Source organism: Chrysemys picta, chromosome 21, assembly GCF_011386835.1.
Source record: "Chrysemys picta bellii isolate R12L10 chromosome 21, ASM1138683v2, whole genome shotgun sequence".
Lineage (NCBI taxonomy): Eukaryota > Metazoa > Chordata > Testudines > Emydidae > Chrysemys > Chrysemys picta.
The window spans coordinates 16869444-17011611 of record NC_088811.1 but is presented as its reverse complement, the minus strand read 5'-3'; the positions used below and the strand labels follow the sequence as shown (position 1 = coordinate 17011611).

At 49.5% G+C, this 142168-nt stretch overlaps 4 protein-coding genes across 9 annotated transcripts in view; 2 read left to right on the top strand and 2 right to left on the bottom strand.

Moving 5' to 3' along the window:
• The window catches only part of LOC101939677 (protein-arginine deiminase type-2), a 143808-nt gene extending 102211 nt beyond the window's left edge, over positions 1–41597 (bottom strand). Inside the window, exon 1 of the mRNA XM_065575093.1 lies at positions 41251–41597. The gene's annotated coding sequence lies outside the window, so the exon portion shown is untranslated. The remainder of the gene's footprint in view (positions 1–41250) is intronic.
• On the top strand, positions 17465–52859 carry LOC101953764 (protein-arginine deiminase type-1). The gene is made up of 16 exons (XM_065575094.1): positions 17465–17600; positions 27193–27373; positions 28572–28644; positions 30788–30849; positions 32394–32511; positions 34720–34845; positions 37587–37765; positions 39088–39191; positions 39791–39914; positions 40766–40873; positions 43942–44093; positions 46531–46675; positions 48229–48322; positions 48404–48483; positions 50732–50857; positions 51659–52859. The coding sequence occupies exons 1-16, from the start codon at positions 17512–17514 to the stop codon at positions 51890–51892; spliced, it is 1995 nt and encodes a 664-aa protein (XP_065431166.1). The 5' UTR covers positions 17465–17511; the 3' UTR covers positions 51893–52859.
• Positions 52860–57797: 4938 nt separating this feature from the next.
• LOC101932564 (protein-arginine deiminase type-3) lies at positions 57798–91687 on the top strand. Of its 2 annotated transcripts, none has more exons than XM_065575095.1 (16): positions 57798–57986; positions 71482–71662; positions 72642–72714; positions 73623–73684; positions 74777–74894; positions 76105–76230; positions 79547–79725; positions 80875–80978; positions 81662–81773; positions 82116–82223; positions 83305–83456; positions 85548–85692; positions 86656–86749; positions 87492–87571; positions 88360–88485; positions 91186–91687. In XM_065575095.1, the coding sequence occupies exons 1-16, from the start codon at positions 57895–57897 to the stop codon at positions 91417–91419; spliced, it is 1986 nt and encodes a 661-aa protein (XP_065431167.1). In that variant the 5' UTR covers positions 57798–57894; the 3' UTR covers positions 91420–91687. The 2 variants fall into 2 exon arrangements, with proteins under 2 accessions (XP_065431167.1, XP_065431168.1); XM_065575096.1 differs by having other exon boundaries at positions 57849–57986; positions 71561–71662.
• Positions 91688–98543: 6856 nt separating this feature from the next.
• Positions 98544–136039, bottom strand: RCC2 (regulator of chromosome condensation 2). 5 transcript variants are annotated; one of them, XM_065575218.1, is made up of 14 exons: positions 135800–136039; positions 135434–135634; positions 134161–134495; positions 124662–124755; positions 116568–116711; positions 115830–115961; positions 113891–113979; positions 111572–111686; positions 109999–110165; positions 107954–108134; positions 107560–107665; positions 105173–105245; positions 103226–103303; positions 98544–102012 (listed from the first exon to the last, which is right to left on the bottom strand). In XM_065575218.1, exons 3-14 carry the CDS (start codon positions 134485–134487, stop codon positions 101908–101910), a joined length of 1611 nt encoding a protein of 536 aa, XP_065431290.1. In that variant the 5' UTR covers positions 134488–134495; positions 135434–135634; positions 135800–136039; the 3' UTR covers positions 98544–101907. The 5 variants fall into 5 exon arrangements, with proteins under 5 accessions (XP_065431290.1, XP_005309952.2, XP_065431289.1 ...); XM_005309895.4 differs by having other exon boundaries at positions 135862–136039; XM_065575217.1 differs by lacking the exons at positions 135434–135634; positions 135800–136039 and adding an exon at positions 135131–135302.
• Positions 136040–142168: the final 6129 nt, after the last annotated feature.

Below are 142168 nucleotides of genomic sequence, written 5' to 3'. Positions count from 1 at the left end.
TGTGGGTGCTCAGCACCTCTGAAAAAATAAGGTCCAAAGTGTCTCAGGATAGACCCCACCGAATGAGATGCAGCTTTTCAAAACGTCAGCGTTGGCTGGTAGGCAAAGCACAAATGCACAATGATTCTCATCACTGCCTTGGTCTGGGCGCTAGCCCATTCCAATTTGGTCTGTTACGGGAGTGACCCTTTACTCTGGAAGAGGGATCATAGAATCATAGAATATCAGGGTTGGAAGGGACCTCAGGAGGTATCTAGTGTCCAACTCCCTGCTCAAAGCAGGACCAATCCCCAACTAAATCATCCCAGCCACGGCTTTATCAAGCCTCACCTTAAAAACCTGTAAGGAAGGAAACAACAGAGGGTCCTGTGGCACCTTTGAGACTAACAGAAGTACTGGGAGCATAAGCTTTCATGGGTAAGAACCTCACTTCTTAAGATGCAAGTAATGGAAATCTCCAGAGGCAGGTATATATCAGTGTGGAGATAACGAGGTTAGTTCAATCAGGGAGGGTGAGGTGCTCTGCTAGCAGTTGAGGTGTGAACACCAAGGGAGGAGAAACTGTTTCTGTAGTTGGATAGCCATTCACAGTCTTTGTTTAATCCTGATCTGATGGTGTCAAATTTGCAAATGAACTGGAGCTCAGCAGTTTCTCTTTGGAGTCTGGTCCTGAAGTTTTTTTGCTGTAAGATGGCTACCTTTACATCTGCTATTGTGTGGCCAGGGAGGTTGAAGTGTTCTCCTACAGGTTTTTGTATATTGCCATTCCTGATAGCTGACTTGTGTCCATTTATCCTCTTGCGTAGTGACTGTCCAGTTTGGCCAATGTACATAGCAGAGGGGCATTGCTGGCATATGATGGCATATATAACATTGGTGGACGTGCAGGTGAATGAGCCGGTGATGTTGTAGCTGATCTGGTTAGGTCCAGTGATGGTGTTGCTGGTGTAGATATGTGCGCAGAGTTGGCATCGAGGTTTGTTGCATGGGTTGGTTCCTGAGTTAGAGTTGTTATGGTGTGGTGCGTGGTTGCTGGTGAGAATATGCTTAAGGTTGGCAGGTTGTCTGTGGGCGAGGACTGGCCTGCCTCCCAAGGTCTGTGAAAGTGAGGGATCATTGTCCAGGATAGGTTGTAGATCACTGATGATGCGTTGGAGAGGTTTAAGATGAGGACTGTAGGTGATGGCCAGTGGAGTTCTGTTGGTTTCTCTTCTGGGCCTGTCTTGTAGCAGGAGGCTTCTGGGTACACGTCTGGCTCTGTTGATTTGTTTCTTTATTTCCTTGTGTGGGTATCGTAGTTTTGAGAATGCTTGGTGAAGATCTTGTAGGTGCTGGTCTCTGTCTGAGGGTTGGAGCAGATGCGATTGTACCTCAGTGCTTGGCTGTAGACGATGGATCGTGTGGTGTGTCCGGGGTGGAAGCTGGAGGCATGAAGGTAGGCATAGCGGTCGGTGGGTTTTCGGTATAGGGTGGTGTTAATGTGGCCATCGCTTATTTGTACGGTGGTGTCCAGGAAGTGGACCTCCCGTGTAGATTGGTCCAGGCTGAGGTTGATGGTGGGGTGGAAGCTGTTGAAAGCATGGTGGAATTCTTCCAGGGTCTCCTTCCCATAGGTCCAGATGATGAAGATGTCATCAATATAGTGTAGGTAGAGAAGGGGCATGAGTGGACGAGAGCTGAGGAAGCGTTGTTCCAGGTCAGCCATAAAAATGTTGGCATATTGTGGGGCCATGCGGGTGCCCATAGCGGTGCCACTGGTCTGGAGGTGTATATTGTCACCAAATTTGAAATAATTGTGCGTGAGGATAAAGTCACAGAGCTCAGCAATAAGTTGTGCTGTGTCATCATCAGGGATACTGTTCCTGACAGCTTGTATTCCATCTGTTTGTGTAGAGAGCCTCTACATCCATGGTGGCTAGGGTGGTGTTTTCTGGGAGGTCACCAATGCATTGTAGTTTTCTCAGGAAATCTGTGGTGTCACGGAGATAGCTGGGAGTGCTGGTGGCGTAGGGTCTGAGTAGGGAGTCCACATATCCAGACAGTCCTTCAGTGACTGGAAGGAGATTCCACCACCTCTCTAGGTAACCCATTCCAGTGCTTCACCACCCTCCTAGTGAAAAAGTTTTTCCTAATATCCAACCTAAACCTCCTCCACTGCAACTTGAGACCATTGCTCCTTGTTCTGTCATCTGCTACCACTGAGAACAGTCTAGATCCATCCTCTTTGGAACCCCCTTTCAGGTAGTTGAGAGCAGCTTTCAAATCCCCCCTCATTCTTCTCTTCTGCAGACTAAACAATCCCAGTTCCCTCAGCCTCTCCTCATAAGTCATGTGCTCCAGCCCCCTGATCATTTTTGTTGCCCTCCGCTGGACTCTTTCCAATTTTTCCACATCCTTCTTGTAGTGTGGGGCCCAAAACTGGACACAGTACTCCAGATGAGGCCTCACCAATAATCACAATGACTTTGTTTCTGCAAAACCTCCTCAGTCAGGTTTGGCAGGTGCAAGACTCTACATCAGTGCAGAGATGGTCTGAAGGGGGGGTCCCATTTTTACTAAGGGGGGACTTGCAACATTTTGAGGTATAAAGTGATTCATAGATTTCCAAGTCCCAAATAGTTTTCCCATCCAAATTGGGGTGAAAAGTGGAAATCTTGAAACATTTTTGCAAACTGAAAATCCAAACGTTTTTTGGATCGGTGCAACCAAACGTTTTGTTTCAATTTCACCTCTTTATTTTTTTCAAACACTATAAATTAACTTAATCCCAAAAGAAAAAGTTGTTTTTAACGAAAAAAGGGAGCACTTTTGTTTAGAAAATATGTTAAAATGGGACATTTCAACAATTTCAAAACTTTTTTCCAAAAATTTTTGCGAAACAGGAAATTCATTGAAACTGGCCCTTTCCCATGTAAAGCTTCCGGGTTCACAAATTTGCATTTACTAATGAAAAAAACGGTGTAGAAAAATTCCCAGCCAGCTCTAGTCAATAAGCAAGAGCTGGGAAGAGAACCCAGGACTCCCCCACACCCACTGCTGGGCTCAGTCACCTACATTGTGCTGTGTCAGAACACGCCTCTGTTGTCAACATCCCTGTTTTACACAGAGGACACAAAGGCTTGGAGAAGTTAAATGACCTGCCCATGGTTGCACCATGGATAAGTGGCAGAGATGGGAAGGAAAGCCCAGACTTAAAGGACCCACCAGGCTTTGCTTTAAGGCCACCAACTCCCCCATTTGGGTCATTTATATAAAGTGCTTTAATTAATGCTCATGTAATGCTGGGAAATACTCTTCTTACTGATCATTAGCACTTAACTGCACACTTTATCTTAGGTAAGGCATCACTCTTCAAAGCCATCTTCAGTCACGCTCTGCCGCTCCTTGCTAACCTCAGCAGGAATGCTGCCACTTAACTCACTAATGGGTCCTCCCTTGATATTTTCGGAATCATCGCTGTATTTCAGGCGGAGCTAAAGAGGCCTGGCCTGATTTTTCCCAGAGGTGCTGAGTCCCCGCAGTTGCTAGTGACTTCAGCGGCAGTTCGGGGTGTCAGTACCTTGTACCCCAACCCATTGTGCCCAGCCGTGAAGGAGAGAACCCATGCAATACAAGGGGGGGGGGGTTGGAGCACATGACTTATGAGGAGAGGCTGAGGGAACTGGGATTGTTTAGTCTGCAGAAGAGAAGAATGAGGGGGGATCTGATAGCTGCTTTCAACTCCCTGAAAGGGGGTTCCAAAGAGGATGGATCTAGACTGTTCTCAGTGGTGGCAGATGACAGAACAAGGAGTAATGGTCTCAAGTTGTAGTGGGGGAGGTCTAGGTTGGATATTAGGAAAAACTTTTTCACTAGGAGGGTGGTGAAGCACTGGAATGGGTTACCTAGGGAGGTGGTGGAATCTCCTTCCTTAGAGGTTTTTAAGGTCAGGCTTGACAAAGCTCTGGCTGGGATGATTTAGTTGGGATTGATCCTGCTTTGAGCAGGGGGTTGAACTAGATACCTCCTGAGGTCCCGTCCAACCCTGATATTCTCTGATTCTTTGATTCTCTCTCAAAACTGGGTTATTACGGTGGGTCACAGAGTAACGATCCTTCAGCCAAGAGTCAGAGTGTATTTAAACCCCTCTGAAAGCCACAGTGTCTATATGGACACCAAGTTCCAGGACGATCGGGTCGGCTGACACCTAGTAACCTGGAGCCCCCACACCACAATGGCACGTAGAGAGTACGGGATGGCTGGTTCACCCAGCTGAGCACAGCATTGACAGTTTCGCCCAAGGACACCCAGACACCGTTGTGCCCACGGGCCCCATTCTCCTGTAGGCAGCAACAGCCCACAGAGGGGCTGAGAAACACGTCTCATTTTGCCGTGAGGCGTTTCCACGGAAGCATCCTCATTGACTGTGGGGTGGTGAGACACAGCTCCGTCCCCCTCCCTGCCGCTGCCTTCATGGAATAGGGGTTAGGATGGGGTTCAATCTGCTTCATCTGTGGATCTTGGGACATGTTGGGAAAGGGAAGCCATCAGCACAGAGGCCCCATGTCTCCCCCAAGCCCTAACTAGGTTGCCAAATGCCAACCCTCCAGGATTGTTCTGGAGGCTTGAACTAAAGATCATGTCATGTGATGAAACCTCCAGGAATATGTCCAACCAAAATTGGCAACCCTAAGCATAAACAGCAGCGTGGCTCGTCAGGAAGTGAGCTCCCAGGCAGTCCCGGGTGGCTTCTCTCAGAGAAAGGGGAGCCTATGCAAGAACCCCAAAGCATCATCAAGATCTTTGATCCTTGCCCAGAAAAGCCCTGGCAGGGTCAGTGGGGAGCAGCTTTTCTCCAAAACCTACCCCTTTCCCAACTCAGAGCCCAGTCCCCACAGGGCACGGACTGGGGGGGAATCAGAAGGAAAGGGGGAAGCACATCATGGAGCGAGCTGCCACGCTCTTCTGTGTCCCTCCTCGCCCCTGATCTGCCCAGCTTGGGCATCCATCAGGAAACCAGGGGGACAATAGAATCATAGACTGTCAGGGTTGGAAGGGACCTCAGGAGGTATCTAGCCCCACCACCTGCTCAAAGCAGGACCAATCCCCAGACAGATTTTTGCCCCAGATCCCTAAATGGCCCCCTCAAGGATTGAACTCACAACCCTGAATTTAGCAGACCAATGCTCAAACCACTGAGCTATCCCTCGCCCCCAATCAACCCCCTAAATCAACAAGTTCAGCCCCGCCTCCCTGCAGAACCTCTGAGCAGGTGGCATGCGAAACCAAACCAACCAGTTGCTAAACAAACCAGCTCCGCGCCCTGAGCTCAACCCCTCCTTTCCATGAGGTAGCCAAGAAGTTACCAAGCGGTATCGTTATTCTTGGCATTGAACGTACAAGCGCTTCTCTTGTTGGCTCCTGCCGGACCTGCCAAGCACGTACAGACAGGACGCGGCTGGGATGTTGGAGAGCCAGCCAAGGGTGACCGGCTACACTGTTGGTCTCCATGGCACCTCAACAGCCCTTTTCAGCAGCGCAAGTGCTCGAGCCACAGTGCCATTGAGTTTCATGGGTGCGACCCTGGGGCCAGACTCACCCCAGGCAGGGGGTTAGCACGAGCTCAAAACGGGGCTTAGTTGGGACTTCAGTGAAGCAAAGGCCCCTCTGCTGGCCCATTTGTAGTGGGACAGGTCCACCCTGAATGATCAGTAGAAAAATCAGGACACACAACACCAAAAATCAAAGGAATCAGAGGTAGAGGAGAGGAATGACAAAACTTCCCTCTATGCAGATGTCTGGATTTACCGACGTTGGTCCCTTCACCACGGCTCCTCTCACAAGCATGGAAACATAGAAACACGAGGGATTTTTCACAATTTAAAATAACTTCGCCAAGTCTGAACCTTTCTTCTCAAATGGCCCCACAGCAGGTGGATGGGACTGGGGACTCAGAAAGCCTTGCAAGGTCGTCACATGCATGTACAGGAACAAAACCTACTCTCCCACCAGGGACGCCACTTCGGATTTTGGAGGGGCTACGTAGGCACCTGTAAACTCTATTTTTTGTTGTTGTTGTTGTTGGCAGATAACTTAGCAATTAGCTGACAGGAGCACCGTATCTAATTCCTATATAAAAGAAAGAAAATTAAATAAATATTTGACCCACTCAGCTCTAATACTAACATGTTCTGACATCTTGTGGCAAGTCACTTAAGGGACCCTGGTTATGTTTAAAATTGTAACGTCTATTCCTACTTTGTTCCTAACTCTGCAGAGGGAGATACCCCGTCAGGATTCCTGGGTTCTACTCGGCTCTGAGAGGGGAGTGGGGTCTAGCGGGTTACAGTAGGGGGCAGATACATCTTGGTTGTATATCAGAACATAAGAACGGTCATACTGAATAAGACCAATGGTCCATCTAGCCCAGTATCCTGTCTTCTGACTGTGACCAATGCCAGGTGCCTCAGAGGGAATGAGGCAATCATCAAGGGATCCATCCCCTGTCGTCCACTCCTAGCTTCTGGCAAACAGAGGCTAGGGACATGCAGAACATGATGTTGCATCCCTGCCCATCCTGGCTAATAGCCCTTAATGGACCTATCTTCTATGAACTTATCTAGTTCTTTTTTTAACCCTGTTATAGTTTTGGCTTTCACAACATCCCCTGGCAATGAGTTCCACAGGTTGACTGTGAAGAAGTACTTTCTTTTGGTTGTTTTAAATCTGCTGCCTATTAATTTCATTGGGTGACCCCTAGTTCTTGTGTTATGTGAAGGAGTAAATAACATTTCCTTATTCACTTTCTCCACACCATTCATGATTTTGTAGACCTCTATCATATCCCCCTTAGTTGTCTCTTTTCCAAGATGAAAAGATCCAGTCTTATTAATCTCTTTTCATATGGCAGCTGTTCCATACCCCAAATCATTTCTGTTGACCTTCTCTGGTCCTTTTCCAATTCTAATATCTCTTTTTTGAGATGGAGCAACTGGAACTGCACACAGTATTCAAGATGTGGATGTACCATGGATTCATACAGAGGCAACATGATATTTTCTGTCTTATTATTGATCCTTTTCTTAATCATTCTCAACATTCAGTTTGCTTTTTTTGCCTGCCGCCGCACATCGAGCAGATGTTTTCAGGGAACTATCCACGATGACTCCAAGATCTCCTTCTTGAGTGGTAACAGCTAATTTAGACCCCATCGTTTTGTACGTATAGTTGGGATGATGTTTTCCAATGTGCATTACTTTGCATTTATCAACATTGAATTTCGTCTGCTCTTTTGTTGCCAGTCACCCCGTTTGGTGAGATCCCTTTGTAACTCTTTGCAGTCAGCTTTGGAATAATTTTGTATCATCTGCAAATTTTGCCACCTCACTGTTTACCCCTTTCTGCAGCTCACTTATGAATATGTTGAATAGGACTGGTCCCAGAACAGACCTCTGGGGGACACCACTACTTACCTCTCTCCATTCTGAAAACTAACCATTTATTCCTACCCTTTGTTTCCTGTCTTTTAACTGGAGTGCCTCGCAATGCTTCCAGGATCATCTAAGGATCCTTAATTTATTTAATTTAATTTAATGACAAGCCTTTTGTTATCTTAATCACCTTGCCTCTGTTTATAAACAAACTCCCTGCCCTTAGGACGGAAGCTGGGAGCAGCACAGAACTCATCACATTCCTTCCGGGGCTAGGGCCAAGACCTCTGGTAGGAAACTTGGCGGGGGGAAGGGCAGGAGCCCCCTCTACCCTTCCAAATGGCACCCCTATCTCCCACTCAGATGGCAATGAAAAGAACCTCAAAGTTAGTCCAGTGGGCACATGGCGTTTTACAAGGCCAGTGATAAACGGGCTAGTAAATCCCCAAACTTACACATCCTTTACCCCCTTCATAAGCATGAGAAATGTTCAATTGCTGTTTGAAGTTTGCCCAGTCCCCCATCCTCTCTCATTTCTGAAATCTCCCTTTTTCAAGTTTAGTGTCACTCTGTCACTGGTTGGTAGCTGCTTCCCCCGCGGAGGCTGAACTTAGTTATGGCGTGGGCAGTATGAAACAATGGCTCGGCAGCAGTTGCTTGCTGCATTAGCTCCCGTGGGTTACTTGTGAGACACAGGCGTTGCTCGGTGAGCTGATCCTGCGCTTCTAAGGGCACGTCTTCACTACCCGCCGGATCGACGGGTAGCAATCGATCTATTGGGGATCGACTTATCGCGTCTAGTGAAGAGGCGATAAAATCGATCCCCGATGGCTCTTCCGTCGACTCCGGAAATCCACCGCGGCAAGAGGCGGAAGTGGAGTCGACGGCAGCGCGGCAGCGGTCGACTCGCCGCCGTCCTCACAGCCAGGTAAGTCGACCTAAAATACGCAACTTCAGCTACACTATTCACGTAGCTGAAGTTGCGTATCTTAGGTCGACCCCTGCCCCCGTAGTGTAGACCTAGCCTAAGGTGGCCACTCACACATCCCCAGAATATTGTGCATTGCGAGACTGCTGGGAATGGTCTGGGGCTGCCCCTGCTGGCACGACTGCATCTCCACCGGCATGAGCGTGCGAGGTCACACCGGCAGGGGTGCCGCGGTGTGCTCTTCAAAATAGTGTCGCCCAGCCGCGATACTGGACAAACCCATATCCAGTTTTGTCTCAGTGTTGGACACAGGACAAACCATTTAAAGCCAGGACTGTCTGGCTTAAAACTGGCCTGCCTTTGTGTGTCTGTGCTCTCACGTCACTGAATGACACGCAGGATATCTAGGCCCACAACGAACTCCTGTCACGAGGGAGTGCAAGAGAAAGCATATTGGGAAATGATACGGACACATACAGCGTTTCCATTAGCCAACCTTGGTACTCAGAATGGGAAAATGGGCGTACGTGCATAGCCAACCAAGGTGTAGCCATTGGGATAAGGTGCCGGGAGAGTGACACCCATAGGATGAGAAAAGCAACTGGATTTACCTGAATTTCAACTGGCAATCGGTTTTTGTCCAAATTTTAGCTAAACAACAACTGAAATCCCAAAGTGTGTCACACCTGGAGACTGCCAGCAAGGGCGAGAACATAACGTGCTTTGATCAGAGTCACGCTCCAAAGACACACAAAGGCCAACACTTCCGGTTGGAAACCTCCATAGGTGAGCCAAGCAAGCACCACAGAGAGAGAAAGAATTATGAAACATCTGGCTAAACCAAAAGGCGCCACAGAGATATCATTGCCTTTATATCTTGTCTCCCTGTGGCTTGGGGTCCAACACAGCCCAACAGCAGCTGGGTCTTAAACCTTGATCCTGCAGGTCCTTGTGCTATGCTCAAAGCTGTTTTCTTGCCATAGGGGTGTGAGTGGAGGCTCCATGGGGTGGTTTGATATGTGGTTCCTGTGCGACTTAAAAAGTCCCAGCTTTTGCTCTCATGGGCAGCAGTACCAGACATTTGGTTGCCCTCCCTTAGGACAGGCAAGAAGTTGATAGTTGGGAAGGATAGTTGCAAGAATCTAAGCAGAATAGATTAAACACAGAGGAGCTGGACAAGTCCACCGAGAAGCCAGATCTTCCGGTCTACTTGAGGCTCATGGAAAGACCTAGACATAGAGGAATTGGTGTGATTCCATGCCAGGGAGGAGCCAGATACTGCACCGAGGTCCAATAATCTCCATATACCACAGGCCATCTGCTCCTCACAGATTCTATCCCTTGTAGACGCTGGCACCGACCTTCACCAGGAGAGCCGCTTTAAAAGCCCTTCCGAGCTCTGCCAGCAGGGGGCAGATGCTGAATCAGGCCAGGATGATGATCAATGGTTTATATCGGGGTAGCCCCAGCCAGGATCGGGGCCCCATTCTGCCAGGCATGTTACCAACATATAGGAAGACAGGTTCTCAGGACCACCTCGACGTTAACACTCCCAGCCCATTAAGCACAAGCATGTAGGACAATTTTGCTAAACTTGGCAGGAGGCTCTGCGCTCATTAGATAGGCTTTTCTTATGGTACAGCCGCCCAGCTAATTAAATAAATCCTTATGCAAACAAGAACGGCAAGCGACGACTGGTTTAATGGATCTCTTTATTGCAGGTAATTAGCCAACAAGGCTATTGAAATTACCACCTTCAGTTACGCACATGGAAGAATAAATAATGTGCAATTATCGGCTCGGGGAGATTATCAACCTTTTCCTGTGACGATGTCGTTATGAGGCCGATTAAAATGCCCAGCAAGGGGTCAGGTTAGCTCTGATTCCCTTCTCCATAAGGGAGGGGTTTGTTTACCTAGGGGGGTCACAACTCAATAGGGGGCATGTATAGGTATCAAGGGATTGTAACCACCCTGCCCCACTCACGCTGCTAAATGGGAAATTGCTAGATCCTGGCTAGGAGATGGGTTCTAGTAGGGAAAAGGCAGAACTACCGCCATAAGGGAAACATTTAACAGAGACTGTGTCGGGGGCTTATAAGTGCATGCACATTTCCATGTCAAACCCTGTTGTCAGCATGAGTAACTGGGCCAGGAGCTGGGGAGCCCTAGGTGGGTGAGGAGAAAGCCTCCTTCCTGGGCCATGGAACCAGAAACTTAGTTCCTTCCTTGGCTATTATTCCAGACTCAGTAGACTTTGCAGCTCTCCACCGCGGATGGCAATATGGCCAGTGGATCCATGCATCCACAGATCCACGATCCGCAGCAGTCCTGATTGCTGGGGGTCATAGCACACAATGCTGGGTTCTCTCCCCTTGAGCAGACCCTCCAAAGCCTGTCCCACTGCACAGCCCAGCGTTGATGCTGTATCTGGGACCCTCCAAATACAGTGGGGGCAGGAAGTTGCCCAAGTCATATCAGTGAGTGCCTGTATTGGGACCTCTTGGTATGTCACAGGTTTGGGTTCTACCAACACTAGCCTGGCTAATGATCCACCACGCAGGACCCTGGGGTAGATCAGGATTAAGTTACACACCGTTTACCAGACTGGTGGGTATGAAAAAATTACACGCGAGCTACCCCAAACAGGCATGGGATTATTTCTGGAATTGGCTTCTCCGGAAGGCAGCTTTCCTCAGATGACCTCCCCATCACAGCTTCAGCTGATCATATTTCCTGGCTCTGAATGAGTCACTTCCAGAGAAAAAATGGGCCCAATCCCCATGCGCAGTGTGGAGTCGCCGACACCCGGGCAAGTGCTAACAAGTCAGAAGGCGGTTTGCATAGTCGATAGCGATTCCACAAGGCCCAGGGTATTAAAGAATCAGGTCCGACGTGTCTGCAGCTCGCTCCCCTTGTTAGAGTACAGTCACACAGTCATTTCTATTTCTGCAGGCTCTGCTGCACGATTTTCAGGGTGATGTTAGTTTCACAACACCCACTTGTGCAATACGGCTTAGAAAGTTATAAATAGTATATTTTCCCCTTGCGAGAGATTTGTGTACCAGGATCAAAGTAAACAGTATTTGCGGGGGGCAGAGGCATCTTTTTGCTCTGTGATCGTACAGTGCCTAGCACAATAGGGTCCTTCTAGGAATGCAAATAATGATGATAATTACAGCAATATTTAAATGGAGCACAGGGGATGAATTTTCAACAAAACATTCGGAGGGAGCGTTCCCTCTCCTTTACTCCAGGATTAATCAGCACGGAGCTCTACTGTGAATCAATTCTGTGTCACAAGCAGCGGGGCAGCCTATAATTTGTTTGGTGTGTGTGTTGCACTTTTCAGTGTGGCGGAGGTGGCTGCCATTTTGGGTCCAGGTCAGTTGCAGCACGGTTCAGAGGAGATGCACGGTGTGCTCTCTCTCATGGAGAACCACTTTTGTTCTCTCGGGCATGTCCAGTGCTGGCACCCAACTGTGCTGATGCCCTTGAAGAATTTTTCTGGCCGTCCCAAAGTCAGCAGAGTAGATTTTCCACCTCTTGCCCTTCCCTGTTCCTCAGGTTCCTGTCTGTCTCCCCCCAACCTCCTACCCTCTCTCCCAATAGAGCAAGATCATCGCCTTAGGGCTAACCAGGTATTTTCCTACAACCTCGGCTTCCAAGAAGAGGTCCTTCCAGTCACAGGGCTTCCTGAGTGCCTCCCTAGACAGAGGAAGGCTGCACAGGTGGCTAACGTAGCCTCTTGCGTCTCTTTAAAAACACCTGCTTATCTCTCTGAGAGCTGCTGATGCACCAAGTGGTTGGAGCAGTGGCTTGTTCTTGGCACAGGCCTGGCTGCATCCAGGAGCCATTTCAAACAGGACGGCACAGGAGATGAAACTATGGAGGGGCAGAGAATCTTCCCTGGGTGGCCAGTGCTGAAATCAGAGCCAGAGGAACGAGTCAGGCTGAAAAACAAGCCCGACCAAACCAGCTCCTTTGCAGTCTGGCAAGCCCCACCCCAGCTCAGCAAATTCAATTTGACACGGGCGAGAAATAACGCTACCACCAGATAGATACGTGCATCTCCGCGGCGTGTCGAGGCACCGGGACATGTCAGTCACAGGCTGCAGACATCAGAAGGTCAGGAGTAGAGGGCCACAGGAGAAGAGTAGCCACAGGAGAGCTTTATACTCCGGGGGAGCTCATCGGGGAGTTGACCAATCTCTCTGTGGTCCAGATTCCTCCACCCACCCCTAGTTGGGTGTCTTCCAAGCTTTTAATAAGCAGCCTCCGGTACAAGGTGTAATTACGAGAAAATGCTCAGCCCTGATGGAATATACGATTTAAAGTTTGAAGCACCCCTGCGGCTGGGTGGGCAGGTAAGAGCCATGCGCTAGCCTCTGACAGATGGAGGAGAAAGAGGAGGGTGTAGCTTCCGAGCAAGGAAAGTCGTGTATGTTAACAAGAGGAATAATATAGCTGCTAGTGACACAGAGAGCCATAAATGGACAGGGGCCCAGCTACAGTACCCACAGGCAATGGTACTTTTCCATCTCTCCTCCTCTGCCCCAGCAGAGCAAGGATCTTGGGTTTATACATTGCAGAACTGCTTGTGAGAACAGACTCTGACACTACAGAGTCTATGCTGGCGTAGCCCCTAGCATGGACGCAGAAAAACTCCTTCTGATGGCATAGGAACCCCACCTCGCCGAATGTCATTAGCTGTTGGCATGGCTGCGTCTACACTGGGGGGTTCGTTGGCATAGCTATGTCGCCGGGGTGTGTGTGTGAGATGCTGGTATCCGTTTTAAACGGAGATCAAGCCACAGAAATGTTGGAGCTCCCATGGCACACGGGAGCAAATTCTACACCATGGGCCTCGACATCCTGACGAGGGTCTCTGTCTTGGTTCATTTCTCACCGCAGCGTGTGGACTGGAATGGCAGGGCGCTGTGGGAGAGGAACAAGGCGACTTATCGGGGCAGTGGGCGGCTCTGGACTGGTCTTAGGGTGACCAGACGTCCCGTTTTGAGAGGGACAGTCCCGATATTTGGGGCTTTTTCTTATAATAGTCACCTATTACCCCCCATTCCCTGTCCTGATTTTTCACACTGCTATCTGCTCACCCTAACTGGTCTGCAGATGCCAGAACTCCCTGAGGAAGCTAGCACTATGCCCAGCTCAAACCAGGAGCTCACTGATAAGCAGTGACAATGTCACTTGCCCGGATACGTAGCACTTTCCAGCCACAGATCTCACGACAGATAACAAATACGAATTCCTTCTCATCGCTGCCCTGTGAAGTAGGTACAGTATTATTACAACTGTGTCCACACTGGAGTGGTTGTACTGTTTAAAGTATACCAGTGTATATACAGTCAAAGTTATATAATGTGTTTGTGTAGACAAGACTCCATGCTGTGCATAACAAGAGCTATCCCAGCATCTCACCCAGACTCTGGCTGGGAAGCTCAACCCTTAAAGGTGCAGCCCCCAGTACCACTCCTCCATGAAATTTGATTCTTTACAACCCTGACCCTAATCTCACTGAAGTCAATGGGAGTTTTGCCTGGAACTGCAACGGGGCAGGATCAGACCCGGCAAATTGCAGGTTTTTAAAGAGATTTAAACAATATTAAATGGCTGTGAGCAGTTTTTCTGTCCAAGCTTCCCATGACCAACTCCTTCACGGACATTAAGGGCTTGTCTACATACAGAAGTTGTACCACTTTACCAGTGTAATTAAAGTCGCACAGCCCCTATATGATGTGGATGGCGTTCTTTGGGTATAAAGGTGCCTTTGGCCTGGTCTACGCCTAAAACATAGGTCACCCTAGCTACGCCGCTCAGGGCTGTGAAAAATTTTGCACCTAGTGTGACATACTTGGGTCAACCTAACCCCCACTGTAGACACAGGTAGGTTGGCAGAAGAATTCTTCTGTCTCTCAGAAAGGCGGATGACCTGCATTGATGGAAAACCCTCTTCCGTCGATGTAGAAAGCGTCTACGCCACAGTGCTACTGAAGCAGGCAGAGTTGCGACTGACCAACTCTGAAGAAAATGTATCTGTGAAGTGGCTCTAGAACTAAAATATTTCTAAAAAGAAAAGGCAATCGGAAAACACAGGGATTATAATAGGGGTGACAATGAAAACCCATCTAAACATTACACCCCGAACAAAGAACCTTCAACCAAATTTACTATGGCCGGTATTCACTTAAAACTTAGGCTTGGTCTACACTACCCCCCTAATTCGAACTAAGGTACGCAACTTCAGCTACGTGAATAACGTAGCTGAAGTCGAAGTATCTTAGTTCGAACTTACCTTGGTCCACACTCGGCAGGCAGGCTCCCCCGTCGACTCCGCGGTACTCCTCTCGCCGAGCTGGAGTACCGCAGTCGACGGCGAGCACTTCCGGGTTCGACTTATCGCGTCCAGACTAGACGCGATAAGTCGAACCCAGAAGTTCGATTGCCAGCCGCCGAACTAGCGGGTAAGTGTAGCCAAGGCCTTATACTGGCATTACTATGTCAGGTACAAGTGTGATTTTTTTTTAACCAACATATGGTTGTGCCGGTATAAGCCCTAAACACTTAGGCTGGGTCTACACTACCCGCCCGAATCGGCGGGTAGAAATCGACCTCTCGGGGATCGGGACACGACAATCAATCCCCGAATCGACGCTCTTACTCCACCAGCGGAGGTGGGAGTAAGCGCCGTCGACGGGAAGCCGCAGAGGTCGATTTTGCCGCCGTCCTCACAGCGGGGTAAGTCGGCTATGATACGTCGAATTCAGCTACGCTATTCACGTAGCTGAATTTGCGTATCTTAAATCGACACCCCCCCCCCCCCCCCCCGTAGTGTAGATGTAGCCTTAGAGGCATACAAGTTCTTCTGCTGGTATAGCTTATGTCTCCCAGGGAACAGGTATCAGCTATCCTGGCAGAAGCACTTTTATGCCAGGATAAATTGCATCTCCACTAGGAAGGTTTGCCAGTTGTCAGCAAAAGGCCAGTGATTCTGGAACAAGCTTTGTTAAGCTCCTCAAACTTGCTCCAAGACTGGGCTTGATAACTTTATGGAGGGGCTGGTAGGATGAGACTACCTACAAACAACGGCACGTAGCTGACCCGTGGTTCAAAATATCTCCAACTGCCAGAGATGGGACACCAGTTCGGGAGGGCTCCGAGTTACTACAGTGAATTCTTTCCCAGGTGTCTGGCTGCTGCGTCTCCACCCACATGCTCAGGGTTCAACTGACTGCCTTATTTGGGGTCAGGAAGGAATTTCCCCCCCAGGTCAGATTGGCAGAGATCCTGGGGGTTTTTTGTCTTCCTCTGCCGCATGGGGCACGGGTCACTTGCAGGTTTAAACTAGCATCAAGGGTGGATTCTCTGTAACGTGAAGTCTTTAAACCATGATTTGAGGACTTCAGTAGCTCAGGCAGAGGTTCTAGGTCTATTGCAGGAGTGGGTGGGTGAGGTTCGGTGGCCTGCGACGTGCAGGAGGTCAGACTAGATGACCTTGATGATCTCTTCTAGTCCTAAAGTCCTTGAGTATGTCGGCTCCTTTTTGGTATCCAGCCCTTGTTTTGATTCATTCTAGACTGTTGGGAAGACATTTTCTCCCCAGTCCAAGTTAGATATTTTCACTGGGTATAACAGAGCCACCTCAGTGGGGGTCAGAGATCCAGAGTCACTGTGCAAAGCAAAAAGGACTCTCTTTTCTCCCCTCTGGTGCAACGTCAGACAAGATGGACTCCACCCCATGCCGGGGGTCAGCAGAAGGAGCCTGCCAATATTATTTATTATTTGTATTGTGGTGGTACCTAGGGACCCTAGTCACAGAGCAAGACCCAAAAAGGACTATCTTCAGATGCAGGGCTGGCCGTACGGGTGGATGACATGGGTGACCGCCGTGGTCAGGGGAGGCTCCATAGTCAAGATGCAAGGAGCAGAGCAGGGTGGGCCTGCGGTATGAGGCCATGGAGGGGGAGGCAGCGGGGGCCAGGGACAATGGGTGGGATGGGTGGGGAGGAGTGGGAGCTGGGGTGTCAATATACAAGTTGGCCCAGGGTGCCAATTTTCCTAAGGCTGGCCCTACTCAGATGAAGCCAAAAATCTCCTGGGATTTCGCCACCATTTGATCCTACCCATAGCCTCGATTCAGCCCTGAACCTGAACCCAGAACGTAACCCCGAGCTGGGTCTGAACACCACCTCCTAGAACACTCCCGTTTGCCTACTCCAAGGGGGGTTTTTAAGAATCAAATAACCTTGTAAACCCTCTAGCCCGGGTGAAGCGCTCCATCTGATCATCTCCAGGAGCAGCACACTGAGCAAACGCCCAGGACTTTCCGATCCTCCACACCTGAGTTTGCCGTGAGCCAGTCTCCGCATTTGGAATGACCATGCAGGCAACGCTTGGAAGTGACACACTCCAACTGAGCCCACACTACAAGAAGGATGTGGAAAAATTGGAAAGAGTCCAGCGGAGGGCAACAAAAATGATTAGGGGGCTGGAGCACATGACTTATGAGGAGAGGCTGAGGGAACTGGGATTGTTTAGTCTGCAGAAGAGAAGAATAAGGGGGGATTTGATAGCTGCTCTCAACTACCTGAAAGGGGGTTCCAAAGAGGATGGATCTAGACTGTTTTCAGTGGTACCTGATGACAGAACAAGGAGTAATGGTCTTAAGTTGCAGTGGGGGTGGTTTAGGTTGGATATTAGGAAAAACTTTTTCACTAGGAGGGTGGTGAAACACTGGAATGGGTTACCTAGGGAGGTGGTGGAATCTCCTTCCTTAGAGGTTTTTAAGGTCAGGCTTGACAAAGCCCGGTCTGGGATGATTTAGTTGGTGTTGGTCCTGCTTTGAGCAGGGGGTTGGACTAGATACCTCCTGAGGTCCCTTCCAACCCTGATATTCTATGATTCTACGATTGGGTCAACCCAGCTCCTGCCCTTTCTTTCTCCACCCCCTCATCTAAAACCAAAACAGAAGTAGGTAGAGACCTTGGAGGGGGAAGGGCCTGAGCCTCCAGCTAGTCAGTTCAGATAGGGAAGGGAGGAGGGTGGAGCAAATTTTCTATGCCTTGTAATCCAGTCATGCTGGTTTGCCTGTAAAAAAACAGAACAGCAGAGGAACACAGCTGCTCACTTCGCACACGTTTATGGGTCAAGGCCAACCATGATGCAGCGGAGAGTCCGGGTGTCCACCGAGAGCCCCAGCTACGCCGTCTGTGTGCTGGGCACAGAGGTCTCTATAGACATCTCTGGGTAAGACATTCATTTTTCATACCGGGAGATTTGCTGATCTTTGTCACTTTCTCTAATCCGTTTCGACTGTCCGAGGCCAATAGGGTGGGGAGCGGCCGCTAGTATTTCGTGGTTATTTTACAGATGAGCCCAAATGAAAAACATGGATCTAAACTCCCTCGCTGAAACTTGCATCCCGTCTCTGGCCCTCCATCCCAATTTCCTAGGCAGCGTTACCATAATGTGAGATCTGGGGTGAAATGCTCCCATTTTCAAAAGGGAATCAGACATTTACTGAAACTCAAGGGAAGGAGGGTGACCAGATGTCCCGATTTTATAGCGACAGTCCTGATATTTGAGGCTTTGTCTTCTATGGGTGCCTATAACCCCCCTGCCTCTGTCCTGATTTTTCACGCTTGCTCTCTGGTCACCCTAAAGGGAAGTGACTAGGTCACTTTTGAAAATGGGACTTAGGCACTTTTGGAAATTGTCCCTTGGTCTCCTTGCGTTATTTCCACTGCTGGAAGGAGACCATGGCCTGGTATCACCTTGTCCCTAAATGGCTATGGCTACGTCTTCACTGGGGGGGAATCGATTTAAGATACGCAAATTCAGCTACGGGAATAGCGTAGCTGAATTCGACGTATCCGAGCCGACTTACCCCGCTGTGAGGATGGCGGCAAATCGACCTCCACGGCTCCCCCATCGACGGCGCTTACGCTTACCTGCGCTGGTGGAGTACAAGCATCAATTCGGGGATCGATTGTCGCGTCCTGACGAGACGCGATAATTCGATCCCCGAGAGATCGATTTCTACCCGCCGATTCAGGCAGGTAGTGAAGACGTAGCCTATGTGAGGTATTAAACCAGTTCTGAAATGCAGATTCAAACACAGATAGCTGAGGCAACTGCAGATACTAAAGCCAGTGCACACCCCTGCTCAACGGATGCTATTTCTGGCCATCAGGGTGCTAGGCAGCAACCGCGCTGTGGGAGTAACTTGTAAAGAAAGAATAAATATGCCTTCTTCTAAGCACATAAAAGTACATGAATATGCCAGAGTATGTTTTAAGGAAAAGAAGATTTTTCCGATGCGAAGACCAAGAGTTACTTTATTGTGCAGAAATGAGGTTGTATTTGCTAATGCTGTTCCATTATTATGATTTAATAACATTTGTACCGAAATAGTGCCTACAGGCAAACCAAGCTGGGAACCAGTTTTGCTAGATGTTGTTCTACACATGATTATTAAAAGTATTTCTAGGATTGGAGCCCTAGTCTTGGATCGGGACCCCCACCGTGCTAGGCGCTGTACAAAAAGATTGTTCCTGTTCTAAAGCGCTCGCTGTCTAGGTAACACAATGGTCGACATTTAAAGGTCAACATTAACCTGTTGTTGCCTTATTGTTACACAAGAGCAATGGTGGTGGAGGAGCCCAGACTGGGGAGGTGAGAATTTGACTGCAGGTGCTGCAGGGTTGGGGGTAAGGGTGGAGGTTGAGGGTTTTTGGCTATGAAGATTGAGCATGGGTGGGGCGCCAGGTCCTGGCTGGCTGGGAGCTTCCACCCTCACGAGCAGCCCTTTTCTGGCTTTCACAATCATGGCAGCGTTCAGGCCTGCTGCCTGACAGGCGCTGCGGCCCAGAGCCATTGAAATCAACAGGGGTTAGGCACCTCGCTGTGTTGGAGGATCTAGGCCTGAGTAAACAGACGACTTCCTTCTCCCCCAAGCACGTACAATAAACCCAGGAGAACACACGCACATCTGGCACCAAACCTCGAGTCCTCTCTTCCATCTCCATCCACTTCCTTTGGCAGCCACGGCCTCAGACTTCAGGATGGAATTAAAAAAATAATAATAGAACAACTCGGAACCATCCAGTGGTGGACGCAGTTACCCGTGTAACTACGCAACCTTACCGGAGTCACCCTCCTCCTCTTTCCCCATTCCCTTGGGAGATTGTCATGACTACTACCTCATGTAAACCAATCAGGATTATTTACATTGAGAACATATGACTAAGGGAACATGAGCAACATACTGGTCTGAGAATCACCTCTTAAAGCAGGGGTGGGCAAACTTTTTGGCCTGAGGGCCACAACTGCATATGGACTGTATGGTGGGCTATGAATGCTTACGAAATTGGGTGTTGGGGCACGGGAGGGAGTGAGGGCTCTGGGGTGGGGCCAGGGATGAGGGGTTTGGGTGCAGGAAGGGGCTGCAGGCTGGGGGTGGAGCAGTGGGGTTCAGAGTATGGGAGGGAGCTCCAGGCTGATGCAGAGGGTTGGGGTGTGGGAGGGGGTGAGGGCTCTAGGCTGGGGTGCGGGCTTCAGGGTGCGGCCACAAATGAAGAGTTCGGGATGCAGGAGGGGGCTCCAGGCTGGGCAGGGGTGCAGGGGAGGGGGCGAGGGCTTCAGCTGGGGGTGCAGGCTCTGGGGTGGGGCTGGGGATTAGGGTTGCAGAAGGGCGCTCTGGGCTGGGACCAAGGGGTTCGGAGGGGGATCAGGGCTGGGGAAGGGGGTTGGGGCCCAGGAGGGGGCCAGGGGTGCAGGCTCCAGGTGGCGCTTACCTCAAGCAGCTCCCAGAGCAGCGGCATGTCCCCCCTCTGCCTCCTACGCGGAGGTACGGTGCTGGCTAGGTGGCTCTGCGTGCTGCCCCCTCCATAGGCGCTGCCCCTGAAGCTCCCATTGGCCATGGTTCCCAGCCAATGGGAGCTGCAGAGCCAGCGCTTGGGTCGGGGGCAGTACACGGGGCCCCTACACATAGGAACTGGAGGGGGGGACATGCCGCTGCTTCTGGGAGCCACGCGGAGCCACAGCATGCATGGAGCAAGGCAAGCCCCCGACCCCACTCCCTGGCTGGGGCACCTCCTGCTGGTCATCTGGGAATTAGCTCTCTCAGCCCTGGAGTGCCCTCTATGGGCCAGTGTCTCACCCTCTGTTGCCTATCCCTCTGCAGTCTCTTTATCTCCACCACGTATAGGCCCCACGTCCCTCCCAGACCAGGGTGCCCCTTACCTTGGGGTGCTGCCCCTCACCCAGGGACCCCCACACCTCTGAGCCCACTGCCAGTCTTCATCTAGCCCCATCCCTCAGGGGCAAACTGCAGTCTGAAGTGGCCACTCATCACTGGCTAGGGGGTTGGACCTGTTGCCTTTCCCTGCAGCCCCAGTACCTCCTTAGGCCTTCCTGTCAGGCCTCAGCCTGGGAGGTCGCCAGGCCTGAGTTCCCCAGCTCAGCCTGCCCCTTCCCCAACACTGCTCTGTTGATGGTCCCTGTGCTCCCAGGCAGCCCAGTCCTTCCCACCTCAAGGCTGGAGTGAGATTGCCTGACTCCTAGCTCTCAGCCCTCTTTATACCAGCCCTACCGGGCCCGGGATTGGCTCCTACCTGCCTTCCCCTGATTGGGTCCTCGGGGCAGTCCTTTCCCAGAGCTGGTTTTAACCCCTTTCTCTCCGGAGCGGGGTGCTCGCCGCGCTACAAGGTCCCTGGGTTAATCACACATACCCAGTATCTGTTGCTTCTCAGGAGTGCCTGTGTTTTAGCAACAGTAGCAATACTTTTGCCAAGAGCGTGAATTTGTGAGCATCTACTTGAATACATGGCCTGACTTTGGGGCAGGGCCTCTGGTCTAGACCTCAGGTCTTGCACCAGACCCAGTGCTCCAGGATCTCTCTCTTTTTCTCCCCTACCCTGGTCATCTCATCATACATCTTAACTTGAGGGGAATTTCCCCACCTCCTCTAAGAAATTATGAAACCTTTTGTTAGTTTCAGTAAAGCATCTGCCCCAAACCTATAAGAATACAGCTTTGAATACATAAAAGGCCAGATCCTCATGACTGTAAAGGAACTATGATCATTTGCAGCAGCTGATGTAGTGGCCCAAAATGTAGAGCTGGCAGAAAAATGGAAAAGATGTCACAAACAATTTGGTATGTTCTACAGTGTTTCTGCTTCGCAGGCTCCAAAATGGAACTATTCCCCCCCCCCCCAATTGTGAAACTTCTTCAAAATGTTTAGATGTTTTAAAATGTATCTCCCAGGCCCTCCCTTCCTCATTGGTGCTGTTGAATGCAATTAAATGAATGACATCCATGATTCATTTTTTCATTCCCCTTTCCTTTTGCTACTCTGTAACTTTTCACACTTTCTCGAACCTTGGGAAAGGAATAAAAGAAAAAAAAAGGAAAGGTAAAAAAATCAAAGTCAGGCCATTTTAAATTTTGAGTTTTGACAAAAATCTAGAACATTCGTGAAATTTTGTTTAATGCTTTCGGTCTGGGGAAAGGGCCATATTTTGCTGAAAAATTGCTTCAAACAAAACATTTCAACCAGTTTGACTAAGATGTCATAGGATGCAATCCCACTTTCCCATCCTCTTTCCCTGCAGGGGGCTTTCCCCTCCCTCACTCTGGGTCTCCGCTTTCATGCCTGCCCATCCACCCAATTCGCCCCCATAGGTAGAGTTTGGGGGGGGCACAGGAGGGCATTGTCCACCCCCCCCGAACTGCAAGCCTCAGGCAGGCAGCCTGAGTGTGCAAAGTAAGGCCTTGGCTACACTGGCGCTGTACAGCGCTGCAACTTGCTGCGCTCAGGGGTGTGAAAACGCCCCCCCCCCCCCCCCCCCCAGCGCAGCAAGTGATTGATTTTCCTCGGAGAGGTGGAGTACATACAGCGCGACTACACTCGCACTTCACAGCGCTGCCATGGCAAGCACTGCCGCGGCCGCACTGTGAATTCCCGAGTGTAGCCAAGGCCTGAGAGTTCCGCAGAGGAGATAAAAGATTTGTCAGGTGCTGCTCCCAGTTTATGCCCCTGGGGCAGGGAGTCAGAATTTTGTTTATAAATAGAGTGATTAACTGGTGATTAAGATAAGACAGGGCTGTGAGGGTGTTTCCTAAAGTTAAATGAGCTGTTCCAAGCTTGGTGAACTGCAAAAAGTAAGCAGTTTACAATTGTTGTATTCAAGAGGTAGTAACAAATTTACCTTTCTTTGAGCTGATAACTGATTGTTTAGAAGACAAAGGAAATGCAGTAGATCTAATCTAGCTAGATATCGGGCGGGATAACTCAGTGGTTTGAGCATTGGCCTGCTAAACCCAGGGTTGAGAGTTCAATCTTTGAGGGGGCTACCTAGGGATCTGGGGCAAATCAGTACTTGGTCCTGCTAGTGAAGGCAGGGGGCTGGACTCAATGACCTTTCAAGGTGCTTTCCAGTTCTAGGAGATAGGCTATCAGGAAGGCATTTGATACAGTTCCACATGAGGAAATTATTAGTTAAATTGGAGAAGATGGGAATTAATATGAGAACTGAAAGGTAGATAAGGAACTGGTTAAAAAGAAGACTACAATGGGTCATACTGAAAGGTGAACTGTCAGGCTGGAGGGAAGTTACTAGTGGAGTTCTTCAGTCTTGGGACCAACCTTATAACATTTTATTACTGACCTTGGCACAAAAAGTGGGAGGGTGTTAATAAAATTTGCAGATGACATGAAGTTGGGAGGTATTGCCAGTCCTGAGGAGGACCGGAATATCATACAAGAAGATCTGGATGACCTTGTAAACTGGAGTAATAGAAATGGGATGATATTTAATAGTGCAAAGTGCAAGGTCCTGCATTTAGCGACTAACAATAAGAATTTTTGCTATAAACTGGGGACTTATCAATTGGAAGTGAGAGTGGAGGAGAAAGAGCTGGGTGTATTGGTTGATCACAGGATAGCTATGAGCCGTCAACTTGATGCGGCTGTGAAAAAAAGCTAATGCAGTCCTAGCATGTATCAGGTGAGGTATTTCCAGTAGAGACAGAGAAATGTTAGTACCATTATGCAAGGCACTGGTGAGACCTCATCTGGAATACTGGGTGCAATTCTGGTCTCCCGTGTTTAAGAAAGATGAATTCAAACTGGAACAGGTGCAGAGAAGGGCTGCTAGGATGATCTGAGGAATGGAAAACTACTTTATGAGATGAACCTCCAAGAGCTTGGCTTCTTTAGTCTAACCAATAGAAGGCTGAGGGGAGATATGATTACTCTGTATAAATACATTAGAGGGATAAATACCAGGGAGGGAGAGGAGTTAAAGTTAAGCACCAATGTGGACCTCAGAACAAATGGATATAAACTGGCCATCAACAAGTTTAGGCTTGAAATTAGATCAAGGTTTCTAACTATCAGAGGAGTGATGTACTGGATCAGTCTTCCAAGGAGAGCAATGGGGGCAAAAAAAACCCCCTTAACTGGCTTGAAAACTGAGCTTGATAAGTTTATGGAGGGGATGGTATGACAGGACTGCGTACAATGGTGTGTGGCCCATCGGCAACTGCCTGTAGCAAAAATCCCCAACGGCTGGAGACAAGACACTAGATGAGGAGGCTGTGAGTTACCTGGGAAAGAATTCTCTGTAGTATCTGCCTGGTGGGTCTTGCCCATGTGCTCAGGGTCTAACTGATCATATTTGGGGTCTGGAAGGAATTTCCCCCCTGGTCAGATTGGCAGAGACCATGGGGGCTTTTCACCTTCTTCTGCAACATGGGGCATGGGTCACTTGCAGGTTTAAACTAGTGTAAATGGTGGATTCTCTGTAACTTGAAGTCTTTAAACCATGATTTGAGGACTCCAGTAACTCAGCCAGAGGCTAGGGGTCTATTGCAGGAGTGGGTGGGTGAGGTTCTCTGGCCTGCCATGTGCAGGAGGTCAGACTAGATGATCATGATGGTCCCTTCTTACTTTAATAGGAGTATCCTAGTAAGAATAGACATTACAATTTTAAACTAACCAGTGTCCCTTAAGTGACTTGCCACAAGATGTCAGAACATGTTAGTATTAGAGCTGAGTGGGTCTAATATTTATTTAATGTTCTTTCTTGATATAGGAATTAGATATGGTGCTCCTGTCAGATATTTATTAGTTATTATCTGCAAAAAACAGTTTTCAGTTGCCTAAGTAGCCCCTGCAATCACAGTTAAAGTTGCCCCCCCCAATCTGAAATGGTGCCCCTATTGTCAGGCATGGAATTTGTCGTCCTCCCCCCATGCAGCCCTGTTGGCCTGACTGGAGCCGCCCCCCCAAATATAGAAGTGAAACTACACCTATGCCCCTCTGGGTTCCTACTTTTTTCACCATTACTCCCCCATTCCTTTGCAGGTCCCTGCTCCCTGTCCACCCTTGCCAAGTCCACTCCCCCACCCCCAGCCTCCCTATTCCTCTCACTCCGCTTGCCCCCTCATCAGGTCCCCACTTCTCCCACTACAAATCCTCCTTATAAGGCTCTCTTAGGTCTCAGAGTGGTAGCCGTGTTAGTCTGTATCAGCAAAAAGAACAGGAGTATTTGTGGCACCTTAGAGACTAACAAATTTATTTGAGCATAAGCCCACGAAAGTTTATGCTCAAATAAATTTGTTAGTCTCTAAGGTGCCACAAGTACTCCTCCTTTTTTCTCTTAGGTCTGTTAGAGTCCAGGCAACAGACAATGTCTCCATGCAGCAAATTAAGTTGCTGCCTCCGATATAGGTTGACAGCAGTAGGGGGCTGCAGAAAGATTTGTCTGCTGGCCACACAAGGCAGTCTGGAGGCCCCGATTTTCCTGTGAATCAGTGTTCCCATTTAAACTAAAATCTGTAGGTGCATGCCCAAGGCTGGCTCCAGGCACCAGCCGACCAAGCACGTGCTTGGGGCGGCACCTTGTAAGGGGCGGCCAATCTTGGGGTGGCGCGGCGGCGCTTGGGTTTTTTTGTTTGTTTTGTTTTGGCGGGGCAGCGCTCGGAGGGGGGGGTTGGTTTTGTTTCAGCGAGGCGGAGCTGGGGGGGTTGTTTTTGGTTTGGCGGGGCGGCACTGGGGGTTTTTTTGTTTGTTTGTTTTTGTTTCGGCGGGGCGGCGCTCAGGGGGGTTGTTTTTGGTTCGGCGGGGCGGCGCTGGGTTTTTTGTTGTTGTTGTTTTTGGTTCGGCAGGGCGGCGCTCGGGGGGGGTTGTTTCTGTTTTTGGTTCGGCGGGGCGGCGCTGGGGGGGGTTGTTTTTGGTTCGGCGGAGTGGCGCTGGGTTTTTGTTTGTTTTTGGTTTGGCGGGGGGGTTGGCTTTGTTTCGGCGGGGCGGCGCTGGGGTTATTTTTTGTTTGTTTGTTTTTGGTTCGACGGGGCGGTGCTGGGTTTTTTGTTGTTGTTTTTGGTTCAGCAGGATGGCGCTTGGGGAGGTTGTTGTTGTTTTTGGTTCAGCGGGATGGCGCTTGGGAAGGTTGTTGTTGTTTTTGGTTCAGCAGGATGGCGCTTGGGAAGGTTGTTGTTGTTTTTGGTTCAGCGGGATGGCGCTCGGGGGGTTGTTTTTGTTTTTGTTTCAGCGGGGTGGAGCTGGGGGGGTTGTTTTTGTTTCGGTGGGGCGGCACTGGGTTTTTTGTTGTTGTTGTTTTTGGTTCAGCGGGGCGGCGCTGGGTTTTTTGTTGTTGTTTTTGGTTTGGCGGGGCGGCGCTCGGGGGGGTTGTTTTTGGTTCAGCGGGGCGGCGCTGGGTTTTTGTTTGTTTGTTTTTGGTTCGGCGGGGCGGTGCTGCGGGGGTTGTTTTTGGTTTGGTGGGACGGCGCTGGGGTGTGTGTGTTACGGCGTGGCGGTTTTGTTTTTTGCTTGGGGTGGCAAAAAAGTTAGAGCCGGCCCTGCGCATGCCCATTGCTGCCTAGAATGTCCCCTGAAACTTGGGGGGCTGATGGGACGCAGCGTCCCAAAGTTAGCATGTTCTAGACAAACACCATTGAACTGAACATTAGACTCCACTTTGCTCAGTCAATTCAAGATTGTGAGACGCCCACATCCGACAATGGCAGGGCCCACATAAGGACCCCGCCTGGAAGTAATTCACACAGTCTATGGCTGTTCTCTTCATGCCTATAAACACACGCGCACTTCGCCAGTCTTCCAAAATTGGCCCCAGAAGCCATGTACTAGTTCTGGCAGCATGTGATAAATCTGACATTAACACGTCAGCGGTACCCACCAGAAGAGAAAAAGCTATTAGACAGGTTTACAGGTAGATTTAAAATTCTAGAAGAGGCTGAGTGATGACAGATTAATCTCTCTCTTTACGAGTTGCTTCAGGCACTGACATACTCATGTAAAGGGAAACAGGGAATAAATCCCTGAAATATTTTTCTTATGGTTAACGTTTACAGAAGAGATGCAAATCACATGCAAGACAAAAATGCCTCCCCATAGCACATTTAGGTGTTAATAGGTTAATTAATGTTCACAGGGTGCTTTGAAAGTGTGAAGTGCCGTACATGCTGAGTGCAAAGAATAATTATTGCTTGCAGATGCAAAATCCAGTCCATTTAAATGCCACCTTTTAGCTGAGAACCTCAATCATTAATTTAGCATCATAAAAATCCCATTTGGTCAGGATTAGACCTGGGGGAAAATGTTCAGACTCAACGCAAAAAAAAAACATAAGAAAAAATGCAGATTTGGCAACATCAAGATGTTACGTGAATGAATTTGTGCCAATTTCACTGATGACTCACAGCACCTATGAGAATTTCCTGAGTCTATGGGGATCTTTAGTGCTTTTATGCGTATACATAGACAGTGAGGGGGACAACTCTGACGGTAACCAAGCGCTCCTTTCTGTCCCAGATCCATCCCAAGTGGTGCCACGTCATTTGATGCCCGTGGTACCTCTGGAGTGAGGGTCTATGTTGTCTACAACCCTAATGCCGTGAAGAAACCTGCAGGTACATCGAAATGGACCCTCAATTCTCAGGTGGAGGTCACAGTGTCCATGGACATCCCAAGCAGTACTGTCAATGAGAGCAAGGTGCGTGGATTGCTGGGCTTTGAAAGAATCACATGATCATGCCCAGAAACATGGGGTCGATCTTTGCAGGATCAGAAGGAAGGGGCTATTTTAACTACGAGATGTGGCACAGTTGCAGAGTGTTTGTATGTCAGAAGCACAGCGATCACCCAACTTCTAAAGAATAGAATCCTAGCTAAATCGGTGTCATGAACAGCCACAAAAAGACATAGAAGCGAGTAAGAGTGTGTGTGAAGGGGAGAGAGGTCGCTCAACTAATGGAGAGAGGAAGGGTTAACATGCTGGAAATTCAATGATTGAAAAGTCTGGCGGCAGACGCCCAGGAGCTGGTGCAAGAGAAGAAAAAACTCTTCTTTCACCTTGGCTTTAACTCGGAGATTAACTGTGCATGGGCATTGTCTAGATGAGTGGTGCGCAAACTGGGGGGGGCGCTCTCCAGGGGGGGCACAAAGAAACTGGGATCCCGCGGGTCCCATGAATGCCCGCTCCAGCAGCCGCTGCTCTCTGGCTACCCAGCTCTGAAGGCAGCGTCGCCACCAGCAGCAGCACAGAAGCAAGGGATTACTTCAGATTACAAGTCATGGGGGCGGTGACAAATTATGTGACTGGCAAGGCGGGGGGGGGGGGGGTAACTGGAAAAGCTTGCGCACCACTGATCTGCATAGCCAGGCGCAGAGAGCCTCCCAGCCCGGGTTGACAGATTCTCTTAAAATAGCAGTCGGCTTCACAACACCAGCTCCAGGCCAAGCCACAACTTCAAAGCACTGAACACACAGCTATGTTTAGAGAGCGAACGCAAGCCCTGCGAGCCCCCGTCTGTTAACCCAGGCCGGGAGGCTCGCTGCCATGAGCTGCGTAGCCCAGAAATGACACAGAAAATTCCACGCAGTGGGCTTCCCCACCGCCTGTTCCATCGGTAAATTGCCCAGGGTTATAAATCCATCACCAAGGCCTTTCCCAACTCCCCTTAGCGTGAATTAGGCCTGTTGGATCAATGACTCACCAACTGCCATGAGCATGCAGGATGGTCCTACATTTGATTTATTGAGGGTGGTCTCCATACTCCCAGCACCCAACCTCAGCAGATATCGGGCATCACGCCTCTCTGAGGGCAATGAAGAGATCACATTCGACAAGGAAGCATGGCATGATATGGACTTTTGCTGGAATGGATCGTGACCAGGCAATGTCTTCACAGGTTAGGATTTCGTACTATGGACAGAAAGAGAATGCACCTATAGAGGGGGCGTGGCTGTACCTCACCTGTGTCAGTAAGTATTGTAAAAACAATTGGCTAAATACACTTGAGACTCGCAACCTATCCAGCAATGGGAATTAGTTTGTGTGCGTCTATAAATACTGTAAGAGGTTCTATTTTTCCATCCACTTCATTATAAGCTATTCAAAGGGAAGAGAGCAATGGATAAGCCTCCCTTCATTAAATATATATAAGATATGTGTATGTATATATATTAAATATAATATGTACAAACATTCCTTTCAAATCAATAAAAGGGAGATCTTTGTGTTTATGTGTATATTTAATATATATGCAGTGTATATAATAGAAACCAGTGGTTTTCAACCTGTTGTCCACAGACCTCTGGGGGTCCACAGACTATGTCCAAGATTTCCAAAGGGGTCCGCACATCCATTCAATGTTTTATTGGGGTCTGCAAATGAGAAAAGGTTGAAAACCACTGATATAAACATATTATACACCCCCACCCTCACCATATATATATTTCATGCAGGGAGGTTTGTACGTTTCTCTCTTCCCTTTAAACAGCTTATAATTAAGTGGATGAATGCAAGAAATAGAATGTTAGCATGTTAATCTCGCCCACCCCACCAAATCCATATTCTGTGTCATGTCCCTACCCACCTGGTGTTCTACACCCCTTTCCTATCAACAATGTGACTATCTGGCTGGCTAGCAAGGGTCCCAAAGAAACTGGGTGTGGGATTTTCAAAAAAGGCACATACAGCAGAACCTCAGAGTTACGAACACCAGAGTCACGGACTGCCCAGTCAACCACACCCCTCATTGGGATCCGGAAGTACACAATCAGGGAGCAGCAGAGACCAAAAAAACCAGACACAGGACAGTGCTGGGTTAAACCTAAACTCCTAAAAATAATAAGGGAAAGCAGCATTTTTCTTCTGCATAATAAAATTTCAAAGCTGAATTAAGTCAATGTTCAGCTGAAAACTTTTAAAAGAATAGCCCTAATGTTTTGTTCAGAGTTACAAACATTTCAGAGTTATGAACAACCTCCATTCCCGAAGCGTTTGTAACTCTGAGATTCTACTGTACATTTGAAAATCCCACCCTAGGAAGCTGACATTTTCCCACCTGCTATGGCCCTCTGAAGTTAGGGTGATGGACACTGGCTTCTCAACCAAATGTTTGTCCTGGGCTCAAACTCTGGGCATGTATGGGCACTCCCTTAGTCTCCAATTCCACCAGAGCACATAAAGTGATTCAGCTTCTCCATGTAATGTTCACAGCACACACACACAGAGATGTTAGATAAAAAACACAGCACTCTCTTTCTGGAAGGCTGCACTGTAACACTACTTTATATCTTAGCATTCGGAACCCTAACACACAAGAACCCAAAACCAGAGTTAGACAAAGCAGGCTGCTCCCTAAAACAGCGAGGCACAACTCATCCCATCTTACTTTAGGGTGGCTCTCTGCAGACTGACTGCTGAAAGACCAGATTGCAGGCTTCCCTGCAGATCCTCTGAGCCTGCAAGCAGGACCAAGAAGTAGCCACCTCCTCCTCCATTCCCATGCCCTCTGAATGATGCTCACTTTGTTTCTCCCACTATCTTTTTTTGATCAGCTCAGTGGACTACCAGACAGAGAACCACCATTTGGTTAGACCTAATGTCTATTATTGATTAGGGGTCCAGTAAGGAGCATATGGTCAGAAATCTGGGGTGGGAGGGAAGGAGCATTCGCTGAAGGGCCCCTTTAAAATATTTCATCACTGCAGGCAAATATTTTGGTGTTTACATGCCCATATTCTGGAAACATTTCTTCCTGCTTTCACTGTACTTAATCTTCATTCAACAACAAAAGGCAGATATCAAAGAAACGGGTCAAAGAATCATTGCATCCATGAAATTCTTTCCACCCGTGCTTTCCTGCTCAAGAGACCAAAAGATGGGAGTAGACAGATGGAAATCATAGGAAGTGGCAGGAAAAGGCTGGAAGATACAGATTCTGAATGGAGACCCGGAGAGTCCTGTTCACACAGCCCTGTCCTGTTGTGTGTGTCGAGGGTGGGGGAGTTGGTGCTGTCCAGATATGCATTAAGGAAGCACCCAAGAAATCAATGCTTTGAGTGTGCTCATTCTCCTGCCATCTGGGACTGGGGCTTCCATCTGCCTTTGTGATTTCAGATGTCTCTCTGGATGCCGACACGGACCGCAGCGGGATGGTGAAGAGCAATGGAACCAACAAGGTAACTATTTCATAGTTGTAAGCAAGGAGCAAGGTAAAGCATTCGGCATGGAAACACTCTGGGTGGATCCACTTCCATTCCCGTTCCCAACGGGCACCTGCAACCAGAAGCTGACAGTGACAAAGGCTGTGTGTGGAGACAGGCTGTTTTCTGGATCTCTGAAGAAGCCAACCTAGTCCCAGTATTATTTTTCCATGCCCTACCACTATGAAACCATGGCATTGGCCCTGTGCAAAATTCTCCTCCCTGCTACTCCAGTGCAGAGTCAGGGGTCAGGAGAGCAGAAGTAGCGTTAGAGAAAATAATTTGGCTCCCTATCCTTTTCCATCGGGCTTGAGATTTGCTAGGGACTCCATCCGTCAACAGGGTTGTGCAAAAAGAAAGAAACTACCCCTGGATCGGTGTATTTGCTGCGGGTGCCAGCTTGCTCCATGCCTAGGTTAAAGAGTCGGATACCCAAGTTCCCAGTGAATGTTTGTTCATGGAACAATACGGGGATAGATTCATCCCGGCTGCTCTCCTGTAGGGACTCTCCCCGGGGAGGGCAAGTAGCCTCCGCTTTCCTTCAAACCATGTCTACACTAGAAAAAACAACAACCATGGGTTAACTAAGGTTATGTCTACACTAGCACTTTTGTTGGTACAACTTATGTTGCTCAGGGGTGTGAATGCCCTCCCCCCCCCCCGTGAGCGACATAGTTTCACCGACAGAAGCGCCGGTGTGGACAGCACTATGTTGGTGGGAGATGCTCTCCCGCCGACATAGCTACTGCCACTCGGCGGGGGTGGTTTGATTATGTTGACAGGAGAGTCTGTCCCATCGGCACAGAGCGGCTCCGTGGGAGATCTTACAGCGGCGCAGCCGCATCGGTACAGCTGTGCCACTGTAAGCTCTCTAGTGTAGACATGGCCTAATTTGGGTTAAAATGCTAGTGTAGGCCCGGCAGTTGTAGTTTTCATATGAGTTTAATACGGGGCTGAGATCATGTGTTAAAACTACAACTAACTCCCTTGTCTACATTAGGGTTTTAGCACATTCGTTTGTTAACATGTTAACATCTATTTTCCTAGTGTAGACATGGCTCTGGGTTTTTGCCAGCCAGGGGCACCCTTAGAGTATGTCTGCACTGCAATTGGGAGGTTTGATTGCTAGCCCCGCCCACCCAGGACCCCCATACGTGAGTGGCCACCGAGAGTCCTGGCCAGACAGGGCTAGTCCATGCAGCCAGCCATGCTGCTGCACTTCACGGCTATTGTTTCTTGAGCTAGCTTTGCTCTCAGGAACGTCTCCTCGTGCTGCAATCACCTTCCCCACGCGTCGGAGACGGCCCCGTCGCTGAAGGCTGCTCTCCGGATGTGCTGACCCAGCACATCCGCGGTACACGCCTGACCGCACGCACAGGCGTGGCCACTCGCCCTGAGCATTGCCAGGGCTCTTAGGAAGGAGGAGAGGAAGGGTAGATTCCGGGTGAGGAGGAAGAGGGAATTCAGGCTCACCGGCCTGGTCAGTTTTTGTTCCAGATCCTTTTGTGTTTCCTCTACAGACGCAATGGACGTGGGGCCCTGACGGGCAGGGAGCCGTGCTGCTAGTGAACTGCGACAGGGACAGCCCGGGTGCCAAGGATATGGACAGTGCTTACCCGTATGTGCAGTCCTATGCAGGTACTCACTGGGAACAGACCTCTGCTCTGGGCCAAGCGTTAGACGGGTGCGGGGGGAAGTCTGAACATGAGCCAGGCCAGGCCAGAACTAGACTGATATTTCATGGGCCAACTCTGTCTCGTGCTACCACTACGATTCCAGCGCAGGTGAAGTGAGTTTCAGTGTGTAACACCCGGCGATGGGATCGGACAGTCCCTTGACTCATGTCTCCAACCATGGCTACTTGTCGTTTGTTGGGGGGGTGTCCCCCTTTCTCTGCACAGCTCCCCTTCCCCCCTTAGGGCTCATCTACACAGGGAAGTGAGTGAAAAACAGCTAGCGCGGGTATGAATTTAAGTGCAGTAGGTATTCGGCACTAACTCCCCATGTAGGTGCTCCTTTTCCTCACGAACAGTGCCTTTTATGCAGTGTGGCTTAATCCACTTTGGAAGTGTACTGACCTAATCTGCACAAAGGCACTTATAGTGTGGAATCGGCGTGTCCAAACAGGAAACTCGTCTGGAACCGGTATTTGGCTATTCTGCACTAATTAGGGGGGACTTTCCCCCCATGTAGACAAGCCCTTAGATGCTATCCTGGCTGGGAAAACAAACGGAGTAGACAAACAGAAGTGGGAGTCTAATATCTTAACCTCATGGCTTCAAAAGAGGCTCCAATTTTCAACCTTTGACCCATGCAAGCAGTGACCCGCCCCTGCTGCTCCTAGGCAGAGGCGCGGCAGGCGGCTCTGCACACTGCCTTTGCCCACAGGCACCGCCCCTGCAGCTCCCATTGGCTGTGGTTCCCAGCCAATGGGAGCCATGGAGTTAGCACTCGGGGTGGGATGGGGGCAGTGTGCAGAGCTGCCTGCTGCACCTCCGCCTAAGAGCAGCTGAGAGAGGTTGCCGCTTGCGGGGAGCTGCCTGAAGTGAACATCCCCTGAATCCGGCACCCCACACCCCCTCCCGTGCACCAACCCGCTGCCCCAAGCCCCCTCCTGCACCCAAACTCCCTCCCAGAGCCCGCGCCCCACACCCCCTCCCATGCCCATAGGCACCAACTTCCACTGTTCCTGGTGGGTGCTTGACCCCACCCCCACCCTCGCCCTGCGCCATTCCACCCCTCCCCCCAAGTCCCCGCCCCTGCCCCGCCTCTTCTCCGCCTCCTTCCCTGAGTGCGCCCTGGAAAGTCTTAAGCCCCGCCAAACAGCTGTTTGGCGGCAGGAAGCACTGTGGGAGGTAGGCAGGGAAGCAGGGACGCGGCTCACTCGGGGGGGGGGTAGGGGAGCTTCCGGTAGGTGCAGAGCACCCACTAATTTTCCCCCAGGGTGCTCCAGCCCCAGAGGCACCCATGGAGTCGCCGCCTATGCCTATGCCCTAACCCCCTGCCAGTCCTGCGCCAACCGGACTTTCAACGAAGATCTGAAATGCTGGTTTATAGAACTTTCCAGTTGGTGAAGTGCCGGATAAAATATCTTTTACTGTATAATAAAAAATAAATAGAAAGTGAGCGCTCTACACGTTGTATTCCATGTTGTAATTGAAATCAGTATATTTGAAAATGTGGAAACCACCCCAAAATATTTATATAAATAGTATTCTGTGATTGTTTAACAGTGCGATTAATTGGGAAAGTCAAAGTTTCAAGGCTTGAGATTGAAAACCTCCACAGGTCACTGTAATAAGCTACTTGTCTTCACTTTCAAGGCCTTTCACAACATATTCCTCCCACTCCCCCCGCAGTCATCTCTCATTCAATATCAAAAGGTTGACTCCCACCTCCAATCCGCCCATGATGGCAGCCTCCTTTGCCCACTTGCAAAATTTTCAAACCGGCACCTTCATGCTTTCTCCCAGGCTGCCCCTCACGCTTGAGAGAAGCTCCTCATAGACATCTGCAAAACTAACTCATTCTCCTGCCTCAAACCTTCCTTAAAACTCCCCTCTGCCAGAAAGCCTACAGAAAACTGGACAACGGGTGGGCTGCTGCTGTTCTGAGACCACGGCCTGTCACGATGACCAGTGTTGTTTCATTGTTTCCTTGTATTCCCCCGTCTTAGTGGTCTCTTGTCTCATACTTAGACTATGAGCTCTTTGGGGGACAGGCAGCTTTGTCTCTTTGTTCTGTGTTTGTACAGCTCCTAGCACAATGGTCCATGACTGGGCCTTCTAGGCATTATGATAATACAAATAATAATAGTGGCTAATGCCTATCTCTTCTCTTTCCAAGATCTTGAAGACATGTCACTTATGATTCTGAGGAGCCAAGGCCCCAGTGCCATCTTTGCTGACTACAAGTTGGTTCTTCATGTTTCTGTGTCCGATGTGGATAAAGTGAGAGTTTTCCATGCCAGTGGTGAGTATTTAGCCTTCCTATCTAGGGGCTTGGGTGGCCCCATCACCAGAATAGCTGAGCCACTCACATATATTAATGAGTTTAGGTGGAATTCGCTTGAGTGCCTAAATGAACTAGATCAGGGGTAGGCAACCTATGGCACGCGTGCCGAAGGCGGCACGCGAGCTGATTTTTAGTGGCACTCACACTGCCTGGGTCCTGGTCACTGGTCTGGGGGGCTCTGCATTTTAATTTAATTTTAAATGAAGGTTCTTAAACATTTTAAAAACCTTATTTACTTTACAGACAACAATAGTTTAGTTCTATATTATAGACTTATAGAAAGAGACCTTCTAAAAACGTTCAAATGTATTACTGGCACGCAAAACCTTAAATCAGAGTGAATAAATGAAGACTCGGCACACCACTTCTGAAAGGTTGCCGACCCCTGAACTAGATCCATGAAAGTCAACAGGGCTCGGATGGCTAAGCAGTACTAGACAAAAAACAGATGTTTTGATTTGCTGAAAATTTCCAAACATAAATAAAATGTTTTGGGTCAAATGAAATGTTTCATTCAACCCCAAATAAAATGTGTCTTTCATTTTTGAACATTTTCTAACTTTTGGAAAAACTTGGAAATAAAATTAAAGGACATTTCAAACCGGAAAAGTCATTTTTAATCAGAAAACTGAAAAGTTTCATTTTGAAAAGATCAAAATCCAGAACTGTGGATTTTTTTTTGACCGAAACAATTCAGTGAAAATTGACACAAATCGGCAACATGCTTCGGTGTCGCCCAATCTGGATTTTTTGCTGGAAAAAAGTTTTCCCCCCAAAACGTTCCCCAGTTCTACTTCTAAGGGTACGTCTACACTACCCACCAGATCGGCGGGTAGTGATCGATCTATCAGGGATCAATTTATCGCGTCTAGTGTAGACACAATAAATCGATCCCCGATCGCTCCGCCGTTGACTCCTGTACTCCACCGCGGCGAGAGGCGGAAGCGGAGTTGACAGGGGAGTGGTGGCAGTGAGGACCTAAGTTAAGTCGACCTAAGATACGTCGCTATTCTCGTAGCTGAAGTTGCGTGTCTTAGGTCGACCCCGCCCCCCCCAGTGTAGACCAGAACTAAGACATTGTTCCTCCATCTGTCTCCAATACCACACAAAGCAGGAATGTACCAACCCCAATGGAGGTGCTTAGAAATTAAGGACCAAACTTTACGCTGCCAACAGTCCCCCTCCTTAGTGAATAACTGATCGGCAGTGTGAGCAAGGAGTTTAAATCTGGCCCCACTGCCTCACTCAGGGACAAGGAGTCTGTGAGTAGAGCATTGTAGTTGCAGAAGCATGGGCTACTCGCCTAAGTACAAACCCGTAGGAACATACATGAGGCAGCTCCCCCCAGCCGCCGTGGCTACACTACTGTCTTTTAGCGTGCTAGCTCAGATGAGAGTTAGCACAAATATTTCTACATGAACTGGGAATCACACCCCTACCTCCTAGTGTAAACGTACCCTGTGGCCGAGCCAGAAACAGAATCCATCTCTCCGGAGCCTTAACTCCAAGACCATCCTTCCTCCATGGCAGTCTCTTGAAGTCCAGTGATCTGACGATACATTCGGCGCATGACTCTACAGCTCTCAACAGCCAATATCATTCTACATCTGGTTTCTCTGGCTTTGTAATTTTTCTTGATAATTTAGGCGTTTCGTGTCATTTCCTGTTCCTTCGACTCATTTTTCCTGTACAATTTGATGTCCTCCGATTTCAAAGGTATTTCCTGTCCTCTGAGCATCTCTGCATTCTCTTGCGTTAGCCCTTTTAGAAGATTGAGTTACACGACAGTTTGGGTTATTAAAAAAAAAGAATAATACTTTGTTTGAAGCAGCCTGCTGAAATTTCAGAGGGCAAGGTCTGCTTCTCACACCGGCTCGTCTCTGACGACTAACTGCGTTTGACGTTCCATTAGGCATTTCTAAGCTCGCCTGGGGCAGGCCTGACTGCCTACAGAGCCCAAATACATACGAGTGGAGAGCATTGCTCTGCTACACGATTGCCAGCCCGCCCACCCCACCAAATCATGATGCAAGTCAGTTTTTGAAGGACAAACTTCAGAGGGCAGTGTGACCCAGGGGAACAAATAGATGGCTGGTATCCAGGATGGCCCATGTTCTAATCCTGGCACTACCACTGACTCATTGTGTGAACTTGGATATTAGGGAAAACATTTTCACTAGGAGGGTGATGAAGCACTGGAATGGGTTCCCTAGGGAGGTGGTGGAATCTCCTTCCTTAGAGGTTTTTAAGGTCAGGCTTGACAAAGCCCTGGCTGGGATGATTTAGTTGGGAATTGGTCCTGCTTTGAGCAGGGGGTTGGACTAGATACCTTCTGAGGTCCCGTCCAACCCTGATCTTCTATGATTCTATGAACTTGGGCACGACACTTAGATCAAAGCTGGGCACCTCGCTGGGCAAACAGATTCTTATTTCAACACCTAAATCCATGGCTGAGTGCCGAGTCCCTGCAGCTCCCATCCAAAATGAGGCCATGGATTTAGGAGGCCAACTTTAGACAACTCACATTTGAAAATTTTGGCTCCAGGGCGTCCAAAGGAATATTAACCGTATCCATTGGATAATGCAGGAGACGCTCTCCTTTCGTATACACCACCTTCTTCCCATCTTCCCCTGGCTGCCCCATCCACCCCGGGAAGTGTCCCGTTCACACTGTGATGTGTATTCCTTCCTGTCCCTAGGCAGTGGCTCACTCGCCCAGTACAAGCATGTGCTGGGGTCGCATAAACGCTCCTACATAGTGGATCGTCCCAGCGGAGAAGAAGAGGACACCTTCTACGTCGAGGGATTGGCCTTCCCGGACGCTGACTTCTCAGGGCTGGTTTCCTTCAGCGTCACCCTGCTAGAGGTCTCCGATAAGGTACGATACACTCTTGGACTCTGGGCAGTAGAGAGAGACGCTTCTAGCTGCAGTGCCTTTCAGCCAGTGGAAGGATGATCACGTAGGAAGGCAAGGATCAAGGACACTGGCCAGGCCAACGTAGTCCCCTTCCCCAGGAGGAGGGTTTCGGAAAGACCAAAAGGCTCAGACAAATTAGAAACAACCCTGAATTTCCAGCCTCCCAACTCTGGCCAGGACTTTCATTGTGTTGAACAGGGGTTCCCAGAACCTGAGCTTCTGGTCAATTGCTCAGAGAGGAACCTTCCCTCGGGAGCACTTTTTGAGCACATCAGGAAGCATAAAACAGAATAAGGTCAATTAAACCAGCCTCTCCCAGATGCCCTATGAGGTGGTCTGGCCTGTAACACCCATCTACCGCCTCCACCCATATCTGGCACCCACCGGGATCTCCGTGAGGAGAACCTGCTCTAACCCCCATCAATAACTTTCCCCTGGACAGTTTGGTGTTTTCCATGGCTCTCCCCTCGAGCTCTGTTCTGGCTGAAAGGAGGGGGCTGCTGGCTGAACCCCGAGTCTGAATGACCATCATTTTAAAGGGCCGTAAACACTACAATGTTTGATTGTGCTTGTTGCCAGCTTGTGATGTGATTAGGGATCCGTGTTTGTCACGGAGGTCGCAGGACGTCACGGAGGTCGTATTAGTCACGGGAGCGACCGCAGCTCGGTGGCTCCCGGCACCAATCCCGGGGCAGCTGGAGCAGCGGCTGCCCCCCCCCCCCCAGGGTCTTCCCTGCTCGATGGTGGCCGGAGTGGCAGTGAGGCCCCCAGGGCTTTCCCCTCCTGGAGGCTGGAGCAGCAGTGGGGCTCCCTCCCTGCAGCTGGTGCCACGCCCCCCCCCCAAGATTCAATCAGGGGCATTTATGGTATACGTCATGGACAGGTCACCGGCTGTGATTTCTTTGTTTCTTGCCCGTGACCGGTCCATGACTTTTGCTAAAAATACCCGTGATTAAACCGCAGCCTTAGATGCGCTGGAGGGTTCCTGGCTACCCACGCGGCAGTTAAGGCCCTGCCCCTACCCACATTCGTGGTTCGACATTGCCAGGGCTAGAGAGGAGCTCAGTTACACTTGCAATTTAAGGGCGTTTCTTGCCAGGAGCTCTCCGTCTTCTGCTCAACTTGCTCTGCCGTTCGGTTCCCGTAAGTTCGGTCACTGCTGCGGTGCCCCCTAGTGGAGAGTAGTGCACAGCTGGCTTCTGAGTCCTTCATTTCGGAGCCTTCAAAGACCGGGTTTTGCTTTTGCTCGGGGCTCAGTGATTTTCATCTCTTGTTGCCTATAGAACGCACCAGACACCCCCGTTTTCACAGACACCGTGGTCTTCCGGGTGGCCCCGTGGATAATGACGCCCAACACCCTGCAGCCTTTGGAGGTTTTTGTCTGCAGGTGAGAGCGATACGACTGATCATTTCAGTCACCAGTCCATATTGGGGTGGGGTGGAGTCCGCAGCTCAGAGGAGCACAGAGGGAACATGTGTATCACACTCAAACAGTGCGTTACGCATCCCGGTATAATGGCCCGTATACAGGAGAACAACCTTCTACTGCTGCCAACTAACAGACTTCCTCCTTTAGTTCAAGTAGCACAGGTGTGCATACTATGCAGCCAAAGATTCTCCTTGATTATTGTCCTCCACCCCCCTACCCACGCCCGGACAATCTAGCCCAGTCTACAGGGGAAGACGTGTTGCAGGCTCGCTCTCCTGTTCTCCCCAGTCCAAATGTTGAAGAACCTGGACCTGCTGCCACTGGCATCCATTGAAATAGGATGAGGATCAAGGCCCCCCCATTTGTCATGCCGCCGTTTTGCAAAGTTCCTCCTTCCACAGGAGCTAAACTCACAACATTTAACAAACGGAGCAGCCTGTGAATGGGGAGCGCAGGGCACAGTTTGGATTCTGGCTGGGTCCCTGTGACCCATTCCCCGTAACGCATTGACCCCTCTGCTCCATGTAGGTTCCTCTCTTTACTCATTTTCCTTCCAGCATGGAGAGAGACTCCAACTCTAATGCGGACTTTTTGGAGGCTATGAGAGCCCTGGTGAGGAAAGCCAACTGCAAGCTGACCATCTGCCCTGAGGTTGAAAACCAGCACGACCGCTGGATCCAGGTAATAATACATGACTCTTATCTAGCACTTTTCATCAGTAGATCCCAAAGTGCTTTATCACGATCTCCATTTTACAGATGGGGAAACTGAGGCACAGGGCGGCAAAGCCCAAGCTCACCCAACAGGCCAGGGATAAACCAGGTCTTCTAAGTCCCCAAGCCAGTGCTCTGGCCACTAGATCACACTGCCACTCAGAGTAGCGTATCACCACTGCTTCCTCAAAACCCAAACCAAGCCAACAGGGATTAGGAGCCTTATCTGGGGCCAGAATCAAATAAATAAAAACTGGCGACATTCATCGGTAGGTGGCGTTTTGATCAGCGGTTGGATACTACGTCAATCAGGACTATACAAATGACGCCAGATAGGTAGCTGGACCCTGCCAGCCACCCCTTCGCTGTCAGCAATGATTCTCTCAGCCGGCATTACCCCAGGCATCATTTTCCAGGCACTGGGGGAGAAAGGAAAACCACGCTCTCTTGTCATGTGCGGTCTATTTCATATTTGTGATCCTCCGCTTAATTAACACAGCCTGAAGGGGAAGGACGAGGGTTCATAAACCCTGCAGGAATAGCATGTATCAAGGATGGGATTGAAGGAGGAGAGAACAAGGTTTGGCATATACAAGTGTAAGCCACTGGTGAGTGGGTATTATAGGCCCCCCTGGAGTTGTTGCCACCCCCAGCTATGTGTGCAACCGGCAGTTCAATCCCCGGCGTGTCCAGCACCAGGGCAGCCGTCACTCGAACACCCCCCACACACGCTCAGCCCATGCCACATGTTCCCACTAGTCAGCGACTGATAGCGCTGCTGCTGTAAGAGACCCCCTCCCCGCTTTCTCCCCACAACAGGACGAGATAGAGTTTGGCTACGTGGAGGCTCCCCACAAGACGTTCCCCGTGGTCTTCGATTCCCCCCGGGACCGAGGCCTGAAGGATTTTGCTTTTCAAAGGATTCTGGTTTGTAACTATTTTTTGAAGTGGCCGAGAACAGACTCTCTCCAGGGGGTTCCTGATCCTGGGGGCAGGGTGGGGTTTGGCCGCTCGGTGTCATCCAGTCTCCTGGAACTCACCGCCCTGGAGAGGGGATGTTGCTCATTTGGGGTCTGCTTGGAGGGTTCCTTCTGACTTTGGTGAGTTTACTTATCGGGTGTCCATGTGCAGATTAGAAGTTCTAAATGCAGAAGCACCATTCAGCACACATTAATTACAGCACACGGCCGAGAAGCAACTAGCATCCATTAAAGGCCCACTGCGCTAACCCTCAGAAAAACTCTACTGCTTGCAATAGATGGGTCAGACAATCAAACACAGGGCAGCAGTCTCCTTTGGCTTACCTCCATTGTACAGGGCCACAACCCCACTCACTTCAGCGGGATCACTCCCAGGTTAGCCTTCGATGTCCCAGTTTGATGCCAGAGGACGGAATCACTCGTGTTTTACATCTGGCTTCTCTCCCTGCAAGGCCTGAACCTATAGCTTCAGCAGGAGAGTTTGCCCTGGGAGGCTGTGTCACGGAGTCCCTGGGCGATGCTCTGGAACTGCTCCCCACAAAGCCAGTTAGGACTTTGGGGAGCCTTCTCTCCCTTGGAGCAGACTGTCTTCAGGGCAAGAAGCTTACACGGCTTCACCTTCCTGGGTCTGACCTTGGAGCATTCAGCATATGCCCCTCCGTGTGCTTCCCACAGCGAGTCCGCCCAGGCAGGGTCCTGGGGAAGCCAGAGGGTCCTGCACCCCCACTTTACAGTCAGACCTGACTCTTAGCCAGCCAGTAAAACAGAAGTTTATTAGATGACAGGAACACGGTCTAAAACAGAGCTTGTAGGTACAGCGAACGGGACCCCTCAGCCTGGTCCATTCTGGGGCCCAGCGAGGGAGACAACCCCGTCTGCCCTCACTTCCTGTCTCCAGCGAGCTCCAAACTGAAACCCCCTCCAACCCCCCCTCCAACCCCCCCTCCTCTGGCCTTTGTCTCTTTCCCGGGCCAGGAGGTCACCTGATCTCTTTGTTCACCTTTAGCTATCCCCTTGCAGGGGGGAAGGTCCCCAGCCATTTGTTGCCAGGAGACAGAGTGTCAGCCATTTATGCACACTGGAGACTTAAGAAATGCATAGGGGAAACTGAGGCACCCACACAGTATTCAGAGGAAACATTAAGAACAGTCCCACTTCGTCACAGGCTGGTTCTAAGCAATGCCAACCATCAACCACTATGTCCCACCCCCCCCCAAGCCTTTCTGCAGAGACGTCTCGCTGGAAAAGAAATCTCTCACTTACTGCAACAGAGCCATCCTGCAGAAAGGGCTAGAGAGCCCGGCTGTTCAAGGATTAATCCAAACAACACTTCACTGAACACAAGACCAAGCCCTGCGCAAAGTTAGAAGCAGACTCCAGGTGCAGAGTTGCTTTGCTCTTTCCTTTCGCAGTTATGTTACACAAAGCAGAGGTCTGGCCACTCTTACCTGAGCGGGGTGTTTGTGCGCGTTTGTCTGTGATGCCTCCAGACTCAGGCGCATTTTGTGAGCGGAGACTGTACTAACTTTCTACGTCCTGTGATGGGAGGAAGGGGGCTTGTGACTACGGATCTTTATACCCTCCCACACAGCACCACCTGTGCCAGGAACAGCACCACAGCTGAACCTGCCCCACAGTCGCTTGGCCTCATATTCTTGGCTCTTGTCTTCGAGGGTTCATGGGTGGTTGGTGCTGGGGGCTCCATATTCCGTCCTCGCCTGGGGACGCTAAGGGGGCCACTTGCTTTGATGGCTAAAACAAAAACACTTTTTAAAAAAAAGGTGGGGGAGGGGGTCCCGGAGTGGGGGAAGTTCCATTGGAGAGGGATGATTGGATGAAACTAAAAAGGGGGTGGAGTCAAGGGACTATAAAACTGATCTCCAACAGCTAGGTACATCAAGCTAGTGCAAGTGTTAGTTCAGATTGGAGCAGGGGAGAAGTGTGTGATGAATTTTGTGTGTGTGTGTCTGTGTGTGTGTGTATCAATTATTTGCTGTCAGTCATGGGGCAATGAAAGCGTGAGAGCAACTCTACAGCCTGGTGTGTGGGGCACATCCAGAGGGTGAGAGAGATGCAAGTTTAGAGCCCTGTTCTGATGACACATTTAATTACAGAGTGGAAAAGTAGGGGGGGAATGAGAAAGAAAGAAAACTGTCCCTATGGCTCAGCAGGTAGGCTGCTGTTTAGCAATATGAGAGATCTGAGTTCAAATCCTTTCTTTTCAGCAGGGCACTAAACCTAGGTTGCTCAGGTCCTGGGCTGAGAGTTATACGGAGACAAGTTGCTCCTCTGTATTTTGTGAATCTTGGCTTCTTGTTAAAATGCCCCAAATGGAATGAAAATTGGAGTCAGGCCAAAGGAAACGCATCACTCGACCCCGCTCACAATGTTTTGACTTTTCGATTCACCAAAAATTCTGAAAAATCTTCATTTTCAGTTCAACCCGAAACAGCCCCTTTTTCAATTGGAATCGCCAGCGAACTGAAAAATCCATCGTCTGCGTAGCTGTACTCATAACCCCTTCTCAGGCTAGTCACCAGAGGGAGTCAGAGAGCCATGCTGGACCAGTGGGGCTTAAACTAGCCCAGCCCAGCTATTTCTCTGATTGCTTCTTGTTGCCTTACACCTCTCCCCAGCTGGGAACAAAAGCCAAGAACACCTGGGAATGGGTGGTGCATGTTCTGCCACTTCAGGGAGGTGCCCAGGTGTGATCTAGATCTAGTATTATTTGGTTTCACGAAGGAGGTTGAATGCTTACCCTCCAATGTTAGGTTTTATTGGGGTGAGGAACTATTGGTTGAAAGGAACAGCGCCCCCTCCTGGCAGGGTCAGGAGAGGAGGGGATTTCCTTGCCTGGAAGGTTGGCTCCTCTGCTCTTCCCCATACCCGGCCTGGGTAAGGATTATTTTAGACGGGCAGGTCAAGCCTTTAGCACATGCTCTGACCGCAGCTCATCACCGCAATGAACAGCGCGCCTAACTGGACGGTGCGTTGTGTTGTTCTCGTCCCCGAAAGGGCCCTGATTTTGGCTACGTGACCCGAGTACCTCCTCGCGGACACGTCTCCAGCCTCGACTCCTTTGGCAATCTGGATGTCAGCCCTCCGGTGACTGTCCAAGGGAAGACGTACCCGCTGGGAAGGATCCTCATTGGAAGCAGCTTGCCCAGGTGAGGGAGGTGCATGAGGTCTTGGTGTGAGAGAGGATTAAAGGTGCAGCTAGCGGAATAAAGGCCCCGGGGGGAAAGCTCCCAAGTGGGGAGACGGAGGGGAAATTTGCAGATGCAGGTAGGTTAATAGCTCACTACTAATGTCTGCAGTGGTGCGACCGTCCCCTACAACCAACACTGTTAGCTTGCGTCTGGAGCCTCGAAAACAGCAGCGAGAATGTTCACATTCCCTCTGCTGTCTGTCACAGTTCAGAGGAACTTACACACACCGCAACTGCCTCTAAAAGGCAAAGTCTTTATCTTGGGAGGGGATGGGCAACAAGATCACACCCCGCTGTTTCTAGCTAGATACCATGCTTATATGGCTCCCGCCACCACAGTATCTGAGCCTCTCACAGTCTTTGATGTATTTATCCTCACAACGCCGCTGGGAGATGGGGCCATGCTATGGCCCCATTTTACAGAAGGAGAACTGAGGCAGGGAGAGCCAAGGTGACTTGCCCAGGGTCACAGGGGATGATTGTGGCAGAGCAGGAAGCTAAAGGCTGGTCAGCCCAGGCTGGCATCTGAACCACCAGGCCATCCTGCCCCGTTGACCAGTATTGCCCCTCGTTTCAGTGGAACACACTTCAGTGGCTTGCAGTTTGAACACACAACCTTAGGCGCCAGCCATCCCCAGAGCGAATAGACTTGGTGACCCTGGAGCGCACTTTGATAGAACATGGTAGCAGCAGGGGAAGAGCCTTATCTAATCCAACCGCCCTGAGTTACAGGAATCGGAAGTCTCCTGGAGCGTTCTTATTTAACAAGCTCCTGGGGTCACGTTTGCTCAGAGACGTGTATTCATAGATTCATAGATTCTATGACTGGAAGGGACCTCGAGAGGTCATCGAGTCCAGTCCCCTGCCCGCATGGCAGGACCAAATACTGTCTAGACCATCCCTGATAGACATTTATCTAACCTACTCTTAAATATCTCCAGAGATGGAGATTCCACAACCTCCCTAGGCAATTTATTCCAGTGTTTAACCACCCTGACCGTTAGGAACTTTTTCCTAATGTCCAACCTAGACCTCCCTTGCTGCAGTATCTCCAAGCACCACCTACAGGTGTTCTGTCCAAGGAAGCAGGTCATGGCTCATCTCACCACCCCCACTGTTACCAGCCTGTGTAGCAAGGTAATATACTTACAGTGCGGGCTGGTGGACAGTGAAGCCTAAGTGGAGGAAAAAGTGATTCCACTTACTTTCGTTATATGGACAGAGAGTGGGATCCCTGCCCGCCGACCTAGGAGACACCTGTTATCCCACCAAGAAAGCATTCTGCTTCAAATCTGCTGGGAGATTCTCACCAGGCTGGCAGCTCTGCAGTACCACTAGATCCTGGTGACATTGTCAGTACCAGGGTCTGGAAGAACAATCCTGCTTCTTGCTGCGGAAGAATTCACCAGCCATGATGTTCGGCTAGAGGAAGGACCAGAGTGGAAGTCTGGTTTTTAATATCCCCACACTTGGCGTTGGAGCTGACCTCCGTGACTTTAGAATGGCTTAACCCAACCCAACCGCCTCCCCCCCCCCCCGATCGGGACAACGCCAAACGATGGAGACATTTGGATCTGAGTTCTGTAGCTTGGGCCCATTTCCCAGTTCGAGCAATGGAAATCTGATTGATCTGCGACCCTTCCTTGCTCCGAGTCGCACTGATCCGAGTGGGACCGCTGGCATGGATAAGTGCTACTCAGTGGGTTAAGAGTGGGACCTAAATTCCCCATATAATAAAGTCATTCGAACTCCACTGTGCATGTCAACCTATTAGAAATCAAAATTAAAATATAGCGTTTACGGGCTTGATTCCCCATTGGCTTGCACCCCGTGCAGTATCGTTTCCCCCAGCGCATGCGTACCAGCTGCTACCATTCTGATGTCTACAGCCATTTTGCACTGGTGGGACTGACCCCACAGACAGCAGGGCAAGGGAGAGGCAGGCCTTAAATGGGAAAAGAGGGACGGCTCAGAAAAGGTTAAACGCCTGGAGCGAGTGGAGGCTGGTTTGCTCTGCTCCGAACGGCTGGTGACTGGAACTCAGCAGCTGTTCCGGGCAGCCTGTACGAGGTGGTTCAGCTAAAACCAGAGGACTGAGATGTGCTTTGTGTAATAAAGAACCCTGCTTTACAAAGAAGTCTGTTCACTGAGATAAACACCCCCGCTCTCCCCCCCGCCCCATGAATCCGGCGTGGCGTTTACGTGGGACATTCAATGGAATAGCATTAAAAGAACAAACTCAGGCATTTGGAAAGGTCAAACAAAGGCATTGTTTCAGAATAGCAGAGTATTGGCTATTTTTATCAAGACAAAGCTCGTTACAAGGGAGGATTGGGAGTCGGGACTTCTGGGACTTCTACCAACTCCTATGTTCTCCCCTCCATCTGAGTTCCCAGGTCGGGCGGCAGGAGGATGACAAAGGCCGTCAGGGACTTTCTCTATGCCCAGAAGGTGCAGCCCCCCGTGGAGCTCTACTCGGACTGGCTGAGTGTGGGTCACGTCGATGAATTCCTGAGCTTTGTTCCGGCCCCCGATAGGAAGGTACCACTCACCAGGTGACGTTTCTAACCAGCCCTTCCCTCCCTTCCAGTCAGGCTTGGCGCTTGGAGAGCATTCTTCATCTGCGTCTCTGGAACCAATTTACAGAGGTTGGGGAGCATTCCTCCCATTTGATTGATGGGGAAATCGAGGCAGAGGGGAGGGGAAAGTGACTTGCCCGAGGTCAAACAGTGAGTCTGTGGCAGAGCTGGGAATAGAACATGAATCTCCTACTTCCCAGCTTGGTACCCTACCTACTAGACTGTACTGCCTCCTTTTAGAGGGGGAGAAGTCGCAGAATATGTGTCTATAATAGTTACACTCTTCCAGCAACTTAGTCTGTAAGCCACATGGATGTACATTTGGCTGTGTTCCATACTTTGAATTCCTCTAGTGACTTTCACCTGCGACTCTCTGCAAACATCAAATAAGCTCCGCAACCCATCTGTTAGGATGGGGAATAGCGTTGCCATTTTACAGGTTAGGGAAACCGAGGCAGAGGAAGTGACTTGGCTGAGATGACACACTGACTTACCTCAAGGGCCAGCATCATGTAATAATAATAACATCTATTTTTAACAGAAAGTCTCTTTGCCTCTGTTACCTGATTCTCTTTGGGACCTTGTACAGCTCCAAGCACATGGCTGCATCCTGATTCTGCGATCACCCCACTCAGCAGAAACAGGCTCGTTACACTTCTGGTTCCAAATGCAGATTTTCAGCCGCAATTGCCTTTCATTTTTCTCATGCTTCCATGGGGGAAAAAGCTTCCAATTCCCTGAAATTCCACCATCACTCATCATTTTGAGGGGGAGAAATCATATGAAATGAAAAGGAATGTTCTAGGAAGTTTGGGTCAGATGCACATGGCTTTAATCGTAATGTATATTTCAGCTCAGTGGTTTGAGCATTGGCCTGTGAAGCTGAGGGTTGTGAGTTCAATCCTTGAAGGGGCCATTTAGGGATCTGGGGCAAAAAATCTGTCTGGGGATTAGTCCTGCTTTGAGCAGGGGGTTGGACTAGATGACCTCCTGACCTCCCTTCCAACCCTGATATTCTATGATTCTAGTAGTGCTGTAATTGGGGGCCAGCTGTACCAGCACAAAGTGATAGATAGCCTGGCCCCAAATCATTTGCAATCTAGATAAGGCAGGTGGGGTGGAACAGGCAGGTCTGTAGCAGAGCTGGGGCTAGAACCCACATCTGCTGATTCCCTGGTCCATTGCCTGGATGTACTAGACCAAACAGCTGCTTGTGAGGGTCTTTTTTGGCCCCAATTTCCCCACTGCTACTTCCATTGGTTCCGCTCCCCCAGAGATAGCAACAGGGGGCACTCTAGTGTAGACAGGATTCCGGCAGCCAGTGGTGGCTGAGAGCATGCTCAGAGCAGGTCTGCGTGAAGGAACGCATCAAGTGCCGGTGAACACCAGTACCTCGGCTGCATGAGCTCTCCCACCATTGTGTCACCAGTGAGGCTGAACCAGGGAGATGGGAGATCTCGGAGGGAGAAGTCTAATGGAGACAAGGCCAGACACTCACTGACTCTCTCCGTTAAGGGTTTCCGGCTGCTCTTGGCCAGCCCCGATGCCTGCTACAAGCTGTTCAAGGAGAAACAAAGAGAGGGGCACGGCAGCGCGGCCCAGTTTGCCGGTGAGTGGCTCAGTCAGGACGCCTTTGGCACTCACAGAGGCCGGCCGGTGGGTCTCACTTGCTGTATTCCTTTCCTCCCAGGGCTGGAGAACGTGCAGACCATAACAATAGACGAGATGCTGGCTGATGAGACCCTGAGGAGTGACAGTGAATACGTGCAGGTAGGAGTGGGGAAGAGGGAAGGCCTGAAAAGACCCCAGCAATACCAAATGCAGCACCCTAGAAGTCCTATCAGGGGGGAGCCGTGTTAGTCTGTATCTACAAAAACATGCATCCGAAGAAGTGAGGTTTTTACTCACGAAAGCTTATGCCCAAATAAATCTGTTAGTCTTTAAGGTGCCACCAGACTCCTTGTTGTTTTTCTAGAAGTCCTATGGCTCCCCCCTATTGAAAGCTTGAGCAGATCAGCTCATGGGCTTTTGTCCCAGAGTCACCTTGGATGTGATCCATGAAGAGGCTGAGGTCTGACCGGGGGGGAGAAGGGGGTGAAGTTCATGAATTCCACCAGGTGCAGAGGGTCAGCTACCCATACTGAGTAATGCTCTTCATCATCATCACGGCACACCCCAAAAGGAGGTCGTCTCCTTGCAGATCAAGACCCCCCCCCCGGTCGATCTCTAGCTAAATCCTGAAGATGTTCTAGGTAGATGGTCCGATTAGGTCCATCTTCTCAAATTAACCTCAACATTCCCCACCTCCTCTGTGCCTAGGGTAGCCCACAGTGAAAATGCCAAAGTCAGGGCAGGTTGCTCCCAAAACTGGTGGTTAACACTGTAGTTAGACTCACCAACCAGTCACAAACTGTGCTCCTGATCCCCCCCACTGCTTATCAAGAAGCCAACCAAAAAGAAATCACACAGCCCCCTTTCTTGCATTCCAGTCTCAGGTTCCCAATCAGCAAATAGATGCAGTAAAGTGAGAAGTTATTTAAAACTCTACTCAGTATACAAAATGTTCTTCTGATCCCCAAAGGGCCAGCCACATTACCAGATCAATTCTAGTTTGGATCTTATCCAAGATACCATGCTGCCAGCCAATCCTTTTGTATCTAAAACTAAACGTTTATTATAAAAGAAAGGAAAAGAGAAGAGAGTTGTTAAATGGTCAAAGCTATCAGATACATAATATGACTTCAGAGTCTGTATATCAGGTTCATAGCAGCATTGGTGAGTTGGCTGGCTTGTAAAGTCCCTCTGGAACACACCCAAAGCTTGGATGGGTCTATCAGTCCTTTGTGCAAAGCTTCAGATTGTAGAGAAGTTACTCCAGAGGTGAGAAGCAGGAGTGAAGATAAAATGGAGAAGATGCAGCTGCCTTTTTATATCCTTTGCCATGTGGCTTGAAAATCCTTTGTCCCAAACACAAACTCACAGCACATGGGCATGGAAAAGGTCTTGGTGTCCCTGTCCACAGCCGTGTCCTTGTCCCTGCATGTCCTGCTGACTCATAGGTGTAGCCCCTGGCGTCTCTCAATGGGCTCCTCGTAAAGCTGATTGTCCTTGATGGGCCATCCAACAGGGTAGATAGTCCTGATGCCAATCTGTCTGGGGGTGTCACCCCGAAGCACAGCACAAGTTTGAGATACAGCTATATCACCCGTATTTATAACTCACGATACAAAGATGATACATACCTATAAACAAGATGATCATACTTAGAAAACCATAACTTTTCCTCCGATACCGTACACGGCGTACCTTGTAAGATCATGGCAATTTTGTAATATTGGTATCAATAATATTATAAATGGCCATACAGCATCACATCCTCTACCTAAAGACTACATATGCGACATGTCTGAGGGAGGGCATCTTTTATAGCACAGCAAGGGGAGATTTCTAGTGGCTAGCAAGTTACAACCGTCAGTGCTGTAACAGCGGCTCCAGACCAGGTGCTGCATAGAAAGGAGAGCAGAAAAGCACAGGGAAGACCGGCTGCAATGGAGCAGTGGTTTAAAGCATCTAATGGTACAAAAGCAGCGGAGAACATGGTATCTGGTGTCAGGGGGCCATGTGCAACAACATTCAGGTGGGGGGGGGGCGGTGTGGACAGGGGAGAATGAGAGGCTTCAGGGGTCCTGAGCCAAAGCTCATTGATCTGAACAGGAATCTTTCCATTGAACACAATGGGCTTTCAATCAGGTGCCTCATGGAGTTGCTATGTTGTGTCCTCTTGCTTCAAGCTGATAACAGGGATGGACAGTACAGTGACTCCTGACAACATCTAGAAGGGGTAGAATATTTGCCCTGGGACATGAACGTATCCCAATAAAACTCCGCATACAGACTTCGGGGTTACCTGCACGTTTGTCGCTGCAAATCACAAACAGCAGAAATACAGCGCTTTCGCGCCACTCTTCCCAACTGGCCCATAGTCACCTCCCTCCTCTCCAATCCTTTCTTTCCCCAGAGCTGCATTGACTGGAATCGACATACTCTTAAGGAGGAGCTGGGACTGACTGAGCAAGACATCATTGATATCCCTCAGCTGTTCGTGTTGAACAGTTCTCGAGCGGACGCCTTCTTCCCAGACATGGTGAGGGGACCGTCCTGCTTATGCAGTTGCTTATCATTTCTGTTCCATCCTCTGCATTGCCCATCAGACTCCTATTCCCCACTTTGCTTCCCCCACCAAGCACTCGGTCCTTATCTTCCATAATTTCCCGCTCTTTCTCCTTCTGTCTGGTGACCTCCTGAACTCCTTCAGCTCCCAGGCCCTCAGAGAATGGGACTCAGACAGAAAGCAAAAGAGACCTCCCCACTAAATGCAGGAACGTTGAAAGGAGAGCTGAGCAAATGACAGATTTTTCAGTTCTGTGGTGATTTAGAAAAGTCAGGGGGGAAACCATTTTGGGTCAGACCAAAAAGAAAATTATTGACGTTTTCAGCACAGAGTAAAAAACAATGGTTGAGGGGTTGAAGGAAATGTTTTGTTCCACTCAGAACGTTTCATTTTGATTTGGATCATTTTTAATTTTTGAAAAACAACTTAAAAAAAATAAAATGAAAGGAAATTTCAAAGCAAAGAGTTGTTTCAAAATGAAAAATGGAAACATTTCCATGAGGAAAATAGCAAAATGAAAAGTTTTGATTTTGGGGGGATTAAAGATTTCTTTTTTAATGAACAATTCTATGAAATCAACACAAATTCATCAACATTTCAGTGTTACTGAATTTGCATTTTTAAGTTAAAAAAAAAAGTTTTGGTTGAATAATTGAGCCCAGCTCTAGCTAAGAGGGTAGGACACAAGCGGTGGTTACATGTAAAAACACTGGAGATGCTCTCGTGGGACCATGTCTGGCTGTTGTCCATCTGTCCCTTTTCTCCTGGCTGCAGGTGAACATGATCGTCTTGGGGAAACACCTGGGCATCCCGAAGCCGTTTGGGCCGATCGTTGACGGGCGGTGCTGCCTGGAAGAGAACGTTCGCTCCCTGCTGGAGCCGCTGGGCCTCGTCTGCATCTTCATCAACGACTTTTTCACCTACCACACCCTATCCGGGGAGATCCATTGCGGCACCAACGTCATCAGGAAACCCTTCTCCTTCAAGTGGTGGAACATGATCCCCTGAGCAGAGGGGGTGAAACCCCAACCCCCTGCTCAGCACTTTTGCCAAACAAGGGAACATGGGACCAAGCTGATGCTCACAAACTCTGGACAAGGGCTCCTGGAATCTGGCAATCTAAGAAGTTTTGTAAATAAAGAGAACACCATCCAAGGAAGCCCTAGACCCTAAGCTAGAAGCCCTAGACCTTAAGCTAGAAGCTCTTTCTAGCATGCCATGCCTTCATTACTCTCACACACCTGTTCCTGCCACTGGAATTAGCGCTCAGGTGCTCTTTAGAGGTGCATGTTAATCACAGCTACCCATACAAAGTGGTACATAATGCACAGCTGCACGGCCCAATTATTACTTTGCATTTTAATATCCACCACAAACTCAGCACCTCCAGTGAATCCTTGCTTCAGAGCGGGGTGTTTTAACCATAAGCCTGGTCTCCCCTCTCCCACACAGTGCCTACCTCTGTATCCGTTTCAAAACCTACTGACGTCGTTCCAGTATTATGGTCCCTGATTAGGGAGCCCGAACTAGGGAGCCAGGTCTCATTCCCAGCGCTACACGTGGCCTGCTGTTTGATCACGGCCAAGTCACTTCCTCTCTGTGTGTCTGGCTGTAAAATACTTCCCCTCCTTCATACGGTGCTTTGAGATCCAGGGCTGAGAAGCCCAATGGTCATGCAAAGTATTATTTTGAAACTATATATCCTGAGAGCCAAGAAGAAAACAGCTTTCCCCCTAACTTCCCTCGCAGGGCAGTGATTTTTAGCTGTCATAAAATCTCATGAAGAGTTTACACTGGTGTTGCAGAAGGACTGCTTAGGGCAACACAGTACATGACTGTGCAGTCAGGATCAGGGCATTTCAACTAGCTGCCAGGGCTTTCTCCAAATGGCTCCTGTTTCCCATATATTCTTCCATGTTGAATTTTGGATGTTGTAAATTGTTGGTAAGAGCTAATTTATTAATTACTAACTTGTCTTGAGTGTATTTGCACCTTATTGGGGCACAGCCTGGATTATCAGCAGGATTTGAACTCAAGACCTTCAATTGCAAAGCAGAAGTCTCGCCCACTTGAACCACAGTATGAGCTCCATCAGCTGATAGCAGTAGTGTGACACTTTGGGTGTTCGCCCACACCAGTAAGGGGTTGTGTCACCAGCCTCCCTGTAACCCTGGTGCCTCTGTGCTATGCTACTTTGGGTCAAAGCCCTGACCCCAGCCGCACTATAACCTTACCAGGGCTTCTCCCAGCCTGGGTCCTCCTAGCAGAGTGACCCCAACAAACCTTCCAGTCCCGAGTCTCCCCAAAACCATCTCCCCTACAGAGTCCAGTCCTCTGCCTGGACCCTCACAACAGTTCTCAAGTTTGCTGTCTTCAAACAGACAGAGCCCACCCCAGCCTGTTAGTTTGGCCGAGGACTCACACTAACAGCTCTGAGCTGGTTTTGTAATAAAACAGAAGTAAGTTTATTAACAAAGAACACAGGCGTAAGCGATGACGAGCGCGAATGAAAGAGATAGGGAAGGTTACAAACAAAACACGCTTCCTGGCGAGTAAAACGTAGCAAGTTACAGTCTTGGCCTACGCAGTTTCCTCACCTACCTCAAGTTCTCAGCATCCCTGGTCCTCCAGACTAGGGGTACCAACTCTGACTGGCTCGAAGGGTGTCGCACCCGTCGCGTCCCCCTCAGTCATGGTGACAAAATGGCTTTTGCCTCTGCTTATATCTTCCCAAAGTTCAGTTGTTGCTTTGCGTTTTAATAGTCACCACCTAAGTTCCCTCTAAGGTGCATGGCTGTGCAGCAGGCCACCAAGGGCCGCGCATTTAACTTCCCCAGCCCTGGGGCTGCGGCGTGGCAAGGAGACATGCCTCTTCCAAACAGCTCTGGGGCTGCGGCGGGGAAAGACGCTCTCCCCCAGCCCAGGTGCTGCTGCGGGGAGAGATGGCTGGGGGGAGTCCTCTCTCTCCGCTGTAGCCCCAGGACAGCCTGCACCCCAAACCCATCATCCCTGGCCCCACCTCAGAGCCCTCACCCCCAGATGGAGGCCTCACCCCCCCACCCCAACCCTCTGCCCCAGCCCTGAGCTCCCTCCTGCATCCTGAACCCCTCATCCCTGGGTCCACCCCAGAGCCTGAACCCCCAGCCAGAGCCCGAGGGGGCACCTCAACCCTCTGCCCCAGCCCTGAGCCCCCACCCACAGCCCCACCCCCACCACGCATCACCTCCCTATTGGTGCACATAGCAAAATTCATTCCGCACATGGATGGAAAAATTAGAGGGAACATTGGACAGTTACTAGTTTTCCTCCACCACAAACCTCAGTTGTTCCTGGGGGTGCCACCTCCATCCCCCATTGGGGGGTGCTCCATGGTCATCTTCCCCCACCTGATGGCTTTGTTTCCCTTGCATGCAAACGTGCTTTTCATTGTCTCGGGTTCCTCTGGCTTAGTTTACATTGGAGACACAGAACCTGTGAAACAACATTCCTTGGGCTAGGGCACGCTGGGCTTAGGCCCCGTCTGTCAAACATATCTGCGGAATGGATTTCCAGCCCGCCTCTCTAATTCGCTATGTGCCGCCCAGACACACATCACATACAATAGTATGAATGGCCAGCGCATTACCAGGCTGCCTACGACACATCATACGACATCTTTTAGAGTCGGATGATGACAACAGCGAGCTGGGCAATAATGTGGCAGGCCTGATCAGAGTTATGGGGTGCTGGGCCCTCTGCCAGTGGGGCTCCCTGGGTCAGTTATCCTCTAGGTTGCTGCTCCATTAGAGAGGAGCAGGACGCGCCCAGTCAGCGTGACACACGGCTCTCTGCAGGAGAGCTGCACTCCGGTTCACATGGTGCTCAAGGGAGGAAGTGAAAATGGACCTTCCAGGACTGGCTGCTGGGGGACAACGCTCATTTAACAGCAAGATCCAGCCGGGTGTTATAGTCTCCTTCCCACCCAATGGGCCCTTAATCACTGGATGCACCGTGTGCTTCAAGCCATTTCTCTGCCTTTATTAAATCATCTCCATTCCCAGGCAGCCTCAGGAGAGAGAACTCTTGCTCCCCGACAGAGACTGGTCCGCCCTTAGTAGGGTGACCAGACAGCAAGTGTGAAAAATCAGGACGGGGGTGGGGGGTATATAAGGAGCCTATATAAGAAAAAGACCCCAAAATCGGGACTGTTCCTATAAAATTGGGACATCTGGTCACCCTAGCCCATAGCAACATCATGCAGGGGGCGGAATTGCAACCCTGATCGTTGTCCAAGTCAATTGCTTTCCTGCCATTTCCCCAGAAGAACGAGGTACTGCTGATTTAACTGTCCTGGATACAATCCTCACAATGAAGATGTCGTTCAGGACGATTTGTGCAGGGCCTTTCAGAACCCCTGGAATTTCGGTAGCCAGTTTTCCAATGGAAAAAGGCCTACCATTTCCAGGTCGCTCTTTCGGGAGCCACACCCTAATTAGTCTTTCCACTTTAGCTATCCAGTGGAGTTACTTTAGATTAGCAGTGCCCCCAGCCCGGGTGCACCTGGCAGGCAGCCCCAGCACCCTCAGTGCTGGGTGGGTGGCTCCAGCCCCTCCAGCCCCTCCAGCCCCGGAGCGCTGGGTGGGCCCCAGTGCCAGGTGGCCCCAGCCCCCTGAGACCCGGGCCGCGGCCTGCCATAGCCCTGCCCCCAGCCCCAGCCCCCTTTGGGCACCAGGAGCAGCCCGGGCTGCGGCTATGGGGGAAGAGCAAGAAGCAACAGGGGACCTCGGGGCAGAGCGTGGGCAGGGCCATGCCTGGCTGTTTGGGGAGGCTCATCTGGCCCCTGGCCTGCGATACCCGCTGCCCATGGCGCAATTCCATGTCCCTGGTCCCCGTTGCAGTGTGAGGGGGGCTTAGAGAATTGAGCCAAGACTGAAGGACTCTTGACAAACTGGCTGGGCTTGAGCGTGGTGGACCAGAGCTGAGCCTGGGATCTCACTATAGGCACAGTTTTCAAAGCACTTAGGTCCTGACCTATGCATGTGGGCCCAGATCCTCCGAGATATTTAGGCACTAGCCCAGAGGTGGGCAAACTATGGCCCACGGGACCCTCCTGCCCGGCCCCTGAGCTCCTGGCCCAGGAGGCTCGCCCCTGGCCCCTCCACTGCCGTTCCCCCTCCCCCGCAGCCTAAGCTCGCTTTGCCGCCGGCGCAACGCTCTGGGCGGCGGGGCTGCGAGCTCCAGCCACTGGTGCTCCAGGCAGCGCGGTAAGGGGACAGGGAGCAGGGGGTTGGATAGAGGGCAGGGGAGTTTGGGGTGATGGTCAGGGGGCGGAGGTGTGGATAGGGGGCGGGGTGGTCAGAGGGCAGGGAATGGGGGTTGAATGGGGGCAGGATTCCAGGGGGGCAGTCAGGAAGGGGGGGGTGGATGGGCTGGTGGGGGGCAGTCAGGGGCGGGAGTTCCGGGGGCAGTCAGGGGACAGGGAGCGGGGTGTGTGTGGATGGGGCAGAGGTCCCAGGGGGCCATCAGGGAACGGGGGGGTTGGATGGGACAGAAGTCCTGTGGGTGGGCTGTCGGGGGGTGAGAAGCGGGGTGGGGGGCATGCCCCTCTCTCCTAACCGGCCCTCCATACAATTTCCAAAACCCGATGCGGCCCTCAGGCCAAAAAGTTTGCCCGCCCCTGCACTAGCCCAGGTCCCATTAACCCACAATAAGACTTAGGCCCTATTTTCAAAATTGTCTTGGGCACTCAGGAGCCTAAAACACTTTGGTGCCTTTGAAAACTTCATCCTAAATGCCGTCGCTATAGAATGCTATGCCGGTGTCTCCTGTTTTGGGCCGTGTGCTAAACTCTCATGCTGTTACTGCTTTAAACTGGAAAGCATCGTTAAGGCCAGCCCGTGAGCTAGCCATAATTAATTGCTGCTGGGGTTATTTTGCCAGGGATCAACCCTCATTGCGAGGCAATGGCTTTGGACAAGGTCATTTCCCAACAATAAAAACCAAAGAACTTGGAATCTGAGGCTCTCTTTTAGTTCAGTACAAATTCAGCCCTATGCTTTGCTCCCCAAAACACCAGTGCACCATAGGTAAGACATTATTGTAGCGTGCGCGCGTGCGCGCGCACACACACACACACACACTGAATGTACTTGGTGCTTTACAAATGCAGGTGAGATATGTTCCCTATCCTGAAGAATCTGCAATTTAATTAAGACAAGGCAAGAAAAACCAAGCCACGCTGGCCTTAATCTGAAAGCTCAGGTGCACGAGAAATGAGGAACAGTGGGCAGCCTAATAGATTGAGCATGGGCCCACGAACTCTCGAAATGACGTGGCTCAGACTGGGCACCCAAAATGAGTGAAAATGTAGGCCTAAGCCTCTCTGTGCCTCAGTTTCTCCATCTGTAAAATAGGGATAACAGCACTCCCTCAACTACCTCCCAGAAGTATTGAGGCTCAGTAGAAGATGTAAAGCACTACATGACTGCTGAGAGTTATTGTGGTTACAGCTTCATAGGCAAGATCATAGACATGTGCAAACATATACAGAGGCCCCCTCCATCTGTGAGTGATCAAGTTTGTTCCAGGGTCATGCTAAATATTTTAAGACGCTGGCTCTTCTTACATCTGCAGTTTCTGTTTCCTTGGTGTGCAGGTATGTAAAAGAACCCTACAGTACAGGGACGCGCAGGCACCAGGGAGGATGCTGATCTGCTCCCCGCCCTGGAGATCAGCAGCACCTTAGATCATTTGTGTTTCCCCAAGATAACCTGTCTCTTTCCTCCCATTCTTTCACCTCCTGCTGGTGCTGCTGACCTCTAAACAGCTGATCACAGCAAGCAGAGTTCTGCTTTCACAACCTGCCCCTCCAATCACCAGGCAGAGATCCTGGAGGTGGGATTACATCTATCTGCAGCTAATCACAGCCCATGTGGAGAGAGAGGAGGGGTGGGACACTTGGCCCATGCCTTTTAATCTGATCATGCTGGCTCAGCCACTGTAAACAGAGCAGCTGAGAGAAGGGTACAAACATGTCCCAGCAAAGAACCATCCGGCTCTCCTTACAGCAGCACACTAGCACTGCCTATGTGCTGGGCACAGAAATCTCCATTGACATACATGGGTAAGAAATGGGAGCTTTAATAGCTGGCGGTTCTCTGATTGTGTGGATCTTTACTGGTGTCCGCTTTAAATGGCTACTGTTCCCTGGGCCGGGGAAGGTTGGGGGCACAGTGATGCTAAAAGTAACTCGGAATGAACTCAGCGAGAAATATGTTGTTGTAAATTGAAAATTATACTCTGGGTGCCAGCAGCCCCATATCAGCCTGGGAGCTACTGACCAGATAAGGGAAGCGGCAGTTTCTACTGGGCTGCAGATGCATGTTTGTCTAAAATCAAGGGCCAGATCCTCACTGGTGCAAAGTGGCCCGGCTCCCCTGAAGGCAGTAGAGCCATGCTGGGGCTCTGTTTGGTATGCTCGGCACGCAGAGTGTTGGTGCATGCGTTATCGTTAGGGATGAACTGCTTGGCTGCAGAACTCTGACATTCTTTTCGATGCCCAGCTCTCCGCTGGCAGTGCTTGGCTTTTCATACCGGTGGCGGCAGTGGCGCGGAGGCCGCGATCGAGGGAGGGGAGATTTTGCTCCAGCTTTCTGGGCTATAATGCGGCTTCCTCACCCCAGCACCCTACTTTGTCTGGAGGGAAGAAGTTCACCGAGTTAATTTACTGACACTAAGGGAAGAGGAGAAAGTTCAGAGGCAGACTGGTTAAGTGACTTGCTCGGAGCTGTGGTGCAGGCTAGTGGCAAAGTCAGGCGTTAGAATGGGAACTCTGCAACTCAGGCAGGGAAGCTGCTTCTTCCAGGGAACTCTTTACCATCACCTTGGATTGTACGTAGAAGATCTTTAGGGTAGGAGCTCTTCTTATGTATATGTACAGCCCCTAGCACAGTGGGGCACCGATCCCACACTAGGGCCTCTGCATGCTACTGTAATACAAATACTTAATAAATGACCTGAATCCACAGCATCTCTAGCAGCGCCATTTATTATTATTTGTATTATGGTAGCCCCTGGGGTCGGGAAGGAAGGGGGACTTATTCCTGGTTTGATACCCAGGGCTGAAGTTGCAAAGAATACATTGGAATTGAAGGTGGGGTGAGATCAGCGTGCAGAGCTCCAGGTTCGCCTCCCTATAGACAGAGCCACCTGTGTTTATCTGTTATCCTGTAATGTCCCTCCCTCTTCTTCCCTAGAAGTCTGAACATTTGTAGTTGCATGTTGCAACTGCAGCTAAACTCCAGGCTTCCCTGTGCAAGGCCCATCTGCAGTTGTGTTTCTCTCCCAGGAGGCAACAGAAAAGATCTCTGTTGTATCACACTTATCTTCAGCTGTGACTATTCATTATCAGGGAGCAGGTGACCTGAGTTATCCCAGACCTCACCCAGAGGTGAATAAAAGGCCTCTGGCAGCCATTATTCAACACCAGCTGCCTGGCAGGCAGCCAGACATTCTGTCTGATGCAACGTCTTGCTGCCACTTGCAGTCCCGTAGAGGGTCTACCCAGCTCCCCAGTTTCATGCAGAGCTCCAAGGGCAGCTCTTTGCTTCTGGGTGGCTCCCTGGATGGGATACAGAGCCTGGTATCTCTCGGTTACTGTGATGCTGGCAGACCAGGTGCCAGCTCAGGTCAAGGCCCTTAGGCCTCACCTGAACACTGACAAATGCATAGCTGGTAACCAGTCTGGCTCACCTGTGTTCGTGTTGTTAAAATAGGCATTAGAGTGATAAACGTGTTTAGACTTTATGAAGTGCTTGTAAGTTGCTGCCTGCATTAATCTCACTTATAATATCCGTATCCCATGTGATAAGTAAGGCTGCGAGTTTGTCCCCGAGGTCACAGACTCCGTGACTTTCCGTGACTTCTGCAGCAGCCGGTGCACCTGACTCAGGGGCAGCCCCTGCGCCAGGAGCACCGGCAGCTGCTGGGGCAGTCTCGGGGGCCCCCCTGCCCCTCCCCAGCACTAGAGTTTGGCTGTGGGAGGGGGTTCGGGCACCAGATGGGGTGAGGCGGGCTCTGGATGGTGCTTAGCTGGGGGGCTCCCCGAGAGCGGCGACATCCCCTCGCTCAGCTGCTAGGTGGAGGCGTGACCAAGCAGCTCTGCGGGCTGCCTCCACCTAGAGCGCTGGTTTCACAGCTCCCATTGGCTGGGAACTGCAGCCAATGGGAGCTGTGGGGGCCGTGCCTGCACGCAGAGCTGCCTGGCCGCCCCTCCGCCCAGCAGCTGAGCAAGGGGGATGTCGCTGCTTCCAGGGAGCCCCCCTCACCCTGTCCCATGCCACAACCACCACCCCTCCGCACCGCTCCCTGCGCCCCCCCCTTCACCCTCCCCCAAGCAGCCGGGACACCCTCCCCAAGTTTTATTCACTGGTGTTTTTAGTAAAAGTCACAGACAGGTCGGGGCCGTGAATTTTTGTTTATTGCCCGTGACCTGTCCGTGACTTTTACTAAAAATACCTGTGACTAAAACGTAGCTTAGTTATAAGGTAATAGTTAAGTGTTTGCTCTGAAACTGGAACCTCCCCCCCACCCCAGTCAGGAGAGGAGCATTACCAAGTGTGATATACCAGTTTGCCCCATGAGGCGTTATGTCCTGCCCAACAAAAGAAGGCCCATTAACACCACACAAACCATTGTGAGACATCGGAGGACAAAAGACTTTGTGGATTGCTCGCTCCACACCCATGAAAGTGCATGAGTAATTGTCCCATCAGCTTGAACTCTGGGGGAAGGGAATAAAAACCCCTGGCAGGAAGAAACTGGGACTTTATGATGCTTGGACTCTGAGGGGCAAAGATTTCTAAGCATAAGCAAGGGATCCCCAGTGCTTGGCCTGGGTTAGCCTTAGAGGACTTAGAGCTTGCATATTACAGCAGCTTCCATCCCCTTTTGCACCCTAAGGCTGGAACTCATTGGTGTGTGTATGTTTATCGTATTTACAAGGTTAAAGAACTCATTTCTTTTTCTTAGTTAATCGATCTTCACATAGTTTATTATAGGATTGGCTACAAGTATTGTCTTTGGAGTAGGATCTAAGGTGCAACTGAACTGGAGTAAATGATCGGTCCTTTGGGACTGGGAGTAACCTGAATATTGTGATTTCTGGTGTAAGGGATCATGTATCACAAAGGTAGGTTTACCTGGGTAGCAAGATAGATAAAAGTCCCCAAGGGGACAGTCTGTGACTCTAAGTTAAGGCTGTTGTAATGCCTGAGGAGCTCACACTTGACTGGTGAAATCTAAGTATAGAACTCAGAGCCAATTTGTGCTGTGTGCCCTGCTCAACAGTCTGCCCTGAGTTGGCCCTTGTGCTGCCTGGAGCCACTCCAGACAGCTTGACTGTCACTGTTTCAAATCCAGTCAAAGAAGATTAGCAGTTGTTAGTATGGGTAACATGCTGGCTAAGTGTGTTGTCTTCCTCCAGTGCCTGATCCATAGAGATAAAAGCCTTCTACTGCTAACACACAGTGGAGTTACTCCTTTAGCTCACGTGGCAGAGACCAATGTCTTGGATCTAAAGATGTGGGGTTCAGTCTCTACAGACACCCTTTTGGGGCGGGAGGGGACCATGACACATCTGATGGCTGTTTGGTGGCCTATTTGAATTGAGCACAGTTCATAGGAGACAGGGGTCTGTCAACACGGGCACCCTTGTTAGCTTTCTCAGTGGACAGGCCAGGGACTGAATGGCCCATGGTCACTGAACTCCATCTCCTCTTGCCCATAGGAAGGGTCTCCCCAGGACAGTGCTGATGCATGTTGGCAGGGCCGTGTATGGGAAGTTCACCCCGTTGCTGCCTGTGATGCATCTGCTCTGGGAACGAATCAGTTCCTGCTTTCCTTCCCCATTCTCACCCTGCTGGGCCACAGTCCAGTCCCTGACCTTCATCATGTATATTACAGTAGCCCCTAGTGGGCCCAGTTGAGACTGGGGCCCCTATGAAGGGAGTGCACTCACGGCTAGAGGGGCTCTATAGGGCCAGGTGTGGCATAGTGGCTCTCCCCATCTAGTTTCCCCTGCTGACAGCCTCTCTGTGGTGGTCTGCCTCTTCCGACGATTGGGCCTTCCAGCCATGTCAGAATTTCGTCCACTCCTTCTGGAGTAACAAAGTCCCACCACCAGAAGTTCAATGTTGTTATATCAGGTCTCCGGCCCCAATTCTGGGCCCCGTGGTCCTTGCACGCCCTACGCTCAGGGGTTCCAGTCATCCTGTGTCCCCTTGTTCAGCCTGTGTCACCCTCCCAGTGGCTGGTAGGGAAATGCAGGCCCTCCCACTACACCAGGTTCCAGCCTGGGGATCCTATAACCAGTAGCCCCGGTCTGCTCAGTCCCACACGTTGCTGCTACTTCCCTGGGCTTTTTCCTACTCAGCCTCTCCCAGGTCTTCTCCCCACAACCTCTGTAGGCTCACTTGTCTCTCAGGACCCCAAATTAAAGCATAATCTTGAACATAGTGCCATAATCTTGAACACTCGAGCTACTTGGCCCGTCTCTATTTCCATCCCTCTTCTGACAGCAGCAGCTCCCTGGTTCTCTTGTGGTCACCGGGCCTACCAATTTACCCTCACTGTGAGCTCAACTGTCAAAAGTCAGTGTCAGGTCCTAAGATGTCACAATCACCTCCAACAACAGATGGGGATGGGGAAAGGGAGACAGACTGGATTGGTCCAAACAAAAAGGCCGATTGCTGTAACTCTAGGACTGTGTTAGGATCGTGTCTGGTAAACAAGAAAAGCGTGGAACCAAAAATCAGTGAACCAAATGTGGTGTGTTGGAAACGAGACCTAAATGGTGGACCAGACAATGATGGGATGGGCCACTCCGCCCACCACTCCCTTTGTGGGACCTTCAGAAAAGAGACTTTGGGAGAGAGATTGGCTACTGGAGCCCCCACCATCTCCTGGGACCCCCGCGCCTTTGTCATCCCGATCTTGAGAGATGGCCTGACTGGACTGGACCAGCAAGAGGGACCCAGATGACATGGCTCCCGCCACCAGGTCCAGCTGAATTCCAAACACCCCCTGGGATGCAGGGGCGGCTCTGTTTTTTGCCGCCCCAAGCACGGCAGTCAGGCGGCTGCTGGTGACGCAGATTCGGTGGCGTTTCTGCGGGTGATCTGCCGGTCCCGCGCGTACCTGCCGCCGAATCTGCGGGACCGGCGGACCTCCCGCAGGCATGCCGCCGAAGGCAGCCTGACTGCTGCCCTCATGGCGACCAGCAGGCCGCCCCCCGCGGCTTGCCGCCCCAGGCACGCGCTTGCTGCGCTGGTGCCTGGAGCCGCCCCTGCTGGGATGAAACAGGATCAGACTTTAACAACAGCAGCACCTCCAACCTATCTCAACTAACTTCTCTTTTGCCCCAAAGGACAGTAATTATCATCTCTGATATTAGCTGAGAGACTGTCCAACAAGGGGTTTTTCTTTCTAAAAACTCCCTCCAGCTCAAGGAAAGGGGACAAGGGATGTTGTTAAAAAGAGAGGTTTATTTAATACAGTATATTTCGGCTGCTTTAACTGTCCTTTTCCTGTATCCTTAATAAAGGGTTAAAAGGATTTCTAATAGTGTGTTTGCCGTGGTACGAAGCAGACCGAGGTCTCTGTATACCAAACTCCGAACCTTGTCTAACGCTGCTTAACGTTGGCCAGTGACTGGATGACGTTAACACCTTTGGCCCATATATTCCATCTAAATAATACAACCGCTCCTCCACAGACTGTCCAGTTGCTCAGGACCCTGCTTCCTCAAAGCTCTCTATGCTACATGCTTCGGGTGATCAAATGTCCCGATTTTATAGGGACTGTCCCGATTTTTGGGTCTCTTTCTTATATAGATTCCTATTACCCCCCCACCCCCTGTCCCGATTTTTCACACTTGCTGTCTGGTCACCCTATACATGCTGCAGATGCTAATTCCCTTCAGGCAGCAATTCGGAGTTAAATGCAGAAGGGGAGCCCTGTCTGTGTTAGGGGAAGAGAGGCCAAAGGGTTTGAGTTGCTCTTGGGTTTCCTCTTCCCTGGGCTACCTCACAGTTGTACAGCAGGGAAGTAGATGGGCTAATAGTTTTATAGTTGGCTCAGAAAATGGCCTGGAGCGTCAGTGATTCATACCGTAAATTTAGAGCTCAGGCTGTCCTTGGAATCAGAGGAAGGGAGGGAAGCGTCGCTGTTGTGTAACTGCATCCGGCTGCTTGGTGGGCCAGCCACCACCAGGCCTGGAGGAGGGGGACACAGGGGGCGGTTCTGGGCATGACTAGCCTGTGGGAGGATTGCCAAACTGAAGAAATCAAGCACCAGGTGATGAGGAATGCACCCAATTACAGCTGAGTGAATCACTGGCTTCTCTGTTCGGTGACCCAACTGAAACATCCCAACTGCAATTGGTGTGTGTTTCAAACGGAAACTGAACTCTTGTCTTGGTTTGTTTTTTCTTGCTGAAACAAAACAACCGAAAAAATACTTTGTTCGGGTAGAAGGAAACATTTCGCAATGCCGTTAGAAAATGGCAATTTGAAAGGACCCGGCTTCTCTAAAAACAAATCCAAAACAAAATGAATTGCAAAACAATTCAAAAGAACCTGGTTTATTTCAAAACAAAATGGCAAAACGGTTCATTCGGAAAACGCTGAAAGGAAAACGGCTCGGAAACCAGATATCCAAGATTAAGAATCCCCAGTGTATTTTTTTCTCTCTTGTGATTTTTATGAGTTTTTTGGGGGCTGACTCATGAGTTTTTAAGCACTTGGGGTTGGCAACATTACCAACTATGGTGCCTTTGCTAGAAGCATCATGTCCCAAAAAAGAGCAGGGAACTTCCTGGAAAATACCCACACGTAGGGGCTGAGGGTGGTAGCTGCATTCTTTGCCTGCCAGACTTGACTCCATCCCTGCCAGACCCGCCTCACATCTTGGCTCTCCTGTCTTTAATCATCTTTGTGAGTCTCTGAGTAACAGTTAATACCCAGTCGCTGGGGCTGGGACTGCAAGGTGGGGGAAGCTTTGCTAATCCGTATCTACGTAGGCAGCGACATACTAGTCACAGATTTTTGCGATGTGATCTCATTTGCTCGGTGACTAACGTTTGGCTGTTCCCTCGGTGCAATGGAACCTGTCTCCCGGTCAGCTGGAAAAGCAGTGGGCTGACATGGGTCTGTCATGAGCCTCAACCACAGAACCGGCCGTCCTCGCTAACCGAGCAGCGTGAATTGGCAGGAAAAAACAGCTGCACTCAGGCAGGCTTTTCCTCAAGGGATGATCCTTATAACAAGGAGACAGCCCCTCCGCCAGACTCCCCTTTGCTGCGATGCCCACAAAAAACTGGACAAGGGTTAGGCCGCTGCTGTGCTGGGATCACTGCCAACGTGCTGACCCGTACTGTCTCGGCGTTTCCTTGTACTCCCCTGTCTGTCTGTATCCGTCTGCTGGTTTGTAAGCCCCTTGGGGCAGAGACCGTCTTTTTGTTCTGGATTTGGCCAGCGCCAGGTGCAATGGGGTCCCGGTCCATGCCTGGGGCTCCTAGGGGCTATGGTAACACAAGTAATAAATACACCTCTACCTCGCTATAACACTGTCCTCGGGAGCCAAAAAATCTTACCGCGTTATAGGTGAAACCGCGTTATATCGAACTTGCTTTGATCCGCCGGAGTGCGCAGCCCCCCCCCACCCCCCTGGAGCGCTGCTTTACTGCATTATATCCGAATTCGTGTTATATCTGGTAGCATTATATCGGGATAGAGGTGTAATAAAAAGTGAAGGAAACAACCTCCGAGGCTGAGACTCGGCTCAGGCCTGCGAGCTTTGGGAACGGATTCCGACCTTCCAAGGCATCCCCCGCCCTCTGCGCCAGACAAGGGGAAAACTGAGCTGCGTTTAACCCCTGGTTTGCTGGGAACCAGGTAGGGCTACTGGCCGTTGTCACCTCATGCAGATGGTCGCCCATGACCGGGCAGGGGCAGCACTTTCTGCTGAGGTGAGGAGGACGGGCTGGGAGAAGTGTGCCTTTGGAACGCCTGTCTCCTTCCTGACCCGGCACTGCCAAATGGCAGGACAAGCCGGGGCCTGCCAGCAAGCAGGCAGAGTCTTCCATCCGTGGAGAAGGGCTGGGATAAACTTGTTCTCTCTGCTTTATTGATTAGCAGGAAATCTTAACTCCACCTGTTTGGCAACAGCTTGTTTCCTGGGTCAGCTTCTGGCCAGGTGTGACTAATGTTTTCTCTCCAAGAGGTTTGCATGGCTGCCACAGGAAGGATCCTCACTCTAAGCACGGAGACCGTGCTAAGACCGTGACTCATGGGAGTTAACAGGAAAGGTGGATTCTGAATAACAAGCGAGGGCTCCCAACTGTGACAGGTGTCCTCTGCCACTGATGGCTCCAAGGGGCCATTCCGCTGTCACTGGTTAGGAAGGGGGTTGAAAACATGCATCTGAATGATTGAATTGAATGCATAGCTGTCCCTTTCCACATGGACTGGATTGTCTCCGGTCAACCAGAAGTGCTCTGCTTTATGGCACGTCTTCAAGTCACCAGGGCCTGATGAAATACATCCTAGAATACTCAAGGAACCGACTGAGGAGATATCTGAGCCATTAGTGATGATCTTTGAAAAGTCATGGAAGACAGGAGAGACTCCAGAGGACTGGAAAAGGGCAAATATAGTGCCAATCTATAAAAAAGGGAATAAGGACAACCCAGGGAATTACAGACCAGTCAGCTTAACTTCAGTACCCGGAAAGATAATGGAGCAAATAATTAAGCAATCAATTTGCAAACACCGAGAAGATAATAAGGTGATAAATAATAGTCAGCATGGATTTGTCAAGAAGAAATTGTGTCACACCAACCTGATAGCTTTCTTTGACAGGCTAACAAACCTTGTGGATGAGGGGAAGTGGTAGATACGGTATATCTTGACTTTAGTAAAGCTTTTGATACTGTCTCACGTGACCTTCTCATAAACTTAGGAAAATACAACTTAGATGGCGCTAGTATAAGGTGGGTGCATAACTGGTTGGGAAACCGTTCCCAGAGAGTAGTTATCAGTAGTTCACAGTCATGCTGGAAGGGCGTAATGAGTGGGGTCCCGCAGGGAGCGGTTCTGGGTCCAGTTCTGTTCAATATTTTCATCAATGATTTAGATAATGGCATAGAGAATACACTTATAAAGTTTGTGGATGATACCAAGCTGGGAGAGGTTGCAAGTGCTTTGGAGGACAGGATTAAAATTCAAAATGATCTGGATAAACTGGAGAAATGGTCTGAAGTCAATAGGATGAAATTCAATAAGGACAAATGCAAAGGACTCCACTGAGGAAGGAACCATCAGTTGCACACATACACAATGGGCAATGACGGCCTAGGAAGGAGTACTGCAGAAAGGGATCTGGGGTCATAGTGGCTCACAAGCTAAATATGAGTCAACAGTGTAACACTGTTGCAAAAAAAGCAAACATCATTCTGGGATGTATTAGCAGGAGTGTGGTAAGCAAGACATGAGAAGTAATTCTTCCGCTCTACTCTGCCCTGATTAAGCCTCAACTGGAGTATTGTGTCCAGTTCTGGATGCCACATTTCAGGAAAGATGTGGACAAACTGGAGAAAGTCCAGAGAAGAGCAACAAAAATGATTAAAGGTCTAGAAAACATGACCTATGAGGGAAGATCAAAAAAACTGGGTTTGTTTAGTCTGGAGAAAAGAAGACTGAGAGGGGACATTATAACAGTTTTCAAGTACATAGAAGGTTGTTACAAGGAGGAGGGAGAAAAAATTGTTCTTGTTAACCTCTGAGGATAGGACAAGAAGCAATGGGCTTAAATTGCAGCAAGGGAGGTTTAGGTTGGACATTAGGAAAAACTTCCTGCCAGAGTAGTTAACCACTAGAATAAATTGCCTAGGGAGGTTGTGGAATCACCATCATTGAAGATTTTTAAGAGCAGTTGGACAAACACCTGTCAGGGATGGTCTAGATAATACTTAGTCCTACCATGAGTGCAGGGGACTGGACTAGATGACCTCTCGAGGTTCCTTCCAATTATATGATATATATATAAAAAATATGGAGATATACCTCTCTCATAGAGCTGGAAGGGACCCCGAAAGGTCATAGAGTCCAGCCCCCTACCTTCACTAGCAGGACCAAGTACTGATTTTTGCCCCAGATCCCTAAGTGTCCCCCTCAAGGATTGAACTCACAACCCTGGGTTTAGCAGGCCAATGCTCAAACCACTGAGCTATCCCTCCCCTGGGAAAGATGCAGCAAGCTTTTTCTGGTCCCAGGTTCAATTCCTTTCTCTGCCACAGACTTCCTGTGTAATCATGGGCAAGTCACTTAAGGGATCATTTTAAAAGTGCCTAAGTCACTTAGACTCTGATGCAGACCTGGGCAAATAACTGATTTTCGGTGCGTTGGCAGTTCTGAAAAAAAATGGTTTGAGTCGAACTGCATCTGAAAGGTTTCAGATTTTTCCTTGAATTGAAAAAGTTCATTGCAGGCTTGTTCCAGAGTAGGGATTTTGAATGTGGGTCTCCCACATCCTAGGTGAGGGGTCTCACCACTGAGCGGCCTTCTACCACCGCTACCACCTCCTCCTCGTCTGGCCACTTTGTGAATGGCTCAAGCTAGTCATGTCAAATTTGTCAACACTTTCCAGTTGACCAAATCTTAATTTTTCCTCAAATAACTATTTGTCAGAGATATCTCTCCCAGCTTTACGCCTAGGTCCTGGTGTTTTTTAATGAGACTTAGGCTCCTAAATCACTTAAGCCTCAGTGTCTCTGAGACCCTTCATCTCTCTGTGCCTCAGTTCCACAGCTGTATATTAAAGTGTGAGACTCTCAGATACTACAGCAATGTCAGCCATAGAAATCCCTTAGATTGATAAAGACCCATGTATTCCCATACGCACCCCTGCACTCCTCCAGTCTTCTAACCGTGCTCAGGAAACCACCACATGGAATAAGGCATTTACAGAGCATAAGAAAGCATTACTAATTCCAACCACAAACCCGATGCCTTCCTTTATAGGCAGATTTATTACCACTCTCCAATGTGGTATTACCAACGTCTATTCCTACAAGCTGCCACAACTGTACCCAGAGAAATGGGGAACAAAGTTGTCACAAGTTAAGGCAACTGCACCTCTGTTCCCCCCCACCTCCCCCGAGGTCCCTCGAGGGCACCCACTCCTGGCTCCTCAGCCATCACCTTTCTCAGGCAGAGACCAGTGTCTCTCTTCCTCCTGATTGGGGGTTTTCCAGGCTGCAGAATTCCCTGCCTATACTGTGATATCCCCAGCAAGCCAGATTGCTTAAACGGGCCAGTGTCTGCACTTTGCTTTCTCTTAGAAGGCTAGGAACAATGTAACTACCAGCAGTCTCAAGTTACCACACAGTCCTTCCTAAGCAAGCACCTTCATTCTTAAGGTAAAAGCATTACAGAGAAAACATATTAAAATAATAAAAATCCTGCACGTGTGCTAATAAGCCTACCAGAGATCACCCCCCAACTCCAGCAGGGGCTCTGGTAGGAGGCAGTCCTTCAAACTCCCCCCCCCATGGTGTGGTTACATAACAGCCTTAGCTCAGAATTAACACCACCATGAATAGCTCAGGCTACGTCCACACTACAAATCACTTTGGTGCAACTTACATTGCTCAGGGGTGTGAATAATCGATGTTGCTGAGTGACGCAAGTTACACCGACTAAGCGTCCGTGTAGACAGTGCCATGGCAGTTGGAGAGCTTCTCCCGCAGACATAGCTACCGCCTCTCGTGAAGGCAGGAGTTATTAAGCCAATGGAAGAGCTCTCTCCCGTCGGCTTAGAGTGTCTTCACCAGAAGCATGACATCGGTGCAGCCGGCGCTGCTGTAAATGAAGCCGTGCAGACATAGCATTAATCTTTCCTTTATACCGCATGGGCCTTTGACCTTGAGATTCCAAGGACAGGCAATCACCAGACAGTGATCTCCTTCTCAGGACACAACTTCCAAAGGCTGGGTTTTTGCATAACCAGAGGTGGGAATTTGCATTTAACTCCCCGTAGAGATTCCCCAGGCAAACCACTTGACATTATTTGTCCCCAAAGCCCATTCTTGTCTGGCACGTTGTTCATTACAGTCCTTTGAAGTTCATAACACTTCCCGGGGTTCAAGCCCCCTCTGCTTCCCAGGAAGAGGCTCCATACAATCCCAACCCACAATAATACATAGAATCATAGAATCATAGAATATCAGGGTTGGAAGGGACCTCAAGAGGTCATCTAGTCCAACCTCCTGCTCAAAGCAGGACCAATTCCAAACTAAATCATTCCAGCCAGGGCTTTGTCAAGCCAGGCCTTAAAAACCTCCAAGGAAGGAGACTCCACCACCTCCCTAGGTAATGCATTCCAGTGCTTCACCACCCTCCTAGTGAAATAGTGTTTCCTAATATCCAACCTAGACCTCCCGCACTGCAACTTGAGACCATTACTCCTTGTACTGTCATCTGCCACCACTGAGAACAGCCATAAACCACATGTAAAAATACATTTAATACAATGGGCCCCAAACACACAAACTTAATTCAGTAAGGTTTCCCAAGACTATTGCAGGAAATTGCCACGTCTGTCACAGAGATGATTGGTAAAGTCTCTAAGTATTTTTCTTCGGGTGTAAATGAATTGGTTGTCCCTACCACCCACTCCCCCGTCCCCCAATTGTGGGTCAAAAACTTGATCTAAATTGGGGAAATATTACCTGAGTGAATATGTGTACATAGTTAATGGTGCTCATGGATATGTAGCGTAGTCCCTGGGTTTTGTAGGACTAGTAAGACTACTTGTGCGCTGTAAACCAGTGGCGCTCAGCCTTTCCAGACGACTGTACCCCTTTCAGGAGTCCGATTTGTCTTGTGCACCCCCATGTTTCACTTCACTTAAAAACTACTTGCTGACAAAATCAGACCTCAAAATACAAAAGTCTCACAGCACACTATTACTGAAGAGTTGCTTATGGTCTCATTTTTAACCATATCATTATAAAATAAATCAATTGGAATATAAATATTGTACTTCCATTTCTGTGTATGGTAGATCGAGCAGTATGAACAAGTCACTGGATGAAATTTTAGTTTGCATTGACTTCGCTAGTGCTTTTTATGTAGCCTGTTGTAAAACTAGGCAAATAGCTAGATGAGTGGCACCCCAGGAAGATCTCTGCGTACCCCCAAGGGTACGTGTACCCCCGGTTGAGAACTGCTGCTGTAATCAGTTTCCTTTGTGCAGCTTTTGACACCAGATCTCAGCTGTACTTGCCCACACCAAAATACTGAATAAAATCTGCCTCCCTACAGCACGTCTCCTGCATCATGGAGTACGGACTCCTGCAGTTTAGAGCAGAAGCTTCTGTGGGTGCCACCTACTGCACCCCCTGTCTTTGCCTTTACCGCGGAATTCCCTCGCCTTAGAACAGGAGTGGTCACATGACCACAGTGTAGTTGTCTGGCTCCGTAGCGTCTTCACGGAGCTGAAGTCGGGAGCGGACGGGATTTCCAGCTGCGACGGTAACCGAATGTCCTCCTCTGCCTCAGATCAGCCCCGAAGGACGCCACGTCGTTCGATGTCCGTGGCACCCCTGGTGTTGACGTCTATATTGTCCACAACCCTCAGGTTGCCAAGGTACCGACGTGCGTGCCCAGATGGCCCCTGGATGCCGGGGTGGAGGTGGTGGTGACTATGAAGGCACCGAGCAATGCTGTCAATGATAACAAGGTGAGTTTGTCATGGAGGGGGAAAACGCACCCTTGGAAAACACAATGTCAAACTTCCTCTAGCACAAGAGCAAAGAGCTGTTACTTGGGACTTGGACCAGGCAAAAGGGTGTTTGAAGTTGGTCAGCAGACACTGTGCCTTGGCTGGTGAGATGTCTGCTCGCTAAGGGTGCCCATGTCCTGGGCGTTAGATTGAGCGGGGTGTCCCATGAATCCCTGGGCGATGCGTTTCCGTACGGGACTTTCGTCACTTCACTGACCAAGAGAACAGCCCAGTTGTAAAACCGCTTCATTTCAGCAGCCTGGACCTGTTGCTTTGGTCCTACGTGCTGATGGGTTGTTTATTATTTAGCCTCATTATCCTGTTGTGCATTTCTTGTATTACAGTAGCACCGACAGGCCGCCTTGTGCGAGGTGCTGTACGAACACACTGAGAGACCGTCCCTGCCCACAAGAGCTGCCTAAATTAGTGGTTTTCAAGATTTTTTTCCATTTGCAGACCCCTCAAAAATTTTGAATGGAGGTGCAGACCCCTTTGGAAATCTTAGACATCATCTGCCGACCCCCAGGGGTCTGCGGACCACAGGTTGAAAACCACTGGTCTAAATGGAGAAGACAGGCAGTGAGCTAAAGGAAGTATAATCCTCATTTCACAGATGGGGAACAGGGACCGAGAGAATAAGGGACTTGCCTGATGGCACGGAGCCACAAATTGAGCCCAGACCTCCTGAGTCCCGGCCCAGGTCCCAAGCCACATGACCGTCCTCTCTGTCTTAAAATAGTGAATTTTAATGAAGGCGTCATCTGCACAGCACTCCCGGTTGCTCCCAGCGTAGAAAGTGGAAGACCATGTGCAAGACTCGCACTCTGGTCTCATCCGTGGCAGCGTTCTGTCCCCAGGCTGTATCTGTTTTACTCTTCGCTTCGCTACAGGCGATGGTGTCCTGAAAGTGGTAGTGCTGATTGTGGTGTCTTTGCAGGTTAGGATTTCATACTATGGGCAAGATGGGGGGACTCCTGTACACAGAGCCATGCTCTACCTTACCTGTGTTGGTAAGTGGAACCTAAGAATCCATCTGTTCAATGAACTCAGCCCCAAAGTACCACTCCCTTCACTGGGTAGGAGGGTGGGAGGACACGTTTTCTATGCTGGTTTCTGGGTACACTGCAAAAATATGAATAGGGGAGGGTGGAAGTGGGGCACAGAAATTTCAATTTTTCAGTGGAAATTCAAAAGCCAAAATATTTCCATTTGGAAATGCTGCAACAGTGACTCATGGGAGTTATAGCTTGGGTGCCTCATGCTCTCATTCTCTTCTGTAGGCTAGGATCTCTGGTTAAACTACACCTTCCAGGAAGCACCACTGTGTCCCCCTTGGGGAGGGGGTTGGTGCATTTGGTGGTCACTGGCAATGGTGCATCCTGGGAGATATAGTCCAGCCAGGAGCCTGGACCACAAGGGATAATGGGGATAAGAAGCACTTGCACTACAACTCCCATAAGGCACCATGGCAGCATTCCCACAGATGGAACTATTTCAGTTTTTGGGTGTTCTGTTTTTCAAGGAAAAAAATCAAAATGTTCGGTGGAAAGCAAATGCTTTTCATGAATACTTTTATTTAGTCAAAGACAGTTTGGATGGAAAAATTTTAAGCAGCCCTGCTTATAGGGACAGGCTAGCTAATCTGAGCCCCATGCTTCAACAGAGACCGGTTCCCTTGTCACTCACACCTCTCCCCATTGAGCTGTGTTCAGTCCAGGCCTTGTTTTGCCCTGTGGCTATGGGGGTTGCCCACTTTTAAAGAAGCCTATAATGGCACATACCCACCGAAGGATCCCCCTCTGTCTCTGCTCTTGGTATTGAAGATCCCACGCCTGGCTAGAACATGGTCAAGTCCAGTCCATTGGTTCTCAGTGCCTTCCAGCCTGATGGGTTGTCTCCTTCTCTTGTGCCATTGCAGACATCTCCCTGGATGCTGATACAACTCGCAGTGGGGCGGTGAAGCGGAAAACAACAGATAAGGTAAGTATGATTCATCTTGGTACCCAATAAGGGAGACCAGTAGGCTGAGTAAATTCTGAGCTGAACATCCCAGAGCTCCCCAGCGAAGTATCAAGAGTAAAGGAGACATGCTATGGATCATGGTTTATCTAGTACTGTGGGCTGCAGCCTAGAGCACCAGCTGGTGACCTGCAGGGAGCATTAAAGAAGCTACAACAGTGTTATTTAGGGGTTTGTCTACATGGGGAGGCTCAGGAAAATTAATCTGAATTAATTAAAGGTGTGAAGTTTAAGTGCATAAGTTAAACGACATTAAACCCCTGTGTGAACACGCTCATTCAGAATTAAAGTGGCCTTAATTCAATTTATTAATTCACTTTGGAAGTTAATTAAACAAAACTGAATTAATTAGGGATAAGAGCTTCTACAAAGGGGTTTAATGCATGTAACTAATCGATTTTAAAATTCACACCTGTAGTTAATTTGGATTAATTTTCCTGAGTGTCCCTGTGTAGACAAGCCCTAAGTGATTTTTTGTTGTTGGAAAATGTCAGTTCATCAAAACAAACTTTTCACAGGAAAGGGTCAGTTTTGACAATTTTTTTGCCTTGGGGAAAAAAGTCTGAAAAGTTTGGAGATTGTTAACACTTGGTTTTGACATTTCCAAGATGAAAAATATTAGTTTTCTGGGTTTCATGTAGAAATTTAAGCTAATTATAGTAAAAAGAGTAACCAAAATGTTTCTAAATGATTGAAGTGTTTCAATTGACACAAACATTGTTGATATCTCAGAAATTTTCCTGGGATGGGAAGACAGTCCTCCACCCAGCTGTATCAGTAGGACCCTGGGTCCCAGTCCTATGCTCAAACCACAGCACTTGCCTTACAACACAGTATGTGTGAGAAGTTCATACATTTCTGAGTTGGGACTGGGTAACATGGAGAACAGCTGGGAGGAAACAGTTTCCAGAGGGGCTAGCACAACAGGAAGCAGCTATGTCACATGCCTGTCCTCTTGGCTTTTATTACTCTGGTAGTGAAAGAATTGGGTTCCAGCTCTCTGGTCTTGTTCCTTGTTTCCGTACCAAGCCTGTCTTTGTCCTGCCTCTGCAGAGAGAGTGGACGTGGGGCCCAGATGGGCAAGGAGCTATCCTGCTAGTGAACTGTGATAGGGACGACCCAAAGTCCTCGGATATGGACAACATGGATTTCTGTGTGCGATCGTACGCAGGTACTGGCTGGGAATGGAGCACGGCTTTTGGAATGGGCATTAATCAGATGATGCAGAATGTTTGAAATTCCAGCCAGATCAGGCCAGGCCAGAATGCAAGATGTTAGCTGAGTCCTAAGAAGAAACTACACCTATATAAAAGGGAGTAGTGAGGGTATGAACACTGGACACTAGCCCAAGGAGTGGTCATGGGCTCCACTCATCAGAGCTAGGCCTGGAATTTCATAGCCCACATCCATGAATTGCTACCAGTAGAGCTATAAAACATGTACCCGGAAAATGCCCAGGTAGTCCACTGTAACCGCCGCTTATCAGGATGTCTTGCTCATTCCGAACACGGCTCCAGGCACATCCAAGGTATCTCGATGATATCATAAGAACTGCAAAAATGTTTGCGAAGTGGCTGTGTAAGAAGTGCAACCCTCTAACTGAGCCATGTGACTGGTCATGTAGTGAGACTGCTCGAGCGTAGGTAAATTTTCAACCCATAGCTGGTCTACCTTCTAGGGAAGCCTAGATGTTGGGTGCCTCTTATGGAAGAGCATGTTCAAGATAACCAGGGGGGTTTATTTTACTTTGTGATGCTACTAACCTTAAGGCGCAAGTCTCTTAAAAATAACCCTGTTGAACGGAATAGCCAAGGGGGCATATCTCTTCTTCTCTCTCTTGGGTACCCAACCACTTCTAGTTTTGATTTTTGGAGGGTCAGCTCTGTCTCTCCCACGCTAAAGAAGAGACACCTGGCTTGACAATAGAGCTTACAACCTTCCCTAACCTGAAAAAAGGAACACAACAGAAACCGATGGGGGTGGGCAAAGCACAGGGGTCCCGTCTTCCAATGCTCTAACCTCATAGCTTCAGAATGAGCTGCGATTTCCTCCTTTAGCACCAGCCCAGAAGAAGTGATTTCCGGGAAATCATTTCCCCGTGAAATCATTTCCCCATCCCTCTTTGATACAGTCGGTGTATATATACAAGGGTCCTATCAGACATAGCATTACCTGAGAGGTAGAGTTTCTATAGGGGATCACATACACTATGGACCAGATCCTCAGTGGGTGTACATTGGCTTAGATCCAGTGACATCGGTGGGGCTAGGCTGATAGGCAGTAGCTGAACGTTAGGTTCCAGAGACGTGATGATCCAAATCTGAAAGCAGCCACTTTAATAAGCCCCACTCTTTTCTCTTTTGGTCTCCTCTTACCCTCAGACCTTCGGGACATGTCATGTATGATCTTGAGAACTCAAGGCCCCGATGCAATCTTTGATGACCACAAGTTGGTTCTTCACGTTTCCGTGTCAGACGCAGACAAAGTGGGAGTTTTCCACGCTCGGGGTGAGTATCTGGCCTTCTGGCTGCTGCGGGCTTGGAATTACAGCTCCGGGCCGAGACATGCTGAGTGTCTAAAACAGGGGTAGGCAAATGGCACTCCCACTGCCCGGGTCCTGGCCACCGGTCCGGGGGGCTCTGCATTTCAATTTAATTTTAAATAATAAAATAATAATAATATATGGAGATATACCTATCTCCTAGAACTGGAAGGGACCCTGAAAGGTCATCGAGTCCAGCCCCCTGCCTTCACTAGCAGGACCAAGTACTGATTTTGCCCCAGATCCCTAAGTGGCCCCCTCAAGGATTGAATTCACAACCCTGGGTTTAGCAGGCCAACGCTCAAACCACTGAACTATCCCTCCCCCCATGAAGCTTCTTAAACATTTTAAAAACCTTATTTACTTTACTACGACAATAGTTTAGTTTTCTATTACAGACTTATAGAAAGAGACCTTCTCAAAACGTTAAAATGTCTGACTGGCACGCAAACCCTTAAATCAGAGTGAATAAATGAAGACTCGGCACCCCACTTCTGAAAGGTTGCCGACCCCTGGTCTAGAATTCTCTCTGCCTGTGTGCCGCTGCGTTACAATGCAGTCTTGCATGAGCCGATAACCTACTCTGGAGAGCGGTAACACTTCAACGGCCTGCTACACAGCAAGTGGAAGAGGGAGGTAGTAAAAATTGGCTGGAATATTGAATCCATCCAAGGACCTGCTCCTGCTCCCTGTGAAGCATGTGGGAGCTTTGCTACTGACTTAAAGGGGAGCAGGATCGAGTTCTAACTCTGCCCTTCAGTTAGCTGTTCCCCTCACGAAGGCCGCTCTCTGCATCCAGGTCCATTTACCGCCACACTTTCTCCCCGGTCTCGCAAACACTTCCACATACGGCACACTGCTGGCCTGGCTCCCCAGCTCAGGGAAGACCAACAACAGGCCCCAAAGCTGGTCCGGCCCCTTCCTGCAGGGCATGGTTTTATTCTTCAGGCACAAACCCCGCAGCATATCAAAAGAAAGCTATTCCCCCAGCCAAAGCAGGCTTCAGTGGCCTTTCCCCGTGTCTTCCCTCCTACTCCAGGGCCCGTCGGCATCCCTCCAGCAGTGCTCAGGCCTGGACAGGACAAGGAATCTCCTACCCACTTCCCAGCTGGGTCTGCTCATCCCCCTCCCTGTTTGGAAAAAGACTCCATCCCCAAACAAGGCTGGGGGTGGGAGGTCCTAGGGCCCTGGCCCTTAAAGAGGCAGACCACCCTATTACTCTCAGGCTCAGCTCAAAGCAAGTGAATACTTCCATTGACTCAAGTGGGACCATTCAGGTGCTTTAACTTGTCCCTGGATGTTTGCACAGTTGGGGTTTTCTATTGTATTGTTGGAGAAACAGTGGCCTAGCCCTGGAGTGGGGGAACTCACAGGTCCTCTTTGCACTCCAGGACGCTCCTGAGCAGCACTGGAGGCTCATGGCCAGAGTGCAGTGCCGTGATGATACAGAAGGGGACAGAGTTAAGGGTATCTGGTCGATCTTAACTGTTGCACTTCTCTGCTTTTTTTGAGTACTCCTCCGTGACACCTTAACATCCTTTTCGTGCAACATCCTAGTGTAAGCAAATGTCACTGCTGTCCATTATGGGTGTCTGCAGTGCTGCCGGGCCAGCCTTTGTCCTGACACCACCCCTGCTAGTGTGCCAGATGCCCCACAGCAACTGAGACCATTACTCCTTGTTCTGTCATCTGCCACCACTGAGAACAGTCTAGATCCATCCTCTTTAGAACCCCCTTTCAGGTAGTTGAAAGCAGCTATCAAATCCCCCCTCATTCTTCTCTTCTGCAGACTAACCAATCCCAGTTCCCTCAGCCTCTCCTCATAAGTTATGTGCTCCAGCCCCCTAATCATTTTTGTTGCCCTCCGCTGGACTCTTTCCAATTTTTCCACATCCTTCTTGTAGTGTGGGGCCCAAAACTGGACATAGTACTCCAGATGAGGCCTCACCAATGTCCAACAGAGGGGAATGATCACGTCCCCCGATCTGCTGGCAATGCCCCTACTTCTACAAGTCCCCAAAGTAAGAGAAAAGCAAGAAGTCAACATAGGGTTGGCCGATGATGCTTTGGCACCCGACCTTTCTGTTTAGGGCCTGTGTTCAAACCGGACTCCCTGGGTCCGGTCGTCCTGTCCACAAGCTGTCCCAGACTCCTGGCTCTACCCAGGCTTCCCTCACCACGGGGGGGGGGAGGGAGGTAAGAGCTCTGTCTCCTTCCTGGTCAGTCCCAAACTGAGCTGGGGAGTTAAAAGGAGATGGCCCAGCTCAGTTTGGGTGATGCCTCTTAAATATCGTCAGTAAGCTGCTAGGTGCGACCGCACCCCGGGCTGTGTAAATGGATACAATGATCAAAACTGGGGCTGTCCCTGGGTTCTGCTGAAATAATGGGGTGGGGGGAGACAGCAGGTTGGGAAATAAATGGTGAATAAACCCCTCCAATCTGTCCTGCTGCTGTTCGTAGGGTCCGACTATTCATTGTGAACATTCAGCGACTCCTGGGGGGCTTTGAAATGCTTCACCCATCCTGAAAGTGTCATGAATTCAGAGCTGAAATGCACGGCCCACTGTTTGTCATGAGCTAGGCTCCTGTATCAGTTATCCAGTCCAGGAGCAGATTCAATAACGTGACCCAGCACTCTATGTTCAGTTCTCAAACCCATCCCCGGAAAACTACTCGTCCAACCAAATACATTGGGCAGCTGATGGGGCTGGTTCACCCCTGAAATCCCAAAGCTACCATTGACTGGATGCTCTCCGTCTAGCTCTAAAAGATTACGAAGCTGTTTTCAGGCCTTTGGGTAACATCACCTCTATCCACCAGCCTTTCCTCTTGTAAATTCCAGTCCAAACTAGAGGCTGATGCGGAGCCAGCAAGACCGCTTCCAGGCCGGTAAAGCACCTCTCATGTGATTGAAGTAATCAGACTAAGTCTAATCCCTCTGGCCTTTGAAAACTGGCCCCAGTTGCTAGCGTTGGTGTATTTGCACCAGTGTAGGCTGCAATTTACACTGGTGGATTTAACTCCTGCACGAGGAATTCGGTCCACTGGTGCAAATCATGGCTTCGCCTGTCTCCATGAGGGGTTTGCACCGGTGCAGCTACACTGCTGGGGCTAATTCTCTATGTAGACAAGGCCCTACACAAGGTCTAGTCCAACTGTCCAACAATGCACTTCCTGTCACGTCTGGAAGCTTGATCCCCAGGGGCTGGGAACAGCCGCGCTACTCCCTTGTGCTCAGTGTGGTTCCCCCGACATGTCAGTAAACTCCTCTACATTCGTAGGCGATGACGTTCTCCACCAGTACGAGCACGTGCTGGGGTCAGATGAGCTCTCCTACGTAGTGGACCGTCCCAGCGGCCAAGAAGAGGACACCTTCTATGTGGAGGGTTTGGCCTTCCCGGACGCTGACTTCTCCGGGCTGATTGCCTTCCACGTCACGCTGCTGGATGCCCCGGTTGAGGTACAGTAAGCCGCTGCGCTCACTTGGCCTGCGCCTATCTGGGCTGGAGAGAACAAAAGCGCCGCAGAGCGGCTTCTCTAGCGGGAGTGCTGCCTGTCCACCACACCCCTCGGTGGCACAGCAGCAGCAAGGGCTGAGCCTCGGCCTGCTGGATCTTAAAGACTGAATCTCTACGAAGGTTCAGCCATGGCTGAGGTAGGCCTGTCAGCCACTGCACGTGGCATGACCATCACTTGAGGAGGCCAGAGCACCGCACAACATGGGTGTAGGAGATCGAGGCATGGGGACTGAAGGGCTCATGTCCCCATCCCCTGAGCTGGGTGTTTCAGTCACGGAACGGTTCAGCTTTGGAGTCCTGCAGCTGGTGCCAGGCCGCTGGCTCCTAGCCGGCAGAATTAGCCTTTGCAGAATTGATGTCTCTGGTGGGTCGTCCAAAGGAAAAGCTGCTTCTAGACAGGCTTGTTGGAGGGCTTGGGGAGAGGGAATCGAAACTCAACAGCATGGGAACAGCACATCCCACAGCCCCTAAAACCAGCAGGGCCGGCCGCCGTCTCAAAGCCCAATGGGGTAAATGAGTGGTATGCTATTCCAGTGGGCAGCTTGGTCCGTAACTGTTGCTATGGAGATCTCTGTGCCAACCTCCTCGGTACTAACGAAACACGCTGGCAAAGAGTGTGTGCTGTGGCCACAACTAGTAGCCAGTTCACTAGGGGATAACTACCTATAACTGCCGCCAACTAACGGAGTTGCTTCTTTAGCTGAAGTGATAGCAGGCTTTAGCAGCAAAGGTCGTTGGTTTGACCCATGCTGGGGGCCATAACACTGGTAGGGGAAGGCAAAAATGTCCTGGCTGGATGAGGGGCTACTCCAGCTGAGCCCAGGGTTTTGATGCTAAAACAGGAGGAAACTGCTTCTGGATAGCAACTAAATCGAGGTCTCCTGCCATTTGAGCCAGGCCTGAGCCTCCCCTTCCCTCTGGGCAGAGGCGCTGAATGTCCCTGTGAGAGACTTGAATTACAGTGGGTAAAGGGCCAAAATGCATGGGAGCAGCAAAGGGACGGATAAAAGGCATCACTTTGCCCTCCAAAGAGGACTTCGAAGTTGGACTAAGATCCATCAATCACCCCTTGGTTTTTTTCCCCCCCATAGAATCTTCCCGAGACCCCGATTTTCACAGACACGGTGGTTTTCCACATGGCTCCCTGGATAATGACCCCCAACACTCAGCGGCCTCTGGAGGTCTTTGTCTGCAGGTAAGGCCCAGATGAGTCAGTTGCCATGGGGAAATGGGCCGAGCTGTCGTTTTCTACCCAGGGGCTTGATCCTGCAAGGTGCTGAGCCCTCTGCCCCCGGTCCAGCGCAGCCCTTCAGCACACGCGTAACATCAAACACGTGCGTAGCCCCGTTGACTTCGATGGGCTTTGGATCAAGCCCCCAGGGCCTAACTGGGATTTAAGAGCAAGCCAGGTTGGAAGAGGCTGCCCCCAAAGACCTCTACTCGGGACCCAGCCCATATTAGGATGGGCCTCTTTGGGCGCGTGGGGAAGTCAGACTGTGGAGACCTTACAACTGTCCCTGGTCCTGTCATGCCTGGAATCGCTTGGACTGTTTCCGTCAACACACCCTTGTGCCATGGGAGGGCAAGAACACCTGGGCCAAAAGCCCCAAGTGGTGGCCGTGAGAGTGATGGGTGAAAAATTCCCTCTTGAGACCCAGAAAAGGGGCTTGGCTACTCTCAGGCACCAAGCCGATTAGCGCCTCGTTAACGTACTAAATCCCCTGTTGGATAAATAACGGTCGCCCAATCCATTCCCCACTATTGTTTGACCTGGGCCTTCTGGGATCTCCCCAGTGACGGGCTTTCTTTGGGGTGGCGGGAGAGCGTGTGTCTGTCCCCTAGTTTAGACCTCACTCTCCTCCCCCGTTTCATTCCCAGCGTGAGCGACAACGCCGACTTTGTGGAAGCCGTGAGCGAACTCGCCAGGAAAGCCCGCTGCAAGCTGACCATCTGCCCGGAGGTGGAGAACCGAAATGACCGCTGGATCCAGGTCAGATCGCCAGGAGCGGGAAAGCCAAATGCACGGGCCCTGCGTCTCTGCTGCCTGGCGGAGTCATTGATGGCTGTCGGGTGGCGTTTCGTGCCCTTGTGACACGGCTGTCAGTCACTCAGTGCAGAGCACTGAGCACCAGAACACACTGGGACGAAGCGAAGAACGTGCCTGGTCTTTAAGCTGCTGCAAAAGGGTCTGTTCAGCAGTGGTACAACAGCAATCCCATGTGGGCTTGATCCAAAGCCCATCCAAATCGACAGCAATCAATTCTGCAGGTTCTGGTTCAAGCCCCGTATTGGCTGGCTGTTTATTTGCCATTCTCTTTGTCCCCTCTAACAGGACGAGATGGAGTTTGGCTACGTGCAGGCTCCCCATAAAACGTTTCCCGTGGTCTTCGACTCGCCCAGGGACCGAGAGCTGCAGGACTTCCCTTTTAAGAGCATCTTGGTACGTGACGCTGTCTAGCGGTGCCAGCACTCAATTTAACACCAACTCGTTGGAAAGTTTGTGTTGAAAGGCTTTGGGTTTTGTGGACAGAAAATGCATTTTTCCAGCTATTGAGACATTTTGAAAAATGCATCGATTTTGACTAGATTTCATTTAAAAAATGGAATGGAGTGTTTTTCAGAATGGAACATTTCGATTTTTCATTTTGAAAGAACTTTCCAAGATTAAATTCATTTTTTTTTTTTTAAATACGCCTCTGCCCCAATATAACACGAATTCGGATACAACGCGGTAAAGCAGTGCTCCAGGGGGGCGGGGCTGCGCGCTCCGGCAGATCAAAGCAAGTTCAATATAATGCGGTTTCACCTATAACGCGGTAAGATTTTTTTGGCTCCCGAGGACAGCGTTATATCGGGGTAGAGGTGTATAATTTTTGTTTAAAGTTAAAGGTCAAAATCAACATGAAATGTTGGGGATTTTATCAAAATGTTTTGATCGACCCGAAACAAACTTTTTGGGGTCATTTTGTTTAGCAGAAAATGTTGAAGTGTGTTATTTTTGGTGAAATAGAAAATCTCGTTTCCGTCCAGCTCCGTGCCCCTGCGATGGAATTCTGACTCCTTGGAGGGCTGTAGGACCGACTCAGATTCTGTTCTTCACAGCCAGATGTGCAGCCCTGTTAACTTGTATTCAAAATACTAAGCCTAGGCCTCTGTAGGGTTTTCCATCCACAGACCTCGAGTCGTTTGCAAAGGGTGAGGGGAGCATGCCTTCGTTTTACATATTGGGAAACATATAAGGTCTTACAGGGAGTTGGTGGTAGAGCTGGGAATAGAATAATGTAGGTTTGACTTGCCATGCTGTACCCAGTCCACTGGACCATGGTGCCTCTTTATTTGGCCACTCCAGACAGAGCTTTTAGCACCAACACCAGCCCCACGAGGCTGCGACTTTAACTGCTTCAATCGCAGCAGGGTGCAATGTATCTTGTGCCGCATACCCATTTAAGGCCTGGGCCTCACCTTGTCTGAGTTACGCAATTCACTGCTCTCAATTTCATTGTCCTCTTGTTCCCCGGAAGGGCCCCGATTTTGGCTACGTGACCCGAGAACCTTATAATGAAACTGTCTCCGGCCTCGACTCTTTTGGGAACCTGGAAGTTAGCCCTCCAGTGACCGTCAGAAGGAAGGAGTATCCCCTGGGGAGGATCCTCATTGGCAGCAGCTTCCCCAGGTGAGAGGCATGAGCGTGGTTCGGGACTGCATGCGCCATGGGGGACCAGGCCAGCATCTCCTCCCAGCTGAGCTCAATAGGAGTCGTTGTGGCAACAAGACAAAGTTACAAGTGCTACAGCTTTCCAGGTGCACCAGTGGAATATCAGTGCCAGGGGAGCAGAGGATGAAGGGAAGCACGGCAGTAGGGAAAGTGGCAGCTCTGGATATAGACACACAGAGAAAGGGGTACAACCTACTCCCATCCCACAGCAAGACGGATATTTAACGACTGAATTGCTCGTTCCTATGCAGACAGTCGGCGGCAGGAACTAGTGAATTCCTCCATGCCTACTGCTGCAGTCCTTCGCTTAATTCATCACAGAACTGTCTTACACTGGTGGAGCACCCACTAATCAGGATTATAATTTATTATTTGCATTGTGGTAGGATGCAGGAGCCCTAGTCTTGGGCCAGGATCCCAATGTGCTAGGTGCTGTACAAATAGCAAACAAAAAGCTGGTCTCTGTCCCAAAAAGCTGACAGAAGTACCTCATGACATGCCATGCACCACAGGGACGTCCAAGTATTTTAAACACTGGGTCTACCTTTTAACGGACATCCCTTATTTGATGCCTAATGTCCTGCAACTAGTATCCAGTAAAGCTACCCAGAAGCATCTGATGAGCTAATCAGTGTGTGGTCAAGCAATAATTATGTCCAGGCTTCTACCGTGACACAAGTCTATCATCTGGCCACATTGAGATGTGGGATCACTTAAAAAACGAGCTTTGCTCCATATTTGGCCTAGGGATTTTGTGTGTGTTCTTGCAACGTAGGTGCTGGGGCTGCCACAGACATTCAGACTGGAAATGAGGGATAAGTTTTTAACAGTGAGCGTCATTAACCATGAGAACAATTTACCAAGGGTCCTGGTGGGTTCCCCAGTGAGAGAGAGACGCTTTCGACCATACACAGGGGCAGCACTTTCTGCTGAGGTGAGGAGGACGTGCTGAGAGAACGTGGAGGGCCCAATCGACCATACACAGAGCTTGAGGAAGAGATCAAAGACATTACTTCACCCGCCTTGTCGCTCTAATAGCCGAAGACCAACACGACTACAACACTGCTTACAACCGTGGTAGAACCATAGACATGCGGGGCTGAAAGGGACCTCTGAGGTCATCTAGTCCACCCCTCTGCGCTAAGGCAAGATTAGGCACACCTAGAGATTAAGTCTCATGCTGGCCGCTGCACAGACATAGCTAATGAAAAGACAGGCTGCAAGCCCTTGGCGGAAGCAGGCAAGTAAAGCAGCATCACCAGGAACCCTGGCCTAATGGAGGCGGATTCTAGGCACACATTAGACAAGGTGCAGCTGAGACGATTTCAGGATAATTCGAGTTGTTGGCCTCAGCTTCCTGGCAATGTATTACGTAAACCACAAAGTAGTGTTTACAGTTTGCATGGGGCGGTCAGGTTAGCAATGACACACATACCACTGATCTAGAGTTTATCGGCCTTTAGTACTAGATGAAGGGAATCTGGGGTCACAGGCACCCCATGACAAGGGGGCCCCGTGTCCCATCTCCATTTCATGGTGTTTCTCCTGCCTCTGCGGGAGGGCAGGGCAGGCCACCCTCACTCCAAGCAGGGAGCAAGAGTAACCCTCTCGTAACTACCTCCCCCGCCCCACCCCAGTACTTACCCCAGGAGCTGTCTGGTATGTGACTAGGCCAGAACTGCTGCACTCTTCTCCTCTTGCCAAACTCACGGTCGTTGGCTGGGCGGGGCCCCCAGATCAGCCAGTCATGGAGTTAGCTCCTCACTGAGATGCACGAGGCTGTTCTTCTCAGTGCAGTTGTTTCAGGTTCTCAGCAAACTCAGGCAGACATCCCTGCATGAGTTACACTCGCCTCATGTTTTCAAGCTTTCCTCTGCAGCCGTGAGAGCTTTGAAACTTACTCTCATCTAACTTCCCGGGGAGGTGGGGGGCCTAGCCATGAGCCTGTGACATTTATGCCTTAATTTGGCCCTGTCCACCTTGCGTCCCGATTCTGTTCTTAACTGAAGAATGTGTCTGGCTCTTCTCTTGCTTCCCTTTGGCCTCTAGGGTTGGTGGCAGGAGGATGACAAAGGCCGTCAGGGACTTTCTCTATGCCCAGAAAGTGCAGCCCCCCGTGGAGCTCTACGTCGACTGGTTGTGTGTGGGTCACGTCGATGAATTCCTCAGCTTTGTCCCAGCTCCGGGCAGACAGGTACCGCTCGCTGGCCGAGACGTCCGGGACCAGCCCCGGGCAGGTGGGTGCCGTGCGCTGGGCGAGACGTCCGGGACCGGCCCCGGGCAGGCGGGTGCTGCGCGCTGGGCGAGACGTCCGGGACCGGCCCCGGGCAGGCGGGTGCCGCGCGCTGGGCGAGACGTCCGGGACTGGCTGTCCCTTCTTTTCCATGAGACCGAGTTTCCTTAGAACGTGTCTAGCACCAAACCAGGCATAACAGTGTCTGGGATGGTAACAACATAGACATGGTGCTGTAGGAGCTAGACCAACCGCCTCATGATTCAGAACGTGTCCACGTGCACAGTGCGTGTGTGAACACAGGGGACCAGCTGGGCCCCAGCAAACAAGGACTTAGCCTCTGCTTCACCCTCCCCTTGAACAAGCACTCAGGGGGAAGGGGTGTGAGAGGCTGCTTGGGGGCTAGGGGCGGTGGTTATAATGCCTTGGAGAAGATCAGTCTGAACTCAGTGGAGCTCTGTTGATTTACACCAGCTGAGGATCTGGCTGACGATGTGCTGAAGCCTCACAACAGCTTGTGAACTACGCAGGCAAATACTCTTACCAGTAAGAAAACTGAGGCATAAACTGTAACTTACTCACATGCCAAAGAAGTCGTCAGTGTCCAGTTTGAAGTTCCTGAATTCCAGTTCCATCCTCAAGCCCCCAGAGCACACGTCTGCTCCAGCACTGCCATGTGCTTTCTAGACACCTGTACATTTTAGGGAGGTAAAAACATGTGGAACTCTCCTCTGCAAGATCCCTCTTTTCCGAGATGAATTTACCTCGCTCCAGGGAGAGTGTAAGGAGCGTGGGTGCCACACCTGTTGATCCAGACTATTGCAACCGCTCCTTGTAGACTGAACCCCCTGGGCAGAGGGTCTGTAATGTGCAGCGTGAGTGAATGGCAAAGATCTGTCACTGAACTGGTTTGTCTCTCGACAGGGTTTCCGGCTGCTCTTAGCCAGCCCCACTGCCTGTTACAAGCTCTTCAGAGAGAAGCAGGAAGAGGGCTATGGAGAAGCCAGGCTGTTTGAAGGTAGGATAGCTCGGCTTTATTTTCTCTCCTGCACCACTTCACACATTAGAACAAACCATCCGGAAGTTTCCGCCTGTGGTGAACAGACCTGCTTCAACAAGCTGTTCTACGGGCACAGGACAGCTCAGCAAAGAGCTGCTCGAAAACTTCCTGTCAAAACTGTTTTAACAGAAAATCTTCAATTACAAGAAATTTTGTTGAGGAAAAAGTTTATCCACGGAAAACTTTGATTTTTCATTCCCCCACCCCCATGCCCCCAGAAAAAGGTAAAAATTTTATTTGGTTGTGCTGTGTGGTGCCTCATGTCCAAATCTTCTCTATAGACTAGGGTCATGGAACAAACGACATCTCCCAGGCTACACCATGGCCAGAGGGTCCCATGATGCACTGCCTCCTCTCTCCAAGAGGGGAGACCGTAGTGCATCATGGGACATGTAGTCCTTCCAAGGTACCTAATCAGTTGAGGAGAATGAGAGTTTGAGGCACCTGAATTACAACCACCATGAGGCATGACAGCAGCATATATTTTTTGAGTTTTAATTTTTTGGTATTCAAATTTTCCACGTCAAAAATTTTGACATAAATGACACTTTGTCACAACTTCCCCTGAGAAAAAGAAACCATTTTCTGACCAGCTGATATGAGGCTCTTAGATCTATCTACAGATGCACGTGGGTTACATGTACATCCCTGCTTAACGCATGAATTTTCACTCATCTGTTAAATTTCTTTCTTCTTGCAGAGTTAGAGACAGTCACCACCACAACAATAGATGAGATTCTGGCCAATGAAACCCTGAGGAGGGAGAACGACTATGTTCAGGTAGGGACAGGAGACAGAGCAATAACTCAGCAATATTGGATGCAGGACTCTGGTAACCCGATTGAGCCTTCTCTCCATCTAGGTGCCGGTGTAAGAACCGATCACTGTTGCATGTGAGAACCTTACTGAACATGCCTGGTTGGAAGCAGTTCGTGGCAGACTGGAGATGTGGCCTAGAGAGGCTGCTGTAAGGGCGCTGCTCAAAATACACACAGCCACGTTGAAAATGGGATTTGGCCACGGCAAAGAAAATCTGCCTTTTTTGAGATTCTTGCACTCAGACTGTCCCGTTTTTACTCACAACAGGCCATGGTCTAGCTCACAGGGGATGAAGTACTGAGTAAAAAATGGGTCATTTATGAAGGGAAGAGGAGGTGGCTTTGTGGCCAAAGTAGCAGAAATGGCTGTGTTTGACAATGAGCAGGTCAAGGCTACTGCACTGCAACTCTCGGGACAGGTGAGAGAGAGCATGGGAAGCGCCGAGTGTGTCCAGATTCACGGTGGAGCCGGAGAACCAGTGAAGTAGCCAGGGAAGACTGCCTCGATTTATCTCAGATCTGATATGAGGCCCTAGCAAGGAGAGTTGGGTTCATGGCTGGGTTTTGGGTTTCACATGCCGCCACAACCGTCCCTCCAGGCGAGGTTCTTTCTCCATTTTGATTCCCAATTTACTTCCATCCCACGTCATCTCTTACTGAACAGTCAGCAAAAACGCTGCCTCTCCAGTCTGCTCCTCTCAGGGCTGCCTGTAGCAGGAACAGTTTTGTGACCTTGTCCTTCCACCCCAGACCTGCATCGACTGGAACAGAGACATCCTGAAACGGGAGCTGGGCCTGAGCGAGAAAGACATCATCGACCTCCCCCAGCTCTTCACGGTAATCGACAAGGAAGCCAGTGCTTTCTTCCCAGACATGGTAAGAGTCGCGGGAATAAGGGCCTCTTCCGTTTTCTTGCATTTCTGGGGCTTAAATAGGTTTTGGCTCAGCTGAAATGTTTCATTTTAGACTATTTTTAAATAGTTCTGATCTTAAAAACGCAAAACTAAAGGAAATCTTGCAACAAAAAGTCACTTTGAAGTGAAAAAAATCAAAACATTTAAAAAATGTCAAAACAAAACAGAGTTTCTGCAGACTTTTGTTTTGTTTCTCCAATTTGGCCAAACCAACCAGAATTCACAAAAATTTCAGTGTTACCAAATCTGCATTTTTCACCAGAAAAACAGTTTCATCTGAAAAATTTCATCCAGTTCTACTGGATTCTTCTCCGGGGACTGGGTTTCGCTGAAAACATTCAAACCTTGCTGAGTACGAGGCTAACCTTCATTACAAGGCCTCCTCCTCCTCCTCCGACAGCCCATTTAGAGTCCAGCCTCCTTCACAGCGTTGTCAGTTCTTGCAATTTTATTGGGATCACTGTTGCTGACTCACGATTTTACCGCGAGTAGCATGGTCTCTTCTGGGGCAGTTGTTTTTCCTTAAAGCGCCAACCACTGGAGTCAAGTGACTGCATGAGCATCTCTGCTTTTTCATTTCGTAACCCTCATGGTTGTGAAGGAAAGCTGAACATGTGAAGGCCCCTAATGGCTTGGAAGACAGAGGCAAATCCAAAAAAAGTCAACAGTTTTTATTTCAAAAAACTGCATAATTTTTAAGCCAGTGTGATGGGATTTGGGGTTTTTTGGGGGGAGGAGGGTCCATGTGCTGACTCATCTTAGGGTTGGCAATGGTGCTTTAATTAACAATACCTAGTGCGTTTCATCAGGAGATCGCAAAGCACTTTACAAAGAAGGCCAGTATCATTACACCCACTTTACAGATGGGGAAAAGGAAGACACAGAGTGGGGAAGAGACTCGCTCAGGGTCACCAAGCAAGCAAGGGGTGGAACTGGGAATAGTTGCTTTTTCCACTAGACAACGCTGCCTCATTTAGGTGCCCGGCCCTCTTCTGGGCCCACTCCAAAGCTCATTTAAAGTCACTGGGCACCTTTCCATTGACTTCAGGTCGGGCCCTTTGTCAGGAGTGCATCAGAGTAGGGGCTGTGTTCAGACAGCGCCCAGCATAGTGGGGTCCTGCTCTTAGCCCCCAGGCACCACCATGATAATCGGTGATTCATAATGGAAAAACAGCTGAAAATAAAAGTGGATCCTGAAATGATGCATTAGAGTTTGCCTAAGAACCGTTGCCTCCTGTCTATGCAGAGCAGCAAAAGCATTCTCTTCTGCCACGCTGGGGACGTCCACGCTGGAGCTAGAAGGAGGTACCCACGCTAGTTCTGATCGAGCCAGCCTGCTAAAAATAGAAGCCGGACGGGGCAGCCACCCCGAACACGTGCCTTGGATTTCGGCGACGCTTCTGTTTTTAGTGCACTAGCTCTATCGGCGCTAGAGTGGGTACGTCTCCGCAAGCTGGAAATTCCACCTCTAGCACAGTCACATCCGGAAGGTACGTTTACGCTGCAGTAAGAGCCGAGGCAGGGCCGGGGCTGACCTGGGTCAGCGGACTTGGGCATACGTGGTTCAGGCTACCGGGCTATAAAATAGCAGTGGGGACATTTGGGCTTGAACCCCTGTGAGGCGGGAGAGTCTCAGAGCCCAGGCTCCTGCCCAAGCCCAAACATCTACACTGATAGTTTTAGTCCTGCAGCCCAAGTCAGCTGACCCAGGCTCTGAGACTCGGCGCTCCGGGTTTTTATTGCAGTGTAGGCATAGCCAAGGAGATCGCGGTAGAGACTAGCTAACCCTGGTTGCAGCAAGGCCAGGGACACCCCTGGGAGTCGCTTTCCATTAACTGTACAATATTTTCTATAAGAACGGAGACCATCTCTGCTACTTGATGGCTAAACACAATCCAATTGGCTCAGGCAAGGCCATGTGACTCAAAACTCTTTTATCCATCAGTCAGGAACTGTAGAAATTACACTCAGAACAGGAGGACTTGTGGCACCTTAGAGACTAACGCATTTATTTGAGCATAAGCTTTCGTGGGCTCCAGCCTGATCACATGTTTCTGGCTCCTTCCCATTTCCAGCTGCTAGATTATATTTAGGATTGCCTTGATTTCCCTATTGTCCTTGTCCAGGAGGGCAATTGCTCTAGGTGCCACGGGGATGTTGGGCGGTGGCATGGACCCTCTCTCCTGCCGTACACAAGTACGCATGGGAAGGGAAGTGTTCTCTCAGTCACAAACAGGAGAGGGAGCTAGTGCCTATGAGAATTTCAGCATTAAGCTTTGGCCCGACTTAGACATCCTCAGCTCAGAAATATTCAGCAACCCCCAAATTCTGGGTGGGACTCATCAGTGCACTGCCTGCCATAACAAGAAGTCAATTTACTACGCCTTGTTAAAACAAAAATCTCAGTAGCAGAGGGGTTTATGCCAAACTTTGGGGTGTCTGGAATCTGGATCTGCAGGTGAGTTTTGTGCCTGGAGTCCATCTGCACTCTGTAGTTTCTAGGCTGAGTCCTCACTGTATCCCCCACACTGGGCTATGCAATCTCTTTCTTGGCATCACACTGGAGTTATGCAGAAGACACTGCAGTGAAATCCTTAAAGGAATGCGTCTGGCTGTTAGTATATTCAGTGCTCCCATCCTGTCCTTCCTCTCCTGGCTGCAGGTGAACATGATCGTCTTGGGGAAACACCTGGGCATCCCGAAGCCGTTTGGGCCGATCGTCGACGGGCAGTGCTGCCTGGAAGAGAACGTTCGTTCCCTGCTGGAGCCGCTGGGCCTGACCTGCACCTTCATCAATGACTTTTTCACCTACCACACCCTATTAGGGGAGGTCCATTGCGGCACCAACGTCCGCAGGAAACCCTTCTCCTTCAAGTGGTGGAACATGATCCCCTGAGCAGGGGGGGTGAAATAAACTCACGGCTTTTTTCAAGAGGAGGGAACTATAGCTGAATGTGACCTACAGTTTCCTGGGGTTCACTTCACCCACCACTGAATTTGTAACGTCAATAAAAACAATACTTTCTAAAGAAACCCCTTACTAACCTGCATGTGAAATCGCTAGCTACCCCATCCCCTCCTCTGCCGCACGAGTCGGACAGTTTGCTGGGACTGTAATCCCCACCACTGTTTCTTGCCGCTCATCAAATATAGGACCTTAAAAATGTGTGTGTCACCTAATTTATTATAGCTACCTAAGTACCTATAAGGCCCCCAATCACCATGTATTTATCCTCATGTGTGCGGTAGAGAAGTATTATCAGCCCCATTTTACAGATGGGGAAACCGAGGCACAGAACGGTTAAGTGACGTGGACAAGGTCACGTATGAAGACTGTAGCAGAGCCAGGAACAGAATAGTCTAGTGTCCCAGTTCTGTGCCTTAACTATAGCTGACTGGAGGATGACAATTCCCTCGCATGCCAACTTTCAAGATTTTGAAGGAAGGCAGGCAGTGGGGAGGGCATTGAGCTGGGATGCAGAAGACAAGTCTCTGTTCGGCCTCGTTCAAAGCAGATTGGTTTAATCTCAGCTCACTCTGATTCAGGGTGTAAACCTGGGTCTCCCACATTCCAAGCCCATGCCCTAACCACCGGGGTACAGGGTCTTCTCTCCCTCCTCCCCTGTTCAGCGCTGATGAAACTACATATTTTGTTGAAAAAAGCCAACTCCAACTTTAAGAATGGGCCCCACTTCTGCTACAGAAAGCAAAAGCTACAAGTTAGGGAGAGTAGTGAAATCTGAACCGGTCTTCTCGGGCTCGCTCCTCTACGCATTCACTGGGGGAGCTGCAATTTTCTATGTAAGATGGTTGGTTTGTTTTTTGGTTGGTTTGTCATTTAAGGCAGTGGTTCTCAACCAGGGGTAGGTGGATCCCTGGGGATACGCAAAAGTCTTCCGGGGGTACATCAACTCATCTAGCTCTGCCTAATTTTACAACAGGCTACATAAAAAGCACTAGCGAAGTTGGTACAAACTAAAATGTCATACAATGACTTGTTCATACTGCTCTATATGCTATACACTGAAACATAAGTACAATATTTATATTCCAGTTGATTTATTTTAGAATTATAGGGTAAAATTGAGAAAGGCAGCAATTTTTTCAGTAGCAGTGTGCTGTGACACTTGCATTTTTAAGCCTGATTTTGTAAGCAACTAGTTAAGTGAGAGGAAACTTGGGGTACACAAGACAAATCAGACTCCTGAAAGGGGTACAGTCGTCTGGAAAAGTTGAGAGCCACTGCGTTAAAGAAGTTCTTTGAGTACTTAAGCACAGGGGCCTCCTCACAACCACACCTTATAAGAAGGCAAGCAGCCTGCAGGGCTGTAGCGTTTTCCGTTTGGAGGGTGAAAAGTAACTTTTCATCACTTCCACCCCAACCATTCAACTTTCAGACCAGGCACGGTAAGATTTCTCACAGCGCACACCAATGGCCAGACGGCCTGAGTTTGGAGAAAACACCTGACTGGATAATAAAGGTCTGACCAACTGGAAGTTGACCAGCGTGCTGTGTTATGTGATGTCAGAGTTCACAGATGCACGGGGCATATACGTTTTACATACAAAGTGAACTCTTCTTATAGCAGGGCAGTAGATTCTGAGTCAGAGTCTGGGCGTAGTGTATTCTGTAGTCATACCCTTAAGCTCCTTGTAAAATCTCTTTGCGAGGGCAAAACGATGTGGGTGTTCTTACCCTGCGGTGGCCAACGTGATCACTTAATTATCTGTTACCATTCAAGAAAGAAACCTTAGTCACTGTGGCTAGTTCTCTGAAAACTTCAGCGCAATGCACAGCAGCCATCAAAACGCTAACGGAATGTTAGGATTCACGCTTAGGAAAGGGATAGAAAATAAGAAAAATATCACGACCCCACTAGGAAAGGTCCAGCAATGAGGACTAGGCAAGTGGTCAAGGATGCCCCTTAGCTTCTGACTGCCAGAAGATGGGAGAGGAAGACAGTGGTGGATCTTTCCAAATTTGTTCTATACACTGCCCCCGAAAGTCTGGGTCAGAGACAGGATACTGGGCCACATGGACCATTGGTCGGACACAACATGACTGTTATTAAGATACAATATCCTAGTGAAGACAAAGCAGGGTGTAGCTTTCATCTGTGGTGCAGGTCGAGGTAAAGACGATGAGGGAACCTAGGGCACAATCCGTTTTTTAAAAGATCTCAGTGGAGGAGAAGAAAGGGCAGAATTAAACACGCAGCATTTTTCTCACACAGCTGTTTGGGAGCCAGCGTGCGTCCGAACGAGCTATTTAATTTAAGAGCTATTCAACGCCGTCGCAGTCCGAACGGCAGTGCAAGATCCATTTTGGATAAACTCTTCCAAAAGCTTCGTCTTCTACACGCCGGTGCAGATCTAAAGAGTAAGTGCATTGGGCCCATTGCTTCTCTGCCGGTTTTCACACAGATTCAGCCCCTTTGATTTCCAGTAGGGTCAATCCTGACTTACAGCCGTGGGAGAAGAGAACTGGGCCTATTGCATTCCTGGCTTACCAACTTCACATGGCTTGGAAGAGAACCCATCCACCAGTAGACTGTGCTAGGATGTTCTTGGTGAGGTGCTACTGCCCTCTACTGGCTGATCCAGCATGGACTTTTGTCCTTTGGTTAAAGCAGAAGATGCAAATTGGGGATTATGTCCGGATTCCTTATTCCTCCTGGTCGTTAGGGGCAGCAGAACAGTCCAGCCCTAGAAAGGCAGAATGCCCAGAATATTGGCGACGTCCTACTGCAGCCAGGAACTAGCACGCCTGCCCTCCCTCTCTGCGTCAATCTGGAAATCTGCTCCCGCTCCCATCCAGGGGTGGCTCCAGGCACCAGTGCACCAAGCGCGTGCCTGGGGCGGCAAGCCGCGGGGGGCGGCCTGCTGGTCGCTGTGAGGGCGGCAGGCAGGCTACGTTCGGCGGCATGCCTGTGGGAGGTCCACCAGTCCCGCGGCTTCGGTAGCGGGTACGCTGAAGCCGTGGGACCGGCGGACCTCCCGCAGGCACGCCACCAAAAGCCACCTGACTGCCGTGCTTGGGGCAGCAAAATGCATAGAGCTGCCCCTGCTCCCATCACCCGCCCTCCTCCACGGACACCTCCTACAACAGTCCACTCCGCGACTGGCTGCTCTCCATCCCTGTCTGCCACTGGACCAAAGGGGCTTGATATGCATTACTGGGTGTGTGATTGCATCCCCCTGCCCCACACCCCTGATACAGCTGCTGCCGAGTATCAGAGGAGCATTTGCATTGCCGCTCACCTTTTCCCTTCCCTGAGGGATCCAACCCCCTGACTGCAGCCTGGGGCCAACACTAGGGACCCACCTGCCATTTGCTTTAATCCATTCCACTGCTCCTCAGCTGATTTTACTTCCCCGCCTTGGCTCACCCCACTACCTACATTCATGCTGCTGGTCACCACCACCTTCACATTGCCCATCCCTCACCTCCCCCAACCCAGCCTCTCCAGTTCTCTCCTCCCATGGCTCAGATCCACAACCTAAAGCCCCCTCCCCCCACATACACACACGGACATGCTCCAAGATGTGCACACCCACTTTACATAGCCACATAATGTTCTTGTAACCTTCATCCTCCCTCAGTCTTGACTGTTGCTACTGCCCATCTCTAAAAATCAGCTCTTTGGGCTGGAACCGTGCCGGACTGGTTCACAGAACGCCTAGCACACTTCCCGTGCTGTAGGAACATGATCATAGGAGCTGCCAAGATGGGTCAGACCCGGGATTCATATAGTCCAGCGTTCTGTCTGGGACACTGGCCGGTAGGGTTGCCAGATGACCAGTTTTCAACCGGGACGCCTGGTTGAAAAGGGACCCCGGCGGCTCCGGTCAGCACCGCAGTGGGGCTAAGGCAGGCTCCCTGCCTGCCCTGGCTCCGTGTGGCTCCCAGAAGCAGTTGGCATGTCCCTGTGGCCGCTAGGCGCAGGTGCGATAGGGAGTCTCCCCAAACTGCCCCCACCACACGGCTCCCATTGGCCAGGAACCGTGGCCAATAGGAGCTGCAGGGGCGGTGCCTGCGGACATGGGTAGCATGCACTGTGCAGAGCCGCCTGGCCGCCTCTGCGCCTAGGAGGCAAAGGTACCGGCCGGCTCTGGGAGCCTGCCTTAGCCCTGCTGCGCCGCCAAGTGCCCGAGGTAAGCGCCGCCTGACTGGAGCCTGAACCCCCATCTACACCCTGGCCAGAACCCCCTCCTACACCCTAACTCCCTCCCAGAGCCTGCACCCTAACCCCCTGTCCCAGCCGTGAAACCCCTCCTAGAGCCCACACCCGCAGCTCCTCCCACACCCCAACCCCCTGCCCCAGCCGAGCCCCCTCCTGCACCCCAACCCCTCATCCCCACCCCAGAGATTGCACCCCCAGCCAGAGCCCATACCCCCTCCCATACCCCAACCTCCCACCCCAGCCCTGAGCCCCCTCCTGCACACCAACCTCTTATCCCCAGCCCCACCCCAGAGCTTGCACCCCCAGCCAGACCCCATATCCCAACCTCCCAGCCCTGAGCCCACTCCCAGAACCTCATTTCTGGCTCCACCACAGAGCCCAAACCCCAACCCCCTGCAAGTGAGGGTGGGGGAGAGCGAGCAACGGGGTGTGTGTGTGTGTGGGGGGGTCAGATGAAGTGAGTGGAGGGTAGGCCTCAGAAGGAATTGGGCCTCAGGAGCAGGGCAGGGGCAGGACAAGGGTGTTCGGTTTTGTGATTAGAAAGCTGGCAACCCTACTGGTCAGTATTAAATGGGTCACAGGAAGAGCAGGACACCCTGCAGTGGGCAACTAAAACAGAACCTATGCAAGGGGGAAATTCCTTCCTTGCCCCTGGTAGTTTATATCCCAGATACATTTTGTATATTAAGCCTCTTTCTGAGATTAGGAAATTACAAGACATGGCTAACAACTCTCTACGGTTCATAATCCCACAGAGTACCAGGGGAGAGGCGGTGAAAGGGTTAACTCATATTGTCTTGACAATTTAAGCAGCTTTCTAACATGGAGTCTTAACACTGAAGTGCTTTAACATGTTTAATTGGGTGAAGCAGTAAGAACACAGGATCCTAGAGACGAGAGACTTTCTGATCTAATAAACCCGTTCTCTTGAGCGGACTGCAAGCGGTAACGGCCCCCAAGAGACTTCTGTACCAAGCAGATTTTCGGTATTGCTCCGAAGGGTTCCTAGAGGCCTTTGGTTTTAGAGGTGCACCATTTTTTTTTTAACCCCTTGGTTTCTCTATGTAAGAGGGCAGTCTCCTCTCACCATCCACCCTATGTGCCGTCTGGAACAAGTCATTCGTTCTGGGGAACTGAAGAGAAAGGGTGAGGGAATAAAGTAAGGAAAGAGCTATCATGAAAGGAGCAGTTTGGGTGGTAATACAATACTTCAGGCATCAATTTAAGGCATCGGGGAAGAAATCTTCAAGTGCTGTGATGGTAGAAACAGCTGGCAATACTCCATGGCCACTTCTCACTCAGTAGATGCTATCCCAAGCATGACTCAGCCGAGGTACAAGGACTATCGTGCCCAAAGCACAGTGACACGGCTTTTTAATCGTTACCCCCGCAGAGCCAGGTCAGCCCTGGGAGAGGGACCTAGACTCTATGCTACCCTCAACAGAACTGTAGGTCACTGTTCAGGGGGAGGAAAGAACCCAGCTTACACCTCAGAACCCTGGAGGAGTTTGCAGCAGTAGCAACTAGGAAAACCTTCTCCGCCGTGTTTTTACTTGTAAACGGAGCCAGCTGCTGTGGGGGACAGAACTGTGGAACCTTGCCCTGCCCTTCTGTGGTCACTTCTCAGAGAGCACCTGCTCTTCAAGAAGGGAGGCACCGAGCAGGGCAGGTGAAGTCTCACTATTGCTCTTGAAATTCCCTGCTCAGATGTAGGATCACAATCCTCTCCCAGCTCCGACTAGACAAACCATCGTTTTAAGAGAGACCTCTATCAAGCTGCAGCTGAACCAAGAAGACAGTGTTTGGAAGTGGGGTTGAGAGCAGAGAGAACAGAAAACTCCCATAAGCCTGCCGGATTGATCACCCTGTAACGCAGAACCTTTTTACATCACAATGACGGGAAGCCCAAGAGGCTTAGGACTGTCTGGGGTAGGGACTGCCTTTTTGTTCTGTTTATACAGCGCCTAGCACCAGGGGGCCCTGTCCATGATGGGGGCCCCTAAGCACTTCTACAACACAGGCATTGCTTTCCCTGCCCTCTACAGACGCCGTTTGGCGCACGAGCAGTAGTGCAAGAAGTGCTAGTAAAGCGCAAAGGACATCTGTCCGATGTTTAACTATTCCGTGCCAATGAAATACTGTGCTAATCCAGCAGGGAGTAGGCACAAAACGGCCCAAGACATTAAAAGTGACTACGTTGCCATGCCAAAAGTCAGGCTACGGTCAGCAGTGAACGAAGAGGCCTGATCGAACTGCAGTTTGGTGGCCTAGGTGGAACAGTTGAGTTTCTAGAGAGCAGGAATAATGCAAACATTTTGGCGGTTGGCATCTTGTTAGTTTCAGCAGAGTCTAGGGATTGATTGGGCCAAGGCGACCGAGCTCTGATTGGAAGTGGTTCCTCTAGGTCAAAGGTTCTCAAACTAGCAGATGAGCCCCTCTCAGGGTGGGGGGTACAGAATGTATTCCAAGGGGGTGTGAAGCTTGGCGGGGGGTGGGGGACCCCTTACTGCACACATTTTACCCACAGCAGTGAATAACTAGCAAAGCTGATTCCTACAGACAATCAGTTCCTCAGATGACGCTGTGCACATAGAACAGTGTATGTACTTGTGTGGCAGGAGAGGGAGGGGCCTACACAAACACCGACACAAAGAAGGGGGGGGGGCCGTGATCAAACAAGTTTGAGAGCCACTGCTCTAAGTCACGAGAGGGGTGCAAGCAAGGAAGATTAACTAGGAAGGGTTTCCTGTCAGCATGGCACCTTTTTCACAAGTAAATTCACTGAGGGGCGCATGCTCACTTCCAGGCTATCAACAGAGGCCTGTAAACCAAAGGGTGTACACAATGACGTTGTTTATTTAAACATTTACTCCAAGAAATATAAAAAAACATGAAAATACAATTACAGCACTAACCCAGGAACCTTTCAGATCGTCTAAATCAAAAACTGCTCCAAGATCCTTTTTCTCAGACTCTCCTTCACTCTCCCAAGGTAAGAGCAAGAAGGCAGCAGCTGGGGAAGAAGTTAATGAGGAGCATGAATAATGTTTAATTTCTAACTACCACAGGCAGGACTCTGCCTACCTTGGGAGGTTCAGCCCCTTTTGGTTTGAAAAATTTTGGGGTGAAGGTGAATTATAGATTTTGCCGTTTTCTCAAAACCATCTTCCTGGAGAATTTTTCTAGTTTGAGAATAAATGGATTACTTAAAAAAAATCTAAGGAAAAATTATAGCTGAAACTCAGCATAATCCTAGGTCAGATGGAGAGTCGGCAACTGTTAGCACACGGCCCTCTGGCATGCAAATTCCCAACCCCAGAAAGGGTCAGCAAGAGTGAAGGTTTCCAGTGCTGCAGCCCAATGTCTTGGGAACAGGTCACGGGCAAGTCAAACCTCTGTCCGCCCACGTCCTGCATCTGTTAATGGGCTAGTGTGCGAGCCAAGGACACAGCCTGAAGGGAGATTTTTGTTCTGGAGCCTGGCATTACAGAGAGAAGAGACACAGACAGGCCGCAGCTGTAGCTCGGTGAAAAGGTTTTGGGTGAAAAGGCTCAGGTGAGTTTGATTGTAGCAGAACCTCTGGCCTGGATTTCAATTCTCAGGACAAATCTCTCTTACTTTCAGGCTGACTAATTTAAGGGGTTCAATTTAAGACACTGGGGGGCCCACTGGCAGAGGCCTTGAGTTCCCATGACAACAACTGATTTCAAATGGGAGCTCCGGGTGCCTAGTGCATCTGCGGAGAAAAAACAAAGCAAAAGAAATTCCAGGTGGCTAAAATTGGCCTCCCATAAACAGACACTCAAAATTAGTCGGATCTTTTGGAAAAATTGCGGCCGTACTGCTCGAAGGTGATTTATAACAACGGCACACGTAGGCACCTGGCTGAACAGGAGTTCAGTTCAGTTTCATTAAACACTCAATGCTGCTCCGTGCAGAATTAACCAGGTGCAGACACTGCAGATGGCCACACCTGTGGTTTGACAAGGGAAATCCCACTTTTCAATCACAGAAGTCAATAGAAAAAACTCCTATTAAATTCAATGGGTTTTCAAATGGGCCCTGGATACCTGGCCAGAGGAGGGGGGAAGATCGTTAAGATTGAGGCCACTGGCTTTACTCAATACTGTAAACGGGAAAGGCTGACTGACGTTATTAAACTAGCACAGCAAAAACTCAATTGCAGAACTTCTCCACCCAGCTGCTCTCCATGTTCGAGGAATTTTTTACTCTAACACAATAAAAAAAAAAGTTTTTTGCAGCAAGTCCTGCAAGAATCCCAGAACTGCAGTGTAACAGGATGCCAGCAAACGTTGCCTCTAGAGATCAGTGCAACTTGCTAGGGTAACGAGAAAGGAAAAGCCAGGCTCATGTCTGTGTGGAGACAGAGCAGAGCGCTCTGTTAAAAGGCACCTTTGTTTCTCCAGCACAGAGCAGAGTACTGGAACGGAAGAAACGTTTGGCGGGTATCTGATCGCAATCGAAAAATAATAAACCTCCGAACCGTCCAGGGCTGGGAGCTCTTTGCATCCCTCCGCCAGTAAAACCAATTTGGTTCAACAGCAGCGCAAGAGTCAAGTCGAGGGCCAAGTCCCTGCTGGTGGAAGTGCTGCCCGTTTTCACCAGCAGAGTCTGGCCCAGCACCTGCTCCAACACCCAGTTTGGAGGAATCGGATGGGACTGTATAGACAGGGTTTGTGGCTCAGCAGGAGGCAGTAATTACCAAGGGCAGGAAGACAAAGGATCCCCAAGCGAATGCCTGCAGGGATCTGGTCAAAAACCGCAAGTTTTTAGGGGAAAAGACATTTATTGAAACGTCAGTGTTGAGGGGTTGTTTTCTGACTAATTCCAACCCTCCTACTGTCTGAGGCCCTGATCCTCCAAAGACTTACGCACATGCTCAGCTATGCGCTCAGCGCAGCCCACTGACTGCAGTGGGACTTCTTAGATATAGTATGTATTAAGCAGGCAAATAAGATTGGTTTGATCAAGGTCCATATCTCACCGACCAAAGGGAGAGGCCTGGGCTACAACGTTCTGATCGAACCCTCCCATCCCCAACAAATTCAGCTGTGTTTGGATCCTGGGTTTTCATTTAGGCCCATCTCTGAAGACTTCAGACTCTCAAAGACGACGTCAGCTGGGCAAATTGCGATGAAAACCTCACACAAACACAACTACCCTTGGAATCAACCTCATTTACAACGAACGGTCAGGAGCACCGTTGGTGCCAGCCTTTTCATAAGTGACCGCAAGTTTTGATGCCCGATTTGACATACACCTAGGGCCTCATTTTTCAGAGTGGGTGAGCACCTGCCGATCCTGTTTTCAACTGGAGCTGTGAGTGCTCGGTTCTGCTGAAAAATGAGCCCCGAAGTGTGTCAGATTTTGGGGTACCCGTCTACCGAGGCACCAGGGGCTATTTGAACGCGTTGGCCTAGATTTTGTCTCGATGGAGGTTTTTAATCTGAATGGAAACAATTTAAAATCGCACAAAAAGGTCAATGCTTATGAAACAGCTGTGAAATAGGTGGCAGCCAGAGTCCTGCAGCTTAATCGACCAAGGGGTTACACAGCTGGATTCCCGCTCCTTGGGGCGCTCCTCACCCAGAACAGGGACCAGCACATTAAAACTAGAGAGATGAGAATGTAAATTTGCCTCTGGAGAGAGATCTCAGCAGTTGACTTCACCAAAGAGATGACCCCATAGACTCTCAGGGTAGATTTTCAGAGGCACACAGGGTTATTAGGGATCTAAACGTCCATTGAAAGGCAATGGGAATTGGGTGCTCACGTGCCATTTGTGCCTCTCCAAATCTTCCCCCAAGCTCTCAGTGGCAGCTGGGATTCTCCTCAATTCAATGCAACAAGCGCCATGTGGCCATTCTTACGCGTCAGCGGCTGTTCCGCTGCTCACCAAACCAAGTACTTGGGGTTTATATGCCAAAAGGTCCTGCCATTTTCATCGGAATGGGAGCTCGTGAGCCAGGAGCAAAATGTCAAATGTTTAAAAGAACCGAACACTTTGGAAATGATACAGTAACAGGTAGTTAAAACTGCGAATCGCTTATAAAATTGAACCTCGGAAAGTCTAACAAAAAGCTTCGGTCAGGTCTCGATGCCGGTCTGCAATCTCTTTCGGTCCCAGTGCACATTGGAAAGGACAGCTGCCATGGCAGGGGCGCGGGGCCCTGGCCTTATCAGAGGGTGCGCGGGTTGTATTCGGGCAGCTTCTTTAGCTTCTCTTTCTCCACTTCGCTTTCGTCCCTGGCTATCACCAAAGAATGGGCATAGCCCATCGCCACCTGAGTAGACAGAACAAAGCATTTGCCACCCTAAAGGTTATACTGGATTTCATTGCTAACAAACTGCTGCGTCGGGAGGTCTAGTGGGTAGAGCACTGGCCTGCGACTCAGGAGACCTGGGTTCTAGTCCCGGCTCGGCCGTCTGACTGTGCCTCAGTTTCCCCAGGTATAAAACGGAGGTGATGATACTGACCAGACTGTAAGGCACACGGAGTTCTACTGATGAAAATCGCTATGTAAGAGCTAGGGAAATCACAAGTCTTTTTATGATCAATGGCTTCTTACAACTCACCTTCGGAGGAACAGTGTGCAAGGCCTAGCAGAGCGCACAATTCATAGATGCCAAAGCCTGAAGAGACCATTGTGATCATCTAGTCTGACCACCTTCCCCAAAATAGTTCCTAGAGCATCTCGTCTAGAACAACATCCAGTCTTGATTTAAACTACGCCCCATCCCTACGCTCCTTGAGGGGGCCACTTGGGGATCTGGGGCAAAATCAGTACTTGGTCCTGCTAGTGAAGGCAGGGGGCTGGACTCGAAGACCTTTCAAGGTCTCTTCCAGTTCTAGGAGATGGGATACCTCCATTAATTATATTATTATTATCCTCTAACTCCTCATGAGAGGTTTGCAGACACACCACATTCATTGCCTCTATCCTGGGCGCCACAGCAACACGTCTGATGGACACCATCTCCCTGCTCAGGCATCCCCATAAGGGATAGGGTAGGGAGTCCGGTCAATTTCTGTGCTGATTAAAGATGAACGGATTAATGAACATTAACAGGATTAGCATCTACCCTACACCTAGGGGGATTTTACTCCATTTCACAACCCTCCTCCCCACTTGATGTGCATACGCATGGCACATACCCACCCCAGAAATAATCTCTCTGAGCCAGGTTTCTACTTGTGCAGTCCTCTCAGAGCAGCAATAGTGCAGACGCCTTTCCATTACCTATGGAAAACAGGCTCCCCCACGCTTCTCTCCGTCTCCAATTGCTGGTGTATTTTGCATACGACAATCCCATTACCCAGTATCCTGAGGATAAACAGGGATCTGGCTGCCACGCTTTAAAGCATCAAGACACACTATTATGAGGAATGGGATTACGAATAGGGCGATGATTTTTGGAAGCACGAGACGTGAAATGAGTGCAATCCAGCCTGCTGTGCTAACAGCTTGCATTTTTATTTGCTGGGTCTGCTCTTACCTGCTCTGGATAAATTCCATCTAGGGTTTTCACCTCTTGGGCTGCAGTAGAGGACTTGGGTTTATGATCTCCATAGCCCTGTGAAGAGAAATGCAGAAGGGAACTTGTAAGATCAGAGGGTGAACCACAATCTAACCATTGTCCAAGATTGTGCTATTTAACTTATTCCCTTGGCTTGCAGTGGCTTCTGAAGCAGCCCCATGGAATAACCAAAGGTACAGAGGTGAGTGGCTCTCCTGGGCAGGTTTAACTGCCTGCAAGGGCAGCAGAGAGACAGGAAGAACTAGCAATTACAAAAAAAGATTTCCCTAAGACCGAGAGGAAAAAGGCTCTGGCTTCTAGTTTGTATTTTATAAAATCCTTGGGGTTTTTTGTTGGTCCTACAAAAATGGTTCCGCAGAGGAAAACAAAAAGTTCTCCCCAAAGCGGGACTGCCAGCATGTGTGTGGGGTACTGATGCTGGGGCATGAGGAAGGGAAAGGACACCTCACCAACAGGCTATCTTCAGCTTCATTTGGAAGAGGGGTAGGCAGGCCAAAGAAACTTCGTTTTCCAAACTTCTAAGAGTAACAGGCAAATGTGATGAGCAATGGGACATTGATAAGGCAGCTAATTGATAGGTCAAGGGAAAGGAAAAAAAAAAAAAAAAAAAAGATCAGAGTATCTAGATCAGTATGAAACAAAAAAGCCAATACGGTGGCTGAACCTTGAAAACCACGGAAAATTCAAAACACTGAAATCCAGAGCTACAAGCAGGCTAGCGCTAGCTCCAGCCCCACCCCAATCACTCGGGACACTGAGAATTAGAACCAAGGAGGCGGATATAAGTCACCATACAAAAGTATAGCACGAGCCACATACGACACTCGTCAGAAGCTTGTGAGCGGCGGCACAGCTGCCGGGAGTTGGGATTCTTGCTGAAGCCCCGAGCTCTGGCAGGTGCACCCCGCAGGGCTGACAGCCCAAGACGCCCCCCTCCCCACTGGGCAGAAGCCCCTTCCACAAGGCAGAGGTCCTGAGCTTCCCCCGCTCCCAGTCTGGCAGGTGAAGAACATGGGGGCTCCGTGAGCCGCACTTTAATGGTAAAAGAGCCGCAGGTGGCTCCCGAGCTGCAATTTGGCCACCCCGGCATAGCAGAAGTAGTCAAATACTTTAGTAATCCGGGGAGACACAGACTGGGACTGTATAATTCAGTGTGTCATATCAAAAGAGTTTGAGATCATCATAAAAATGTACGGATGTCCTCAACTAAAGCTAAGATTTCCCTGGGAAAATGGGGCATATTAGACAGTTATGTCACATTACCCCAGCACTCGAATAGCTCTTAAGGAAGGAGATGGAAGAGCTGTTACACTTGTGGTGAGATAAAACATTCGATAATTAGACACAAGAAGGTGCATTAGGGTGAAGCCAATTGCCTTGTAGAGGTTGTTAGGCACAAGGCAACACAATGTTTCCAGCTACGTGGGAAGCCAGTTCTCACCAAAATACAGAACTCACTTAGGTTTAGGAGTTAAGTGCATCCATGCATCCACCCTCTCCTCCCCTTCCCTCCGATACAAGCTCCCTGTTTCCAGAAAAATTCACTTAGGAATGTTTTGGTAATTTTCTCTGGGAGAAAACTCTGCGTAGTTGTGTGTGTAGGAGTGAGTAGAAAGGTGCGTTTCTGTGTAACACTTCATCTCTGTGTAAATTACCTATTATTGCATCTTCCAAGCTAACCTTTCAACACGTGCAACAGGAAAAAAAAATTCCCTTCAATAACTAAATTAAGCAGGACAGTGATCATTTAGAAATAGAACACCCCACTGATTTAGTGATCACAGGATTACAACAGTCCACTTGCAAAGCTGTTTTTCACCCATCTCTCTGCTTGCAATCTTATCTTCTCCGGTACCGGACCAGCCTGGCTAGGGTTTCGGTGCAAGTCCCCAGCTGCCTTCTTACCAGTTCACCGAAGGTCGGAGATGGGCCCCAGCTGATTGTGCTCTCATCTGCAGCCACTATAATACTGCTCTTCCTGAAACAGGTACACAGGCTGTTACTGCTACACGATCTGCCTTCACGCCCGCCCCCAGCAGCCCCGCCAGCTAGTTACATTTCCCGGGCCAACTGGCCGCTTGGTACCACCAGAGAATTTTCCCCAAGTATTTTTGGATGCTTTCTTGCTCAGGTGCAAACCCTGGTCCTGCTGCTTTCCAAACGGCTGCAAGGCCTGATCCTGCTGCCTGGGTGGGTGGATCCTTGTGGAGCCTCACTCAAGTCAGAGGCCTGCCCCTAAATGGATCCCCATAATCAGTCATTCCCTAAAGCAGCATGTCTCAAATGCGGCCACCGGCGGATTTTTGTGTGGCTCCAAAGCATTGGCAGAGATCGGGGGCAAAGCACCGCCCCCTCCCTGCAGCGCCCAGCTATTGCTCCTGACTAGCCGTAACCGGGGCAGCGAGAAGCGCTGCCTTGGCGTTTGCGCTGGCACTGCTAGCGGGGATCGGCACCCTGCAGCCTCCTCGGAGGCTCTGGGCAGCGCCTCTCGAGATGTATGAGGCCGGTGTGCACAGCGCTGGAGGTGGCTCTTGCCAGGGCATTCAGTCCCCAGGGCAGCTCCCCGGCTCCCACCTGACTGGGGCACGAGAGAGTTCCTGACCCGCCTTCCCTGGGGCGGGCTCTCACTGAAGGGCACGGGAGGCAGGGATAGAGAGCCGGGTTTGTCAGAGCAGCCACCAGCAAGAGTTGGTGGCCGCACACTGAGGCCACCAATAAATTTGTCGAGAGAAGCCCTGTAACATACACAAGATAAAAACCTTTAACAGAAAATCAAGGAGAGGTTGAACAAACATTAGGTCTTAAAGGGATTCCCTTCCCATGTCCACGGATACAATGCTCCTAGTCAAACGGCAATTGGGCAAGTCAGAGATCAATGTTCATTTGAATGAATGCCCACGTATCAGAAATTGCTTGCCTTTTAGGGACAGAACATGCAGGGGAATGCCTGGGTCGAGAGTGTGAGGAAAGAAATCTTTAAGTCCTAGTGTAAAGATTTACTCTACAAGTTTGCAGAGCCCTTGGAGGTCATGCGTTAGGTTTCTTCATTGCAGCATAGTAAAATTAGTTACAGTTGATTTACGGGGGGACTTTTCAAACAGATCCTGAAGTTCCCCACTCTGAAGAGCTTGCAGTCAAAGAGAGACAAGACAAAGATAGGTGTGGCATGAGACAACAGGTCAGATAAGGGAGAGGGTGAAGAGGATACCAAGGAGGAAGGATTCCTGGAGAAAGAAGGTTTTAAAAAGGTGAGGAGGAGATAAAATTATTCTATTTCTCATGGACCTCTAGCCAAATGCTCAAACTGTTCACAAATCTCCCATTAATACAAGCAGAAGCATCCTCTAAGCAACCTAGAAACACTGAATAGCACCCCCTCATCCCCCCCCCCCCCCCCCACACACACACACACACAGTGGAGTGCTACAATCAGTGCTGGAGAATGGTTGAGATTTTAGAACACTCTGATCAAATCAAGTGATCATTAAAGAGGTTTTAAAGATTTGTATGCAGCGTTGGAGCGGTCCCAGGATATTCGAGAGACCAGGTGGGGAGCTCATATCTTTATAGCGCCAACGTCTGTTGGTGAGAGAGACAAGCTCTGTGTAAGCTCCACGGCTGGTCTCTCTCATTAACAGAAGATGGCCCAATGAAACACTCCCTCACCCACCTGGTCTCTTTTAAAGATTCGACAGTTTCTCCCCCACGCCCGGCTGACTGCAGCAAATCACGCAACCCCACCACGCAACCCATCATCCCAACCCCACAGCGGGAACTGGAAGGTCAGACATCCCATGATGGGGTCTCCACTCTCCATCATGAATCTAAACAAAGATGTTTGCTCCCTCCCAGCACAGGACAAGGCAACAAACCTTTCTAGGAGGAGAGATTTGCACCCAGTCATTTATTATGGGCCATTTCCCTCCGCCCTTGCTTTAACCAGGACTCAGGCCTCCCTTCCTTCTCTAGTGCTATTAAGAATACCCACCCTATGTATCCAGCAGCTTTCCCCCCTACCACAGGGTCAAAAAGCAAACCAACTCAACACCACTGCCTGGATCCACCAAGCAGAGCTGAACCCCAGGCCTGGATAATCGAATCAGATCTCGGTGTATGTAAATATAACTAGTCAGTAGGAGCCATTTCATGGGGCCAGATTCACTGCTCCCACTATCAGTCCCTTCTGTACTTAGATCTGCCAGCTAACAGCACTACTTCTACGACGTCATTCAGGCAAGCTGTGGGCAACGGTTCCCACCTCCCCAGTTCTGGGAGCAGAAGCGGTCACTTACCCACAGGCCAAGCTGCGGATTTTCCAGCCACAGAGGTCCTGCACTGCTTTGGGGTACATGGTTGACTCACGGGAGGTGTTTGTGGCTCCCCAGAAAAACAGACCACCTGCAAAACAGAGCAAACAAACCATCAGGCTCTGAGATATTCTCGGACATAGAAATCCGTTTGAAACGCACAGGCACGGACGCTATGAAAGGGATCTGCAGAGACGATGTAACACATGCTGGTCGATCACTCCAGGGTTTATTTGAAAGATACTGGGAAGATTCATAAGTGAGCTCTCTCTGAATGGAGACAAAGGCTGTCTATTGGAGCGTGGCTCTCACAAAACAGACATTGTGCGGGATGGCTTTGTGCCAAGACCCATCTGCAAAGAAAGACGGGGCAACTGACCTGTTTCGCTGACAGCAAAGGAGCAGGTGTAGCCGGCGTAGATCTGAGCCGCCCCACGGCCCGGGAAGTCAAAGAGCTTGACCAGCCGTGGCACCATCTCGTCCTTCTGCTCGGCATGGCCCAGCCGGCCGTACCCACCAAAGCCCCAGGAGAACACACGCTTCTGGGAGTCTAAAACAAGCTGCAAAGGGACACATGGTGACATGGACTTGGGTTTAGACACAGGAAGACGTCTCCCCACCATGCAGCTATTTGCAGAATGGATTATTGGTTCTGCTCTACAGATCTTGGCAGACGACCAAATGCAGCTGTGTCAGAGGCATAAAGATAACCCATGGCAAATTCTATGCTGCAGGGGCTGAAACCATTGAGATGATGCACGTAATACAAGGACATTCCACTATTGTGTCTGCCAACTATTCCATTTTTCCACTCTTATCTTAATTGTTGTTAAGTCACATGTCTTCCCACTCCTCTCCTCCAGTAATAAAGCCAGAAGCAAAAAAGGCTAGGTGTCTAGACAGCTGGGTTATTCTGTCAATTTCATACTCCGATATTGATTAAACTGGAGAAAGAGCAAACAAGAGGAGGACTCCGCCACCTCCCCCAGGATTCCCGCTCAGAGCTTTTGTGCTGCTCTACACAGAGCTACTCAACAATGGGCAGTAAAATACCAAGACTTTGCCTGGTGCATTTACACGACAATTAGAAATTAGCTGCCACCCATGATGTGGCCTCCAGTACTAGAGGAGTTAAGTCACATGGCAGCTTCAGTCAGATAAAACATCTCAGTAACAATAACTGGAAAAGACTTCAGGCATCCTGTGGGTACACATGTACCTTTCCCTCCATTATTTGCTTAACAGGTCTGTCTGTCTCTCAGCAAGCTATTACCGAGTGGATTTTCAGGTTTGGAGGGGGTTTATTTTTAATCTATTATTACACATTTCAAACCCCTAAATGTTAAGGAATCAAACTACTTAAATTGGATTAGGGCACCTCCCACGCAAACTAAAGTCATAATCTGATTACGCCAAGACTGGACTCAAAACCTACGCAGGGCAGGGAGAGACAGAAGGTTTGTGCAAACGACGGCCTGTATTACAGATTTGTGTCAGCGGACAGCACATTTCCCGTCCTTCCACTGCGTGAATTACCTATTCTAAGAAAAGGCGTCTGACTCCAACTGTCCCTAAAGAAGTTTCAAAATGCACTGAGAAAGTTGTGATCAAATCTTTACACCAGGGTTAAAATCTGGCAAATGGTCCACAGACACGGGATTACAACCTTAAGGCTGGAATCAACATACTTTTGGGGTACGTCTGCACTTGGAATCTCTCCCCCCCCCCCGCAGCTCCTAGCTAGCACACCAAAAGCAGAGCGTAGCTGCAGCAGGACAAGCAGAAGAATGCGCTAGCACCCCGAAGTATGTGCCGATCCGAGACCACAGGCACATTACTCAGGGCAGCCAGCTGTCCCACCGCCCACACTGCTGCAGCGACCCTATTTTTAATTCACCAGCTCAATCACAGCTAGCGTGAGTACGTCTCCTCAAGCCGGGAATCAGACCCCTGGCCCAAGCGTCGGTATGCCCTTAGTTATAGCTGATGGAAAGAAGCGGAGAGAGAGCACCGAAGGCTTTAACGCCTCAGAGGATAAACATGCGGGAAAGTTTTCAACTAGGTCTAGTATAACTTCTGGCTAGAGCTGGGACAAACCAAGATTCCGAATCCAAAACTCCTGGAACTCTGAAAATTCTTGGCACTGGAGCAGATCTGTTCAGTGCAGCTCTGTCGCTATTACTGAGAATCCAGCACGAATCAAAGTCATTTGCAAAGAGACGACGTAACTGCCAGTCACCAGGAGTGAATTAACTGCATGTGGAACGTACAGCAAATTGAGGGGGACTCATCAAATCAATTTCTGTCAGCCCCCAGCAGAATCCCAATGACTGCCGCTGAGCAATGCTAGATAGGGAATTGGTTTCTTTGCGGAGCACTGCTGCGGGCAGTGCTTCAGACTGCCAGGTGAAATCCCCGCCTTACCGTGTGGTTAGCACCGCAGGCCACATCTCGCACGACCACGTTAGGGACAGGAAGGATCTGCCCATCTTTTGTCTTTTCGATGAAGATGGCAACGCGACGGGGCACCAGCTCACAGTCGTACTCTATCCTCTGAGCACGGGCGATGAACTTCCCATCGGAATTGTGTCCTGTTGTAGGGCAGAGAGAGATGTGAAAAGGAACTCTGCGTGGACGGCTACCCTGGTCCACGCCACCCAGTAACTCAGCAGGAACCCTCTTGAACAGATATCCCATGACCCATGGGATAGGAGCACCATTCTAAATTACTACACGCATCAGGGTAACGGTTTCTTTGCTAACTTTATACTCCTGCTGAAGCAGGCGGTGTGGAATACTTCTAACTATACACAGCCATTATTATGTGTACTGCAGTAGCACCTAGGAGCCCTAGCGTGGCCCGGGCCCCGACTGGGCTAGGCACGGTACAAACACAGAACAAAGAGACAGATCCTCCCCAAAGAGCTTCCCCTCTCATTAAGGGCAAAGGAGGACGAATTCTTTGCAGCTACTCCTGGAGCTTTTCCCATTTATAAAGGATTTCCACCCGATTTCCCCTACAGGCAATTTAATGTCATTCCCCATTTTGTCAGGAAACGGCACCTCCGGCACGTCACGGTATGTCTATTCTGCGATAAAAAACCCACGGCACCAAGTCCCAGAGCCCAGGTCAACTGACTTGGGCTCATGGGGCTAAACATTGTAGTGTAGACATTTGGGCCCGGGCTGGAGCCCGGGCTCTGAGACTTTCCCCCACCCTCCAGCCTGAGTGTCTACACTGCAATTTTATAACCCCAGAAGCCGGAGTCAGCTAACCTGGGCCAGGCACGGGTCTTTTGTTGCAGTGCAGACATACTCCCCGAGACCCTTCCAGCCTGCTCAGGAAATCCTCACCACCCTCCGAGAAGAGGCACCCCGTGGCTGCATCAAAGCCTCTCCCACAGGAAAGCATGCGCACTCCCTGCTCTGTAGATCACAGCTACTAGACATTAACCAGATAAAGTACAGCTCATGCATAATTGAACACGCTGCCTGGATGCACAGTGGCAGATTGTCATTTCTGTGGCACCGACAGGCTACACAGTCTAGCATTCCAAATGGGGGGCGGGGGTGTTATGGACACTCCAGGGGCAACAGCTTTTGTTTGATTGTAACGCCGCCGCCTCACACTTCTCTCTCCCTTTCAATCAGAAGATCTCAAAAGCACTTTACGAATATTGGCAAATTAAGCCTCACCACCCACATGTGAGGCAGTCTAGAAGCACTCACTGTATACCTGGGGAAACTGAGGCATAGAAAGGAGAGGCATATTGACCAATGTCATACAAACAGAGCAGAGAGAAGAGAAGCCAGATCATAGGCTTTAAACACAAGGCCACCATCCCCTCTGGAAGGGGACTGAGATAAGATGTGCCCCCCCATTATTGTTTAGATTATACCAATATGCCAGTCTACAAAAAGCTTGGTGGCTGTCTCAGGCTGGATTTGAAGTCTGCGGTCATTAAAACTAGATAGTCCTTTAAAAAATAAATCATACCCAGCTGTCCATATTCAGGGCACCCAAAGGAATAGAGGTTTCCTTTGCAGTCCATTATCATGCTGAATTCAGCCCCACAGGCCATTTTGGTAATAGGTTGGCCATTGTACATTATCTACAAAGGAAGGAGACAACAGTAGCATTTGGCAACAGATGAAACAGAGTGACCCAAGTGCCCCTTCTAGGCTGCCGGTGAGCACTGCCAGACTCCCAGAGCAAATATATGGCTAGGCTTTCAAGGAGCGCACAGTTCTTTTCCGACACGTGTGCAAATACCAGGCCCAAATTACCTAGGCAAATCAGGTATTTGCATGTACAGTTAAGCAGTACGTTTGCATCCACCAAGTGGCTATGTTTAGTGGGTACTAATTTACATGCAAAATTGTGCAAACCTAACCGAAGAAACCTGGCCTGTCGTTTAAATTAAACTGCCCCAATATTGGGGAAGAGGAAAAGGGGGTTTGGGAAATGGTCAATTCACTAAGTAACCCACAAAAATATGAAGGGAGAAGGAGAAAATAGGAACTGAGGGTGTGTCTACATTGGAGCTGGGGGGTGTAAGTTCTGGCTTGAGGAGACACCCCACGCTAGCGCTGATCAAGCCAGCATGCTAAAACCAGACGTGCAGCAGCTGGTGGGAGAGACCAGCCACCTCGAGTATAATCCCATCTGAGCTGCTAGATACATTCTCAGGTGGCTAGGTCGCACCACGGGGGCTACCCTTGTATTTTAGCACACCAGCTCCATCACAGTTAGAGTAGGTTATATCTACTCGAGCTGGAAACTGCACCGCCAGCTCCTGTGTAGACAGACTGTAAGCGTTTCTTAGGACAGCTCCTCAGCTAAACTTCCACTCTGCCCTCAGCTAGACGTTCTCTTCACTTACTTCATGCACTGGGACAATATTTTGCCACCCTTTGGCTCTTGCGTCTTCAGCCCAGACCCATAAGAGAATGGATCCCAGTGATTATAAGGCAGCGGCGGGCTCTGTTTAATCTCCAATCCAAGGTGTGAAAACTCTCCTCCCTGATCCATTTTGTTTTCCAAGACAAGAATGGGATGGCTAAGAAACAGGTAATCTCCTCCACAGGCAACCAGTCTGACCATTGTTTGGACTTTGTGATATGAAAATTTGAGAGCCTGTCTACCAAAAATTCAACTTCTGGTGGTCCAAAAACTCACACGGGATGCTTTCAGCCCCCAGCCACACCAGGGACCAATCTAGTAGCTGAGCTGTTTGAACACTGGATTGCCTGGCCATTAAGGGGAAAACAACACTTTAAAACCACACTTAAAAGTTACGGGAGGATCTAGATCAGGGGTGGGGCAAACTACGGCCCCTGCTCGGCTCCTATGCACTCCAATGGCCTCGCTCCACTGGGAGCTGCAGGGGCGCTGCCTGCAGACAGGGCAGTGTGCAGAACCGCCTGGCCGCGCTTCCGCATAGGAGCTGGAGAAGGGACATGCCCCTGCTTCCAGGAGCTGCTTGAAGTAAACAGCACTGAGAGCCTGCACCTCGAGCCTCTCCCCGCGCCCCAACCCCTGATCCCGCTCCCGGCCTCCAAACCCCTCAATCCCAGCCCGGAGCACCCTCCTGCACCCCAAACCCCTCATCCCCAGCCCCACCCCAGAGCCTGCACCCCTTCCCAACCCCAACCCCCTGCCCCAGCCCGGAGCCCCCTCCCACACCCTGAACTCCTCATTTCTGGCTCCACCCCAGAGCCCACCCCCACCCAACCAGAGCCCTCACCCCCTCCCGCACCCCAACCCCAATTTTGTGACCATTCATGGCCCACCATACAATTTCTATTCCCGGATGTGGCCCTCGGACCAAAAAATTTGCCCACCCCGATCTAGATGATCACACCGGCCTCTTCTGGTTTTAAAATTTATGTTCTAGACAACGTAGAGAGGCTTTAAAGCTGTTTGGACCATCCACATGGGCCAGGTAAACCACGTTAGCCAGCTATCAGTCTGACATCAGATTTAAACTGACTCAGATAATATTGTATAATCTTCAGTTTGGATAGGGCTTTTCCACTTGTCCAGCAAATAGACAAAATACATGATGTGATGCTATTTATTTTCCAAGTCCGTAAATAACAAACGGAAGAAAATATACAGCAGAAATTTTTGTTCTGGATGAAGATTCCATGTCTCTCCCCAACCTTCACTCCTCTTATTGGAACCAAGTCCAAGCAATTTGGTTTTAAGGATCAATATGGCCCCAAAATGGTCACCAGTGCAGTAGGCAGGACATGAGAAATGAAGGAACCCGTTGACGGACAGAGGAAACCCAAAGAAGGGCATTAGAAGTACCTGGGTGGGACTTGGAACTGCATCCGTCTGATTGCCGAGACCAAGCTGTCCCATCTTATTCTCTCCAAATGCAAATACAGAGCCACTCTCTGGAACAAGAGGGAAACAAACGCAGGGGGAAGGAGGAGGGGTGGCAGTGAAGGGAGAAGTTTAAACCTCCATGTTAATGCAGAGTTGCTGGAAAACCATTAATACAGACTTGAGATGATCATTGCAATGCACCATGCTAAATTAAAGCATATTGCCCCAAGGGCTATAACTTAAACATTAGAGTTGTCTACAGAGGGACACTCAAGAAAGTTATTTCAAATTAATTAAAGGTGTGAATTTTAATGTGGATTAGCTAAATCATATTAAACCCGGGTGGACACTCTTATTTGGAATTAACATGGCCTTAATTTGGTTTATCTTCATTCCCTTCTAAGGCCACTTTCATTTTGAATAAGAGCCTCCACACAGCAGTTTAATGCAGTTTAACAAATCCACTTTAAATTCACAGTTTTAGTTAATTTGGATTAACTTTCCCGGGTACTTCTGTAGCATAGTGCTGCCCTACTCCTATAGTGTAGACACAGCCTACACTGCCACAATAGGTTTCCCCCGCCCCCGCCATCAGTGTAGGAACACAACCTCCCCAAACACATCTACAGAAACATTCTTCCACCAACACAGCTGCATCTACCGTGGGGGTCGGGTCACCAAATTCTGGACACGGGTATGGATTTTTCACAGCCCTGACCCATGTCAGCCTAACTTTTAAGTGAAGGCCAGGCCCCCACATAGACAAGCTTTAAGCAATCCAGAATCTCAGGGTATGTCTCCACTAGAAAGGCTACAGCAACACACACACACACACTGACGCCAGCGACGGAAGGAGCTCTTTGGTCACTGTAGCAAATCCACCTCTCTGAGGCAGTAGCGAGGCTGACGGAAGAACTCTGTTGACCTAGCCGCATCTACACCAGGGCTAAAGTTGGCTTCATTACATCACACAGGGCGTGAAATTTCTCTCAGCTTTGAGCAATGTAGTTAAGCAGACAGAACTTTGTAGTACAGACCAGCCCAGAGAAGGAATGTATTGCAGTAAGAGAAATTAGCAACAAGGTGGCATAATCACCATTTTGTAGCACTGCTATCGAGACAGTCATCTCCTGGAGAGGACTATACATAGGCGGCCATGGCTTATGTTCTAAATAGCAAGACAAAGGGCTTGTTTACATTATACAGTGGTATGAAATGTAGAGCCCTCTCATATGGCTCACTCTAACTGCCCCATGGAGACACTGCTGGCATGAACTAAAAGGCACTAGCGTAGTCCCATTCGAAACATTAATGCGCACTAGTTATCTTTTAGTTTGTGCCAGCAAGCTCTACAAGGGGCCCTTAGAGCCCTCTACAATTCACACGCCCATAGTCCCGACTGCAGCGTCATGCAGACAAACCTAAATTTGCTTTTTCCCTTCATGCCCAGTGCTGGAAGTTTCAGAAGTGGAGTAAGACTGAGACCATCTTCAATAACCTTCATATTCCTTAGGGTCCCTTCGACTACAAGACCCTGCAACAGAGCTCTCGGCCAAGGACTCCCTTTGCATATCTTCACAAGCCAAGGCATTCGCTACCCACCAGGGGCTGAATGGGCTGCTTCCAAGACCCTATCAGCTTCTGTTAGCCTCGGGAGCAAAAGAGTAAGGGTGAAATCCCAGCCCCATTGAAACAAAACCATGCATTACCTTCAATGGGGCCAGGATAGCACCGAAAGACGCCATCTTCCATCGCCACCTAGCCCGAGGTTCTCTCTCTCATTCCCAGGTGCATTGTGCGTTTTCCTGAGGATCAGTATTTGATGCACCAGTTCCCTGTATGCCCCAGTATTTTGCAGTGTCCTGTAGGGAGATCGATAGCCCAAGCCCAATTCCTCCTTCCCAGCAGCCTCCCATACCTGTCAGAGCGAGCGTGTGGTTCCGCCCACAAGCTGCTGATGCGATCACCTCGTTGCTGAGAACTTCAATGAGTTTGGGAGCCTCCACGCGCTTGGTATCTCCATGCCCCAGCTGCCCTTTCTCGTTACGACCTAGAGAGAAGCGTGCACACAAACACTCATGACCCGGTGACCACCATACTACAGAGACTCAGATCCCGTTTCCTGCTCATTGCACTGTGCCCCTTCTCAGTTGTGACCAGACCTCACACTAGGAGAAACCACCCTTTGAACTTGATCGACTCCCCCATCCTTCCCAAGCAGAGCTTGCCTAGTGTACACGTTCCTAACCCGGGGAGAGCAACAGGTCTCAACGGGTCGTGGTCATGCTCCCTTTCCTTATGGCTGCCTTCAAGCTTTGCCAGTCGTAGCATGGGAGCCGTGATACGGAAAAGGTGGAGAACCACCATTCTAGTGCATAGTGCATCTGAACTAGTCTCCTTGAGATTCACAAAGATACAGCAAGGGGCAAGTCACCCACTAGCGGTCAAAGATCTGAACTGTTTCAACTAGGGCAAAAGCCAGGCTGTTTCGGGAACCAAGTTTTCAGCACTTCTGATACAGACAGCTGATAAGCTTAGGAGTCTGCTGCAATTCAGAGCTGGGCAGAGACCACTGCCTTCCTTTATGCCAGCCATATCTTTACTTGAGTCATGATCTAAGGGCTACCGATACACACTGTTTATGCCTACTACTCACCCCAGCTCCAGAGCTTCCCCTCTGTGGTGATGAGCAGACTATGAGCTGCACATGGTCCCGAAACCACAGTCCGTACCTGAATCCCTGAGAGACACCCATACCTGTGAGGCCCCCACAAGTTCTGGCCCAGGTTACGGTAAGCCACTGTAGAGAAAGCGGAATACAGACAAGTCTTACCAATAATTATGTTATAACACGAAGTCAGCAGCAAGTGCACTAAAATCATCTCTAACAAGTCACTGTCCACACAGAAAACCCATTTAAATAGGGGCAGGTTTGTGGATTCAGTTTTGTCCCCGAGTTTATCCAAAATTAAGGTTGTCCTACGTAGTTCCTGCAACTCCCCTCATTCAGCCGATTTGTGGTTATATATTTTATGTAACTGCTATTACAGAAATCCAAAATAGTTTTCAGTTGACATCTTATGTTCACCTCACTGTTCTGTCATGCTACAGGATATTCTTGGTTGGCAACATGAGACAGGAAGAGGGAAAGGACCACAGGAGATTTGTGACCTTTCAGAGTCATATTAACACTGCTGATTTCTATTGAGAGGTTAATTAGACCAAAAACCACCCAACAAAGAGTCCCACCAATTACAGGCACCGTGACAAAGCGAGAGAGCTAGAGAAAGAATGGGGGACCTCAGTGAACCAATTAAAGTCACTGTTCCAATTACCTGCATCCTACTTAGGTGGCTTTGACCAGACCACAAAATGAGGCTTGAAAATACTGAGTGACTTAAATGACTTCAGGAGTCAATTGATCCTTCATGACTTAATTTTCCCCATAAGTATAACGGGGCTGTAATACGGCATCTCTATCCGGGGATCTCAAAGTGCTTTGCAAACATCAGTGAGTTTAGCTTCACGGCACCCTGCTGGATACCTCCAGATTGTTCCTTATGCGTAAAACTGGACAAAGGGTTAAATCCTGCGACGTATCCAGCACCCACCGACTTCAATGATAGCGGAGGCATTCGGCATCAGGAATGAGAGCCTCCGATTGATGAAGTGCACTACCTACAGACGGAGTTCTGATGGACACACTCCACTCTATGCATATTAGATCTTCTTTGTTCTATCCATCTTCCTTTAGGCCTTTAGCCTTCTTTGCCAATGATCTACCACCACAGAGCACTGTAGTTACGACACTATTATTTAGATTTACAATAAGTGGGCTCCAAGCAATTCCATGCACTTTTAAATGCTTTGTCATTGTATTTTTTTTTAAACACTTCCACCACATCACAGAGGTATTATGAGGCTTAATTCATTAGCTGAAAGCATTGTAAGTGTGCAAAGCACGGCAGAACTTGCAGTTTGTTGTTGGGCTTCTTAGTCACAAACTCTGCAGTCTGTGTGTGAAATGGGACTGAATACCACACAGAGGAGTTAGTTAGAGGCTGGCAGTTTGCAATAATGGCAGCTACCAATTATTATGTCTGTTTGTTTTAGCTACAAATGTTGAATGCTGATGCTGCTGTCTATACTTGTCCTGGATACCCGCAGAAAGAACACAGAAAGAGGCACCTTGGTTCACCTTGTTTGCAGATGATATTCTAAATGATCTTTCTCTTCACTGCACAGAAGAGGATATTGATGACTACAGAGATGTGCTGGAGAGACGGGGGCTCAAAATTAACAGAGGAAAAACAGAATATATGGTATTCTGAGCCTCTGGAGGTTTTTCGCCTTCCTCCGCAGCATGGGGCAGGGATCTCTAGCAGGAGGGTCTCTGCCGATTGCAGTCACTAAAAACAGGATTGGGGACTTCAACAGCAGAGTCCAGGGAAGGGGTAGGGACGGTTTATGGCCTGCAGCATGCAGGGGGTCAGACCAGATGATCATAATGGTCCCTTCTGACCTTAAAGTCTATGAGTATGTGATTTCAATAATATGAACACTGAAGAATTATCCTTGAAACCAGATGGGCAGACAATCTCAAAAATGCAAAGTTTCAAGTATCTGGGTTCCAGCTTCTGGGAAAATGGGAAAACGGAGGACAAAATTAGAGGTAGATAATAAACCACAGCTCAAATGGAGAGAGATAAGTGGTGTCATATGTGACAGGAAGATTAAAGGGAAAGCCTTAAAAACGGTGGTCCATCCAGTTTTAAAAGTATTACACAACAGAAGAAACATGAGCAAACAATCTGTTCCACAAGAAGCTAAGATGGATAAGTGGTGTAAGCAAGAAAGACCACGGGAGGAATGTGCATGGTAGAGACGTGCTCAAAGTAACACTCAGCAATGAAAAAATGAGGGAATGCAAGCTCAGATGGTTTGGTCAGGTAAAGTGCATTCCTAATAACATGTGGTTATTAGAATCCAACAGATCAAGATTGAAGGAAAAAAGACAGAGGCCGACAAGGAAAAGGGGTGGGATGCCGTAAGGGAACAGGCTAGCACGTGGCGCGATAGAGGATATGCGACTGAACAGAGCACTTTGGAGGAAGAGGACTCCGAGCGGACTGGATTAACGCAAAGAAGAAGTTGAATGACTGACAGATTACTGAGGTAAGCACTTTTCCCCATTTTAATTATTTGAGGAATCATCTCTATTTCAAGATGCCGTTTACCACTGGGGTAGTGAAACTAGACATATGCAGCAACGGCCAGTGTGTTACAAACGTGGAGAGGAGAAACAATAGGACTGGTTTGTACGTGCTTATCTCGGATGACAGAAATCAAGCAGGACTGGTCTATTTCACACCATTTAAAAAGGGTGTATCTGCTGGAATGCAGCGTAACTGTGGTTTTTAATTCCCTCTGGTATGGCTTACATCTGTCTACTGAATTGCACTAACTGTCCTGACTAGCTGGGATGGAGGAAGTCTGTTAATTGCTGCACTCGAAATTCACAGAGCCAACTAGTGCATTTAACTACGCAACTCCCGTTAAATTTGGTGGGAGCTGTGTGCCTAAATCCCCTAACTTAGGGGTTCTCAACTTTTTTGAGCTCAGGACCCATTTGTAAATGGTTATGGTCTATCTCAACTGAGTAAATAGTCTGGAGGTGTAGGCCCTGGGGTGGTTTTTGTCAGATCCTGCCCCCCACAGGGGGTTGGGTCCTGCCTGGCACTCACCCCATAGTGGTGGCTCCTGTGCCGTGGGGCTGGCTTGACTTGGCTCTCTGCTCCGGGTGTTGCAACCTCTGGAGTTGCAGCACCACTCGGGTTTGGCCCCCTTGTGACCTGACTCATGGGGTTGCAGTGCCACTCACTCCAATTTGGCCTATCCGGATTCCATCCTCACGACAGCTGGGCCAAACTTGAGTGGCGCTTGGACCCCAGGGGCTGTGCTGCCTGGAGCAAGGAGGCGAGCCCAGCCACCCTCATGGGACAGGAGCCAAAGGAGCTGCCAAGCGACCCTGTGAAGCATTTTGGCGACCCGATTTTGGGTCCCGACACACAGATTGAGAAACCCTGCCCTAACGGACTTCGAACATCTCAACATCTCAGTGGTTGAAATGATAACCAAAGATTTATAACCAAGGCAGCATGGTCTAGATGGAGAAGCGTTAGGCTAGGACCGAAGAGGATCTGGGTTCCATTGCTAGCTCTGCCGCTGATGTGCTGTGTGTCTTTGGACAAGTGTTGCTTCATCTCCCTCTGCCCCTATTTCCCTTTCCATCCTTTGTCTGTCTCCTCCATTTAGACTGTAAGCTCTTCAGGGCAGAGACGTCTCGTACTAGGTGTCTGTACAGCACCTAGCAAAATGGGGCTGTGATCTTGGTTGGATCCACTAGGCACTACCAGGATATAAACAACAACAGAAAGTGATGCTGATTTTCCTCAGTCCAACAGTCTGACTCCACAAGGTAAGAATCACTTGTTACCAGGAATCAATGGCAGGAGAAGTTACACTGTGGACACACTGGACTGGGACTCAGGAGAACCCAGATCTTATTCCTGACTCTTCCATTGACCTGCTGGGTGGCATTGGGCAGGTCACGTCCCCCTCTCCATGCCTCGGTTTCCCCACCTGTAAAATGGGGATAATGATCCCGACCTCCTTTGTAAAGGACTGTGAGGTACAGGGATGAGACGCGCTAGATAAAAGCGAGGTATTATTATTAATATTATAAATGATTAGCAACAATTGTCATTTTTGAGCCTACTGGAGGCAGCCACCTTGCTGAAAGGTGCTGTCATGTGACCTTTGCTTTGCAGATCCCCATACTCCAAAGACTATAAACCCATTTTCATGTTCGTTTAGCAGTCAGAAAAATCAGTCGTTTGTTTGAATAGCAGAGTTCTCATGGTCTGGCAAGCCATTGTTGGAAAGTCTAACCCACAGACAGCTCTCCACGCCGTCAGCATCACTGAACATCAGCAGGATCTACCTCAGGGGTGGGCAAAGTTTTTGGCCTGAGGGCCACATCGGGGTTCCAAAACTGTATGGAGGGCCGGGTAGGGAAGCCTGTGTCTCCCCAAACAGCCGGGCCTCCACCCCATATCTGCCCCCTCCCACTTCCTACCCCCTGACTGTCCCCCTCAGAACTCCCAACCCATCCAACCCCCCACCCCGGCTCCTTGTCCCCTGACCGCCCCCTCCTGGGACCCCCCAGGACCCCACCCCCTATCCAACTCCCCCCTGCTCCCTGTCCCTTGACTGCCCTGACCCCTATCCACACCCCCACCCTGACAGGCCCCCCGGGACTCCCACGCCTATCCAACCCTCCGTTACCCATCTCCTGACCGCCCTCGCCCAGAACCTCCGCCCCATCCTCCCTGTCCCCTGACCGCCCCCCCGAATCTCCTATCCAACCTCTGCGCCCTCTTACCATGCTGCTCAGAGCAGCAGGACGGTCCTGCAGGCCCAATGTGGCCAACTGGCCGTAGTTTGCCCACCTCTGATCTAGCTATTCTGGGGCACTTTATGGCCCCTGTTATCACAGCATCTGAGTGCATCCTAATGTTTAATGCATTTATCCTCACAACCCCACCCCCCACATGAGGAAGGGCAGGGCTTTCATCCTCATTGTACAGACACAGAACTGAGGCCCGGAGAGATTAAGTGACTTGTCTAAGGTGTCACAGGTAGTCTGTGGCACAGCAGGGACTCAAACTCCAGTCTCTCAAGTCCTAGGCTAGCGGCTGTCTTCAGTGCAAGGTTCAGAAACGCTAACTAATTACAGATTTTAAAAAATCCACACATTTCCTCATTTTCCAGAGCAAGAAATGCTTTTTACTTTGAACATTTAGATTCCTGGGCTGAACACAATAGGTGCAGTTTGCCTTTAAGAGAGAGGCCCAACAAAGAGCAGCTGTCTCAGTATAGACAAGGGGGCAGCCTCTGATAACAGACAGGCTACGAGTTCTCAAGGTCAGTGGAGAAGGTGTCTTTGTCCTTCGGTCTCACGTGATACTGAGAACCCAATTCCACAAGAATTTGAAGAGATTATTTCAACGAATGCCTGGTCTGATATTCAGAAGTGCTAAACAACTTTGGAAATCAGGCCATCAGTACATAGATGGACCCTAGCGTTGTCTTTCATAGAAAGCGTGGCCTCTTCCACATATCGACAAGGTTACATAATTAAGTCTAAACCTTTTATAATTAAGGAAAGCACACATTTCTCCCCCCCTCCCCCCGCCAGCTATTTTTTGTAACATTTTAGAAAACAAGTTTTCCCCCAGATGGTCAAATCAGGGTAAGTCCTCAGCCACTGTTTCTTCGTCTAATCACCTTGCTCTTGTTGCGTTCCTATCATTTCACGCCCAAAACAACTCTAAGTACCAGAAATATTTTAAGCTCTTGTTCATCACTTGTTCTTCTTTCCTAAGGCATGCCAATAAGCGATACACACAGCTATATACTGACAACATTCAGAGGCTGTTAAAAATCAAATGGTGTTTCACAAATAAGTGGCCACGGATCTTCTATGCTGCAAATACTGACACCTAAAATTCAATAACTTCACATAAAGAAGCAAGAAGCCCCACCGGAGCCCTCTAAGTCATCTAACCACAATAACAGAGAGCTGCCCAGCAAAGCATTGATGTCGTAGATTTGGCTTCAAATAGCTCTCGGGCTAGATACTGATCATGGATATGAATTTTTGGAGTCAATAGGAGCGCCTGTCCACCTGACAGTTTTACAAGCTACAGTGATCCCAGTATCCAATAGTACAGTGGTTCGTAACCTGGGGTGCACACACCTGCTGGGGGGGTGCGAGATGCCCTTTCTGGGGGTGCGAGACATGCCAGATTTTTTTAGAAGGTAACTCATCAAAAACACAAATTAAGCACAGGCACGTGAGTACAACTACTTTGTTTCATCAAACCTATGTATTTATTAACCTTATACATTTTTTAACGATTACTGTAATATACAAACAAATTCTCTCTCATTCTACAGTTATGCTAGATCTAGGTTTAAAGAACTGACCTACTTCAACGATTTTTGAGAAGGGGTGCGAGAACATATTTTGAGACCCAAAGGGGTGCAGGCTGCAGTAAAGGTTAAGACCCACTGCAATAGTAGGATCAGGCCCACTTGCTGCTGGCTGAGAATAGGTACATTGCACAGACCGGAGAAAAGGGAAGCGAACCTCTCTGTGAATAGCTGGCACTGACGCACCACTCAGATAGGCCCCCTCTGCCCCACTCACTCCTCGACCGGCCCTTGAACTTTTACTTCAAAAGTTTCCACTCAGCATTGCCCCACATGCTGCCGTGGAAAGCAAAAGATGGGAATGTGCATTAAAGCAGAGCTGTGTTCCAGGAGCTTTGTCCTAACTTTCTAACAAGTGCCAAAGTGAAAGCTGTTTGGCGTCCATGAAATATTCTAGGTCGCCTAAGTTCCCTGTAAGCTGCGCGGCGGCGCAGCAGCCTATTTAGTGCCATGCAGGTGCTCTGGGAACCTGCTCGGGGACCTGCCGTGGCCAGGGGAGAGATGCGCCTCCCCAGCCCCAAGCTAGCCAAGCCTCCAACCTGCCACAGCTGGGGCCCACCTCCCCCAGGCACGACCTGGACCTGCGGGGCCGGGGGAGGAGTGCCTATCCTGCAGCCCCAGCCCCGGAGCTGCTACGGGGAGAGAGAGCTGGGGGGAGTCCTCTCTCTCCACCGTAGCCCTGGAGCACCCTCCTGCACCCCAAACCCCTCATCCCTGGCCCCACCCCAGAGCCTGCACCTCCAGCTGGAGCCCTCACCCCAACCCCCTGCCCCAGCCCTGAACCCCTCATTCCTGGCCCCACACCAGCGCCTGCAACCCCAGCTGGAGCCCTAACATCCCTGCACCCCAACCCTCTGCCCCAGCCCTGAGCCCCATCCCACACGCCGAACCCCTCGGCCCCACCCCGTCACAATTACCTCCACATTGGTGCACATAACAAAATTCATTCCACACATGGATGGGAAAAATTACAGGGAACACCATAGGCCGCCATCCTCACAGATCCCACAGATGTTAAGCTGTGGTCACTGCGTCTTTGGCAGAGACACTTGTTAAGAGTCCACATGGTTGAGCTTGTCGAAAATCGGACCAGGAGATCTCCAAGGAAGGGATGTCAGCGGCACGCTTCCCTCTGAGCTGGCACTGAACAAATACCCGCAGCATGGTACAATGGGGGAATATACCGCTCATGGCGCCCCCTTTCAGATGAGACAACACTGTGATGACGTCTACTGCTGGTGATTAACGATCTCATTGCACGCCGACAGTTTGGCGACAGGCAGATTCTAGCTTGGACAATGCCTTTCTGCAAACCACAATTCTCACGGATACTGGTTTGGCATTTTAATTCCTTTGCAGGTCATTTGGCTATCCTAAGAATGTCAGTTTTAAGACTGCAGCTTCCTCCTTTCAGAGGGCTCAGTCCTGACAATGGAAAAGACGTTCAGAGCGTGACTGACTGTTTTTGGTATGGGGACGGTAGAAAAAGACACAAGCAACAGACATCAGGCTGGTCACCTAAAGGGTACGTCTACACGGCAATCAGGAGGCGATGCTGCAGATCAAAGCCAGTTCAGCTATGCTTACACCAGCCGCAATCACACTTCCTGACTGCAGTGCAGACACATCATTAATACTGTCATTTTATCCACAACGGGCCACTCAGCCGCATCAATCGCTTAGCTTCTCCTACCTTGCTGCTTCGGCACTTCTTTACGGCCAATCAGGTCCCAGTTGGTTGCTCCAAATATCAGAAGCTGCCCCTTGCACTTGGACCCTTCGAGTTTCTGCCAGGTGTAAACAGAAACAATCAGCACAGCACACAGGAAAGGGAAACAGGAACTGCAAGTGTTCTGCAATTACTTCGGCATACCGGGAGAGGAGGCGGCACGAAACCGAACAGTTTGTTAGTATTGCTACTGTTCATTTAGATGCGCCTGGCAACCGCGGAGTGTTTTATTGCGCGCACTATCATTGTGGCGTGGAGCACCACGATTATACCTATTGTTTAGTCTTAGACTGATTTTTCTTTTACAAAATCTGGTGAAGATTAGTACCAAATGCATTGCAGCAACTACCGATCAGTAGAGGTATTTGCAAGCTACATTCATAGTGCTGAGAGAGGATAAACGCCAATAAAACTGGCCTACAGTTTAAAAAAAAAAAAAAAGAGGAAAAACTAAAACTGAATGGCCATTAGAAAGGTGATGGCTAGAGACATTAGGATACAGCAGATATAACACCCTGTACTGTACATATTATCTCCTTAAAGCTGAAGATTTTAATTGTTCAAAGAGTTGAATCAAATACACCTTGCACAGGGTTCAAACCTTCATTAACGTCAGGGACCTTTTCCCTTCACCCCCCTTTATTCTAGCAGCCCACTGCACTTTAGCCCTTCTTCTCCCAAAGCGAGGCCTACCACTGTGACCATCATCCTACTAGTCAAGATGGGACGCCCTTCAGAGCCCACCGCCATCTCATCCCCACTCCAAGGCACCACCATACAGCACTCCTGCTCTCAGGAACACCGTTCGCGCCCCACAGCACTTCCTAGCAGCCCCAAAAGGCAAGAAAGCAGGCTTTCTAGCCAGGTCACTTATTCTGAACCAATCGGCAACTAAAGAACCAACTGAGTGTTTTCAGAGCCTCACGTTCCTTGAGGAACAGAGACTCTCCAGTTCCCAGACTCTTAAAAATCTGACCCTTTACAGCTGACATAGCATAGCCAGATTCAAAGTTGTGGGCCTGATTTTCTCAAGCACGGGGCCTACATGTCTCCAGCTGCAGCCTATGGAAGAGGTGGGTACTCAGCACCTCTGAAAAATCCAGCCCTTTCTGCACCAAATGTGCACACAACTCAGAAAACAAAAGCCAGCATCATCCATCCTGCAAGGCTGTCCATGGGCTGCTCACAAAGGCGAATGAATCCCCCACTCCACAGGGCTGAACTTACCCACGTTAAGAGGGTTTAAAAAAAATAAGAGTGGGAACAAGGATTCTAGAGCTTAAATTTAAGTGATTGGTTGGGATTTTCAAAGGAGCTAAGGTATTTAAGACACCTAACCAGCCTTGAAATACAATAGGAGCTGGGGGCTTAACTCCTTAAGGCTCCTTTGAACATCCCAGCCATTATGTTTGAAATCACTGATAATATAAAACCGCAGAAGGAGCCACTCTGACCTTTGGTTGGCAACTTACAAACTAAAATAGCATGGCACACAAGAAAACGCTTCAAAGGACGGCCTCTGACTTTTACAAGGCTGGGGAAATCATGTTTCCATTTGGTTTTGCTCCCAAGTACACAGCTAAAAGCCAACATTACAGCATAAGTTCTGTTACAAACAGCTGGTAGGGGAGGGAGAGTTCAGTTTATACAGATACCTGTGAAAGGGAAGAGGAACAGCACAAGAATCTGACAAGAAGGCCACCTAAACTCCATTTAAATTACGTAAAGATCTTTATCAGAGCGCTTAGAACCACAAGCCTTTCAAATGCTCTGACTATTTCAGATCATGCCCAGAATCATAGAATATCAGGGTTGGAAGGGACCTCAGGAGGTCATCTAGTCCAACCCCCTGCTCAAAGCAGGACCAATCCCCAGACAGATTTTTACTCCAGTTCCCTAAGTGGCCCCCTCAAGGATTGAACTCACAACCCTGGGTTTAGCAGGCCAATGCTCAAACCACTGAGCTATCCCTCCCCCGTTTTCTCTGTCTCCCTTTTCCTTTAACTGATAGGCCAGGAAGTTTAGTTCTGCAGCAGGAACTCCAGAGCCTAAGCTTCCTGGATACATGTTACATCAAAGCATCTGTCTTAAGAAACAGGAACTGCTTCCTGAGGCAAACCCCTCTGTAGGTTAAACTGACTTTACTCCAACAACTTCCTGGTCTGCCTAACGGATCAGGAAATAGAGAAAAACTTGTTTTCTAGCAGCTGTTTCCCATAGGACGTCTACTCAAATCAATTGCGTATTTGATGCGCTACCACATCTGGGAACAATGGAGATACGGTATGGTACTGAACGACGTGGCTAGCACATCACTCAGAGGGGAGGGATAGTTCAGTGGTTTGAGCATTGGGCTGCTAAACCCAGGGTTGTGAGTTCAATCCTTGAGGGGGCCACTTTGGGATCTGGGGCAAAATCAGTACTTGGTCCTGCTAGTGAAGGCAGGGGGCTGGACTCGATGACCTTTCAGGGTCCCTTCCAGCTCTACGAGATATACCTATCTCCATTTATTTATTTATTCAGATACCAAGATATTCTGCTCCATCACACAATCAGAATCTAGACACTGCTACCAAGCAGCAGCTTGATGGCAGCTACTTTAGAAGTAGGGCAACGGGAATCATGCTAATAAAAGAGTTATTGTAAATGTAATACACTGCAGTAATTACAGATGCTTCGCACAGCTGACCAATACATTGTCTTGGGAAACTGGACACGTTTTCAGAGAATCACAGAATATCAGGGTTGGAAGGGACCTCAGGAGGTCATCTAGTCCAACCCCCTGCTCAAAGCAGGGCCAACACCAACTAAATCATCCCAGCCAGAGCTTTGTCAAGCCAGGCCTTAAAAACCTCCAAGGAAGGAGATTCCACCACCTCCCTCGGTAACCCATTCCAGTGCTTCACCACCCTCCTAGTGAAATAGTGTTTCCTAATATCCAACCTGGACCTCCCCCACTGCAACTTGAGACCATTACTCCTTGTTCTGTCATCTGCCACCACTGAGAAAAGTCTAGATCCATCCTCTTTGGAACCCCCCTTCAGGTAGTTGAAAGCAGCTATCAAATCCCCCCTCATTCTTCTCTTCTGCAGACTAAACAATCCCAGTTCCCTCAGCCTCTCCTCAGAAGTCATGTGCTCCAGCCCCCTAATCATTTTTGTTGCCCTCCGCTGGACTCTTTCCAATTTTTCCACATCCTTCTTGTAGCGTGGGGCCCAAAACTGGACACAGTACTCCAGATGAGGCCTCACCAATGTCGAATAAAGGGGAACGATCACGTCCCTCGATCTACTGACAATGCCCCTACTTATACAGCCCCAAATGCTGTTAGCCTTCTTGGCAACAAGAGCACACTGGTGACTCATATCCAGCTTCTCGTCCACTGTGACCCCTAGGTCCTTTTCTGCAGAACTGCTTCCTAGCCATTCGGTCCCTAGTCTGTAGCAGTGCATAGGATTCTTTCGTCCTAAGTGCAGGACTCTGCACTTGTCCTTGTTGAACCTCATCAGGTTTTTTTTGGCCCAATCCTCTAATTTGTCTGTACAGGTCCCTCTGTATCCAATCCCTACCCTCCAGTGTATCTACCACTCCTCCCAGTTTAGTGTCATCTGCAAACTTGCTCAGAGTGCAGTCCACACCATCCTCCAGGTCATTAATAAAGATATTAAACAAAACCAGCCCCAGGACCGACCCTTGGGGCACTCCGCTTGAAACTGGCTGCCAACTAGACATGGAGCCATTAATCACTACCCATTGAGCCCGACGATCTAGCCAGCTTTCTATCCACCTTACAGTCCATTCATCCAGCCCATACTTCTTTAACTTGCTGGCAAGAATACTGTGGGAGACCGTATCAAAAGCTTTGCTAAAGTCAAGAAATAACACATCCACTGCTTTCCCCTCATCCACAGAGCCAGTTATCTCATCATAGAAGGCAATTCCCTTGGTGAATCCATGCTGACTGTTCCTGATCACTTTCCTCTCCTCTAAGTGTTTCATAATTGATTCCTTGAGGACCTGCTCCATGATTTTTCCAGGGATTGAGGTGAGGCTGACTGGCCTGTAGTTCCCCGGATCCTCCTTCTTCCCTTTTTTAAAGATGGGCACTACATTAGCCTTTTTCCAGTCATCCAGGACCTCCCCGATCGCCATGAGTTTTTAAAGATGATGGCCAATGGCTCTGCAATCACATCCGCAAACTCCTTTAGCACCCTCGGATGCAGCGCATCCGGCCCCATGGATTTGTGCTCATCCAGTTTTTCTAAATAGTCCCGAACCACTTTTCTCCACGGAGGGCTGGTCATCTCCTCCCCATACTGTGCTGCCCAGTCCAGCAGTCTGGGAGCTGACCTTGTTTGTCAAGACAGAGGCAAAAAAAGCATTGAGTACATTAGCTTTTTTCCACATCCTCTGTCACTAGGTTGCCTCCCTCATTCAGTAAGGGGCCCACACTTTCCTTGACTTTCGTCTTGGTGCTGTCATCTTGATTAATAAAGTTGGGATTAATAATATTTGGTCTGGATTTTTTTCTTTTCTTTTGCGAGAACAGGCATGATGACAAGATGCCGTACAATGGCTATGGGAAGAATACATCAATGCTGCAAAAATAAGCTAAGGCTATTCGACCCATCGGAAGTGGAGTCAAATTTCCCTGGAGGGAAGCTGCCAAGCCCAGAATGTTCAGTATTGTCCAGGTTAAAAGACCATACCAAAGATTTACTTAGCAATAAAAGAAGTCTTCCCTGTACGCTAACCTAAGCCCACTCTTTGGATCTTTGCTGCCTACTTAGGTCCTAGTCACGTAATTTGTGCTAAGACGGATATGATGGGGGGCGGCAGGGAATACGGAGCCTTCTTCAAATCAGCAAAATGGGATTTCCAGGGTAAAATTACTTTGGAATTGTATCTTAAGGGAAAAAAAGACGTTTGAAAGGTTGATGTTCAACCTTTTAACAGACTCACTTGAGAGGCTGCATCTTTTAGACAAGAAAAGGGTGTTAAAGGTGCTTGTCCATTAGCGAGTGTATTATCGCAATCAGCTACAAAACAGGGCAAGTAAATAAATCTGGCTTATGTTGTGGATTCATCCCAGAGTTCACGAACCCCCTGAATGCACAAGTTACACTACAGCGCTGTACGATCTCACTGCAGCATTGAGCTTGCATCCCCACTAAATGACTAACATCACTTGCTTGATCAGAGCAAAGGGACTGTTACAACACATTCCATAAACTCAGGCAAAGATCACAGACTTACACGTGCGTGCAACAGCAAAGCTTAGACCTTATTGGCAAAGCAGGCTGAAGGTGTTTGTAGCATGGGTCCCTCCCTTCCCAAGGCTCCTAACATACAAGACAAGAAGTTGCCAAGCCCTGACAATGCAGAAGCAACTTCTACTTCAAAAGGAATGAGCAAAACATTTTCCATAGCTTGGTTTTAAGTAAAACCATTCCCCGTTGCTTACTCCCTTCCCCACAAGTCAAACACCGAAAGCTGGCTTTATCCACAAGTTAGAGCAGGATTACCACTGGGAAAATCAAAGCCTCAATGGCCAAGTTTGGCCTTTGCATCATGGCATCTGCGGAGACTTTAGGCCAAATTTTCAGAGACGCTGAGCACCTGCAGGTCCAAGGCCCCAGGTTTCCTGCATGTTTGGAAGTTCAAACAGATGCCTCACGACAACCCAAAGGCTTAGACTGGAGGCAGATTTGAATATTCTTCTGAAGTTTTGTCCTGGGTGGTCTTCGGAGGTTTAAAATAGTCTGCACTGTACTAATCTTTCAGTCTGGCACTGGGCTTCTGTTCTACGAGGAGAAAATCTACTAGACCAACAAATACTTTAAACACTTCCACGCTTAACTGGTCAGTCGAAGGGAAGCAAACAAAACCCAGACCGACTGTTCATGGCGTCTCCGACACTTCTGCTATTACCAACGTCTTTAACATTGTAGCTGGCACCAGCCACCTGCACAGATGTCAGTCCAGAACATGGGGCCCTTCCCCGCCCCCCATAAAAATGAAAATGCAACATCATGAAGATGCTAAACGCAGCTGCAGAAGCAATGGTAACAAGTCAGTCATGTGTTTAAGGTTTTGCTTACTGAACAGCCTCATGGGAGACGTGCTGTTTCATCAAGATCCCAGGGGTAAGGAAGATTCTGCTCATAACTGCAAACAAAAATGTACAGTAACTAAAACACTAGCTGCCAAGATGCTTTCATAACAAGCCTAAGTAACCACATTAACATTATTCAAATTACTCTCCATTTTGTTGCGCCAATCCCCTCTCCCCTTGTCTTTCTCGTTTTTTTTTTTTTTTTTTAACCTTAAGTCTCAGTCATGCATCTGGGTCAGCACAGGTGGCTTCTTATGCTCACAGCCTTCACTGGAGCTGCACGTGGGCACAAGGGTCCACCCGCATGGTTCAGATGGTAAAATCCGGAGCTTAGATTGTAAACTCTTGGGGACAGGGACTGCATCTTATTTATTCTGCTCTATAAAACTGATCACTATAACGCAGGCCACTCAGCCTAATCCACGCAGCATGGAGGAGTCATGACTTCAGTGGTTTTTCACATGCTGTTTCTTGCGAGAGACGATTACAAATGTTTCTTAAGATCAGTGCTTGCTTCAGCAGAACAGCTCAGCTTATTCCAGATGCTTGGGGGGTTGCAAAAGTCAGGAGTTTTCTAATTAGTCAGACCATTTTAATTAGGGATCCACAACAGCTCTGTGCACTTTCCAGCTCCCTGCCTCTCTCCTTGCAAACAGGTCTGCCCCAGACAAAAGAAAAAAAGAAGTGTGGCTGGCAACAATGCTAATCAAGTTCTCTGCTGCCTCTGTCCCATTATACAAGCAGGGCTTCCCCACCTGCTGGTGAGGCAGGAGGGGGAAGGGAGAGAACACACTGGGCATGCGCAACAACCTCTCTCCTGCTTCTGCCTTTACAAGGGAGTCGGGCTTCCCTTGCATCCTGGGGAGGGGAAACACCACGAACACACACATGCGCAGTGCCTGCCCGACCCCTGCTACAGTAGCAGGGCTTCCCCCACGTCCTGGGGAGATGGGAGGAAAAGAAAAAAGGGTTGGGAGCAACTGGGCATGTGCACTGCCTGCCTCCTCTCCTTCCCCCACCCCCCAGATTAATTTGCCACTGCCAGAGACAAGGCGGGAACCTCAAAACGCTTAACAGTGTTTCTCTCCAAACAAAGAATCCCCTTGCCCTGTAATAACATCCCCTAATGCAGCCCCCTACCCCACACACTTCCCAGACAGAGAGCAAGGCCAATACCAGACAGGGAGCATGGTCATGATCTTCCCTATTACCCATCTGTTACTGGATCAGCTTGTGGGTAAAAGAGACAAGCCTTCCAGCTCCACCCATCTATGGGGCTCCAAAGCTTGGCTCTTTCACCCACTGAAGGTGGTCCAATAACAGATATTACCTCACCCCACCTTGTCTCACACCCTGGGTCCAACAAGGCTACAGCACTGGAAATAAGTGTAGCATTATGTTTTCTCTCTAGCTGAAGAATTCGGGGGAAGCTCCCCACTTCCAATGCCAGTACATTTCTCTCAGGAAGCGGGGCTCCTCTAATGGCATCCCAACCAGAGAGGGACGGTCTTTCAAATACCGATCATGATTTCTCTTTCGTGATAAGAGCAGAGCCTCTTCCTCTCTAACATCAATGTCTGCCTGCACATGTAATAAACGGATCACGTACCCCACTTCCCAGCAAAGCACATTCACTCACATGATAGTAAAACTAAGGGGCTGGGGGGCTTAGGGGGAAGAGTTCTGTTAGTGACCAAGGTAAGTTGGACATTGAAATCCTTCCTATAGAACATTTGAGAGACCCATTTTTCTTCTGTTGGTCTGGGGAATATCCAGACTTCCCTCGATTCCACCCAAAAAGGACTTCCCTTTCCCCAAATAAAGAAGGAACCAAGCAAAACGTGGGTGCTCAAAAGATCCCAGCCAGCTTTTTTTGCAGTGCATGAATTCCCCTCTCTCCCCACTTTTCTTTTAGGAGAGAGAAGGCCCCCACAGCTCCAAAAAAGGTGAGCTCATTTGAGTCAAGAAGGGGCCTAATCTAGGTCACTAATGGGGGATTAATTTTCAGGACAGGTTTGAACTTCTGTCCTCAAATTCAAAGTAGCCATAACAAGGGAGGGGCTCATGTTCAAAGGCAGGTTGGCTTGGTCTCTCCTCCACCTTTGGGAAAGAGAGGAATTTGCTTGTGTGCTTGCAAGAGATACACAGCTTCCCCACATCATTCAAATTCTCTCTGCAAGTTACCCCATCCAAAATGCAAGTACCCTACATTCTCAGCAAGAGTGCCAACCCCTGGACTGACCCACATGAGGTGGGAAGGTGGGTGCTTACAACACAGGGGCTAAAATTCCCCATGGGGGGAGGTGGGGGGAGAAAATCAAACCAAGAGGGAGAGAACATGTTTGATAAATATCAAGAGTAACTGCAAGGAGGAGATAGTTAAAAAGGCTTTTGTTGTGGGTTAAAGGGACTGGGTTGGAGGAAATCTTCAGCTGATGTGATTAAATGGATTTAACCTATGGATCGTTAATTTTTTAAAAAGCATTAAATAATCACATACCCCCCTCCCCCCAACCCTAGCTGGGTCAATTTTAAGAAAAGCCGCTATTTATATATTTCCCCTTCACAAAAACTAAGAGGGGAATGACAAGAGGGGTTTATCCCGCAGCAGCTCACAGGGAAAGGGGGACATACTGCCCACACTTGGTTTTGAGGGTGGGGTAGAATAACCAGATGTCCCAATTTTATAGGGAGAGCCCCAATATTTGGGGCTTTTTCTTATATGGGTGCTTATACCTCCCCCCGCCCCTGGTCCCGGTTTTTCACATTTTCTATCTGGTTACCCTAGGGTGGGGACAGGTAAGGGATCCACCTAGCCCCAACTATACCCCCCCCCCCCTTAGAAAGATGAGGACTATTTGTCATCTCTTTTCCCCCTCGTTACTGGGGGGGAGGGGTGGCTCCCATCCCTCACCCCTGGGTTTTGACCTATATGGGGTGGGCCTCTAGGCCTTGACCTATGGGGCAGTGGGGGCTCCCACCACTTACCCCGGGGGCCTTGCCCTATGGGGCGAGGAGGGGGCTCCAAGGCCTCACCCCTGGGCCTTAACCTATATGGGATGGGCCTCTAGGCCTTGACCTATGGGGCAGTGGGGGCTCCCATCACTCACCCCGGGGGCCTTGCCCTGTGGGGCGAGGAGGGGGCTCCCAGGCTTTGCCCTATGGGGCCGGGGGCTCCCACCCCCCGGGGCCTTGCCCTATGGGGCGAGGAGGAGGCCCCCAGGCTTTGCCCTATGGGGCCGGGGGGGCTCCCATCCCTCACCCCGGGGCCTTGCCCTATGGGGCCGGGGCTCCCAGGCTTTGCCCTATGGGGCCGGGGGCTCCCACCCCCCGGGGCCCGTCTCTCACGATCCGCTCCTTGCTGTGCTCGGGCTCGCTGATGATCACGGCCTGGCCTCCCGCTCGGCCGCCGCCCGGCCCGGGCCTGGCCGCCCTCTTGCCGCCGGGGGTCCCGTCCAGCTCGGCCGCCGCCAGCAGCAGCTCCCGGGGTCCGTCCTCATCGCTGCTGCCGCCGCCGCCGCCGCTGCTGCTGCCCTCGCCGCCGCCGGCCCCGCGCTCGGGCCGGCCCCGCTTCCTCGGCCCGGGGCCCGGCCGCTTCCTGCCGGCCGCGCGGGCCGTCCCGTTGCCGGAGCTGGCCTCCCACCCGGGCCCCGCCGCCGCCTTCCTCCGGGGCATGTCGCCGGCTGGGCAGAGAGGGACAAACACACACCGCGCTCATGGGCCCCGATCCGGCCCGCCGGGCCCCACCCCAGCGGCAGGGTCCCCGGGGCGGCGGAGCTCCAGCCTGCCGGGGAAAGTGGGGGGCAGCCCCCACCCCACAACCCCGGGGACATACAGCCCTGAAATGCACCAGCGAGCAACAGCAAAACCCCTAACAAGCCCCCCCACGCCTCGTGCAGAGAAACTGCCCCCCCCCTGCACTAAAATCGCACAGAAAAATCCCCCCCCGGATTAAAATTTGCCACCTTGAAAACAAAAATGTGCATGGAAATGGCCCACCCCTGCCAAAGTTTAGGGGGTAAACGTGTCTCTGCCCCCCCCCCCCCCCGACAGCATTCAAACTGGCCCACAGACAAGATGTAATGGGGGGAGAAAATACCCCCTCCCCCACTTAAAATTTACAATCTAGAAAAGATCAGGGCATTACATCTACCCCCAGAAAGGGGTGATGAGCTCCAGCGATAGTTTTAGACCTTGGCAAACAACCCCCCCATAGCCAAGCCGGTTCCAAAAATTATAGGTGAGAGTTATCGACCCTCAGCCGGAATCACTAGGATACTTACAAAGCGCTTTAAAGTCTATTAAAAGTACAATTTACCCCCACTTTGTCTCTCCCCTCGAGGCACCCGCAAAGTGTGTGTGTGTGTGTGGGGGGGATTTCCTCTCACCTGCTGCTGCTTTTGTCTTTGAACTCCCCTCCCCCTCATTTAAAAAAAATTAAACTCAATTATCTCTCTCCCTCCTTCCTCCCCCCGCTCAGAAATGACACAAAAATCTAATTCATGTCTCCATCCTAGAGGTTTCAGAGCTTGATCTTCTAGTAGCCGGATCCGTTCCCAGACCTTTTCAATAAAAGAATCAAAAAGATGCGCCCCCCCCCCCAAATAAAATCCATAAACACCTGTTCGGGGAGTTGGATTTGTTGTTGTTGTTCCAAATCAAGAAGAAAAAAACTTTAATGTTCTCCAACTCTTTCCAGCAGTTTTTGATTTTGATTTTTTGCCCGTGTAGCTCTGCCGGTTAATTTCGGATTCAGGTTAGGAATTTTTCCAGCTCTCCTCTTCTAGATTTTCCTCCAGCGTCCCTTTTTCTTTTGCTCTGCCTTTAAAAAAAAAATTTGAACAATGGGATCTCTGTCTGTCTCCGATTAAACCACGTGGATCCGCCTTCCTTCCCTTTTTTTATTCATTCAACCCCAACCCCCCTCCTCTTAGTTTTTTTTTTTTATCCGCTCCCCCCCCCCTACACACACACACACACACACTACCTTTAAAAAAACCAACTTTCTTCTCCTCCCAAAGAGATCAGAATCGAATTTGAAAACTCTACCTGGTTTGGATGAAGAGTGCAACAAAAAGAAAGAAAGAATTCAAAGGCCTTAATTAATTTTGTTTTGTTTCCTGTTAAAGAAAAGGGTTTTTTCCCCCTAGCGCCCACCCACCAGATGCACTTAAAATGTAAATACGAGCCGCCAGGCTACAATACAAAACAGAAACACATGTATGCACAAGAAAAAGGAAAGAGCTGTGAAAGAAGGAGGCAGGCGAAGTCCAGCTTTGAGAACAGCTCCATCTTTAGGACAGGATGACTGGGGCTGGGGGGGGGGTGTTAATGCAATTAATATGGGGGGGGAGCAGTTCTTCCTCTTGCTACAATGCTACACTGAAATCCTCCTGCATGAATTAAGGCTAATGGGAAAACTGCCTATTTGTTACGTCTTGGTATTCGTTTATTATTATTTATTTGTATTCCAGTACTGTCAAGGGACCCAAACTGAAATTAGAGCCCTGTTCTGCTAATAGGGGCTATAGATACATATATGCATTGTGGATAATTCTCTGAAAACATCTGCTCAATGTGCAGCCCACAGTCAAAAAAAAGCCAGCGGCATGTTAGGAACCATTAGGAAAAGGGTAGATAATGAAACAGAAAAATATCCTAATGCCACTATGTAAATCCATGGTACACTCACACCTTGAATATTGCGGGCAGTTCTGGTCGCCCCATCTCAAAAAAAGATATATTAGAATTGGCAAAGGTGGCTGAGAAGGGCAACAAAAATGATTAAGGGAATGGAACAGTTTTCTTATTAGAGGAGAGATTCAAAAGACTGGGACTGTTCAGCTTGGAAAAGAGACGATTAAGGGGGGGTATGATAGAGGGCTGTAAAATCATGAATGATGTGGAGAAAGTAAATAAGGAAGTGTTATTTACTTCTTCACATAACACAAGAACCAGGGGTCACCCAATGGAATTAATAGGCAGCTGGGTTTAAAACAAACAAAAGGAAGTATTTCACACAACACACAGTCAACCTGTGGAACTTGTTGCCAGGGGATGTTGTGAAGGACAAAACTATAACTGGGTTAAAAAAAGAATTAGATACATTCATGGAGAATAGGTCCATCAATGGCTATTAGCCAAAATGGTCAGGGACGCAACCCCATGCTCTGGATGTCCCTAACCTTTGACTGCCATAATCTGGGAGTGGATGACAGGGGATTGATTACTTGAGGGTTGCCCTCTGTTCTATTCATTCCCTCTGAAGCACCTGGGATTGGTCACTGTTGGAAGACAGGATACTGGGCTAGATGGACCCTTGGTCTGACCCAGTCTGGCTGTTCTTATGTTCAGTGTTGTTGTAGCCGTGTTGGTCCCAGGGTATTAGAGAGACAAGGTGGGTGAGGTGATATCTTTTATTGGACCAGCTTCTGTTGGAGAGAGAGACAAGTTTTCAAGCTTGCAGACATACAGTGAGAGAGAGTCCCTCACCTGAAGAGTTTTCAATCCTGCAATCTCTTTCCCCGAGACTATTACTGGGCATAAAGTTAAGCACATCCTTAAGTGCTTTGCTGGATTGGGCCAGAATGCTCAGCCGTTTGCAGGATCAACCCCTGTATGGGATAGATCTAAAGGAAATAATATCCCCATTCTACAGATTGGGGACCGAGGCAGAGAGAGATTAAATGAGTTGCCCAGAGTCAGACAGGAAGGCTCTGGTGGATCCAGGAGCTGAACCCAGGTCTCTTGAGTCTCAGTCCAGAGCCTTAAATACAAGACCATTCACCTGGTCAATATTAGCTGTAATGGTCCATTATTTGTCTTTTCCTGCATTGAACCGTGGATCGTTACTTGTATCGAGTTTTGGAAGAAGCTCCTCTCTGCTGTGAGGTGTATTTGAAATTGTAGTACCAGTCATGAGCATGGTATTTTATATACATAAATACATTCATAACCACAGTCTTTATACATATCTCATAATGACCATCAAGTTCAGAACATTACAAGCTTTCATAAAAGACCTCACTCTACATATTTTATACACAATAACTTTGTATACAACCAGCTGATTCACTTACTTACTCTTTCGGGTCTAGACTCCCCCTGTCTTTCCCTTGGGGTGTCTGGACCCTGACTGGCACAGCATGGAATTCAGCTAGAGAAAATATAATTACCCAAACTGGAATACATTAGGGCATTAGTGTTAACACCTTTACCCTGTAAAAAAGTGTCATTGAATCTTCAATGGTCAGGATCTGATTTTACATATCACCCAGAAGGCTGCCTCTACTGGTCCCAGTATGGATCGTAAAGTGGCACATTACTGGTTTAGAGGAAAGAAAGAATCACTGAATCCCCACTCCACTATCACTTCCTGAGGCACATGGAATTTTCAGGGAGGCCTCCCATCAAAACCATATTCCCTACTTATTTTAGGACACCTGAGAAGATGAAATGGCTGGAAACATAACAAATGCTTTCCAATGTATGTGATAAGGGCATCTTCTTTGTATTTGCTCTTCCAGTGGGTTAGTTTAAAATGAGGAGAAGAAGAAATTTGAGCGGAGGAACAGTGCTGTGTCCTGATTTTAAAAGGTCAGAGCCTTTGCGAAGAAATAATAACTTCAGTGATTGTTATCCTCCCTTTGTTGGCTTTACCATTTCCTTTATGTACCGTGCCCAGAGTTGCCAATTAAGAGTGAAGAGCAGAGAGGACGCTGTAGTGGATTGGAGGGTGCCTTTGTAGTGTGGCAGGGCAGGAATAAAATGCAATCCTATCCCATAAGAATGTCTCTGAGGCCCTTCTGATCCCACCCTTATGCTCCAAATAATTAGTAGCTGCCCTTTTTATTGCTAGAGCTGTCTTGGCTTGTTTAATTACTTAAAGGCTTTGTTCTGGCCCAGTGTGACTGGAGACTTATGGTAAGTGCATAACACAGAGGGCCATTTTGCAGTCTCCTTTACCTCACTGGACAAACTGTGCTTAAATCACTGGATTTACTCTACATTTCCACTGGTGAAACCTGACAGCAAAATTAAGCCTCTGGAGTTAGTGCCCAGGACACATTGCATTGTATCACCATGTAAATAAGAAATTAAAACTAAATTAAAAAGTCAGATCCTGATAGTGTTTTCTCTGAAGCACATTTATGGATGACTGAAAAAATAATAGCTCATCAAATTGGTTTCGTGACTTATTTCCAAGAAAAATTTCTCAAGCTCGCTTCTCTCGGACTCAGTATCCAGATGCGTTGTCTATGATTAGGGCCCTACCAAATTCATGGTCCATTTTGGTCAAGTTCATGGTCATAGGATTTAAAAAATAGTAAATTTCATGATCACAGCTATTTAAATCTGAAATTTCACCGTGTTGTAATTGTAGGGGTCCTGACCCAAAAAGGAGTTCTGGGGGGGGGGGGGGGTCGCAAGGTTATTGTAGGGGGGGTTGTGGTACTGCTACCCTTATTTCTGCGCTGCTGCAGGAGGCAGCGCTGCCTTCAGAGCTGGGCAGCTGGAAAGTGGTGGCTGCTGGCTGGGAGCCCAGCTCTGAAGGCAGAGCCACCATCAGCAGCAGCGCAGAAGGAAGGATGGCATAGTATGGTATTGCCACCCTGACTTCTGCAAGGCTGCCTGCAGAGCTGGGCCGTCAGTCAGCAGCTGCCACTCTCTAGCCGCCCAGCTCTGAAGGCAGCAGCGCAGAAGTAAGAGTGGCATGGTATGGTATTGCCACGCTTACTTCTGCACGGCTGCTGGCGGGGCACTGCCTTCAGAGCTGGGCACCTGACCAACAGCTGCCATTCTCCGGCCGCCCAGCTCTCAAGGCAGTGCAGAAGTCAGAGTGGCAATACCACGATCCCCCCTACAATAACCTTGTGACCCCCCCCTGCAACTCTCTTTTGGGTCAGGATCCCCAATTTGAGAAACTCTGGTCTCCCCATGAAATCAGTGTAGTATAGGGTAAAAGCACACAAAAGACCAGATGTCATGGGGGCAGACCAGATTTCAAAGTCTGTGACACGTTTTTCATGGCTGTGAATTTGGTGGGGCCCTATCTATGATCAAACAGGGTCACATTAGGGATGAGAAAACAGGACTATCTTATCTCCCAAGCCTTTGCTCTAAATACTGGAAAAACACTCCCTCTTTACATTTTATTCTTCCCGGTTCTGGAGGTTTAATGGTCAGAAGGCAGAATACAGAACTATAATTCACCAGTTTAACCCCAATCCTTTGGAGCTGGTACAGGGGATGTTCACTCAGGAACTGCACTAAAAGATTTGATGTAAAAAAAAAATCCCAATTAGCTTAATGGAAGTGGCTACAGCTCATCTTTAATGAGCTAGGAATCCCTGACTCCCATTTCTGGCTCTGCCACTGATTCACTCTATGACCTTGAGCAAATCACTTAGGACCAGATTCACTAGCGCAAGCCTGGGGTAAATCTGTTGACTTCAGATGTGTTGCTGTTGATTTACACTAGTGTAAAGCAGAATTTGACTATTAATCTGACTTAATTTCCCTCTCTGTAAAATGGGCAGAATAATACATACCTACCGGGTCTCCTGAGTCCCAATTCTGTACTCTGTCCACCATATCATGCTGCATCCCTTTGAGTATTATTATTAGATTTGGTTGGGGAAGTGCGAGGGTTTTACTTTTGTTTGGTTCCCCCAATAGACCAGCGATAGCAACCCAAGACAATTAGGCAGATGGCTTACAGTCTATAAGGACGCCAGTCACGGACTAAGGGTCACCAACTGCCTCTTGAGACCCTTTTTTATTTTAGTCTAAAGATGTCAGCAACATGTATAAGGTGGCGGAAAAGGCACAGAAAGGGGTTCAAATTAGGGACTGACAAGCCAGATCTGAAGGTTGTGCTAAGGTTTAGATAAGAATATGGATCATTTGGGACTCACCTGGAGTCCTTTTGCGGTTGTCTCGCTTATACAGAAGAGCATGATCTTGTGGTTAAAGCCCAGGGGTAGCAATCAGAACGGGTTGCATGTCTGCCTCTGCTACACGCCCAATGGGGACCTCGGTCAAGTATATTTCACCTCTCTGCCCTCAGTTTTCGCAACTGTATAATGCTGTACAATGCTCAGTGGGGACTTATGAAGTTCATTCATTAATGTTTGTAAAGTATTTTGAAATCCTTGAATGACAGGAGCTAGAGAAGTGCGAAGATCTATCTATCTATCTATCTATCTATCTATCAGATATGTAATGGCACCCAGCACTGTAGTTTCATTTATTATGATAATTTATTGTGAACATCCGTATGATATCTCATGCTTCGATGCCAAGCACAAGCAAGATTGCTATCAAGGAATTCATTCTACCACATAATTGCCATTAGGTTTCCTTAGGAAAATGGCACACTGCAACTGGTGTCTACTAGAGAAGTGTTTCCCCCTTTACAATGTGGCCATGTGGCAAACCTGGTGGTGTCTGGGCTGTGGGCTGGAAAATGAAGGCTTTTTCCCCTTGTGTGTCGCGAGCACTGATGCAACTAGACGCCAGAATCATATGACGCTAAGGTATGGATTTCCAGAAACTGGTTTTTCCTGCGGTTGGGCTGCCCTGGGAAAGTAATTTGGAGAGTGAAGAACTGGTCCTGCCTGTTAACTCCCCGCAGTAGTTATGCTATTGCATGCCTCCATCATATGCATTGTCATTTAATCTCAGAAGGCCTGTGGCTGTGCTTACAGAGACTTCTCCGATAGAAGTGGGTGTGGACAGTCATCAGTTAGGTGTGCCACAATACTGCATTATGCTGCTAGACCACAACCTCTCTGGGGCACAGACTGTCTGTGTTTGTTTAATCCAGGTGCATGATTAGGGCTTGTAGGCAATACAATGAGGATGAGGATAATTATGAAAAGAAGGAGGAGGAGAAGAAGGACAGAAGAAATATGAGTTCCCGAACAGAAACATGCAGGGAATTACGCCTTTTATCCATGAGGCAGCTGCTTTGTTCCTAATATGCAACTCCAATCAGGTGGACGGGTCAGAATCTACACAGGTAGGATTGCTCCATAATAGTGGTGGAGGCCAATTCATTTTTCACTTGTCATTCTGTGGCTCTCTCAGAAAGGCCTCCTGGGATGCTGTTTTATTGTCATGATTAAATCACCGCTATCCTTGGCAGGGACCATCTTTATGTTCTGGGTTCGTACAGCACCTACCACCACGGGGCCTCGGTTCATGACTGGGGCTCCTAGGTGCTACTACAATACAAAGAACAAACAATAATCCTTTCCCCCAGGAACTAAACACATAAATCAGTAGGAATTTGGGACCAGATCCTCAGCTGCTCGCTGTAGCTCCGTTGATTTCAATGGAGTTGGTTTACATC

Excerpts from the sequence above, each read along its gene's own strand:
- LOC101953764 (XM_065575094.1), top strand. The coding sequence starts at position 17,512 with ATGATGCAGCGGAGAGTCCGGGTGTCCACCGAGAGCCCCAGCTACGCC. Across the intron at positions 44,094-46,530 it reads ATTGGAAGCAGCTTGCCCAG|GTCGGGCGGCAGGAGGATGA; the intron begins GTGAGGGAGGTG and ends CTGAGTTCCCAG. Across the intron at positions 48,484-50,731 it reads GTGACAGTGAATACGTGCAG|AGCTGCATTGACTGGAATCG; the intron begins GTAGGAGTGGGG and ends TTCTTTCCCCAG.
- LOC101932564 (XM_065575095.1), top strand. The coding sequence starts at position 57,895 with ATGTCCCAGCAAAGAACCATCCGGCTCTCCTTACAGCAGCACACTAGC. Across the intron at positions 83,457-85,547 it reads ATTGGCAGCAGCTTCCCCAG|GGTTGGTGGCAGGAGGATGA; the intron begins GTGAGAGGCATG and ends TTTGGCCTCTAG. Across the intron at positions 87,572-88,359 it reads GGGAGAACGACTATGTTCAG|ACCTGCATCGACTGGAACAG; the intron begins GTAGGGACAGGA and ends CTTCCACCCCAG.
- RCC2 (XM_065575217.1), bottom strand. The coding sequence starts at position 135,239 with ATGAGGGGGAGGGGAGTTCAAAGACAAAAGCAGCAGCAGGTGAGAGGA. Across the intron at positions 110,166-111,571 it reads CCCTGAATATGGACAGCTGG|GACACAATTCCGATGGGAAG; the intron begins GTATGATTTATT and ends GCCCTACAACAG. Across the intron at positions 108,135-109,998 it reads CCTGCGGTGCTAACCACACG|CTTGTTTTAGACTCCCAGAA; the intron begins GTAAGGCGGGGA and ends GTCCCTTTGCAG.